This window comes from Vigna unguiculata, chromosome 1 (genome assembly GCF_004118075.2).
Source record: "Vigna unguiculata cultivar IT97K-499-35 chromosome 1, ASM411807v1, whole genome shotgun sequence".
Lineage (NCBI taxonomy): Eukaryota > Viridiplantae > Streptophyta > Magnoliopsida > Fabales > Fabaceae > Vigna > Vigna unguiculata.
In genome coordinates, this window is record NC_040279.1 from 36380876 (window position 1) to 36488001 (window position 107126).

At 32.2% G+C, this 107126-nt stretch overlaps 13 protein-coding genes and 1 non-coding gene across 25 annotated transcripts; 7 read left to right on the top strand and 7 right to left on the bottom strand.

Moving 5' to 3' along the window:
* Positions 1 to 1534: 1534 nt before the first annotated feature.
* On the bottom strand, positions 1535 to 11662 carry LOC114185869 (D-lactate dehydrogenase [cytochrome], mitochondrial). 4 transcript variants are annotated; one of them, XM_028073813.1, is made up of 18 exons: positions 11346 to 11659; positions 10892 to 10994; positions 10440 to 10540; positions 9414 to 9462; positions 8471 to 8563; positions 6895 to 7009; positions 6745 to 6805; positions 6434 to 6470; positions 6299 to 6360; positions 5425 to 5521; positions 4468 to 4542; positions 4290 to 4398; positions 3680 to 3789; positions 3394 to 3456; positions 2820 to 2899; positions 2549 to 2679; positions 2359 to 2402; positions 1535 to 1971 (listed from the first exon to the last, which is right to left on the bottom strand). In XM_028073813.1, exons 1-18 carry the CDS (start codon positions 11564 to 11566, stop codon positions 1852 to 1854), a joined length of 1671 nt encoding a protein of 556 aa, XP_027929614.1. In that variant the 5' UTR covers positions 11567 to 11659; the 3' UTR covers positions 1535 to 1851. The 4 variants fall into 4 exon arrangements, 1 of the variants encoding a protein (XP_027929614.1); XR_003604912.1 differs by having other exon boundaries at positions 1923 to 1971; positions 2820 to 2855; positions 11346 to 11661; XR_003604911.1 differs by lacking the exon at positions 1535 to 1971 and having other exon boundaries at positions 2369 to 2402; positions 2549 to 2674; positions 11346 to 11662.
* Positions 11663 to 14934: 3272 nt separating this feature from the next.
* Positions 14935 to 18224, bottom strand: LOC114176874 (probable E3 ubiquitin-protein ligase BAH1-like). Of its 4 annotated transcripts, none has more exons than XM_028062095.1 (7): positions 18061 to 18224; positions 17619 to 17812; positions 16565 to 16809; positions 16215 to 16463; positions 15953 to 16090; positions 15429 to 15487; positions 14935 to 15353 (listed from the first exon to the last, which is right to left on the bottom strand). In XM_028062095.1, the coding sequence occupies exons 1-7, from the start codon at positions 18117 to 18119 to the stop codon at positions 15245 to 15247; spliced, it is 1053 nt and encodes a 350-aa protein (XP_027917896.1). In that variant the 5' UTR covers positions 18120 to 18224; the 3' UTR covers positions 14935 to 15244. The 4 variants fall into 4 exon arrangements, with proteins under 4 accessions (XP_027917896.1, XP_027918048.1, XP_027917968.1 ...); XM_028062247.1 differs by having other exon boundaries at positions 17908 to 18221; XM_028062167.1 differs by having other exon boundaries at positions 17619 to 17829; positions 17908 to 18221.
* Positions 18225 to 22708: 4484 nt separating this feature from the next.
* On the top strand, positions 22709 to 24975 carry LOC114164283. 2 transcript variants are annotated; one of them, XM_028048927.1, is made up of 2 exons: positions 22709 to 23045; positions 24000 to 24975. In XM_028048927.1, the coding sequence occupies exon 2, from the start codon at positions 24011 to 24013 to the stop codon at positions 24797 to 24799; it is 789 nt and encodes a 262-aa protein (XP_027904728.1). In that variant the 5' UTR covers positions 22709 to 23045; positions 24000 to 24010; the 3' UTR covers positions 24800 to 24975. The 2 variants fall into 2 exon arrangements, with proteins under 2 accessions (XP_027904728.1, XP_027904807.1); XM_028049006.1 differs by having other exon boundaries at positions 24011 to 24975.
* Positions 24976 to 34056: 9081 nt separating this feature from the next.
* Positions 34057 to 36526, top strand: LOC114195093 (amino acid transporter ANT1). Its single transcript, XM_028085491.1, has 3 exons — positions 34057 to 34611; positions 35031 to 35678; positions 36038 to 36526. The coding sequence occupies exons 1-3, from the start codon at positions 34396 to 34398 to the stop codon at positions 36419 to 36421; spliced, it is 1248 nt and encodes a 415-aa protein (XP_027941292.1). The 5' UTR covers positions 34057 to 34395; the 3' UTR covers positions 36422 to 36526.
* A 1818-nt stretch (positions 36527 to 38344) lies between these two features.
* Positions 38345 to 39666, bottom strand: LOC114176455 (40S ribosomal protein S28-like). The gene is made up of 2 exons (XM_028061504.1): positions 39604 to 39666; positions 38345 to 38766 (listed from the first exon to the last, which is right to left on the bottom strand). Exon 2 carries the CDS (start codon positions 38763 to 38765, stop codon positions 38568 to 38570), a length of 198 nt encoding a protein of 65 aa, XP_027917305.1. The 5' UTR covers position 38766; positions 39604 to 39666; the 3' UTR covers positions 38345 to 38567.
* A 570-nt stretch (positions 39667 to 40236) lies between these two features.
* Positions 40237 to 44323, top strand: LOC114185149 (calcium homeostasis endoplasmic reticulum protein). 2 transcript variants are annotated; one of them, XM_028072704.1, is made up of 4 exons: positions 40237 to 40416; positions 40809 to 41896; positions 42544 to 42821; positions 43258 to 44323. In XM_028072704.1, the coding sequence occupies exons 2-4, from the start codon at positions 40851 to 40853 to the stop codon at positions 44043 to 44045; spliced, it is 2112 nt and encodes a 703-aa protein (XP_027928505.1). In that variant the 5' UTR covers positions 40237 to 40416; positions 40809 to 40850; the 3' UTR covers positions 44046 to 44323. The 2 variants fall into 2 exon arrangements, with proteins under 2 accessions (XP_027928505.1, XP_027928513.1); XM_028072712.1 differs by having other exon boundaries at positions 40241 to 40416; positions 40843 to 41896.
* A 3436-nt stretch (positions 44324 to 47759) lies between these two features.
* Positions 47760 to 51893, top strand: LOC114194501 (probable glutamate carboxypeptidase AMP1). Its single transcript, XM_028084771.1, has 10 exons — positions 47760 to 48902; positions 49327 to 49569; positions 49773 to 49925; positions 50063 to 50134; positions 50362 to 50449; positions 50612 to 50695; positions 50809 to 50897; positions 50993 to 51106; positions 51224 to 51358; positions 51443 to 51893. Exons 1-10 carry the CDS (start codon positions 47961 to 47963, stop codon positions 51620 to 51622), a joined length of 2100 nt encoding a protein of 699 aa, XP_027940572.1. The 5' UTR covers positions 47760 to 47960; the 3' UTR covers positions 51623 to 51893.
* Positions 51894 to 52056: 163 nt separating this feature from the next.
* Positions 52057 to 52129, bottom strand: TRNAR-CCU. Its single transcript has one exon. It is a non-coding gene; the product is annotated as a tRNA-Arg (tRNA).
* A 49-nt stretch (positions 52130 to 52178) lies between these two features.
* On the top strand, positions 52179 to 55421 carry LOC114194509. The gene is made up of 9 exons (XM_028084784.1): positions 52179 to 52386; positions 52465 to 52665; positions 52768 to 52909; positions 53245 to 53315; positions 53510 to 53540; positions 53643 to 53710; positions 53809 to 53915; positions 54850 to 54949; positions 55047 to 55421. The coding sequence occupies exons 1-9, from the start codon at positions 52239 to 52241 to the stop codon at positions 55139 to 55141; spliced, it is 963 nt and encodes a 320-aa protein (XP_027940585.1). The 5' UTR covers positions 52179 to 52238; the 3' UTR covers positions 55142 to 55421.
* A 1656-nt stretch (positions 55422 to 57077) lies between these two features.
* Positions 57078 to 58903, bottom strand: LOC114179263 (MATH domain and coiled-coil domain-containing protein At3g58270-like). The gene is made up of 3 exons (XM_028065532.1): positions 58535 to 58903; positions 58243 to 58397; positions 57078 to 58051 (listed from the first exon to the last, which is right to left on the bottom strand). The coding sequence occupies exons 1-3, from the start codon at positions 58654 to 58656 to the stop codon at positions 57201 to 57203; spliced, it is 1128 nt and encodes a 375-aa protein (XP_027921333.1). The 5' UTR covers positions 58657 to 58903; the 3' UTR covers positions 57078 to 57200.
* Positions 58904 to 61259: 2356 nt separating this feature from the next.
* Positions 61260 to 70420, bottom strand: LOC114186410 (rhomboid-like protein 15). 4 transcript variants are annotated; one of them, XR_003605083.1, is made up of 14 exons: positions 70103 to 70420; positions 69571 to 69736; positions 67488 to 67791; positions 67068 to 67100; positions 66890 to 66981; positions 66717 to 66790; positions 65238 to 65329; positions 65064 to 65133; positions 63407 to 63585; positions 62568 to 62616; positions 62415 to 62471; positions 61900 to 61974; positions 61751 to 61809; positions 61260 to 61529 (listed from the first exon to the last, which is right to left on the bottom strand). XR_003605083.1 is itself a non-coding variant. In XM_028074440.1 (14 exons), exons 4-14 carry the CDS (start codon positions 67730 to 67732, stop codon positions 61804 to 61806), a joined length of 972 nt encoding a protein of 323 aa, XP_027930241.1. In that variant the 5' UTR covers positions 67733 to 67791; positions 67926 to 68021; positions 69571 to 69736; positions 70103 to 70420; the 3' UTR covers positions 61562 to 61803. The 4 variants fall into 4 exon arrangements, 3 of the variants coding, with proteins under 3 accessions (XP_027930241.1, XP_027930240.1, XP_027930239.1); XM_028074440.1 differs by lacking the exon at positions 61260 to 61529 and adding an exon at positions 67926 to 68021 and having other exon boundaries at positions 61562 to 61809; XM_028074439.1 differs by lacking the exon at positions 61260 to 61529 and adding an exon at positions 67926 to 68033 and having other exon boundaries at positions 61562 to 61809.
* Positions 70421 to 73035: 2615 nt separating this feature from the next.
* Positions 73036 to 77106, top strand: LOC114165079 (eukaryotic translation initiation factor 3 subunit C-like). Its single transcript, XM_028049767.1, is given in 12 exon segments — positions 73036 to 73148; positions 73275 to 73326; positions 73442 to 73574; positions 73577 to 74065; positions 74068 to 74115; positions 74118 to 74609; positions 74612 to 74659; positions 74662 to 74737; positions 74739 to 74854; positions 74857 to 75186; positions 75189 to 75235; positions 75890 to 77106. Coding segments are annotated over 11 exon segments (2799 nt in total). The 5' UTR covers positions 73036 to 73148; positions 73275 to 73302; the 3' UTR covers positions 76886 to 77106.
* Positions 77107 to 79306: 2200 nt separating this feature from the next.
* LOC114191006 lies at positions 79307 to 82132 on the bottom strand. Its single transcript, XM_028080128.1, has 2 exons — positions 81209 to 82132; positions 79307 to 80349 (listed from the first exon to the last, which is right to left on the bottom strand). Exons 1-2 carry the CDS (start codon positions 82130 to 82132, stop codon positions 79444 to 79446), a joined length of 1830 nt encoding a protein of 609 aa, XP_027935929.1. The 3' UTR covers positions 79307 to 79443.
* Positions 82133 to 86101: 3969 nt separating this feature from the next.
* LOC114163540 (splicing factor 3B subunit 3) lies at positions 86102 to 102435 on the top strand. Its single transcript, XM_028047846.1, is given in 16 exon segments — positions 86102 to 86524; positions 86763 to 86897; positions 87035 to 87114; positions 87609 to 87692; positions 91757 to 91841; positions 92195 to 92355; positions 92484 to 94428; positions 95488 to 95798; positions 96805 to 97120; positions 97458 to 97613; positions 98057 to 98195; positions 98775 to 98851; positions 99722 to 99861; positions 101386 to 101494; positions 101782 to 101878; positions 101881 to 102435. Coding segments are annotated over 16 exon segments (4098 nt in total). The 5' UTR covers positions 86102 to 86356; the 3' UTR covers positions 101976 to 102435.
* Positions 102436 to 107126: the final 4691 nt, after the last annotated feature.

Consider the following 107126-nt stretch of genomic DNA (forward strand, 5'->3'; position numbering starts at 1 on the left):
ACATAGTGATAGAATCATTTCTTCAAACACCTTATCCTCATCTTATTATATACAAGATAAACTTACCCAAATAGATTAGTCTGAACCATTTTGCGGTTCTAGTTGTTAACCTTAAAATTGCTCATCATTTATGCATAGTGATACAAATCCAAAATTTTCAACTTGTGTAAACCAGAATAATGCAACTCTAAACAAGGTATAACTATCGTATGTCATGATACTGCTAATATTATCTCTTACGTTATCTTGATTCTTGGACATGATTTTGAAGAATTAATTTGTGTCACATACATCATTCTAAATCTACATTAAGTAGAAAATACGTTCATGTAAATCTTGTTAAGAATAATACATCACAACTTAATGAAGTTCTACATAAATTTTCCACAATAGTTAAAAATATATTGCTAACAACTTTTTAAGTTTTTACAATTTGAAAACATCACTTGTGAACAACTATTATTAGTATAATCGGGGACCCTGTGTTGAAACATGTAAAATGTAATATTAGATATACAATTTTTTTCCACTAACACTTCTAGGAAAAAAGTTTTTTTTTTCACGAGCTAAAATAGCTTTATTATAATAAAACAAATGGATAAATATACTTAAAAACTTTTTAATTACGGGGTGCTAATTGTAATTCATAGAGCCTAATGTCCCCCCTCAACTCACCTTTACCCCCAAATATCATTAAATTTACAGTTTAAAATATGTTCAATTGTTAAATGGTACGAGACATTGTTTAAATTAGAAGAGATTTTATACGATTTTCCCCTTCCCTTTTAATCGCAATACAAAAAAAGTATTTTTAAAATTATTTTTATCTATAAAACGAGTCAGTGAATTATGTACAATGGGAAGTTCTTTCTTTTGGCATTTTCTTTTTCTTTTTGCGTGGCCGTAAAGATGAGATTTGAAGTAAAAAATAAGCTTAGATAGTGAATTACATATATTTCATTCTAATTTTGTATGATGATATTCCTCGGATAATAGAAACGAAAATCCGTTTGAGTTCTTTACCCTGATTAAAACTTTAGACTTTTTATATAAATGTAAAATAGTTTTGTTTCTTGCATGTAAATCATTCACAATAGCTTTGCCAAATTGAATGTCAGAGCATATCACAATATTCTTTAAAAGTGTAATATATAACACGTGCGTATTGTGGTAATTATATAACTATCTACCACCAACTCATTTTTATTTATCCAAATCATTTACCTAAACTGAGAAACTTTTCACTCATTTTAAGCTATTTCAACTCTTTTTCATCAAATTCAAACAATCTCGTTTCCCCCTTTATTTCTCTTTCTTTCATTTTCCACTCCCTCATTTTTCATCCTCTCATTCAAACAAATGCTCTTTAAACATCACTGTGCAAAGGAGAGAAAAAAACTATACGAATTAAAGTTAAATTTCACTTCATTTCATTTGTGAAAAAATGAAGTTGTGTCAATGGAAAGGGGAGAATGACTATGTACCATATATATCATATGGTCTGAAATGAGGGGAGGGAGTATTATCAAGCATATTAAAGTTAAATTTCACTTCATTTCATTTGTGAAAAAATGAAGTTGTGTCAATGGAAAGGGGAGAATGACTGTGTACCATATATATCATATGGTCTGAAATGAGGGGAGGGAGTATTATTAAGCATCTTACATAGAAATATTGACATACGAGAGGACATAAACTCCAAAAATGGCCAGAAAATAACGGGGAGCAGCATGGCCTTATATAGTAAAAAATAAATTCTACGGATATGGCTTGATGCTTAGAAGCAGTGATTTTGATAAATTTATCCATGATTGTTGTACCACGAACTTACTTCTTGGAGGAACGGTACTACTAGAAACAAACATGGGGAGGAATGAGCTTTCCTGGATTCATGATATTGTTGGGATCCAGGACTGATTTTATTTTTTTCATTGTCCTCAATGCTTCCACTCCGAGTTCTTCTTCAAGATACTGCATAAAGTACACTTTCAGAGCGAAATTATAATTATAAAATATATGGAATACTACATTTGAAAATAAAATACGCTCTTACAGAACCATAAACCATCAAAACAAGATTGTCTCTCGACAATCTTTCTGGGTAAATTATGATTCATAATAACAACCACTGCGGAAAACATGATCGGCTTATTTCTTGTTTATCTTAATATAAAACAAGGCATTCATTCTGCGGCCGCCGAGCAGTCAGATTACTGTCAAAGATTGTTTTCTAAAGCTAATAGCCTAAAGACACCATATAGTTTTTAAGATTTATTAGATTAAGCAACATTCGGAAATTTCATAAGTAACGGAAACCACGCGTAGATCTTTAAAGAATCACAGATATTAGTGCAGTACCTTCATTTTTCCAGTGCCAACACCGTGTTCACCAGTACAAGTTCCTGTTTGGAAGAACCATAAGCGAATTTCAAAATTACAACGGCTTTACTGACATTATGACTTTTAGAAGAAAAACACAGAATATTAAAAGGCACCTGAAATACAGACTAACAGGCAACAGCTAGAGTCAACAAGTTAATGATAATACCTTCCAATGACAAGGCCGCATGAACCATAAATTGGTTGAGTCTCTCTGCCTCCCGCCGCTGTTCTTCTTGGCTAGGATCAAATAGAATAACAGTGTGGAAATTACCATCACCAGCATGAGCAATTACTGTGCTGGCAGGGGACACAATACATACACGCATTGATCATTAGTGTGTTTGATCATCCACCATCATCAGGTAACATGAATTATGACCAATAGAATTTAAGTCCAGTATCCAGAATCAAATAACTCTGATCATGATCAGACTTACCAAACTAGTGGTGATGCATCCAGCTCCTTTTTAGACCTTGAAATTAAATCACCAAGGTGAGATAAAGGAACACATACATCCTGCGGGTGTTAAATTACCACCCCACAAAAAAGAAAAGAAAAAGGTCCTCAGAAAAACATAAATGCAATGGGAAGTCTAGAACAGGTGGAACTCTTCTCATTCAAAAAACTTGGAAAATCCAAACATATTCAAATGCAAGTTTAAAAACGCTTCATTTCCCATGCTTTCTCTTTCAGGTCTTCACACAAGCATTCTATTCATTTGACCTTGGGACTAACATGAAGATTACAGAGAGGCCAGGCAGCTCAGCTAAATCTTATAAAAAATTATTGTGTGAAAGAAAAAAATTGCTGTCATTCTATTTCCCCATCAACAAGTACGTGCACTGATATCCACATTGACTTGGTTTGATATGTATATCTTCACTTGAAATCAGATCAATGTATATATATTTTTATAATATGAAATTCTTTAGTTGTTTCCTATCAACTAGCATATAATTAAACACTGTAAAAAATAAATTAAGATGTATAATATTTCATTACTAACTCACTGAAATCATTGCCTCCAGATCAGGTTCCATTGCAAAGCAAGCCCAGAGTGCCTCTTTCCTTACCTGTACGAGAACAGAGCATATTGACCTAAATGTACAAGTGAATAGTAATACAGACTAATTGATAATGAGGTCAGCCTCAGTGAATAAGACAGAATAAATAGAGTAACATTGAAAGATGCTATAAAAAAACTAAGTTTACTAGCTGTGGATGGATTTGAACAAACATTGGGTTCAGGGGATGGCAGTGGAGGAAGCTAAGCATAATAAAGGAATAAACTACTACCTTCCAAAGTTCTTTTTTTGCTTCAGGCTCTTCTGCAAATACAAAATCTGAGCCATTGTGCTCAGAAACAATTTTCCGAACAATTTGTGTTTGCTCACGTGCATATGCCTCTGAAAAAAAAAATATATATATATATATACACACACACACACGCCAAGTTAGGTATTACATTTATGAAAGTATAGAGCATCCAATTTAAAGGGCAGTACATTATTGTTGACGTGAATACTGTAATTAGCTTATTCCATAGACAACATTCGACTTTTTCTCTTTCATACTAAGCCATAACTATTACATTTATCATGCTACAAGATTTGTTTTGCCCTTGATATTTTACAGTAAGCCACATATGGTGGAAGAACACAAGGCCATAAGAACCTCATATTGGAATCCCATATTTCATATGTGGGAGTAAAATCTCATACCTTGCAATTGGATCCTAACATTACCAAATCTTCCAAGAAAAATCTGAATTTTCTCATACATTTGAAGAATGTGATTTGAAATGCTATGAGTTTTGATCTATGATATTTAATATATTCAAAAAATATATTCTATGCCAAGCAACAATTTGAAATTACACCAATAAGAAGAATATGAAAGGACTAACCTGTTCCTATAAATTCAAACATTAAGGTTGGACATTCAGGCAAATTTTTCCCATTAGCAATATTGATAGCTTTCACTTGAACTTCATCCAGTAGCTCTACCCTTGACACCTAACCCCCATAAACAGCAACTCGTAATTGGATAGAGAGAAATATTGATATTCCAATCCAGAATCCTACCTGTACACCAGACCTCATTGTGGCAATAGCAACATCTGCTGCATCCTTCACAGAAGGAAAATTGCACATTGCAACCTGTGCATTTTGATTAGTCAAATAACCCATATGATTCTGATCAGATACACATAGCAACAAATACAAATGTACTCTTGCAGAATAAAACATATATGAGTTATCTGAATAAATATCCCCTCATGCACCATCTAAATAAAAAGTCACCGCCAGTGAAAATAAAGAACCATGGCTCAAAAGCATTTTTCACCCTATGGTCATATGACAATATTGTTCAAATAAACTGACTTCTTGTTTTATATCTCTAATCGCCAATTCCAAAATTTTATGAAATACAACAGGCAAGTACCAACAGACAATAAGTGAGAAAATGGAAATTCAACTCATAATACAAGTGGATCAGCTGCTAAGATTTCCTAAAAGTTGAGATTGATATGGAAAATGAACCCACAGAAACTTAATTTAACAGAACAACAACGTGAATAATTAAACTAAATCAATAGTTTTATTACTTTTATATAACTTTAGGTAATTGAAAGAGTGAACGTGTACTCTTCCAAGACCTTGGACTGGCCCAAGAGCTTGAAGTGGCCATGTACGAAAGTTGCAGGAGGAAGAAACACAAGGCAGTGGAAAAGGTATAAAGCAATTTTCAGAGGAACCTTTAGTGGGGGTAAGGGGGAGAGACGTCTAAATATTGGATGCTGCACTATTTAATCATGAACTGCTGTTTGTAAATTAAAAACATCCCAGGATAGAAACTAGAAACACAACATTACTATCCAAATTTAAAATTTAGAAGAACACAGCTTGCATTGATACATATCAAGGATCAAAACCAACATTAAAAAGAGAATGTAATATACAATTTAGTATGTTCATCACAATAACAAAGTTCAATGGACCATATCAAATTTGAGAAAAGGATCAAGTTAATCAATGTACCACTGAATGCTGAGGAATTTTCTGAAGCCGCAGGGTTACTTCTGTTATAAGACCAAGTGTTCCTTCACTTCCAATCATCAAGCGGGTCAAGTCATACCTAAAATATATAGTTTGAAGGAAAAATTCAGTAGCTTAGCTTGCAATTACACAGTCCCAAGAGGGATTCTTTGAAGAATTTTGCAATGTATTGCATGGGAGTTGTGTTTCTTGCTCCATGAGAAAAAGGATATGTTTACAGATGTTAGGATTTCACAATGCCTGATGGTATGATCAATGTAATCATTATTAGGCTTGGATATTCTTCATATTACAAGCTATTTCTAAGATTTTGTTAAACCTTAAACCCAAATTATAAAAGTTGAAGCAGTAATAAATGTTTGGACATATGATGGCATAAGTGAAAATTTTTCAATGCAGTTTATATCCAGGTTTGACATTTAACTCTGCAGATTTTCTGATTCCTAGTGAACAAATTGACCAAGCATATTCAAGATGAAGTGTCTTGGTGAATTGTTTTGCTAATGACATTGTTTTGAGGATGGGTGCTAGAGTTGGAGTTGCAGGGAAATGCTTTGGAGACCGAGAATTTCAATTGAGAACATCAGACAAAATTTATTGATTTTATGTCATCAAATACTAGAAAAGTCATCATAATCGACGGAGGGACTGTTAAGGATGTCAAATATCGTATCCAAGAAGGATAAATGATGTAGAGAAGTGTCTTGGTCAATTTATTGTTTTGTTGATAGAATTTGCCAAATATTTTTCTCTTTCTAGTTCAATCATACTAACCCAACCTCTTGGAAAGCACACCAAAGAGTAAAAATTATAAGTGAAATGAATTAATAGCTAAAGGGAACAAAATGAAACAGACCCTGCAGCACTCTTCCTGGCACGTGATGCAGTCTTCACAATGTCTCCATTGGCAAGAACCACCTGGAATACACATTGCACAATAAATAGAGCATCACATCAATACATTAGAAACCAAAAATTGGGATTAACAAACCTTTAGACTGATGACATTATCGCGCATAGTTCCATACCTACAAAATTTTAAGGGGAACCATTATGCTCAGTAAGATGGAACATTTTTATAGTTTTTTTTAACAGTTTTCATAAGATCAGGAAATGTTGAATTAGGGAATTGCATCAACATTAAGCTTAGTTATTTTAAGCAATAAGCCTCAAGTAAAAGACCTTCAAACCAAATATTTGACCTTATAAGGAGACGAGTGGCAACAACCAAGATGAAACATTTAAACCAGCATGTACCAGTGTGTTCCAATGACAAATGATAATATGCATCAGGGTGACTACCTCACAGCTAATGAACCAGAGCAACGTGTAGCACACATGCCTCCAATGCTAGCACCAGGACCTGCTTGTAACAAATAAAAATTTAACTTAAAATATTAAGCCTCTTTGACCTTCAACTATCAGAGATATCCTGAGTCATAACCAACTAACCTGGATCAAGTGGAAAAAATAGTCCATAAGGTTCCAAATACTCATTAAGCTCCATCCATCCAATGCCAGGCTCAACAACAACATCCATGTCATCAACATGTAATGCTTTCACAGTCTAGATTATACCACTACACAGTGTAAGTATGACAGATAAAGTGAAATTCACTTATTTGCATCCCACTTAGTACCTATATGCACACATGATTATATTCTGTATTCTGCATGTGTAAATACAGGATTAAGTGTACTTACACAACACAGTGTAAGTATAACAGCTAAAGTGAAATTCACTTATTTGCATCCCACTCAGTACCTATATGCACACATGATTATATTCTGTATTCTGCATGTGCAAATACATGATTAAGTGTACTGTCTACATAACGGTGCAAGCCAATAAACAATATTACTCTAATGATACTACAATAATCATCAAAAAAATATACAGTTGCTGAATCTAACAAGAACTTCTGTACTCCAAATTCAATTAATTAGCAAGAAATAGATGCAACAGAATGGCTTTAGAGTTTTGTGATGATGATGCAAAAATTATTTCCATAATTTCTAATAACATATAAAACAATAATGCATTGATTAATGTGTTCGTAGAAAAACCTCTAGCATTCTACAATGGTGATGGTCAATGCATATTACAGTTCAGCACAACATTAAAACTATGTATTCCATGGGTTGACAAATATAATTCTTAAATTTTACAGAAAAGGAAGCATAAAAAAATAATATTTGAAAATATATAACAATTTGGATTGTCTTGAACCCAAAATACCAAAAGTTTTAAGCTATTAGGTGAGTGCACATAAATGGTTTTACATGGCATCTCTGACAAATATTATGATAAGGCAAGAAGATATTTAGGCCACAAAGAAAAAGCATATAACCTCTATGAGCTCTCAACTCTACCCTAAAGGCAACAAAATTAAGAATACATCTGAGATCAATTCAATACAAGCCTTAACTTTTATTTCAGAGGGGAAAAATACTCCTTAGAACTAAATACAAGTGTGTAAAATTGCTTCCTGTTTTGCAGACTGAAGACAACTCCACAGGCAGGTACAATAATGCACTTTCCATAAAAAAAAAAAGTCAATTCTCTTTGTATTTAACCTTATGGAGAATGGTCGGGTGAGTGCTTATAGTCTTGCATCAAAAAGAACATGCTCAATTCCAACAAAGGACGTCTTATTTGTTCACAGGAGGAGTAGAATTTTTCATGAAGGATGAGAATGAAATGGAAAAGGAAGAGTAAGATTTCTTCCAGAAAAAATGAGAACCAAAAGGGCAACGTAAAAATTGAAATCTATGGATTTAATACCCATTCCAAGCCAATAAAGGTGTCTTCAACTTTCTACAAGTCTATTGTGCCTGATTTAATCTCAAACATATCAAAGACAAGTTGTCTTCAGCAACTCTAAAGCAGACATGGGGCCAAATTGGCCTTACAAGAGTTTTGCCATAGTCCATTAGAATCAAATATATACTTCATAATTCATAATTATCGCATACCACTAATAATTATATGCAGATATTATACTATCATAATTGAACATGCACATACTTTCATTAATGACATGTCAATGCAAACCCCTCCATGAGGGGATAAGGTGTGACCCTCGATTGATGTAGCTCCACCATATGGTACAATAGGAACCTGTTCACCAAAAGTTATTTTAAATGAAACAGAGAAAAAATAAAAAACTAAATTACAGATATTAGTTTCTCAACATCACAATCATTATTTATTATTAACTTCATTGATCAAAAGGCACTCTACTAGCCTGCCATATAACTGCGTGATTTAAAATTTAAATTGTTAGGTAGTGGTCATGGCATGTCTTTTTTGTCTTTATAATGTAAGTTCAAATAATATGTCTAACTTAGCAATAAAAGAACTCAATACTACTAGAAGAAGCAGATGACATGGTTTAAACCATTTGCAGATGCTTTAATACAAGTAAACCAAAAGAAATGATAAATGTAGTACAAAAACATTGTGCAATCAGATGAACCATCTTGATGAATTAGTTGGGTGGCTAAAAAAAAAGAATTATACTTTGGATTGTGACCATTGGATGAAGCAGTCCAATGAGACCCATTATGCCTTCGAAAAACTGCTGGGGTATCACAATAGACATATATGGTTGCAACAAAGATAGAGAAGATAAATTCATAATTGAATATAAGGTGAAAGAAACATATATGTATTTGATGAAAGGATTATAGTCTTGTTTGAGAACTAGACAAAAAAAAAAGACTGGACCAATTTCGTTATGATGAAAACAAAAATAAATTCCAAACACAACAATTCAAGTATGAAGGGGCAGGAGAAATAAAGGTTTCTTTTTAAGGGAGAAAAATAAACACAGAAGTTGTGATGAAAAAGCAGGGTCAAGAGATATATAGATTTGGTTTGATCCAAATGCCTTTATTATGAAATGTTAAGGCAAAGCAATAACCTAGAACATGCTAAACAACGTTTGTTGAGTTAGAACAACTTGAACCTTATGAATGTTACATAAGTTGACGACTTTAGATACCTCCTCTTCAGATCTGCAAATAAGAGTACAGTGCAAGAAAATAAATACATGCGGATGCTTTAACTTCTACCACAAGAATGTATCCACAATATTTTAAAAACCTCTCCTACTCTCCCTTGTTCAAGTATTAACTATTTAGAAATATGAGAAGTCTTTTTGATATATTGTAATTGTATGTAAAAAATGATAGACAGGTTAGACAAAAATTTTGAAATCAACAATATGACACATCAGAAAGTCATTACATCTCACATAAGCATTTGCACGTAACAAATGTCCTGAAATATCTTAATGAAATGGGATATTAGACATAAAAGCCCTAAATTCATGTAAATAAAAATATATAGCTCTGCAAGGGTTCAGAGGCCTGATGGAAATGAACCAATTTACCAATCTGCAAATATCCAGATTGACCAATGTTGTGCAGAAAATTATTTTAATAAAGAAATTAACCTCGTTATACCAGAACTGTCTGTTTTCAAACAGCATTCAGCATTCAGGTCAAACGTAGAAAAAATAAATACTTGTTTTAAGGTAGAAAAACACCACAAGCAAAAAGTTATAGCATCATGGCTGCATCAGCATATGATATATCAAAGTGATATTCAGGATACAGGCATCTAACATCACTGGGTCCAATTGCTCTGATGATCACCTACTATATTATAACTGTCACAATGTTACAACTCCACTTGAGAAATACAACACACTATCAGCATAGCTTAGCAGCAAGTATTTTCAATAGTTTTATTTTGATAATCGTAATGGAAAGAAAGAACAACATAATTTAAGTCTCTTCAAAACAATAATATTTGGAAGAACACTGCAACAGAAACTTCCAAGGTCTTTCTCAATGCAAGTAACAAATTGTGATATAGTTAAAATTTAATAGGGCAATGCAATCACTGCAACATTGCAAAAACAATGATCAGATGAACGACGAAGCAAACAGAAATTTCACCCAAAGCTTCAATTTCGTGTATGTCTCACCTTGGATAAACGATCACATCTGGGATATTAACAGCCTTGTGAAAGCTGTTTTGTGGTTTTCCATGGATATATCTTTCGTCATAATCAACTGATATGTTATCCTGTAGGAATGAAACATTATAACAATGCAGGTTGACAATCACAAGGTAGAAGTTCCAAAACAATTGCTCATTTAGTTTGACTTCATTCAGAACACACTAAAAGTATTCGTGAGCGCTAACTAACAACCAACCAATGAAAAAGTAAAACTAGCCTGCCTTCCAAAACACATACCAAGTTTCACAAATTAGAATGTAAGTTGTAACTAAACCACCAGACAAGAAATAGCAAGAACTACGAGAAATTTTCAAATATAATTGATCATCAAATTATAACCGACCGAATGATTTCAAAGCCTGTCTTTCCTATGAGCACATTTACAGAATATTAAGAGAAGCCAACATATGCTGTACCTGACAGATGATTTTCAACTCCTCAAGAAGCTCCCTCGGAAATTCCTTCTGCGATCCCTTAACAACGTATTGCGTGCTACCTTTGCCCCCAACATTCACACCTCTAACATCCGTGATCAAACAATTACTTGATTAATCGAGACTATTCACAACTAACTAGTAACTACTCTTTAAACCATTACAAAAACATAACAGTTCTCGTATCCACACGGAAGTATCAGAATCAGTTCATGCATGCTTAGAAGTTCCTAGTAGCATATCCTTCAAAATAAAAAACAACTACGGCCGTAACTCTATAATCTCTAAAAAAAAGACGAGAGAGTAAGCACATATAATATCATATCACTAAATCATGTTAGGTTTTCACAGCACACGTGTCGTCTGAATTCATAAGCGACGAACGAGTAATAATCGATGAATTCAAATTGAGGCATTAAATTTGGGAGAAGAGAACCTGTCGGAGTCGCAGAAGGAGGGACTGAAGTGTGGATGAAGAGCAAGTGATCCAGCGGAAAGAGCGAGAGCGAAAGGAAGCAGAGAGGTTGAGCGTGCATTCCTGGTAGAGTCGTTGTTGAAGACGGTGGGTGCGTATTTATTGTGGAGAGTGCGGTAGCGATGGAAGAACTTGGAGGAAGAAGAACGTAAGCGAAAGAACCATGACGAGAAATTTGACATGATAAGGGTAGTTCTATCTTTTCTCCCCAATTCTATTTCTAATTTTTAGCTACACTTTGTTTTTTTGTCTATTGCCTTCATCGGATCTATGTCTGTGCTGCTTCTTACTAATGATGAAGTTAATTTAAGAAAATCAATCGTTAAAACCAATCTACATTTTCACTTATTGAATTTATTTTACTTCTTATAAGAAATAAAAATTCATAATATTCTGGACAAACAATGTCTAAGCAACAAAGAATATAATTGTTTACATTCTGTCATCTTCATCCAGAAAACAAACTGGTGACATTTTCGTATTAAACAATTAGATTCTATAAGAATTTATAAAAAATAACTATCATGTTCAATATTAATGTTATTTTAGAATGAGTTAATTAATAGGATGTGATAATTGGTGGCGTGTTTTTTATTTATCTCATAAACAACAATATTTGGACAAAAGTAACGATACAAAAGTAACCGAACATCGTTTTCCTTAAAACTAACTTTTGTAAATTACAAAAGATAACTAAGTTATTTGGAAGATTAGTCTTTGCAAATATTTTGTAATAACTGTACTGAATGACCTATCGGTACATCGGTCTAATGGGCCAAACCCAAGAGGTCACAGGCTGCTAGTTACGGATAGACCTTGTAGCAGAGTTTGAGGCGACCGACCCATCGATCAGACGAGTTAAACACCTTTGATCGTTTGAAACTACTCACCCATAAAAGATAATCCGTCAGGTCGTGTGACCATCGGTCGGTCGGTCAAGTGGAAAACTTGGATCAATCAGCCAGATTAATTCAAAAAAACAAGTCAGTAATCATGATTAGAGCTGTCAAACCGGGTTCGGATTAGGTTGAAATTTTTTTACAAATTTTAATACGGGTTGATTTTTTACCCGGCTCATTTAGAACCCGACTCATCCGGGTTGAACCCGTGGTGAGCGTGGTGAGCCGGGTTGGCTCACCAACCCATAGATAAAAGGATTACACAAGTGTTTTTTATTAAGTTGAGTTTTACATTTAGGACATGTTAGGTTTTTTTTTTCCAACACATAAATAATTTGTATTTTTTTTATTTTGGTTTGTATTTAGATTGTATTAAAGTTTATTTAGATTTTAATTAGAATTATAATTTAGTTTTGACTTAAAATAAAATAAAAAAAATTGTATTTTTTTTAATTAAGTGAACCCGTGAGCCAACCCGTTTAACCTGCCAACTCGTGGTGGATCGGGCAGGGTTCAAATTTTTTTGGCTTGCTAAAAAGTGAGTCGGGTTGGGTTGGCTCACTAAATCATAACCTGTGGTGGGTCGAGTCAGATCGGGTCGAGTTACCCGTTTTGACAGCTCTAATCATGATTAAGAGACCATTGAGCCGTGATTAAGGAGCCCTAATTACAGGTCCACACCGAAAACTATAAATAGGGACCAAAGTAGGTTTGTGAGGATTTTTAATTCGCATTTATTGCAACAGTTATAATTATCAACCGATTGAGGAAGAAGGAAAATTGCGTGGAGTGGAAGACATAGCAGGTTACTTGGGAAGAAAGCATACAGAAGAAAGAGGGATAATTTGAGTATTAATAGTAGGTGCTTGATCCCTACACCCGAAACAATAACTAAAAACCGAAACAATAACTAAAAAGACAATTACATGAAATTGAGAGATTAAAATTTGAGATAATGAATCATGAATCACGATTTAAATAATTTTCTTAATGGAACAATTTATATGTAAATTTTCTTAGTTCAAGATTCCAAGTATTAGATACAAAACTTACGCTATATATTTTATAAGAAAAAAGAATGATATATATAATTTTAGAGAAACACAACTCTCTCCATTATAATTAGAAATATATACATATATATATATATATATATATATATATTACCAATTATATATATATATATATTACCAATTATAGGATTTGACTTTGATCAAGATGAGTCAAAATAAAAAAGTCACACGATAAAGAAAAACTTGTAAAAAAAAAATCATAAAGTCAAAATTTCTATTAAAGTATTATAGATTAAAGTTAACTTGAACTTAAGTCAAGTCAATCTCAAAATGATAAACATAGATCCAAGTAGTAGTTCTTCGTACCCTACCCGTTAGATAAATATTATCCATATTACCCAGACACTCATGGATATTTACAAAATTATTTAAAAAATATTTAATCATAAATTTAAATAAAATACATCATTGTCATAAATTTTAAATAAAGTTCAAATAAACTCAAGTTCATTCAAGTCCAAATAATTATAAAAGTAAATATAAAATAACATCAACACAATAAAAAAAATTAATTAGTGTTTAGATCAACAAACTCACTTTTTCCGATTGATTCTTGAAACAAAACCAGGTAACTTTTAATGTTTCTACTATAAAAAGAAATTATTAAAGAGGTTATAAAAACAATTTATGGAGTGAGTATACATAAATTATACATGTAATTAATCTTAACAAACCAAAATTGTGTTCCATACTATTAAAATAATAAAACTCATACATTAGTAGTTTTCGATGCATACGAAACTCATGAAATAGTAAAATAATAAATAAAAATGCTATTAAAATGATAGAAGTCATATGATAGTAATTTTCAATTCATACAAAACTCATTAAACATTAAAATAATAAATCAGAAAATCAGTTAAATAAGAAAATCACATGAAACCATATTTTTCAATCCGTAGGAGTTAATAAAATTCAATTCTTAAGAGTTAATAAACCTCAATTGTCACATACTATTGTCACATACTAAGTATTTTTATTTGGTTAACTTTATCATTTAACAACAAGCATCCCATAAACGTTTATATAGGGTTTGATGTATATGCCTAATTTCAAAGAGAAGAGAGAGAAGAATGTCAAGGGTGTTTATGCGGGAAGAAAACAATGTACCAATACCTGAAACTAGAAGAATGAAGATAGAAGACAAAATGTATAGCTTAAAAAAAATTAGATCAGAATGTTTAACAGATACAAATTTAGATTGAATTCATGTCAAATTGATCAAGTTATGGTGTGGTGTACTGTTACTCTACTTATTTATTTTTTATTTCTATTCTTCCGCTAGAAAATGCGTCTCCTTTCTTATTCTTTAAGAGAGATTTTTCTTTTCAGAGATAATATTTCTTACCGTACAAGTTAGGCAAGAAAGAGATTAGAAACCGAGTGACTAATTTTATTGGTATTATAGTTACCTAAAATTTGGTCTTTGAATCCTAAATTCAATTATAAAGGAATTTTAAATGCTATAATTAAAGTTCTAAGATTCAATTTTAACCCTAAACAAACTAATAATCAAAACGCTGATAACCTCTCTTCATTACTCTAAGAAATGTTTATATCAAATTTCAAGTTTAAATATAATCAGAATAACATGTACTTGATAACTTCCTTTGATATGAAAACAAAAAATTGACTGTCAATTAGACTGTTACAGGCTTTGCCTTAAATTTTTGAAAAGTGACAGCTGAGGATGCCACTTTGTCTTTATTTACTATTTCCCTCTTCATTCTAATGGCTAAGGTATTAGGAATTAACTATATAAATCCTACCTCACCTAACAGTTCAGTCAAGGCCAAACGCAAACTCAAAGTCTTGTAATTCTTCCAGGGATTTCTGTATCTGTTAACAGTATTCTACTCAGATGTTTCCATTGCTCAAGTATAAAAGCCTAGCGCAATCCAATTGCATATGTGGACTGTAAATTCCAGTATTCCTTGGATTGCTTCAATGTCTCAACTCGTTCACTAGCTAGCCTCTCTCTCCAGTAATCTCTGCACCTGCAAAAAAAATCTTGAATATGAATGCGATGCCTCTATGCACATAAGAAGAAAGATAATGTTACCATGTAATACCTTCTTTTCACAAGTAGATCAAGTTCTACCATACGCACAGCCTTAGAATAACCGCCAACCTGTATTAAGAAGAGCATTTGTCCTTTACAAAAGTATGTTTTCATAATTCAAAATTTTAAAATATAAAGCAAATCAGAATATGCTTTAGAGCCCCAAGGAATAGGATAAATGACATAATCACTACACTTTTGTCATAAGGAAGCCATAGGGAAAAGTGAAAATATTCTATGTTTTGAGAAGACAAAGAATAGAATCTGCTGATCAATGTTATCCAAGATAGGCTACTGCGCATCTACTTATCTTATAGTTACGTACTCTTAAAATGAAGATATTTATGAGTTTGAAAAACCTATTTATACAGTTATTTGGAAAAGGAAAGCAAGGTCCATAAAGAACCTTCACCAAACTGACACCTATGGAGTTGCATAATTGCATCATTGACTTCTATGCTGGCTTTAATTGTTTACCAACATGAGTTTTATTTTTTTAATCCGATATATCAATGCCGAGTAAAAAATACACACCTCTCTGCATATAGGACACTTCGACTCTGGACTGGCAGCTTTAAGGCCTTGAAAAATCATCACAGAGGCAGCTGAGCAAGCACATGACTTACAGAAGATATGACCACAACTCAAAGCATAAGGGTTGAAAACAAGATCCTATCATATCACAATCCAAACATTTATAAGAAATAATGATGTGTGTGTGTGTGTGTGAGAGAGAGAGAGAGAGAGAGAGATCTTTTCCCTTATTTTCTAGTGTAGCATACAATTAGGAACTTACCAGACAAATTGCACAAGTTAGAGTATACTCGAGCTTAATAGAATCAGGAAGAACCAATGTCATTACATCTCTATTTAAGTTTAGATCACAAGAAAAGTGACCATAGACTCCATCAAGCTCACAACTATCAAGTCCAGTAGAATTCAGATAAAAAGCACCCAATTCAATTATCCAAGGAGAGTGCAAAAGTTCAATGTGTTCAGCATGCATCCTAGATTTGAAGTTCTCCCCATTAACAGAGCAGTGTACCTGACGCCAAATAGAAAAGGATAGAGTGAACCCAAAAACTAAAACAGAGAAGTATAAATGAAAAGAGTTAACATTAGGCAATCATCTCAGATGTTGCATACTTTATCATATTTCTTAAGTATTTTCCTCATTGCAATAGCATTCATGGCAATGTACTCAATTAGAATCCTCCCTTCTTGAGTAAGGGTTTGCCTATCACTTCTAAAGCACTGCCGCAAACGCAATACATATCTGTGTAGTCCTGAAGAAATGTGAAGATGAAGGAGATGCTGAACTCTTGAACTAAAGTACCCCACCACATCAGATGCTTCCTTCATCAACTCAGAGAAGAACTGTTGGTCACATACTACAAGTGGAAAACAAAAATGTTCATAATTAGACTACAGAAAGTAATACACTTCAGTTAAATTGAAAGAGACATCAACATATTCAATGAGTACTTTGACTATATCAAGTTATAAATCTAGTTGAAAAATATATAAGTAAACAATTTCACTCAAAAAATTAGAAGAACACAATAAACATTAGAGGAGGGTCAACAACAATTCTCTAACATACTCTTCAAGCACATTTTCTCCTATTATATAATGCCCTTACTAAAAACTACAAAATGAAAAATGGGGTTTATTAATTAGGGATTTCAAATCCATACAAATTGGTGATTTCCAACTAATTTTAGCCAATGGTAAATAGTGTACTAGAAAAAACAGAGAGTGTTGCTAACATTTCTTCGACCATCTTAATGAAAGTAACTTTCAACCTTATAAACAACCATGGACAGCATTAACATCCTCCCACAGGCCATCCCTATTTTTTAGAAGCTATTCTCATTATAAAAAGTTAAAGCCAGTAATATCTATCACTTGTTCTTGGATCTTGAGAAAACAGGAAAAACATGAAATACAATCACTCTCATTTTTTATTCCTTAACCTAAAGATCTATTGTATTAAATATTCCACAGTCTCAACAGGACATCAACCCTCGATTTGGTCCCTGCTAACGACATGAGCATGTGCCCTACCTCGTAACCTAGCATGACGCCAGACAAGTGTGTTTCACATGACCATATATACAACACACACAAAAACGAGAACTTGCAACTCGGGGTGGCCCCAAACACGAAGTAAAAACTCAAAACCAAAAGAAACACTTACATGGGCAAGACTGACACTGACACAGCAGGTCCTTATCTGAAGAGGTGTCTTTCTTGCAAGTCTTCAACACTTTTTTCAACCTGCTGTATTCAACGTGAGCACATTTCTCGCCCAAGAACCACTCCCGCTCTTCCTGCAGGTACTCTCTGAATGCACACCCGAATTTCATCTCCCCCTTTTTCCACTTCCAGATCCTAATCGAATAAAGAAACTTCACATAACAATTAATCAATTAATTAATCAAGAACAGTGATTCTGGAAAATACGTCTGGTTAATTCTACAACGTACCAGAGCGAGCTGATTCGACTATGTGTGAGGAAATTGAGAGATAAAAGATAAAAGATAAAAAATAGAATTATGATATATAGCTATCGGTGGTGGGTGAGTAACCGGGGAAGAATGTAACTGGTGGCGAGATAAGCGGTGGTGGATTTTGGTTACCAGGAGTTTCTCCGGAGCAAGACGAAAAAATTTATGCTGTGAGTACGAGAATCAAACATCGGAGGGATCTTGTGCCGTCTCAGGCTTCATCCAGAACAAAGCAACGTGAGTTTGAAGCCACCGAGACCCGCGCATATTTCGGAATTTTTGTTTTTTATTTCTTTTCCTGGACCACCGAAACAACCATCAAATATCTCTTACGTGGTCTCCAAGTGTTTTTTTTAATATTCACCAATAAATATTTTCCTTTAGATATTTTACGGTAATTTTCGATCATTTATTAGTCATAAACACCGGTTGTAACTTATAACATCTCAATTAGGCTGGTCAAAAGAAAACAATAAATTTGAGATATGAAACTTATCAAAAAATATTAATATTAAATCATTTTTAAAATATTAAATTATATAAATATTATATTAAATTTATTTTTTCTGTCAAAGATTCAATAAAATACTAATTACCTCTTTTATTGAAAAAGATCTTCAAAGTTATGGCAGCACAACAAAACTGAAAAAGTTAAAATTAGATTTCTAAAATAACCTCTTTAATTTTTTAATTAAATTGCTAATAAATTTATACTTTATTTAAAAAAAAATATATTACTGTAAAATCTCAATAATTTAAGTGTTAACCCGTGTCTTGAAGTATTGGTTATAAATAATTAATATACTTCAAATTCTATAAAAGTATACAGATAATTATAATATTAAATAAATTTCCATCTAACTATCATAAATTTATTTTATTTAAAGAATAAAATTGTCCATAAATAAATAAAACTCAAATTAATAATTTATTTAATGTCTATCTATAAAAGGTTAAAAAATAATTAAATAATAAAATAATTATATTTTAATGTTGCTAAAATTAAAATATAATCAAGTGTAAGAAAATAAAATTAACTTAAAGGAATAACAAAGTTTAGTTTATAACAAAAAAAAAAGATAAAAATCTCTTTGAAATTTATAATTTTTTTAAAAATTTATGTGATTAAAATATTGCATTTTTATGTGAATTGTTTTTATTTTTTTCATAATATTTTTTGTTATTTTTTCAAATTATTTTTCTTTTTTATGTTTTAATTTTATTTTAATTTTTAATAATATAAAAATATAATTATTTTATTATTTAATTATGTTTCAAATAAATTATTAATTACAAATGTATTTATTTATAAAAATATTTATCTTTTAAATAAAATAAAATAATATTTACGATGATTAGCTCAATATTTATTCAATATTAAATTTAATTATATATTTTAATAAAATTTAAAGCACATTAATTATTATTAATAAATACTTTAAAACAAATATTTAAGAAAATTTAATATGCATTAAAGTCTATAACAATTCATAATTAATTGTAATATTAAATAAAATATAACCATTTTATTTTATTTAAAAGATAAAAATATTTATAAATATTCTACAATTATTATAATATTTTAATTTAATATTTACCGATAAAAGTTAAAAAATAATTATATTTTAATATTATTAAAAATTAAAATATAATTAAATATAAAAAAGTTTAAATTATCATAAAATTAACAAAAAATAGTATTCAACATTTAAAAAATTTACAGAAATAATAATTGAATTTTCAAAATTCTTATTTTTATTATTTAAAAATTTTAAAAAATACATTTATCTTTATAATCAATTATATATATTTATACTATTTTAATTAATAAAATTAATTATTTCAATTTTTAAAATAAAAATAATAAAATCAATACATATTTATTACTCTTTAACCGTGCCTTTGAACCAATTAACCCTCGCCTTAAAATAATAATTAATGTTCTCATTATTAAAAGGAAGTAGACTACTAGCAGCATCATTAAACGAAGTATAGTGGTTGGGATTATATAATAATAACTTCTCTTTTCAACGTGTGTATTGAATGCTTTTAATGATGCTTATTGAATGCACTAATTCCGTGTTAGTTTTTTATTCTGGGGAGTAAGATGTATTTAATGTTATTAAATTCATATGTATGAAAACTAAGACTTAAAGTATGTATATTTTAGTAGAATATATTAATATATTAATATTGTAATCATTTTAATTATAAATTTTGTACTAGTTTAATTTCTTTTTTAAATATCAAATTGATTTTATTTATTTATTTATTTTTAATTTGTCTAATTTTTTAAAAGTTGATGTAATTAATATAATTTTAATATAAATTTTAATGAAATTTTTTATTCATTTTAATAAATTTAACAAAAATAATCGAATTCTATAATTTTTACAAAATAAGATCAAATTAATACTAAAATAAAGTTGAATAATTAACTTAATACTTTTAAACGAAAGGTTTAAATACTTTTTTGGTTCTCATTTTTGTACTATTTGTTGTAGATGGTCCTCATTTTGACATAATGTTTAAAATGGTCATCATTTTGACCCAATGTTTAAAATGATCATCATTTTCGCAATTCGTGTTTTATTTGGTCCTTTTTCTGTAACGATGTTTAAATCATTAACGGAGCATTGTACAAGTGACACGGTTTGCATTAGGGTGTGTTACGCATACTGTACATATGACTAATTAACGTTCATTTTTCTTTCTCATAAGACTTCACCATTAACTGGAAAGATGATGGATTGATATATTTCTTCGTAGGTAAATCTCCTAAAGCAGGTTGATATGAAGTCCTCAACATTGACATTGATGAAAATATAAGTACACAATGAATCTGAATGCTCAACATTGCAGCTGTAGGAAATGGCTTCTGACTGTTATCCATTGCTGCCAGCCATATGTACAGTACACGTAACACACCCTAATACAAACCGTGCCACATATACAATACTCTGTTAATGATTTAAATGGCGTTACAATACTCTCTCAATGATTTAAACGACATTACAGAGAAGGACAAAATAAAACACGAATTGCGAAAATGAAAATCATTTTAAACATTCGGTAAAAATGATGACCATTTTAAACATTCTTTCAATATATACAATATTATTTTATTTTCATTTTCCCAACACGCCTATAAGATATATAATCTCATATTTTTATTGTCAATTAAACAATTTAACAAATTATGATAAATAATAGAAATCAAATTCCACATATATATATACTTTAATATGAATTGAGCGATTTAATTTAATTTTTTATATAGAAAATGATTTTTTGACAAATATTTTGGTGATAAAGTTGATAAAGTTATAAATAGAGTAATTTTTTTTTGTGAAAGTTAAAAAATTAAAATAATAAATTTTAAGATTATTTTATCAAAAATGATTTTTTTATCAAAATTTCTCAAATAAAACTTTATCAAAGTATTATTTTCATTTTTATATTTTTTATCTATTACTTTTAATCTATGTAACGGTAACTTGAATTCAATATTATTAATTGTTAAAATAAAAGCACTTCACTGTATAAATTATTTACAAAAATCTAAAATATAATTTGCTTACTTTTTATATGTATATTTTTTTTATTTATTATAAATTTTAATCAGCTTAAATAAATATATTTTATGAAATCACTAAAGATTTAGTGTTTAAGATGATGGATGAAGATGAATGAAATTTATTTTCTTCAGGAAATTAGAACTCATTGATACATATGGATTTGAGAGCAAATAAAATATTATCATTGGATAAAAATGGATAAAAATAAAAAGATGAGAGGAAAATACACCTCAACAATATATATTTAATTAAATACCTTTTAGATTTTCTAAATTCCAAATATGTTTTTATTTTTTAATAATAATAACTAATAATAATAAATTAATATTAACTATAATAATAATAATAATAATAACAAAATAATAATATAATATTAAAACTAATAATAAAAAATAATAATAATAATAATAATAATAATAACTAGGATACACATTGTATATGCATTTTTTAAATATATGTGATATTATATTAGTAGATGATGATAATGTAATGTTATTAAGTTATTTATAACAATATATAAAGAAGATTCCCTCTTTTATATCAAAACACAAATTTTATCCTTTAAAATATAATTATTTATAAAATTTTTAAAAATTAACTGTTACTTTTACAATTTTTTTATAAAATTGTCTGTCTCTATTATTATATTTTTCTCTATTTATCAACAGTTATTCTCTCATCCTGATATATTTTACTTTATTTTTAATAAATATAATTTTTATTAAAAATGAGATAATAACTGTTGATAAATAGATAAAAAGAGGAGACCAGAGATAGACAATTTTATAAAAAAGTTTGTAAAAGTAACTGTCAATTTTCGATCAATTTTCAAACATTTTATAAATAATTATTTTTTAAATAATAAAATTGGTATTTTAAAATATGAACACAAAAAAATAATCTCTTTATATATCATTATAGATAAAAATAATTTATTTTATATTAATTTTAAAATTTAATTAATCGATATTCCTAATAAAATTTGTTAATTTGATCTCAACTTTTAACAAAATTATAATTTTAAAAAAATTAAAATATTTAAAAAAGTAACTATCCAAATAATTAAATATAATTTTAACTATAAAATAATTTATAATCTAACTATTTTTATACTAAAATATTATTTTATATCTATCATATCTATTAAATTATTCAAAAAATTTATCTTTAAATCTTTTTACTTACACCTCTTCGTCCATCAAACAGTCGACCTCACTTTCTCAACTACATCTCCCAGATCCATATATTGGGTCTACCACAAATCAAACACACCCTGAGAGTTTTTCTTTATCTTCATATTTTTTCGTTGACAACTTTATATACTACAATGACAAAATTAATCTCTCCTCACGTCATCGGCCAAAAGATATGTTGAGGCAAAGCTAATTCGATCATAAACCCTAATTTCCTTCTCCACAGGTGCGATTCCCAAATTGCTGAGTTCTAAAGCGAATATTAGGGCACGAAAGTTTTGAAGCCGAGGAGGAAAGAGAAGAAGGAAGAGCTTAGTTCTGTTTTCGTTCAAAGACTTTGTTCCAGGTCTTTACCCTTTCTTCTTTTCGTCTATCTAAATTTCACCCAATGTTTGAATGTTTATGTGCAATTTTTCATTCTTTTCTATCCATGGATTTCCAAGTCGCGGGTTTATGTATTTCACTGGAATAGAATGTGGCTTTGCAAGTCGTGTGATACATACTTCGTGATCCTGACGTGTCGTGCATTGTAACAGACAACAAATGAACCAACTGAAGTTTCAGTAATTCATGCATATTACGAGACAATACACACCAACTATCATGATTGCGTGCAAGAAAATCAAGCATCCCTTGTTGTTAATTAGTTGATAATAAATATGATTTAGCTTGTGCTACAGGTTTTTGAGGACAAAGGTATCATAAATTTTGTTTCTAGGTTGATAGAAAGACTCAACCAATCTGTAACTTATTGCTGAGAGAATTTTTCTGATATTTCTCTGAAAAATATTGCTGCATTTCATTTGCATCTGCACCTTATGGACTTGATTGTTATTCTCCGGCTGAATTTGAATTTCAAAGAGGATACAGTTAACTTTGCAATTTCATCTGTGTGCTCATTTGAATCCGGATCAGGTTTCTTACACGCATAATTGAATACCAAAGTAGGTACTATTAGAGTATCTATTATGTACGGAGTTATTTGTATTATGTACTGGAGATTACTACCTGAGTTTAATTTGTGTTTGGCATTACCGGTGTTAAAAAAGCCTAGCATTGTCACTTAATCTGAAGTGATAGTTGATATGACAATATGATTTTTAAGGTACATTTTAGAAGTTAACAAATTTTATGCACATGACAGTTCACATTGAATATCATTATAAACATCATTTACATGTATACACTAATTGTTCTTATTCTTTAAGTATTTATTTTCATTTATATGATGACTTCTGACCAAATGAACCTAGAGTTTTGTTAGTGGTTTAATGCTATACAACCTACTAATGGTGTGCAGGTTCTTGGCAGATGATGAAAACAAAGCAGAAGCGCACAGGAAAAGTCCCAAGTAAAAAAAGTGGTACTTCTTCGCATGACCCTGTTGATTCTCGAGATCGTGACAAAGAGCATGAGGATAGTGATTGGGTTATAGTGAAAAAGCAGAGAGTAACCATTCTGGTGCCTGCTGTGCCTCTCAGTGAGAGATCGTTAATAGCAAACCAAGGACCAAATCATACGCAACTTATGCCTCCTGAATTGGCAAGTAACCATGTGCAGCTTCCCATGGAGACATCTACTCTACATCCTTCAGATAATGAACATGAAAAAACCTTTTTATTGGCTGCTCAAAAAGAGACTCGTACCGAGAATAGAGCACCTCCTATCTTACCTAGACCAACTGTGGTCAATCCATCATCTTCAGATCAGAGAACAGAATCAGAAAATCCACGTCAAATGAGTGGTTTGAAGTCACATAAAGTACTTGGAATTTCTAATACGTCAAAAGTTATTAAGCAGCCCAGAACACTACTTGCACCAAGAAGGCCCTCCAACCTGGAAACTTTGAATAAAAACTTGAGAGCATCAAATTTGGTGAGGAAGCTTGAAAGAGCTGGTGGACTGAGCAAGTGGTTGATATCACTTGGACTGGGGCAGTTTGTGAGAATTTTTCAGGGTAAAGGTCTCAGTAAGTATCAGCTGGTAAATCTAACTATGAAAAAACTCAAGGATATGGGTGCCAATGCAGTGGGACCTCGCAGGAAACTGATCCATGCCATGGACTGTGTTTGTCAGCCATATTGCTTTGAGGCATTGTAAAAGGTTTTAGAATTTTGAAACTATATACAAAAATGTTCCAAGACACGGTACAAATGCAAAACTTTTGTTTCTAGATGTTGTTATAGCTTACAGTACTCGATTCTCAGCGCTTGTTGAGATCTATGCATATATTATATTAGCTTTTAGACGCATTCTAAACAATGCTTCCTTTTAGATTGGTGCGTCCATTCACTTCAATCTGTCATTGCTTGTTGTAAGTAGTTTTACTTCTGGAAGAACACCAGAAATGAGTAAATAGATTAATTCTTTATATATTTTTTCCAAAGCTTCTAAAACAAGATTTTAAGACTTAACTAAGTTAGAAAAACCATATCTTGCACTCAAGGGACCTAATTCACAAACAAAACACATCATTGTTAATTTATTGTAGCAACTAGGGGTGATCATGATCCAATCTACATTCATTTTGGATTCAAATAATTGGATTAGATTTTCGATCTAAATCTATTTTTTCAAAAAAAGTTGATTGAATTTTTTAAAAATCTAGATCCAAATATTTAGATCAAGTTTAAATCCAGATCTAAATATTTGGATCAAGTTCAAAATCCAAAATCCATTTTTCATAAAATAAATTCAAATTAAATTTTTTAAAACGGCTAAATTTTGGCGAGTGCTGACTCGACCAAATTTTGGTCATGACCAACTCGACTGAATTTGGCCAAATTTAGGTCAGGACCGACTCGCCTAAATATGACCAAATTTCGGTCGCGATCGACTCTGCCAAATACGACCAAATTCAAGTTAGGACCAACTCAGTCAAATTTTAGTTGAGCCAAACGCAACCGAATTTTGACCGGAGCCGACTCGACTGAATTCAGCCGAATTTTGGTTGTGGCCGACTCAATTGAATACGACCAAATTTCGATCGTGACCGACTCATTTGAATACAACCAAATTTCATCCTAGGTCGTCTCAGCCGAATACGACCAAATTTGGGTCAGGGCTACTCGGTCAAATCTCAATCGGGGCCAACTCGATTGAATTCAACTGAATTTTAACTGGAGCCAACTAGGCTAAATACAGCCAAATTTTGGTCGCGGTTGTCTTGGTCGAATACAGTCAAATTTTGTCTAGGTCAACTCAGCCTAATGTAGTCAAATTTGGTTCAGGGAGAATCAACCGAATACTTCCAAATTTTGTCCAGAACTAGCTGAGCCAAATTTCGATTGGGACCGACTTGACAAAATTTGGCCTAATTCAGCCAAATTTTGTATAGGATCACGTCAACTCAATCAAATACGACTAAATTTGGACTAGTCCGTCTCAACCTTTAGCCTAACTTAACCAAAAATATAAACTGAAAATTTGGATTGGATATTTTGGATTATCCATTTTGAAAATTCTAGATTTAGAGTATGAATATACAATCCATAAAATATATAAAATATAGATTAGATTGATATCCAGATCCAATAAAATGGATTGGATTATTGCAAAAATGGATTGATCATGAAAATTAGATATTTTGCCCATCCTTAGTTTAACTTTTCAGATCCTCCTCTGCTTCCTTCCGCTCATTTAAGAGTTCAATAATTATAAATTATTGTTGTTATCTTCATAATGTTTATAATTTTTATTTTTAGGTGTTAAATAAACATTAATTATTACTTTTACCCTCATATTTTATATGTATTTAATCTCTTTTTATTAATACATTTTTTTACAATAGTATAATTTAAATTTGTTAGTACAAATTTATGGATACATTAACAATTCTTTTATTATACTTCTAAAATTTTTAATTAAATTGTAAGGTTTAAAGTTTATGAATATAAATTTTAAGGTTTAGTGTTTACGGACGTCTCACGTCTCTCACGTCGCCATCTCACGTCGACATCCCATGTTTCACGTCCCACGTCCCACGTCTCACGTTTCACGTCTCACATCCCACGTCCCACGTCTCACGTCCATGTCCCACGTCCCATGTTCCATGTTCCACGTCTCACGTCGCACGTCTCACGTCCCACATCCCATGTCTCATGTCCCACGTCTCACGTCTCATGTCTCACGTCCCATGTCTCACGTCTCATGTCTCATGTCCCACGTCCTACATCTCACGTCTCACGTTTTACATCCCACGTCCCACGTCCTATGTTTCACGTCTCACGCCTCACGTCTCACGTATCACGTCCACGTCCCACGTCTCACGTCCCACGTCCCATGTTTCATGTTTCACGTCTCACATCGCACGTCTCATGTCCCACATCCCATGTCCCATGTCCCACGTCCACGTCTCACGTCTCATGTCTCACGTCTCATGTCTCATGTCTCACGTCTCATGTCTCATGTCTCACGTCTCACGTTTTACGTCCCACGTCCCACGTCTCAGGTCCCACATCCTATGTCTCACGTCTTACGCCCCACGTTTCACGTCTCACGTATCACGTCCACGTCCCACGTCTCACGTAGCACGTCTCACGTCCCACGTCGCACGTCTCACATTATTGCACTGAAATACTTGATTCTTTCATAAAATAATGGTGCTTTGGTTTACTGGTTGCAATATAACTAAGGTTCTTCTTTGCTGTTTATTCTTCTTTAGATAATAGTTTCTTATTGATCGAAAAAGAAGAGAAAAGACATTATTTTATCGAAAATAGAAAGCTAACCTGATGCAACAAATAATTTGAAGCTTTTGCAGATGTCTGCTATCATTACATAGATGATTTTAGAAAAGTGTTTAGATGTTGGCAGACAATATTTTTTTATTGGTTTTATGTTCTGACATTCAATATGCGAAGAGATGTGTCACAAAATTCTAATCAAGGATGAGCAAAAAATCATTTTTTATAATCCAATCTATTTTTTCTATGATCTAATCCATTTAATATCTATTTTATTAAAAATTCAATCCATTTAAAATCCATTTTATTGGATATGGATATCAATCTGATATATATTTTATATATTTTATGAATTGGATATCCATTCTCTAAATCTAGATTTTCAAAATGGATAATCCAAAATATCCAATCCAAATTTTCAGTTTATATTTTTGGTTAGGTTAGGCTAAAAGTTGAGACCGACTAGTCCAAATTTAGTCGTATTTGATTGAGTTGGCGTGACCCTATACAAAATTTGGCCGAATTCTGTCAAGTCGGTCTCGATCAAAATTTGGCCCAGCTGGTCCTGGACAAATTTTGAAGTATTCGGTTGAGTTCACCCCGACCCAAATTTGACTGCATTGGGCTGAGTCGACCTAGACATAATTTGACCGTATTCGACCGAGACAACTGCGACCAAAATTTGGCTGTATTCAGCCTAGTTGGCCCAGTCAAAATTTGGTCGAATTCAATCGAGTTGGCCCCGATTGAGATTTGGCCGAGTCGGCCCTGACCCAAATTTGGTCGTATTTGGCTGAGACGACCTAGGGTGAAATTTGGCCGTATTCAAATGAGTCGGTCACGATCAAAATTTGGCCGTATTCAACTGAATCGGCCACGACCGAAATTTGGCCGAATTCAGTCAAGTCGGCTCCAGTCAAAATTCGGTCGTGTTGGCCTCGACCCAAATTTGACCGAGTTGGTCCTGGCCTGAATTTGGTCATATTTGGTAGAGTCGATCGCGACCAAAATTTGGTCATATTTAGGTGAGTCGGTCCTAACCTAAATTTAGCCAAATTCAGTCAAGTTGGTCATGACCAAAATTTGGTCAAGTCGGCACTTGCCCAAATTTAACCGTATTCGATCGACTAAGTCCCAAACGAAATTTGACTATATTCAACTTAGTTGGTCGTGATCGAAAATTGGCCATATTCAGTCGAGTCGATCCCGACCGACGAATTTAGTGGAGTCAACCCTGATGGAAATTTGACTGATCAGGCCCTAACCCAAATGTGGTCATAATTGGCCAAGTCGGCTCTGGCCAAAATTTGGTCGTATTAGGCAAAATTGACCCTGGCCAAAATTCAGTCGAATCCAGTTAAGTCAATCTCGCCTGAAATTTTGTCAAGTCGACCTTAGCCCAAATTTGGTCACGTCATCCCCGACTGAAATTTGTTTGAAAGTCATACAAGTTTATCCCATGTTGAAATTTGGCCTTGTTAGCCTCGACAAAAAATCTGTCAAATTCTATGATGTAAGCCCTATCGAAAATTTAATCCACATCCATTTTGGATTCAAATAATGGATGTGGATCCAAATTTGTGTCCATAGGGCTGACACCAAAGAATTTGACAGATTTAGCTGAATACTTCCAAATTTTGTCCAGGACCAATTGAGTCAAATCTCGATCAGGACCGACTTGACAGAATTTGGCCTAATTCGGCCAAATTTTGTACAGGGTCACGCCAACTCAATCAAATACAATTAAATTTGGGCTAGTCCATCTCAACTCAACCTTTAGCCTAATCTAACAAAAAATATAAAGTGAAATTTTGGATTGGATATTTTGAATTATCCATTTTGAAAATCTAGATTTCGAGAATAGATATCTAATCCATAAAATATATAAAATGTAGATTAGATTGATATCCATATCCAATAAAATGAATTTTAAATGGATTGAATTTTTAATAGAATAAATATTAAATAAATTGTATCATATAAAAAATGGATTAGATCATAAAAATTGAATTTTTGTCCATCCTTATTAGCAACATTTAATATAGTTTATTCATATCTCACATGTATAGTTTATACATTGATATGATCTTCAGGGATCATTACGATTTTGAGTTTTTTTTTTTTGTATTTTTTATCATTTTAATTAATTATGAGAGTTAATGATTCATGTCATGGAAATTAAACAGGACATTAGCATATATTAAAGATTGTTTATTGATAATTGATGCAAAATATATATTAAAATTCTTAAAATATAGAAAATTAATTTGATTTTTTTTTTGTATAAATTGATGGTACTGAGAAACACAAATAACATAAATTAGAGCTTTATTAAAAGTATTAAACTGTATTTACTTTTTTATATACAAAATGTAATTTTATAAGATACTGTTCGTAATATTTACAATTTAAAACTATTGTCATTTTTAAAGTAATGTTTTCATAATTAAAAAACAAAAAGAACTAAAGGCCACTTGAGATTAGTTATGTTGTCAATTGGTGATTGAATGAATCACCATTGCTTAAAATGTTGAAATTGTTTGATTGAATGAATATTGTAATATTATTTGCTCAATTGGTTTTTATATATGATGGAACTCATTGTGAACTCAGAATTAACCATTACCTCGATCGATTAGGTTTTGTTCTTAGTAATATTAAGTACAATTTTTATAATTAATTTTATTGATTTTCATACTACATGGAGATAATTAGATGAAGCTATTTAATAGTGCCTTATGCAATTATTATTTCATTTACGTGACACAATTTGGTTTTTGGCAATGATGGGGCATATGTCCCATTCATTTATGGTGTTGAATGAGACAAATTCAACTCTAACCTACTTCTTGCATTCTTCTTAACACATTATTTGGTTAAAGTCTACAAACACTTATTTTCTTCCTAAGTATTTTTGCATAAATGATTTCTAAAACAAACTACTGTAAGTCATAAAAAAAATATAATAATAGTTTTTAAGTATTGAAAAATCTATGAAATTGGTCTTAGTAATATATATAACAACTTTAAGACTAAATTTATATTTAAAAATGACTGTATAATTTTTTTATTACTTCATAAACTAAAAAAAAAGATAAAATAATATTCGAGAGGCTAAATGGATGATTTTGAAATGACAAGAAGAATAAAATAGAAGTACCAATCGCTTTAGTATTATTAATAATGATGATATTATCTTATCGTTTGAAAAGAAATGAAAGAAAATTATTTATTTTGTCATTTTATCTTTATTTTTTGTAGTTTATTTATTCCATTTGTTATTATTGTTTTTTTTAAATAATTTCAAGAAAATGCTTCTTTCATATTCATACTTTAAAATCAATTTCTTTGAGTGTGGGATTCCTTTCTTGTCGACCACGTGTTACGTGTGAAATTAAAATACTTTATAATTAGTTAACAAAATATTACGGGCATTACAAGTATATGATTGTTATCTTGATGAAGTAATTAGATAATAGAAACCTTCAAATAACTAACTACGAAGTGTGTAAGTTGAATTAGTTATTGTGCTGATTAAAATATTGGATTTAATTTGGTTTCTCCATATATAAGTATATCAAATAAATGGTATTGATTTCTCCAAACACATCTTCTATTGAAAAATAAATTGAGTAATAAATTTTTAGAAGTTAATGCTTGAGGAAAAGAAAAATGGTTGTTGCCATGATGCATGCATCGAATTTTCAAGTGCATTAATAGTAATAATTTAACACATTCTACTATTTGTTGTTTTTCTTTATTTGAAGCTTGATTAAGTTACTACCAATTTTGTTTTATGAGAATCAAATTGAAAAACTATGTCAAAGAAAAAACAATGTAAGTTTTTGCATGTATGATACTTATAATATATATTTATATTGAATATTGCATCTTTTTAAAATCAATTATTATTAAAATATTACATATTAAATAAAATAATGTATCGTGTTGCGTTTTATACATAGTACAAAAATATAGACTGACATACCAAGTGTATTATATATATATATATATATATATATATATATATATATATATATATAATTGTCCAAGCTAGCTGTAAGATGCCACTCAATAAAAAAACACCTTAACACGTGAAAGTCATTTGTCTAAATAACCTTCGCAAAACAAAGAAAGAATTGTCCAAGTGATGTCTTATAAAGGTATTTAAAAATTAAATTAAATAGTATTTTTTATTGGCAAATTAAACACCATGCTAATCAAATTTATGAATAACATATTAAATAAAATAAATATGTAACCTTTTATATCACAATACATTAATTTATTATTAATTATATAAAATATAATAATTAATTAAAGAGACACATTTAAATAAACAAAAATTAAGTAGAATTTCAAACATACACCAGACTAAATAACATTACATGGTACTCATTACAAAAAATATACATCAGATGAGAAATTCTTCAATATGTTCTTATGGCGCATTAAGTCGCCACCATGTATCATATCATTCATTAGCTGCAGGAATTATCATAATCTGTTTGTAAATTAAATTAAATTACAACTCTTTAGGTTTTCGTTGGTGACATTAGTTACATTAAACTTATATGTAGAGTATTAAAACTTATCTTTTATATCTTTTTATTAACTTTTATATGTTTTTTATTATAATTACTTATCATTTTTAATTAGGTTGGTGACAACTTCATTTTTTACATTATTAATTTTTTTAATGATATTTAAATAATTTAAACGTTTAATTTATTCATTTACGGGTAAATATTATATTTTTTAACTATTATATTTATAATAATATTCGATGAGATAAGTAGACGCTTTAATTACACTATCTTATTAATTACATTATCTTGTGAAAAATAAATTGATTCAACCCACTAAATAAACATATAAAATAAATTAGAAAAATAAAATAATTTTAAATAAATAAAACCTTAACCTATCATATCCGTGGTGAGTTAAACTAAATTATAAAGTATTTATCTCATCACTCATTTTTAATTCAATCTATAGTTAATTAACCACATTAACATACTTTGACACTGTTACTATCCTTTTAAAATATTTTAATAATATTTGTCAATAATGTTTACTTAATATTTTTTATTTAATTTTTTTTTAAATCTTTGAATTTTATAAATATTTGTTATAGAAAGATAAAACATATTTAGTTATTATTTAGATTTAAGATGGAAATCTTATAAATATTTAACATTTTATCACATTCTTTAATATACTGTAGATAAATAAAATAAAACATAAATAAAATAAAACAGCAAATTCCTTCCACATATCTCTTATATTTTAAAAAATTCTAAAAATATCAACAATATTAAATACTATACTAAATTTTTTCGACAAATTAACAGCATGAGCAATTATACTAATAGCATTTTCAACGGTTAATTTGCTTATAATTATAACGACTCATATTTAGTAAATTGGATATGGCTTTAATTCAAAAGGACATGTCATTCAAATAGATGATAAGATAATAGAAAAAAAAATAAAATTTTCTAATATGTGTCTGTATTACCTAAATACTTTGATTACATAGTTAATGCTTGCATATTTAGAATGTGTTATACAATTAATATTTTAATAAATAGTTTACAGGCTGAACTAATTCTTATATTTTATCAATTAAGTAGTTTTAGCTTTTATAATTTCGATTGCTTAAAGCCAGTTTGCATACTTTTAAAAGCAATAAAATTCAATGCAAGTGTTTACCCTTTTTACCCTTCTAACACAAATTTTATTCAATGACATAAATGGGGTGACAGTGTTCACAATAAGATTCGACATGATTTTAAAATTTAACTATTTATTTTATTTATTGATATGTTTTCTCAGAATATTCTGACTTTAATTGATACTTAATATTTAATCGTATTATTTGTATTTTACAAATAAAAATATTTTAGAGAAAATATTAGAAAATTTGTAGATCTTGTTATAGTTAACTAATTCACTTAACATGTGTGAATTCATACACACTAGTAAACAAATAATATTTCTTTCATTAAAAAGTAATATAAATAGAGTTGGTGTTCGTAACAGTGACTATTAATCATTGACATATATGGTGGGTTCCCACGATGATAATGGTACTTGTTCATAAAGTTTATATATAATTTTTAATGAGAGTTTTTTTATTTAATTAAATTCAACATAAATGTATTCGGTGAGTTTGGATTTTTTATTAATATTTCTTTCATGTTTTTTTATTATGTCTTCGATAATTATTAATTTTAAAATTTTAAATATATTAAAATTATCTTTAAGATATTAAAACAGTATAATATTTTTAATGTTTAACAAACAACAATATGAAAAAAGAAAACTCAGAAAAAAAAATGGAATTTGTATTTGGTTCAACAATCCATGTGGATCCCTTAAACAAATCTCATTAGGTCATCTAAAGTTCAACCCGACAAAAAAATCACTATCATCTGATCTCTACTCCCATTTTTCTAAATAATATTAGTTTATTCATAAACATATTATTTGATTTTATTTGTGAATATAACAAATTTAACTGAATTGTTTTAACATAGGCTTTTCTTCAATTACTTTAAATATTTATCTACGCCAATTATAATAGATAATCCATGTTTTTGGTTTCTATATTATTATCCTTAACAACATGATAACGCAAGAGCTAATAATAAACTTGGATTGAGCCGAAAAATTTAAACTTAGATACTCGTTTCATGCTCTAGCAAACAGCAAGGTTTCGTAAGAACAGAACTCATTACCACTGCTTAACGATGAATTGGGTGTTTTCTGTGTTGTCGACCCATTAAATTGAAAGTGACAACGTAGGGTAACACTGTCAATAGTCAAATATTCATTATTTATAGATCCACACCCGTCATCACCAACAACATCGATTCCTAATAGTCCTTTTGGATTTTCCGTTCTCCTGTCATATTGTCTCTGACAGGAGCGACACGTGTCCTGCATGGTGGACTCGTTTTCAGTCACTCGTTAAGACTCGGGGTAGATCGCGTGCGGAGAAGAAACATGGAGGGGGACAAAAAAAACATGGCTTCTCCTCTGCTGGAGCCTGTGCCTTCAAAGAGGGCTTCCAAGCTTCAAACTTTGGGAAACATCATAGTCACCGTTGTCGGAACTGGAGTTCTTGGATTGCCCTTTGCCTTTCGGATCGCTGGGTGGGTCGCTGGATCGCTTGGGGTTGCTGTCGTCGGCTTATCCACTTACTATTGCATGCTCCTTCTTGTGGGTGATTCAATCGTTGCACAAAAATCTTTCTTTTTCCTTTACTTTAATATGTTAGAGCACAGTACTTTATCCTCATCTAACAGTTACGTATGTTTCACCTTTTGAATCATTTCTGCTGATAAGACGAGTTAAATGGCAGTGTAAAATCTAAATTTTCGATTTTTTCTTTCTTCTTGGTTTTGGGTATGAATAATTGCAATTTGGCATTGACTATTGCTGTTTTTGCCGTACATAAATGGGATACCTTTAATTATCCCTTTTATACTTTTTTTTGTTTAGTGTGGGATGCACTGTGCCATTGACTTCCCCACTGGAAAAGGAAAAAATGGGCGTGAACTAAAGTTACTTGGTACATGTTTTATTTTATGATTGTTGTTCCTGTCTTTTTAAGGTTTTGTTTTTATTCTTGGGCACAGGTTAATTGCAGAGACAAATTGGCGTCCGAAGAGCCACTAGGAGAATCAAACACATATGGAGACTTGGGTTATAGGTCTTTTGGAACCCTAGGTCGGTTTGTGACAGAAGTTATAATTGTGGTAGCACAATGTGCTGGATCTATTGCTTATTTTGTGTTTATTGGACAAAACCTTCATTCTGTATTTGAAAGCCAAAACCTATCAATGGCCTCCTACATATTTATGCTGGTACCTGTTGAGATTGGATTGTCTTGGATAGGGAGCTTATCTGCTTTGGCTCCTTTCAGCATTTTTGCTGACGTGTGCAATGTCTTGGCTATGGGAATTGTGGTGAAGGAGGATGTGCAAAGGACCTTTGGGGAGGGGTTTTCATTTGGAGAAAGGACAGCAATCACATCCAACATTGGGGGATTGCCCTTTGCAGCAGGCATGGCAGTGTTTTGTTTTGAGGGGTTTGGAATGACACTGGCCCTAGAGAATTCTATGCAGGATAGACGTAAGTTCCCAATTTTGCTTGCTCAGACATTTGGTGGGATAACTCTTGTGTACATTCTTTTTGGGTTTTGTGGTTACATGGCTTTTGGTGAAGAAACCAGAGACATTGTGACCCTCAATCTCCCAAGGAATTGGTCATCTCTTTCAGTGCAGGTAGTAAAAAGATCTAAACTTCAAGCTCTTCAGTTACTCTTAAATTGTTTTCTTGCTGTTAGCTAATCAATATTGTTCCTGTTTCCTGTTTGAAACCCTGTTGCTGGAAGGTGTTTGATATCATCTGATGATGATGTAATATAAATATCACTTTTAATTTGTGTCAGTTAATCTATTTTACATGAAATCATCATTCCTTAATCACATACACATCCCATATTGTAATTTGTCCTTAGACATGTCTACTACCATAGTACAGTTTGCAGAATACCATTTCATATTGCATGAAAAGCCAAGCCATGGCTCTATTATCTTCAAATCTTGTGTTGTATTTTATATAACATTTTGTATGATGCCAGGTAGGATTGTGTGTTGGGCTTGCATTCACACTTCCAATCATGTTACACCCAATTAATGAGATTGTGGAAGGGAAACTCAAAATCATTCTCAGAAACAACAATGATTCAACAGGACCAGGAAAAATTTGCATATGCATCAGCCGAGCGATTGTGGTGGTTGGACTGGCAGTGATAGCTTCATTCGTGCCAGAATTTGGTGTATTTGCCTCATTTGTGGGGAGTACCTTATGTGCAATGCTCTCATTTGTTTTACCAGCCACATTTCACCTAAAGCTACTTGGTTCTTCTCTACCCTTCTGGCGTAAAGCCTTAGATTTCATTGTATTATTTTCTGGATTATTTTTTGCTATTTATGGGACTTACAACACAATAGTTGGAGTTTGATGTATAACATGTATTTTAGTTAGTAGAACCTTTTGTACAACTCAATTCATTGTTTTTAAGCGTTAGAACTTACAGTAAAGCAAGCGTGCACAATCGTCTGATTCAGAGTTCTTGCGTGAGTTGTCCTCCTCTTTGCTCTTTTCAGTCCCACAGAACCCTAATTGTCCTTCACCTAATTGTAAAATTCATTATTCTTTTAATCTATAAAGAGGAAAAGGGAGAGGGAGGTTCAAAGCATCACTTTCTTGATTCATGGATAACATTTTTTCTGAACTCAACTAGTTTATTATTTGAAATGACTGATTACATAGATTGTTTATAATGGATGTGAAGAGGTAAACAATAATGGACTTAAGTGTTTTTTCTTTATTTAGTCATGTTGATTGCTGCCATTACCTAGATTTAAGAGAAAATAAAATGAAGTGGTATATCTGAAAAGCTTTTATCATAATCAAATGTAAAAGTAATATTATTTGAATAGTGTAAAGAAGCTGGAATTATATGAACTGGTTTGCTGTGAACGGGGAAAGTTTATATCGACCAGTTTTACGTTGATTACAAGTAAATTATTAGACCACAAGACCATAGGCAGAGTTATAATTAAATGTGGTTGAGAAAAATGATACATTCAGATGTGAGGGAAGAAGAAAGAAAAAACGTATTAACTTTTGTAGGTGAAGTTTTTAACTAAGGTAAACTGCCCCGCATCATAAATAAATAAATCTGAAGCAAAATTAATCTACAATTTGGCTTATGTAGTCATAAAATTACAGCAGCCACTTGCAGCTAGAATTGCAATAATAATCTGAAATGTTTATTATAGTTATTCGAGACAAAAAGCTCATATTTGGTTCGTATCCCAAAAAGTAATACCTTTGTATATCAGTTGTTTGGCATAAACTTCCAAAGTAAATGTTACAGTAAGCAACCTCCTATAATAAAAGACCAACTTCTAACATATGATCAGTTGTTGGTGAAGGGAATCAATCAACAAGAGTGAAAAGATATTGATTTCGACTTTAAATTTTTGTTGTCGAAGGGAAGGAGAATTGTTTTTCCTTAGTCTGGTACATTCTTGTGACATCCATAATTGAGAAATAGAATACAATATTTTTCTTATGCTACTTTGTATATTAAACTTTCTAGAAATCTTTAATGAATCTTTTACACTATATAATCTAAAAAAGAAATTTTAAACAAATCTTCTAAATTATAGTCTGAAAAAATAAAATTGTGTTTAGATAGCATAATTTATAATTATAAAACTGAAACTCCGGATTGAACTTTCAAGAAAAATCACACCTCATTAATTCCGAAAGAGTTAATTCAATTTTTTTGATCATGGAAGAGTCGATTTGAATTTTTTGTTCATTCCCGTAGAGTTGCTTCGGAAATAATTTTCTTTTTATTTCAGAGTAGTTGATCCGGAAAATTCATCTGCAGAAATATTTGTTGCTAGCCAAAGAATATTTTAAAAAGTTCAATCTACACGTATTAAGAACGGAAAACTAAATAAAGACCATTGTCCAGAACGTCCAAGATCAACTGCATCTTCAGAAACCAGAAGAATGGTCAATTAATCAATTTTCAAATGATTTCAATAAATGCAGGTAAAAGGGCAACGAGTTTCAGAACAATACCACATTCTTCTTTAAAAGTTGACCATACAGTGATCTCTACATTCTGGCAAGTATGAACCTTTTTTCAGATAGTTAAAATCCAAAATCATTGTTCTCAGAACAAAGCTTACTCTATCAAGTCACAATGTTCGGACTACGTTTTATTAAGAATTTCTATCGAAAGTGCTCATAAGACACAAATCAAAATAACAGTCACAAGTTCACAACAATACCACCACCATTTTCCAGATTGTAATGATAAGCAGTTAAGAGATTCTAAACTTTTGAACAGAACAGAAAATGATGCAGTAGGAATAGCTAACTATTAATGGAAGCCAAATCATATAAGAATCCATAATTCATATATTAAGACAACCATACTTCAATCTTGAAACTTAGATTTAAAACAACAAAATTCAGACCATAATTTGAATGGAAACAGATCCAAAACAAAAAGATAGGCTGACATAACCTTTGACGTCCGCTAACTACCACAAAAATAAAATCACTGTTTTGATGTAAAACATCTAGCGCAATCTTCTTGCTTCCCTCTCAGATTCGAGTAGGGTGAGAATGTCTCCTTCTCTCACAGGTCCTTTCACATTCCTCATGATGTGACGATTCTGATCATCCAAAAACTTCACTCTAACCTGAGTCACCTGCCCTCTGGATCCAGTACGACCCATAACTTTAACAACAAGAGCATGCTTCACCTGAGACTCCATCCTGCTCATACAAAAACAACGCTTTTGAGATGAAACTGGACACAATTGGGTTTATTGTATCACATGTATCAATGCGCGTATGACAGATAAACCATAACAATCCTAAATGAAAATAAAAATTGAATTCACCCAAACTAACATGAAATGTCAAAAGTATATTCACACAACAACACACAACTCCCCCTGGGTTTAGGTAAAGAATAAATTTTAACATCACGCATATAGAGGGAAAAAAAAAGCAAACCTGGTCCAGACCTAATATAAATAATAATTTTTCACCAAATATATGTAGGCTTTGTTCCACAAATTCTAACCTACACCAGATTCTTTCGTTGGAGGAGGGCTTAATGAATGTTAAATTCAACATAAGATCCACCAAACCAAACAGTTGACGATTTTAAACAGTAAATGATTTCCGAATGTCAAACTTCCCCAAATGGAGAAGATTAAGGAATATAACAAATGACAAAAAGTATATAAATAAATCCAACTTAACATTGGTTAAATCACTCGGTTATACTCTAATTTACCAAACGAGCCCCAAACTTGCCTAAAAAAAGTATAAAATCAGTCAAAACTATACGATCCAACGGAAATCAAGAACAAGAAATGCACCACAAATTCCATCTCTCGTAGAAGGGAATAATTCCGGAACAAGGTCGCAGACGCAGTAACAGATAACAATACACTTCACCGTATTTCGAAATTCAAATTAAAGAAAAGCAATTCATAAAGAAATTTCAAATCACGCAAACAGGAAGCTATCGAAGCGAGATAAATACGTAAAAGAAATAACTAATTAGAGAAAAGGGATGAGTTGTAGACGATGAGTTCTCACCTGAAATAGAAGACGAGTGAAGAAAGTGGCTAGGGTTTTGGAATGCTTGCTAACACTTTCACGAGACCAGAGGAAGGGTTCTGTACCTCACCAACACATATATGACCCAGTTAATCGCACAATGACATTTCTACCCATCATGTGTTTTTGTGGTGAGTAATATAAAATAATGCTATATTTTTTAATATTTTGTATATAATAATATAACTAATGTTTAGTTTTTAATATATTTTGAAATTTGGTAATTTTTATTTTGAGTTAACATCAAAGCAAAAATATATTAAACGATATAAACAATTTAAATACTATCATAAAATATGTTAAAACATAAAATAAATAATAAATTTTAGTTAAAATTTTTAAAAATAGATTAATTTTAAATTTTACTGAAAGAAAAATATATTTAACCCTAAAAATTAGTCGAGAGAAATAATTTCTTAAAATTATAGATACACGGAGATTTTACCTATTTTCAGACTTTAATAAATTAATTTTGCTCAAAATTAATTTGAGGAAGGATGTATTTAATATTTCAGTAAAAAATTGAAACAAAAATGCGTATAGAATGTAGGAAGAAAAAAAAAATGGTGCAAATAAAACCCACTTTTAACAATCATCGGTTCTATTTACCCACACTTTGTAATGGGCTTTGATTGGCTACAAGAAAAAACGAAACGGGCTTCTTGTTTAGTGTCTTCAACATCGGCGAGCCCCAGAGTATAATCCAGCTTGGCTTTGTCGACGGTGCGGGTTCACCCTTGGGGATCCCCTTTGCCAAACTCTGCAGCGCCATTTTCAGCATCTTACTTGCAGGTACATATTCTGTGTTTGCTTATTAGCGTTCTTAATTTGAACCTGGAATTTGAAATCCCTTGATTTGGCTTTAAGCTTTAGGCTAGGTTTTACAATTGACAGCGTTTATACTTCGAGTTTCGACTATCTTTTATTTTTTTATGTTCGTTGGTTTGGCTCAATTCAAGGAATAAACTTCAGCTGAACTTGTTAATCACTAGAATATAAGCAAAGGAACCCTATCGAGCCAATTATGTTTTTCAGAAATGATTATTTAATTTCATGTCCAGTGTTGCAGTTCTTTTAAGTTCGGTAATGCATATGTCAGGTTTAGAGTATATAATAGGATCAATGGTAACCACCTGTATATGATAACGAAGGTGAAGGAGTTTTAAAGTTTTCTCTGGTTGTAGGTACATTAATTAAGATAATACTTCTGAAGTGCAGTTGAGGTTATGGAACGTCAGGGTCATGATTATACAGCTGCATCTGCTATGGCATATGCTCAGCAACAGAGGCAAGCTGCTAATATGCAGCAGCAACAACAACAACAACAGTTTGGATTTCATCCTCAGCATCAGCAGTTTCCTTCATCAATGCACGGTCCTCCTTTTATACCCCCAGGTCCAGGTCCTGCACACCCTCCTATGCAACAATTCCCGTATCATCATGCCTTGCAGCAGCAGCAGCAACCACTTCCACAATTACACCCTCATGCCCCTCCCCCGCCCCATCTCCTTCTTCAGCAGCAGCACCAAGGACCGCCTGCATTCCCTTCACATTATCCTCCTTCTCTTGTTCCATCTCCTTTTTATGATTCTGCCCCACCCCCAGTCGCCCCCCCTTCTGATCCGGATCTCCACAAGCGAATAGACAAGCTTGTTGAGTATGCAGTGAAAAACGGCCCCGATTTTGAAGCTATGATATGTGAAAAGCAGCGTGATAATCCTTCATATAGTTTCCTCTTTGGTGGGGAAGGCCACGGTTACTACCGTTATAAGCTCTGGTTATCAACTCGTCCACCGGGTGGTCCATTCAACCCACCTTTCCCATCATCTTCCATGCCCATGATCCACCCCCCTCCAAATCCAATGATGAATCCGTCTCCTCTAAATGCCTCTCCAATGAATCCTGCAGGAATAGGGTCTTCACCTTCAATGCTAGGCCCACCTCCTTTCCAACAGTTCTATGATCAACAACACCACCATCAGCATTCTCAATCTTTTGGTCTCCCTGGGCGGCCTGAGTATGATCAGTCATCCAAGTCTTTCAAAGGACCCTCTGGGCCACTTCCACCTGATGTCGCAATGGAGCTCAATAACGTTCTTAACAATTTAAATGGTACAAAAGAATCCATCAAAGGTGCGAAACTTTGGTTCATGCAGAGATCTCCATTTGCACCATCCCTAGCAGAGGCTCTTAGAGACAGGGTCTTTGCATTGGATGATGTCGAGAGACAGTTACACATAATTTACCTTGCCAATGACATCCTTTTTGACAGGTAGCATAACTTATTATTTCAACATTGAGCTTACTTATTCTTTTTTCTCCTTCCCATTCAGAAACATAATTTGGTTGACTATCATCTGATAAACTCTTACTAATGTGCTTCTAATAATCAGAAAGAATGGATTGTGCGTACATGGTATTTTCCCTCTCTGTTATGTCAAAATAAGCTTGGTTATTAGTATAGATTTTTCACCACCATCAGTTTTTGTCTGATTGGTGTATTAATTTCCTGATAATGCAATAAAAATCATGTTTAATAGGACTTACAACTGTTGCCTAACAATATCCGTACTCACATTTTCATTTTCTCCAAATTTGTTATTTTCCTCCAACTCTCTTGGAAAATATCTGAAATCTCATGAAAATAGGCAAAAGAATATGCAGTCATTCTATGAATGCACTTTTCAAGACAACATGTGAGTGTATTCTTATCTCGGGGTTTTGTTAACCGTTTCTATACTTTTCTATTGATTAATTATATAAAAATAGAGCATTTTTTGCCGTCAAATTGTACTTTTTTGCATGTTTTTGGCTCGCCTAGATGTTTGCCCTCTTGCTTAGATAATCCTCTTGGCATTGATGTTAGAGTTTATGATTCTACTTTTCATCATCATTGACTTTTGTATCACGACTTCACAGCTTAAATCGGAGAACAAATGGCAATGACCTTGACAGTGAAGCTCTTGCCTTTAAACCTGTTTTAGGCTCCATGCTTGCAAGAATTTATCATAACCCGCAGAGCAATGAGGAATACAGGAAAAGATTGCAGCAAATGGTGGAGTTCTGGGCCTCTAAAACGGTATACGATCAGGATACTATATCTTTACTTAAGGGTGAGATGATTGGTGGGCTTCAAACAAGTCCTTTTCCTGGGGCTTCAAAGGATTTATCTTCTGCTTCAGCAGAATCAGTTGCAGGTTAGCTTCTCTTTTTTAATCAGAATGTTTCATGGCTTGCAGAATTCAGTGAAATCCTCTCTCGTGAGGTAGACCATTTCCTAGAGGTGTGGGGAATAAAAACAACAACAATGCCCCTCTTGTTTTAAGGAATTTCACTCAAATGACTTGTAGGAGCGGGAAGGGGTTGATTTCAGTAACTTCTGTTGTCCCAAGTGTTGTAAATTTATATATACATTGCAAGCTATTTTTTTTTTCTTGCATGTTTTCATTTAGTTTTTAATAAATGACTTAGCAGGATGTTGTGATTAATGCTCACTCACACGGGCCATCAATGAACTTGAGACAACTTAGTTCTCTTAACATTTTGTTGACGCTAACAAGAAATTTATTACTAGTATATTTATCATTTGATTTAGGGAAGTATTTATAGTTTCTTCTCCTCTCCCTGTTGCAGGAGTTTTGCAGACACCTAACCATGCTGCTCAGCAATGGCAAGGTGATAGGTTAGGCTCTGGTTCAAATGTCTTAGATCAAGATCGTACTGATAAGCATGCAGCTCCAGCACAGTCACTATCTGTACCCCTAGCAGCTCAGCAGTTTCTTCCAAATGCTGCTCCTCCTAGTGCCTTTCCTGGGTCCATGGCTATTCCATCTTCTGTTCAACCTGCTAACCAAGCACCTGGTGGTGTTCATTTATTGCCCCCTCAATCATCCAGCACCGGTGAACAATTGCCACCATATCCATTATTCCCACCTGGTCTCATTCCTGGAATGGTTAGAAAGATGCAGATCGGTAGTGGGGTTCCATATTCTCCATTGAGCCCTTTGGATATCCCAACCATCATACCGCCATCAACTGTGCCACCATCAGAAATTCTTCAAAGAGTGTCAAAATTCTTTAAGGAAATTGGAGAGGTAAATCCTTCTGAGGGTCCTATGAATTCTGATTCAAGAGATGAAGATGATGAATATGATAGAGAATTTGAGAGGGAGCCAGCAGTACGAAAGGGAGGTGCTTGTATACCTCCACCTCCAAACTTGCAGGTTGATCCAGAGACAGGGACCTATGTTGATGGGACAGTAGAACGGAAACCTGGATCCAGTGGCTCGGGCAGGTTAGGGCTGGGGGCCACAGCTAATCCCAACGAGGTGAGTCAGTATGATGATGTATATACATCTTACAGGAAGCAGAGAAGCACCAATTACCATTCATCAATGAGTGCTAGAGCCGCAGCAAGATGAAAGCTTCAGTTACCTTTTCATCCGAAGTTTTGGATTGCTGTATGTTAGAGTGGGTCTGTCAGCTTTGTGTTTATTAACATTTCCTTTGAAGTCTGTAGTTAAAGCTGAGGCTTTTGTTTGTTATGTTGTGCCAATGGTCCAATGTATTTTGTCTACTGGATTCATGGACGTTTGGATCCATCATTCATTGAACAAAACTGAATATCCTAAAAACTTTAAAGGCACTCATGATAAATTGGTTAAAAATGAAATGTAATCCCATTCTCTTCTTTGCTAAAGTTTGATTTTGCTATACGGTTTAATGGAGTTTCTGTCTTCAATCTCTATACCATTTATTCATCCTAGTCTCCTTTTCATATTTAACGGATTCTGTTTAATTGTTTGATTCAACATGTTTGAGTGAGTTGTGCTTTTATTGCTTTTTCCAGTTCCAGAGAACCTTAATTATCCTTATAGCTTATATACAGAAACAAATTAAAAAGGGGTTGTCATAGCATCACTTTCTTCAGTTGTGCAGTGAATTTTGCATCCCAATGTTGACTATGGCTTCCTTCACGATCGTGATCAAGCAGGATAACTAATGAATTGGCTCAACTTGGGCATAAAAATCACTGAGACTTGACCTGAAACTGACTTGTTAACAGCAACAGCTAATTCCTTAACGTTAATGGGAGCCACGTGGTTTATGTTTTGTCATGTCTGCGTTTGGCTATGGAGTTCAGCCACTGGGCTGGGTGGGACACAAAAGGCTGTCACTCGCAATGATCTTAACTCAATCTTATCTACCTAGGCTGCCCTCGCGTAACGCCATGCAGTCCTTTTCTTTAACTGTTCGAGTCATGCACTAACGGCGAAGGCTTACCAGATCGCACCAAAAAATGCCATAATTCTGCCACCCACTTGACCTTAAACCCCATTCGGTTAGCGAATAAGATAACTCCAGTAAGCTTGTGGCACCTAGCAAATCAGAATTCCGTTAAATAGCTTCAAATCTTAAAAGGCCCCACGTGGAGAGTTGTGTTTCGGCTCTGGGGAATCTTAGGGAACATCCTGGGTCTCCCCTAGGTTCCTCTGCCCTAAGAAAACCCCATTTTATAATCATCGCTTCTTCGTCTCTCTTCCCTCCTTTTCCCCCAATAGACATAATGGATGCTCCCAACACCTAATGCTCTCCCCACTCACACAGGCGTGGACATCCACTCTCCCTTTCCTATATGGATCTCATCTCCTAGTGGAACACAAACAAGACATTGATTCTCATTCTTTTTTCGCACCAACCAGACACACATCAGTTTTCAAAAACTTATATCAAAAAGAAAAAGGCAAAGCTTTCATGTCTATGTCTGCTTCTGCATCACCTTTTTTTGATTATTTATAGCCACATCTTCAGGTTTTATTCTTAGGATCTATATATATAAAGTAGAGTATCGTTGAGTTGAAAATAAATTTTACTTGTACAAGTAGTTGATTATAACTTTATTACTCGTCAAAAAATATTCTTATAAAAAAGTGCTTAATTGATTCTGTATACAAAAAATTGTCAAAATACTAATTTTTATTTAAAATAACTGTCGTCTGTCAAAAAGAATTGATAAAATATCTCAAAATTTTTTCCTGCGTCATTTTGTAAATAGTTTTTGACCTTTAAAACTTGTCTGAACCTTAATAATTCTTTAGAATAAGATGTATTGAAAGTAAATATTATTAGTCAGAATATAATTCTGTAATTCATATATTACTATTATTATATATTTTTATAAATTAGTCATAAATTGACTGCATTAAAAAATTTATAAAGTACTTTTCTATTTTTTAGATGCATCTCACTCGAAAATCTAATGGAAAAGTATATATATTATTTGAAAAAGATGTTATAGATACCCAATATTTTGATGTGAGTAGTGACAAAAAGCTTGATGGTTAGACCAGCTTGGATTGTTCTGGGGACAAATTGACATTGTGACTCAAACCTCCACCGTGCATGGATCCACACACAGTACACCCTCCCTCACTGTCATCCACCTCTTCACAACCCTTATAATAATCACAAAACGCATCATTTTTCCCTGCTAGAAAGACCACCATCCTATATAAAAAGTCATTCCAAATAGTGCTAATTGTTAGAACTATGATGCTTGATTTAGTCTCACATCGCTTAGAATAGTGAGATGTGGTTCTCTATTTTACTATATAAGAAACTCTATGTAAAACTTTAAGATACACCAGAAATACAAATACTTTCTAGTGCAGTCGTGGACGTAGGCATACACATTGTATGCCGAACCACGTTAAATTCTCTGTGTCTATTTTTCTCTCCTTTATTCTTTCTTTTATTGTCTTGTTCCTAACAATTGGTATCAGAGCCGTGGTTGGGCAGCTTCTGTTGGAGGGTTAAGCTCAGATCTCATTGGTGTTGTTCTCCCTAGTGAAACTCCCTCTGAAAACCTGACAAGTGGTATCAGAGCAGAGTCAAGCCCGAGTCAGAGTTTGGGTCAGAACCTGAACAGATAGTAGAGTCAGTAACTCCTGAATTACCGACTAGAAGGTCTAGCAGAACAATTGATGCTGGTGAGCCAGAGCATTTTGCTGAGGCTATGCAGGGAGGTGAATCTATTAAGTGGGAGATAGCAATGGAAGATGAGATAAAGTCTCTTCAGAAGAATAAGAAGGTTTTGAAGTACAAGGCAAAGAGAATCTTGTATGCAAGCTTCATAAAAGTTTGTATGGGTTGAACTAAGCACCGCGACAATGGTATAAGAAGTTTAATGAGTTTATGAGAAACTCAGGATTTCACACATGTGAAGAAGATCATTGTTGTTATGTGAAGAAACAATTGTCAGAAAATTTTGAAATGAAGGATCTTGGTCCAGCCAAGCAAATTCTTGGTATGAGAATTTCCAGGGATAGATCTAAAGGTATTCTAAATTTATCTCAGGAAAAATATATTAAAAAATTGCTTAGTAAGTTCAATGTTGGAAATGCTAAAACCAGGAATACACATTTGGGAACTCACTTAAAGTTCTCAAAAAGGCAATCTTCTCATACAGAGGAAGAAGAACATCACATGTCTAAAGTGCCATATGCATCTGCAGTAGGGAGCTTGATGTATGCTATGGTTTGCACCAGACCTATCTCACTTTACAGGGGTTTTCTTATGCAGATTTGGAAGGTGATTTGGATGGTAGAAAGAGCACAACAGATTATATTTTTACGTTGGGTGTCAAACAGTAAAAGAGATAGATGATATGGTTGAAGAATCTTCTAAAAGAATTAGGAAAAGGGCAAGATGAACCTTCATCAGTGACAGTCAAAATGCCATTTGTCTTGCTAAAAATCCAATTCTTCACCCCAGATGCAACACATTGAATTGAAGTATCATTTTATCATAAACTTGATAAATGATGGAAATTTGATTTTGTTGAGATTCCAGGTGCAGAGAATGCATCTGATATGTTGCCAAAGACTGTCACAACAACTAAGTTGAGGCTTTGCATTGCCTCAACTGATCTTCGAGAAAATTGATGATGAAGGCACTACACTAGGTGGTAATGTAAATCAAACCCCAAGTGGGAGAATGGTTAGAATTATGGTGCTTGATTTAGTCCCACATCGCTTAGAATAGTGAGATGTAGTTTTCTATTTTACTATATAAGAGACTCTATGTAAAGCTTTAAGATATACCAGAAATACAAAAAATACTTCCTAGTTTAGTCCTGGACGTAACCATATACATTATACACCGAACCACATTAAATTCTCTATGTCTATTTTTCTGTCTTTTATTTTTTCCTTTATTGTCTTGTTACTAAGAGTGATCACAAGAGCAACAACGATATAATGATAATCAAGAGTGAAGAACTCAACTCATTCTTTCTTCCTTGAACAGAGTCTACTCTCTTTCTTCTTCTTCCCAAAATGATGCCTAAACCCGTGAACGTTTTGGCAACAAAGCCCTCACCTTTGAGTACCATGGTGGTGGTGCTGATACTCTGCATTCTGGGTTTCTACGCTCTGCATTTCCCTCACTCTTCTACACCTTCCTCCTCCTCCTCCTCTCAAAACCTCTCTCAGGTGGAAAAACTTTTTCTCTCCGCTTCCTCAAACTCCACCATTTCTTCCTACCTCCGCGCTCTCACCCTGCACCCTCACCTCGCCGGAACAAAACCCGGCTCCGACGTCGCCAGCTATGTCCTCAACCACTTCACTTCATTGGGACTCAAGACCCACACGGCGACCTACACCACGCTTCTCTCTTTCCCGGTTCACTCCTCCCTCTCAGCGCATTTTAGCGAAGGCGGCCCCTCGGTGAGCCTCCGCCTCACGGAGCCGGCAGCCGCGGGCGTGGTTCAGGCCTACCACGCGTACTCGCCGTCGGGTGCGGTGCAGGCGCGTGCGGTGTTCGCGAACTACGGGAGGGAGAGGGACTACCGCGCGCTGGGCGCTATGGGAGTGAACGTGAGCGGGTGCGTGGTGGTTGTGCGGAAGGGCGGGGAGATGGGGCGCGGCACAGTAGTGGAGAGAGCGGAGGCGCACGGGGCGGCGGCGGTGTTGGTTTACGGCGAGGGTGACACGTGGCGGAAGGGGTTTGAGAGGGGGCACGTGATGAGGGGAGGAATAGGGGACCCACTCACTCCTGGTTGGGCTGGGGTTGAGGGTGGCGAGACACTGGGATTGGAAGATAGGGAAGTCTTGAAAAGGTTCCCCAAAATTCCATCTATGCCTTTATCAGCTGAGGTGGCAGACTCTATTTTGTCCTCTCTTGGGGGTGCTCCTGTGCCTCTTCAATGGAGGGGCACCCTAAGGTCTAAGGTCAGACATGTTGGTCCTGGCCCCACCATCCTCAATTTCACTTACCAGGTGAGTTGAATGCAGTGTAGTAGAGTCTCTCTCAACCCAAAAGCCTCGTTAAACTTTTTAGTGTTTTTGGCTTTGAAAAGTAGTTTTCTTTTGCTTCTTTACATTCTATTTTTTTGTCAGTAAAAGTTATTGGCCCTACCTGTGAAACAAACCAAACAGTTCTTCAAACATTTTTTTTGGTTTAGCCAATACTTTTCAAATGCGAAAAATATGGTAGACAAGACAATCTTGAAGCGAAGCATGCTATGCTTGTTGATCGGCTATCCTTCTATTTTGTGGGGAACCTTAAAATTTTCTGATACTTTATCATCAGTTGAAATATACTTGAAAGATAATAAACACGAGTGAGTGTGACTTTTTGTTTAATGATTTCCATTTATGTAGTGTTTGGGGTGTATGTTTTTATCCATTTTCATTTTTTCAGGGTGAAAAGAAGGTGGCCAACATTGAAAATGTTTTTGCTGTCATAAAGGGGTCAGAAGAACCTGATCGATATGTTCTGCTGGGGAACCACAGAGATGCATGGACGTATGGTGCTGTTGATCCCAGCAGTGGGACAGCTGCACTACTTGACATTGCTCGTCGGTTTTCTGTTCTATTGGGTTTGGGGTGGAAGCCAAGGAGGACAATAATTCTCTGCAGTTGGGATGCTGAGGAATTTGGGATGGTAAGTAATTTTCCTTCTTCACAACTAATTTTCCTTCATAGTAACGTGGTGTCAGTGGTTGTTGATAAGCTAGTAACATGTAATTTTACTTCAATGTGTTATCAGTTGCCTTCTTCAGCATTCAGATATACTCACTATTAATTTCAATGATGCTGTCCTTTCCTTTAACATTCTCTCTAAATCAAGTTTATCTGTTTGTGTAGATAGGATCAACTGAATGGGTTGAACAAAACCTTCTTAATCTGGCTTCCAAAGCTGTAGCATACCTTAATGTGGACTGTGCTGTTCAGGGCCCTGGTTTCTTTGTTGGCTCAACTCCTCAGCTAGACAGTCTTATTCTTGAGGTCACAAAAAAGGTATTCATTTGAAGTTTTATTATCATTTTTAAATGCATGTGTAAACATACATATAGTTAAATCTTAACGCATGTATCATGTTAGCTCCTTGTAGTTCAGTAATTCTGATCTTTAATCAGCTTTTGCTTTAATTTCAGGTCAAGGATCCTGATTCTGAGGGTGTATCACTATATGAGAATTGGGTTGCTGCTTCTGCTGGAAGCAATAACGTAATGCTTTTTGTCACTGCTGGCCAAGTATTTGTTTGCACTTGCCTAACATATGTTTTTGAGACTGTGATCTCTTGATTATCTCTATTTCTTTTTAATTCTACATGACAGATTTGTTTTAGTAGTAGGACATGATATCTGAGGTTTTAGTAATGAAAACACTTAAATTTGTAGTTGTATTAGGACTATCCTCATTGCTTAACACCTTTTGTTTTCTTGAATTACAGATTCAGAGGCTCAGTGGAGTTGATTCTGATTTTGCTCCATTTGTGCAACATGCGGGGGTTCCATCCATTGATATGTATTATGGAAGAGGTACGTACCTCATCTCTAGAAGATTCTGTCTGATTTATGTGAAGTCTTGTAATACAAAATTAAATGATTTGTAACCCAATATGCTTCTAATAAATATGCTATATATCCATAGACTTTGATATCTTATAATCTGTGATGCAATAATCTCTATCCGATTTCCAGATTTCCCTGTCTATCACACTGCATTCGACTCCTATAACTGGATGGCAGAGTATGCAGATCCATTCTTCCACCGCCATGTTGCTGGTTAGATTTTTCTTTTAACTGCATAATATGGTGTGCACATTTCTATTTTTTAGTTAACTGTTAATCCATGTGGCAGCCATAAGATGTAACTCTTTTGTTCTTTGTTGCACTAGTTACGGGAGTTTGGGGGCTTCTAGCACTTCACTTAGCTGGCGATCCCATTCTTCCTTTCAATTACGTTTCATATGCAAATGAGTTACAGGTGCTCCTTTATGTTCATCTCTTTGTAACATTAATGTTCTCTTAGTTGCAAATCATTCATATATTGATTATATAATCTTTCCCTGCTTTGGTTAGCTATACAAAAACATGTTGAGCAACTTGGTAGATCAGAAAATTTCCTTACATCCATTAACTCTTTCAATTGAAGAATTTGCTTCTGCTGCCAAAGAAGCTGATGATGAATCAAAGGTAAACCAAAGTAGCTGCTACAGGTTTTATTTAATGATACATCTTATGCAGCAAACACTCCAAATTGTTTCTTATTGCCTTGTATTTATGCTTGTCTTTCTTTGTTTTGACCTGCAGAAACTGAGATTGCAGGAAACAGAAGGTTGTGTTTTGGATATCAAAAAACGAGCTTTGAATGATAGACTAATGCTTGCTGAAAAAGGGTTCTTGGATGCAGATGGACTTCAAGGAAAGCAGTGGTTCAAGCATCTCGTGAGTGTGTCTGTTAATTACGAATATAATATGCCATCATCGTTGTATTTTGTGAATGAAAACCCGACATTTTGTTATATACAGGTGTATGGGCCTTCAAGCAACAATGAAAGGCTCAATTTCTTCCCTGGGATTTCTGATTCTATTACTGGTTCTACGGGTGTTACTGAAACAGAAAGGCTAGCATCAATTCAACATGAGATCTGGAGGGTTGCCAGAGCCATTCGTCGAGCTGCTTCTGCACTCACAGGAGAATTCACTTGAAAGCACACGCACAAAATAAAAAAAAAACTAATCAAGTTAGAGAAGATGGATGAAACCATATACGTTTTGAGTGTAAATATTACTAGTGTTTCTTTCAGCTGTTACAGGAGCAGGGTTGCTAGTCACATTTTGAGGTATATAACTGTATATTAAGGTTTCAGATAGGATATATATATGTATGCCTCTGCCAGCAGTTTGAAGACATGTATGTACACACAGTGATAGCAGAATGTGTTTGTAATGAATAATCTACACAAAATTTTCTACGTTCTGTTTAAAACCAAGGAATTTAGCTATGAATTGAAACGAAAAAGCGTCAAATAAATCAAATGTTGCTATCTGTCAATAAAATACCACTAATTGTAGTTTGAGCGAGTCTTTGTTTTCAAGTTCCAAAACCCCATCTTTTTTCAAGAAACTAAAAGCACAAAATACGCGCCAGGTAGGGGTCGAACCTACGACCTTCTGCTTAGGAAACAGACGCTCTATCCACTGAGCTACAAGCGCTTGATGAAATGTTAACGTATAATAAATTATATAAATATAATCTAATAATAAGATATCCCGCCACATTCTTTTTGACTGAGAAATTCAAAATGACGGGTATAAATTAGAAATGGAAATGCAATTGGGAGAGAGGAAGAAGACGATGGCAGAGGATCCGATTTCCAGCTTCTGCAACGCATTGGCTGCTTTCTGCAACCACCTCCACTCCTCTTCCGATGCTCTCAAGCAATCCATCGATCGCCGACCTATTCCTCTCGGTACTCTTCTCTCTTTTTCTAATTCCTGTGTTTGCGTGCTAAGCAAATTCAATTCAAATTCTTCCATTATCGTAACAGATTCCGCGTCGTCTATCTTCACGCAATGCCTGAATCGCCGCGTATCCGCCGCCACCGCCGACCTCGATATACTCGACTCCATGTCCTTCGGCACTGTCTCTTTCGAAGAGCTCCTAGGTCACTGCAACGAACTTTACAAGAAGAACCGCTCCGATCTGCTTCAACTCCAAGAGCGTCTCCAGAGCCGCGGTTACACTCCTGGTACTTCCATACCACAAAAAAAAAAAAACACACCTAATATAACCTAACCTCTTTCTGCTTCGTGATTCTCCGTTCTTGTTGAATTTTATTTTCTTGATTCAGTTCCGGATATTGAGGAGGAAGAGGATGAAGTCGAGGACATACAACATCAGGATCCGGAAGACAAATTGGATAGTCCGTCTTCTTTCTATGGACCACTCTCCGCTGCCGATCCTAGCTTCAAAAGTTTCGAAGAAGATGCTTTGTATCCTTATCTTATCCTTCATTTACTTTCTTTCGCTAAATCTCAATTTAATACGATTTCCAGCTTCTAAATAGATTTAACATGGAATGAAAATACATAGGAAAAGGATTTTATCAGAATCAGATGAAGTACGGTAATTAGATTGATTTTAGGCTCGGAATCACATGCGATTGTCTTTTCAATTTTTTATTCATTTTATTTAATTTGGTACTTTTATTTCCCTAAATTTTTGTGTAAGGCCCTGAAAATTGGTTAACTATTAATATGATAATAGTTCAGTTGAGTCATTGCTCAGTTTATGATAATAGCTATTTGCTTCCCTTAATTCTCTTCAGACTTGATGAATCTTTGAGTTTGAAAAAGTTTGGGCTGTCAGATGCATATCTAGCCACCTTAGCATCTGAAGGTAGTGAATGTCACTTGCTCCATAAACATGCTTGTTAAGTTGCAAGTTTTTTTATTTTAAGGTTTATCCATTTTTCCCAGTAATAGTACTGGTAATATTGTTGATTACATGAAAACTAACCTTAGCTTCTCAAACTAATTAATTGTGCGTGGCTAATTCCGTTTTTTCCACTATTTTTTCATCTACGCATTCAGGTGATTTGTCATCACACGAACCTGACAATAAGTAAGTTCAAAATTATGGATAGCATTTAACTGTTGCCGGATTTTCTGCATTTCTATTGATAATTCCTACACGATTCTCATTCCCAAAGCTATGGGTGAACAGATTACAAGAATTTAGGCAGCAAGATCAACCCGTTGTGTCATCTGAAGGAAGCAAGTTCTTACCTATTGGTAATTGAATAATTTCCTGTTTCAAGTGTTTTAACCTTCAGCATATGGAGTTCTTTTATCAGTTTTTTTTTTTCCTACCCCAATTAAAATTGTGTCAGAGAATGAGAATTTAAAGACAGCCGAAGTTCCGAGTCCCAGGTTACAGATATTGAAGAGCGAATTTGAATGTCTTCCTGCTTACATGAAGGGTCTAGCGTCATGGGAGGTGAGGCATTTTATGCGGTGATTTTGAGATAACTAAAAAATTATTGTAGTAATGGATTATCATTAGAATACTTTTTTTTAAAATAAATTTGTTAAAAAAGTGATTTTGAAATAATTAGTTTTATTTGGATAAAAAATATTGTTTACATAACAAAAAAGTATGTGTAAAACATGGAAAAAAGTTGTTGGAAAATAATCATGAGATACAACTTTTCATATTCATAAAATTAACTTTTTTTTTCAAGGAATATATAACTTACTTACAGATGTTAGTTATTGTTTTAAACATATACCTGAAATTAGAAAGTTTTTATAGCAAAGCCAGCTGAAATCTCTAAAATTTTCCATTTTCTAAACATGCTTTCTCGATTGATTATACACTAAGGTTGTTGATTCTTCCTCTTGGATGCCCATTTTTTGCATGTAATCTTGACATTTGTATCGTTTTCACCATTATTATCTACACATTTAAAATAAAAAATAATGTGGCAATTTTATTGTTGTTAGGGAAATGAATAAAGGAAATATTTTCCTTAAAGAAATATTGTCTATCACTTACCTACCACAAATGCACAGTACTTAAAAGGTCTAAACTTACACCAGTCATGTAGAAGTTCCAGGAGATCTATTATCTTGGCATATTTTTTGGTGCTTTTCTGAGAAGGACAAAATGCTACTATAATTTACTGTATTATACAAGTCTTCATTTCTTTAAGCATATACGGCTTTTAGATTCTAGATACTGTGACAAAATACTAAGGTCTAAGGGCGGAAGTTCAGTAATGTACCTAACTTATGCCATTATTTACCTTGGTTTTGGTTAAGCCCCAAAATATAAAATCAACGATAATTTGACTTGGCAATCACGTGTTCATAAGAATTTTCTTATTAACCTTGAGATTTTTTATGTGTTCTTGTGCAACTTGATCTACTAGGATCTACTTGGAGCTGTTGACAAGATTAATTCCAGCCTAAGCAAGAAGACCAATGGATGCAGCTACTTCCACCAAGATGAAATCCCCTCATTTGAATTAGGTAGTATTGTGATTTATTCTCACTCATGACGAAATCTTTCAGTGTCATCCTTTAGTCACACGTATAACCTCAAATATGCTGCTGTCTGTGTATTCAGGGCCTAAAACAAGATCATACTTGCTACTTCTGGTGCGCATGAACCGATTGGTTGTTGAGACTATTGATGGTATACTATCGTACAGAGTATTGTAGATACGAGATCCAACGGAGAACCGTTTTTCATCTCCTAATTCACTTTTTCGTTGACATTCATATTCCAAGAAGCACGAAGCCTGAAAACGAACTCAGCAAATAGTGAGCACTCGTTTTAAGTGTTAGGGTATTCTGTACTTTCATAATTCTTTCTACTTTCCGTCTTCTTGTATTTGATGTGAGGCTATGATACAAGCCACATGCTTGGAAAAAGTATAAAATTACATTTGTAATTTATAATATATTTCAAGGGAGAACACCCTCTGAGGAATTTTTTTAATAATTTTCATCTTATTTTAATCCGCGATTTTATTTCTTCCACTTTAAAATAACATAAATTTGATCTAATTATCATTTTACATATATGTTTTGTTTCTTTTACTTTAATTGAATTAAAGTTTAGATCTAACATATTCATTCAAGCTATAAAAAATAATTTGAATGAATAAAATATTTAAGAAAACTGTAGATAAAACTGAGAATTGAATCATATTTTTGAAAACGTTTATATTACACGTCCAAATTAATAATTTATAAAAAATAATTAATAATACTGGCATGATTTGAGCGAACTATGATGTCATGGATCCGAATGACTATTTGATGAAGAGATTGTATTTAAGCTTCATTTGTCCGTCAACCAATTTTATTACTGGACTTTTACTTGTGCTGGTTGACTATAGACTGATAAAATATTGTATAAAAATAGAATAACGATGTCAAAAAATTATTAAAAAGAATCTAGTACAAGAGTGGAATAATGAAAATATTGAAAAAAGAAATTACTGTTTTAAACAAAAAATTCATGAATTAAATGAATATTTCAGTGCTTTCCATCTTAACCGATTTAAATATTTGATCCGCAACAAAATTTTACTATAGATGAAAAGAATAATTCAAACTCATACACACACACTGACTCAATTTTCAAAATCACCCTAATTTTAAATCAAGATACTACTATAGTCATGCAAATAAGATATTTCAAAATTACCTGGCAATTTCTTTCTACAGCAGTGTAACCTATTTCTTCACCTACCCATCACAAAAATATCATAAAACGTAAATGTGAAAAAAAAAAAATCTTAGGAACTGGCACCAAAAGCATTTACCCCACAATTTGCAAGAAACTGAAACTGAAACTGAAAGAACCTTCAGAAGAAAAACAAAAAAAGTTAGGTAATCACTAATTGGCATAACCAAATTCAGCATTCAAGTCCATCTGTCTGAAATATTTTTCTTGACTTTGTGAAAGTTCTCCCTACTACCTTAAATTTTCTACATCTTTGAACCAATCCTCAATGCATACCCAAAGATGTAAATGTCCATTGTATAAATTTCAATAATCTAACAAATAAATGAGCTATCAATTATTAAGAATAAGTCTAAGAATATATTTCATTAAAAAAATAACAAAAATTATGCGTAAACTTTTTTCTGTCAATAATAACTCATATTTACCATTTTAGGTCCAAGTTAGCTTAATCTAAAAATTATATCAGATTAAGAAACATCTATATCTATAGTAATTCGTGAGTCACTTTTATATCCAACCACCCACATCTAATATTCTCACAAATGTAAACCTAAATAACTTCAACTTAACTATCACATTTTCCCTCACCAAAAAGCTTCTCTCCAATAAGCTAAATATTATACTATAAGTCTTACAGAAAAAAGCTAATGGACAAACATGGTTAAGTAAAAATATTAAAGAATACAATGACTATAACAATATCAATCGAAAATTTTAAGTTGATATACTCTAATATTAATTATTTATACATTTTTTTTGACTATTTTCATTACGAATAATGATACTATAATTTTTATTTTTGACTTGCATACTTTATTTATTTATTGACATGGCTTAGCGTGGATCATTAATTAATATATCACTATTTTTTATTTTACAGAATCAATAACTCACATTATCTCAAGTAAAAGATAATTGTCAAAAATTAGAAATTATAGTATAACTTTCCTTCTATAGTATTTTCGAAACTTTTCATTAATTTAAAAAAAAAATGTCCTATTTTAGTGCTTTTGCCATATGCGTCTAAAACATAGCATAACCTAAATCAGCATTAAAATCCAACTCTACGAAACCTTTTTTGGCCTCAACCAGTGCCCTCCTTGTTACCTCAAACTCAGCTTCTGCAGCCGCCAATTCTCCCCTCAGCTTCTTCATTTTGATCTCCAAAGCAACAACACTGTCTTTCAGTTTGTTCACAACTTCTGTCTTTTCCAAATGAGCTTTCATACCCAATGCAGATTCAACATAAGGCTCCAACCAAGACAACTGAAATCCAGAATGTTTTACAAGTTCCTCCCACAAACCATGAAGACGATTGCATGCATCTTCATTCATGTCCTTCACCTTACTTGTCTTCAGCAAGTATAGAACTTGACCTAAGGATGTGAATGCCCATAGTCTGAACCATCTTGAACTTTTCCTCTGGCTTCTTATCAGAGAAGGATGCCATATGCATGCCTCTTCCAACAGAGGAACAAAAGCTGCTTCTTCTTTCCCTAAACTCCCCAAATCTAGAAGATCTTTTAGTGTCAAATCTGAACTTTGAACTTCCCCTTCTGTTTGACTAGACCCACAACTGGTTGAACTATGTGTCTCACTCTCATCTGATGTTTCTGTTTCTGTTTCTTTATCATCTTCCTGCTCTATGGATTCTGAATTTCTTCTTGCTTCATCACCTAACTTGGATTTGGAAGTTGGAGAGTTTGTGTTCAAGGTGTTAACTTCAAGAGAACTAAGATCAGAGACACAAACATGAGCTTCAATGATGCATGTGTCGTTCACAAGATACCCTTGCTTTGAGTCGAAGAATACACTTCGGTTCACAAAAAATGAGCCCCAGCTACGATATCCGCCATTGAACTTCTGCTGAGTTTCTGAAAAGATTTCAGGTTAAGGACAAAGAGAATGATTCTATAACGAATGAAACAAATCCAACAAATAACAATTCAGATATCACTGACGTGATTTTAGAAAAGGGTTTACTACAAAGACAAACAACAACGAAACCATCGATGCAAATTTATACACAAAACCATTGATGCAAGATAAATCAATTAAGAATTACCCTTTACAACTGACTTATTCCCATCCAGTTGATTAATCAGAGATAACTTGAAATATGTGTTTCTGTCCCATCCGTAGGGTGGTAAAGAATCTGCAACCATCAGATATAACGAAAAATGGTCGACATTTTTCATTAATGGATACAAACGAATACGCCTGAAAGGTGATTAAGACGAATAACATAGTTAATAATAAAAACTAAAACCTAAAATTAAGTTCAAAACAAGAAAGAACATAGAAGCTAAAAGCAAATAGCACAAGACTTTATCATCTTGAAATCCATTTGACAGTACCATTTATAACCTCGGATTCGGAAGGCCTTGGATTGTAGTTTCTTGGTGTTTTGTTTTGAGAAATTTTGAATCTTCCACGTGAATGTCTCAAAACGAATACTTGTTTCCCTCTGGGTGTCCATTCTAGTGAAGATGGAAAACAATAAAAGGGGTTGACTTGAGAAGCACCAAAAGCACAGAGAGAAAAGAAGTGTGCCCAGAAGTGAAAGTTTTAAGCCATTGAAATTTGAAGTGTGCAGAAAAATATTTTACCACCAAAATTCGTTACCATGGGATGAGGTATAATTAAGCAGTTCATAGATGTCAGAATTTAAGAAATAAGAGCGGAATCATGTAAGTGAAGTCAAGTCAACCCTTTTGTCTTGAGAGGAAGAAGATGGATTTTTACTTTGAAATTTCAGAGACATATAATTAATAGCGGGAAAAGGACCGTTTTACCAATAATGTACACAGATGGGTACCAAATGAAATTTCTGACCATAACAAAGAAAATAACACAAATAAATGAATAAATATATCTATAATAATAATATAGATATTCTCTTTACGTATATATTTTATTTTTATTTTTATTATTTTTATTTTTAATTATTATTTTAAAAATTTTAATTATTTTATAAATAATTTAATTTTAAATGTTATTTTAAAAATTTCTTTCTAATTATTATTTTTAAAAAAATTTCTATTTTTAACCGTTATTTTAAAATTTTTTATCGTATACATATTTTATTTTTTTAATTTTATATTTAACAACTATTTTAAAAATTAATTTATTTGTTATTAATTTTAACTTCATTTTTTATAAAAATTAAAAAATACAAAGACATAATAGCTGTATGTGTATTCACAAGTATCAAATAACAAATAGTATATAAACTCATTTAAACATTTAACTTATCCATTATTCATTCGTATTATCATAATATAATTGTTAAGTTACTATTTTAGTTGAAGTATTATTTTTCATTTTGCTACTTGTTAGAAATGGAAAATGTACGGTCTCAAAACAAGAAAACTCACAAATTTAAACATATTGTCTAAGCTTTTTTTTATAGATATATAAATATGAAAGAGATTTAGTTTTTTTTTTATCCATTTGAAAGAAAAATAAAAGAATAATCTTAAATTTAAACAAATACTTATTTTATAAAATTTAGGTGATATAAATCAAATCCATTTCAATTTTTACATATACTAATTTAACACATAAATTCTAGTATATATATATATATATATATATATATATATATATATATATATATATATATATATATATATATATATATATATTATATAAACGGTATACATTTTTTAAATACTTAGGTGTCTTTTTAATTAGATAATGATATCTTTTAACAAATAAAAATAATATATTTATTTAATAAAATGCTTAATTGTATACCTGTACTCAAAACTAAATAAAGAATTTCTTCAGTTAAAAATAATCACTACATAAATTTTTTAAATAATTCTAACAAAAAAAATATATTTTCATAGAACTGTATATTAATGTGATAAAAATATCGATATACAATAAACGCATGTATTTCTGCTATAACATATTCTAAAGTAATATTATTTTTAACTTTTTAAATTATAATTATTATTTTTAGAAATAAATTGATCTGGTTTAAAACTATTATTTGGTTCACAAAAGGATATTTATACAATCAAAGAGTATAGCACGAAAAAATTTAAAAATACGATTCTATAATATTTTTTTTTTCTCGAAGTCGTATCTTTATCAAAGAAAACTATCTGTATTATATTCTTATTAGGAGAAAACAGATCAAATACAAAAAATAATTAAATAATAATGTTCACAATACAATTAACTTGCCTTTAGAAGTAGACGGCAACATGCTATTTTCTTATTTGATTTCATCATGCTTTGTCATTTCTTTTAATATCACTTAATTTAAAAATTTTGAGTTCTAGTCTCTTGTCATAATTGTGTTAAATTTAAGTTGGAGAAAACTTTTTACTTTTTTTTTTCTTTTTTCTCCTTTCCAGAACTAAAGTAGGTTAATTCGATGAGTAGAAAAAATAAGCTGTCTATATGATAATTTATTTCGTGAACTTTTAATTTCACCCATGTATGTATATCTGTCAATTTATATTTCCTGTACTTATTTGCAAAATTATATTGTGTATTTTAAGTTAAATTTCCAATATTTTTTTTAAATAGTGCATCGATTCAATACTCAAAATATTTTCTGAAATTGAGATTCTCCTTTTATTAAAATATCTCATTAATCTTTTACGGATGAAATTGATGCTTCACCTAAAATTCGTTTTTATTGAGTCACCGCGAAATATAGAATTTTCTTTAAGAGTCTACATCTCTACTAATTTGTCCACTATAGTCCATTATAGAATATTGAGTGCAAAATTTATTGAGTTGATAGTACTGTTCATTTTATAAATATCCTGAAATTGCAATCTAGAATAAAACTCAAGTCAATGGTTCGAGATGCACAATGTAGTCAACCAAATTGACGAAATGACAGATATATCCTTAGTTCACAATTTGCCAATAGTTTTTAAAATATTATAAAATAAAGAAATGTTATTTTACCAAGTTAAAGCTAATTTATATAGTTAATTTTGTTCTCAAAAAGTTAAACTACTCGAGATATTCATTATTAAAAAACATTATTGACACATTCCATCGTAATTTTCAATATATCTTACAACATTATCGATAAAAGTCATTTATGTCAACCATGACTAACAAGAGCAAAAAGAATTATTGAAACTGAGTTCTTGGGTACCACAACACTACAAACAATTTTTTTCTTCCCATAAATTAAACCATTATCGTCGTAGGTATCATCTAATTTTTTTAGTCCATGGCCAAATTAATTATGCTGAAACACTAGATTTGTGTTTTTCTGCGAGCCAGCAACAATAATTTAGTGATTTAGAAATGGATACAAGTTTTACTGCTCCCTCACTGGCATTAGAAGCATTATCAATGCATGTGTGTATAAACCTGTTAAAGAGGAAAATAAAAAGAGGGGAAAATCAAAGCACAACCAAATGTTTAAATTTTTCAATTAAACATCATATTCCTTGATATTGCTTGTGTAATTTACATATGTTCAATTCTGCTTAATTGGAGTTAGCATGGTTATGTGGTGTGAACGAACTGTTAGTGGTAGGTAGGTTCCAAAGATTAAACAGACAGTAATTGAACAAAGTGCAGCGACATACTCAACTAACAGTGTCAGGGAAGTCTCTACGAGAATCCAACAGAAGTTTTCTTTTCAACTCTGCAAACAAGCCCAAGAATTTTTAAGAGAGAATAAATAAACACGTAAACGTGAAGAATTATAGATAAAAAAAGAATGATGAACTAGGACCTGCTGGCTCATGAGTATTTCCACTGCAACATTGAGATTACCATCAGCAGCTGCAAGCGCCACTTCCACTTGCGTCTGAAACAGCCAAGACAAAATTGCATTAAAAATATAGAGCTAAGCCTTAGGCTTTAATCTACATTTGATGCACAAGCATCGGAAAGATATCTCACTACATCTGAAAAAACAATTTGAGGTGTAGATGTTTTATTTCAGATATCACTTATCAAACAAACTTTGACCTATTCAGCCAAATTCAATACACATACATACACATCACTCCTGCTACAGTAATTATAATTATATCGATCATCATAACGAGACCAGTAAGAGACAGGAGAGAAGGATTCACAAGGCGACCAAACAAAAATAAATTTAAACACGTGATCTCTTTGAATGAGAAAAACGTTCTCAGAGGAGCAAGCATAATATGCAAGGAGCCAATCACAAACTGGGAAGTTTTAAAAAGTTTCAAGCCATTTTCTAACCATAGAAAAGATAAGGAAACTGATTTTTACCCTATCAAAGCCCATTGATACAAGTTTTTTAATCCCTTCTTCCGAAACGACTGCACCCTGCATTTATCGGGGGGGAAAATATCAAACGTTAACCATGCAAATTAACTAAACGAAAACAGGAGAGTTTAAATCATGGTATGTATGTAGAGGAACCTGGTGCTGTGGAACAGCAGTCGTTGGAGCTACATTCACAGCTGAATGCCTAAATTGAATTAGAAAATAAAGTATGATCATTAATACAGAAACACAAACTTCTGAACAATATAATTTATTAATCCTACTGAAATATAGCAGTTTAACTTGAATAGTCAATGCATGACATCTACTGAACTTTGGTATTAATGATTATACATTTGTGTAACTCCCATTTCTGGTTATACTAACTATAAGACCTTGTCCATGTCTATATATCCTACCCTAAACATCACATGTTTATGGACATGTTATTGTCATGTCCAATAATTTTGGAAATATAAGTTGAATAGTTTATGGAGCCTTTTCTTTGCAATTCATCTAATGTTAAACATATTTATGCTAGAAAATTATTTAAAATTGCTTACAGTTAAAATTGTGCTTAAGTATGTGTTATATTTATAGAGCATTTGAATACATATTTATAACCTACTAGATAAGTCTACTCTCATTCTTCTGCTTTTTGAATATTACTTTCAAAGTTATACATAACTTCACCAATATGTATTACGTAGATTAATTTAGGCTAGAGAACATGACAACCTAAACTTACTGTTACATGTCAAACAGGGAACCCATTTACAAGCATGTAACTTATATTGGGTTCATTCAAGTTGAATATTGTCATTCCTCGTAAGAGGAAAAAAAAAATTATCAGTCTATGCCTAATACTGTAGGTATTATTCTAGGTTCAAACTTCATAAGAAATGATGATTCAAGTCAGCCAGCATACTAAAATTTTACTTTAAATAAGCAACCACCATATAAGCTATCAATTATGCTCAAACCATCTACCGTACCTTCCTTCTGATAACTGATGAGTGTTACTAGGAGTGGATGAAACTAAAGGACTATTGGGACTACTATCATCCAAAAGTCTTTCTTGAAGATTTGAATCTGAATGAAGATGAGAAGGAGCTTGACCTTGACCAGAACCAAGGGTCCTTCCCCTCCCAGGGAACCTACTGTCCTCAGTTGACTGTAAGATATCACATAATACAATCAAATGTTTATAAGTCGAAGATTACAAATCACCAGAATATAGGCATGAATACATAAAAGAAACTAATAGACAATGACTTGCATTAAGGTAGGGATATTATTCTAACTTCAAATTTCTTGGTCCAATTTGACATAACTGCAATTTAGTGACTACTGGACCAAAACCGCTGTTGTTAATCATCAGGGAATCAATAGATTCAAAGGCAGTTGATAAACACGGCTTGGAATGAGAAAGCTAATGAGCTCATATGTTACAACTTCTCTTGTTAAAATAACTTTTTTTTCAGAAAGTAACCACTTCTTTTCGTATTTCATCTATTTGCTCTAGCTTTTCAATAGAATAAGAATTATGAAGCTAAAAAAACCTAAAATGGTATTAAAACAAAAAAAGATTTTGAATAGTCTACCCACAAAATCAGCTGCTTCCTATAAATATCAATATTGTGATTGTAAAAAATAGTTTCTTAAAAAATCTTTCAAAAACAATTTTACAACATAATCACATCTTTTTAATTTGTAACGAACTGACCTAATTTATCATTCAAGTAAAAAGGGAAAACCATGTTATGTACCGTGTCATATTCCCGATAATGAGTGAACTTTAAAAAAAAAGGCACATAATTTTTTTTCTGATACCAATTGCTGATGCCACAGCCCCATGGATTATGGGTTTTTCTAAGAAAAATTAGCTATTGAAGATAAAAGATTAATCCATACTTATATATAAGGAAGATGCCCTCTTTTGTATACACATTTCATAATTTCAATTTCACCCTTTTATAATATTGTTAACTAACTATTAAATAGTAACCGCTATATTGATTTTTTTTAAACTACCATGGGTTTAATTTTCTTTTCTTTTTTTTTCTTCATCATATTTTAGTTTCTACGCTAATATTCATGTACTTCCATAAATAATGTTTTTCCCTTTCTTTAATATTGGAGTCATCGAGAAATAACACACAAATAAAGTCATTAATAAATGACAGAGTGACTATTAGTAAAATTAGAATGAAATATTAAAAAAAAACTACTAACATCATCATCAATTATCTCCTTTAGTATTGTATTAAGCTTCATCATATAAAAGGAATCATCTCAACTCAGACCTTGACACTTGCCAGCTGCTTAAATAACTAGAAAAATCTACTTCCAAAGAACTAGTAGTACACATTAAAAAGAGGGAAAAAACAATTTGCCAAATTAATAGCAGGGGATAAATATCAGTCCAGACAATTTTAAAAATTAACCTATCATACATTGATCAGATTCAATGATCAGTAGATCACATATACAAGGTCCACATACACTTGTCATGAATGAGTACTGCAAAACAATGCAGTTGCATTTGTTCACATAATGAGCAAAGAAAAAATGACAATCACGCCAGCAAATGTCTACATGATTTTTTGAGAGCCCACCCAAAGTACTAAAAAGACAAGATCACATAGATACCTGAGTAGACACTTCCCTTTGAGGCATCAATGAAGACAGGTTCCTCCAAATATTTCCAGAAAGCAATCCACTACCCCAAGAAAGTATAGATTTTAAAATGTAGATTAGTATATATATATATATCTGTAGACATCGGTGTGATTTAGGGTGAAACCCATAGTACTTAGTATTTACCTTGTTGAATTTTGGCTTGTATGTGTAGGAATATAACCTGAAGGATTTCCACCCGTGCAAACGATAAATTTTGGACGTCTCACACATGAAGACTGAAAGTCCAAAGAACCAACATACACATTAGTAAAGGTCCACATGTTGAGTGAGTGCATGTATTTTTCATAGTATTTAAAAAGTGAAATTTAAACCTAACTCAATCTCACAAAACTAACTTCAAATATGAGCTTTGCTTCCATTTATACATTGTAATTTAGTCATATCTTTAGTCAATGTGAGGTTTCGAGCACACCTCCCACACCGAGGGCTGGACATTTCAAAACTTGGGGAGAACCTGATGGTGGGTGACTTGATAGCCCTAACAAACTTGACTAGAATAAATTTTGTATGACTTTGATACCATTTTAAGAAAGTGTAATTTAAACTTAATTCAATCTCACAAAATCGACTTAAAATGTAAGATTTGTATCCACTTATATATTATAATTTGACCATATCTCTAGTCGATGCAAGATCTCCAACACATAAAATGAGTATCTAGAGGATGCCTTTTTCCATTTTCATTTTTTAATTTTAAAATAAAATAAGTTACCAAGATATAATAAAAATATACTAATTCACACTCCAGCCAATCATATGACATGTTCAGCACATCAGTCTATTTTGTGAATTCATTTAGCCCCCCAATAGGGGAGAATTATCGAAATCAAATGTGTTAACCACTTCAGAGCTAACTGCATCAATATACAGTTAAAATTTTAACCATTCCTTAAACATTATTGATGTGCTTGATTAGCTTATGTTGCTAAAACATTTAGAGTACATTGATACTTTTTGACACTTGAAAGATTGAGTTTACATTAATTTGGTAGACCAAATACTTTTCACATTTGTGCACTACTCAAGTAAAGTACTATAACACAAACTCAAAACATCAAAGGATTACTTTTGTAAAAGGCAGAGTCATCAGAGAAGAGAATGAAGTTGGTTTGTGTTGAGAACCCACAAAAGAAATATTTGAAGAATGATATGCAAGATAGAAAGAAAACTAATGAACTTATAATTGGTGAATGGGATTTCTCAATCAACAGACGGAAGGCCCTTTCTATAATTGAGCTACAGCATTTCCTAAAGGTAACAAGAGATATTAATAACAACTCAAGAATGAATCTCCCTTCTAACCACCTCCCTGCTTCTGAAGTTAACCCTATGCCATTACTACTACAACCACCTGAAATAAATTCCTGTTCCAGGGTTCTATCAGTTTATCTCAGTTCAGTAACTTATTTCAAAATAGTATACACAAAAACTAAAACTATCTATAGTTTGCACAAAAGGGGGTGTTAATAGACAGCATTTGACAATAGATATTTCATTTGCATTTAGCAGTCCCTAAGGCATTCATCTAATATCATGTAACTAACAATTGAAATGTTTGCCGGCCTGGTGCACTACCAAATCCTATTATAAAGAGATACTTACAAACCAGGAGGAGGATTCAATAGACGAATAAAAGGTGGTTCCAGGTATGAGGAAATTAAACAATCCATATGTATCTGAAACGTCAAGCATAACATCATAAAATTAGAGATAATTGCTTAATTTTTTTGCAAAAATAAAAAATTAAAACAGAAGGAAAAAGATTGAAGTCTGACATGCAAACCCAGATAAAATGCCACAAAGGTGCCCAAGTAGTGAAACATTTTGCATGAGAAGCTGGAATACTACCAGCAAAAAGAATGCATACCTAAACACAGTATGTTAAATTATCACAAAAAAGGAAATTATCAAGATAAAAATCAAGAAATAAGTTCAATAACAAATTATACTCACCACTTGGCAGGCACATTAAACAATCCAAAAACACTGCACAACGAACACAAAAAGTTACCAAATTAGTGAAGCCTTACCGATTGATGAAAATTAAATGCAGCATAGCACGTGTATAGAATTATAGTGTCTTATTAGTAAAACTTGTGAAGTAATTCATTTCACAGTGAATTGGTTGGAAAAAGAAGACTAATAAAACAGAATAAAGTTCTGAAGTAAATCAATGCACAATGATTAAACAAAACAATCATTAGCATCATTCTGAAAACTCAATTAAACAATAGTATATTTCAGTATCTTGAATAGCTTCCAAAACATGGTTTCTGCAAAACTATCTTCAGGAAAAAGGTGATTAACATATTAAATTGAATTTTCCCAACAGTGGTGAATTTCTTGCACAACAGTAATATTTATACAGCCAACCTCCTGGATTGAACTCCACTCAAGCTTGTCTCTATAACAATCATTGAAAATAGAACTCCTGAGAAGCCTATTGCACACTCATTCATGAGGTAATCATATGTAAGAACAGGATTGTGCGCCACCAGCAGTGCTATGAGCACGTGAAATATGGCATTGCTTGTAGCCAACAAAATAGTGACATATAGCAAGCGAACTGAGCCCATGATCCTCTCCAGCTCAGACCCCAAGGGAACTAAAGCCATCATGTTGAAGAGAACATGAAGCAGTGAACCATGGAAGATAATGGAAGTATAAATCCTGTAAACTGCATGGAAAAAAATAATGCTGAGCAGAGAAACCAGTCACATGAATGGATTGAGTTTTCAGCACCATAATGTTTGTACAAGCTTGTCTAGAGTCCATAATATTAACTACATTGATTGAAAAATATAATTTTACCTGAAAAAAAAAAAGCAAGGTTGTTAAAGTCAAGTTTTCACTCGGGATCAGGAAGGGGTTTGGAACCTCATAACTCGTGACCGGGACAGCATGATCCTACATTCCAACCTAAAATGCCAATACCAATATATACTACATACACATAAAAAAGCTAAAACGATCTACAATGTTTTATTGATTTGATCAGAGATAATGGACAACACCCTCTAACAAATTTTAGTTGTTATTTTTTTAAAAATTCAAGTCATGAGATGTTTTTATTTCTCTGATATGCCATATAATCATATAAGATCAATTTCATATAAACATGTAACACTGCTTTTCACACCCAAGAAGACAAAAAAAAATATGAAAAGAAAAGGGTGTCACAGTGACACATGTGCACAACCCCGTCAAGAAGATAAATTGCAGTGGTCCATCAACATAAGTACATAAAAGAACGAAGAATAAATAAACTTAAATTCTTGGATCAGGAAAGAAGAAACAAAAACAAGGTTAGAATGAGGGAGATATTAAGAATATATGATTGAACATTGAAAAGGAGTAAAGGAAGAAGCTGAAGCTGGATGACTTTTCTTCTTCACAAAACAGACCCACAACGATCGCATTTGGCAGTTGTAGAGCATTGATGACAGTGTCGGCAAGTGCATAGGATATGTCAAATTTGATTAGAGATTTGGGAGTTGCAAGCCTTTGGGGAAGAGTGTACATTCACTACAGTGTGAATCGGAGGGGAAAGGAAATAATTAGGGATTTCAAAATCCAGGTCAATGTTTTTGTCTTGCCCAAAGATTAAACAGGATCAGAGATCCCACAGTTCCACAGGTATGATTGTGTTGGGTCTAAAGCACAAATAAAGAGTCAAACACAGAAGAATAGTTTATTAAATGGAAGAGTCTCGAGACTTAAGTGCCACGTCATGTAGTTCATCCTACTCAATGTAGGACTCCTAACATTGACAGCCTTTTTAAGGTCCGATATCCACAGCCACAGTGGTTATCACTCTATCAACATGGTACTACCAATTGTAGTCCAGCTCAACGAAAACATCAAATGTTAGGATTTACGTACATGAGGAGAGTCAAATTCAAAAACCCGATCATTAGATGAGAGTCCTAAGGCTTAAGTATCACAACATCAAGTAGTTCATCATACTGGATATGGAACTCCTAACAAATCGTCATCTTACAACAATCCTACACCCCAACAATCATGCTCATAATCCAGAGCGGATAGGCCACCACAGAGTGTACAGTCACACGATCCTATGAGTATGATCACAATTCTAATGATGGTGAAAAGAATAGGAAAAATCATAGATATAGATCCTTAGGTGATACAACTATTTTCTAATTTGGAGATTCTCTTTTGAATAATCAGCGTAACAAATGTTTGCACCAAAGGATTTTGAAAAATATTTAATAAACTCAAAGTGCATGTTTGATCCAATTTGGCAATGTGGGGGTAGCCATGTCAAATTGGAATCAACTAGTAATAGCTTATCCGTCTTCTGTGAAATTGACACAGAAAGTAACAGAAAGTAAAGGTTGCCCACGTCTTAAACGCGAATCCAAACATATTGTAATTCTAATTAAAGAGTAACACCAAAAGAACTGTGTGTAAGTTTGGTTAAAAAAAAATATACCTTGAAACCGTGACACAACAGCAGATGGCAAGAAGCAAACCTCAGCAAAGGAATCGTATCCAACCAAAAGACAAACCAAGTAAATGACTCCACAGACAACCACCACTGCAGAAGTGAGAAATGGAATGCTTTCCCACCATTGATTCATCCTAGTAGGCAACCCTGCCTGTGTCAATTAAGCCATCAGGGACAATTAATCAGAATAACATCAATGAAGGAAAATATCTAGCTACCCATTCTACAACAACACTTAATATAATCAGCAAATCCCCAATAGAAACGCAGCGAACTTTAAATTGCGCAGTAAGGAGCTTTGTCATTTTATTTGCAGACAAAAATCATACAAAACGGAAACTATAGCGAAACAATGTCCGAAATTAACAAAGTCATTTCGAGATCTCGGTCCAGAAACGAGGATTTTCAGTTCAGCTACTAGGATGAGTGTTGAGTGAAGTGTGTTGACACTGGTCCCTCAAAATTGCCGCAGAAACGAAGCGAGGATCGAAGAAAACAGGGAAATGGATTATATTACCTGGGAAACGATGTTTGGTCTCATATTTCGGGGTCTTCGCATGCAACCAAGTTTAAATTCGCAGCTTTGGCTCACTGCTCTGATTAGCAGTCACGGATTTGGTAATCTTTGAACTTCGATTCCGATAACCGGTTTTGGATTGGATTTGCTGATTCAGGTTTTTTCTCTTCTGAATTCTGACCCCACACTTGACTCGCGAAAGCTGTAGAAACAACTTCTCTTTTCTTCACTTTGTGGGGATGCTCGTTCCGATTTTGCAGTCTCACCAACCTCCAAACAAAAGGCCAAGGTTTACAATGCGTTTCATCATCGTTATTTTTGTTAGTTTGTAAAAAACTATCAATTTTTTTATTTATTATTTGACTATAGGACCGCGAATAAAGTATATTTATAATTGTATAGTTAATTACATATTAAAAGTATCGTAAGTGTGTATATATACATATTATTGATTATAACGTCAATTACTACTCATTTTTAACTAGTTATTATTATCAAACTAAAAAAAATGAATATTTTATGGCATCTATAAAATGAAGACCTTTTCTATTAAGATTTTTTAATATGCTACAAAAAATATATATATTGTCTATGTCAATAAATAAACATTGTATATTCTATATGTAAAATAAACTATCCTTGTTTATAAATTCTAAACGGATATTTTCATCCTAAAAAAATAAATATTTATTATTTTATGCATACAATACAATTAAATAATTTATTATGATAAAAATTATAAGTATTGAATATTTAACTATAAAAAATAAATAAATAAATAATTTCAAAAACGATATCAAACTAACTTGTAACTTTATGTCTTGTTCCATCAAACCAACTTAATACTTTATGGAAAAAAATTTAGATTTAATAATAATGATAATTCACTCCTAATAAGTGGTGACAATTTTTGCTTAATTAAGCAATTCGTGTGATTAAGCGGCTCCTCTTTGGAGTGATTAGTTGGATTCTGTCGAAGGATGAAAGTAGGAGTATTTAAACTTCATCGATTCTAATCCAAGTTCATTTAGTAGCTATCGTTAGAAATAATCACTGTCGCGTTTTTAAAATATTAGCGTTTGAACTCTATCAAGGTTTTGTCACTAAAAAACATCTCGGAGGATCGAGAAAGGTAGGAGTATTTAAACTCCGATTGATCTCGACTCCTAAACTATGTGAAACTTATGGTCTACTTGATGAATATCTTATCTGGTTGCACTTTGACAAAAAAAAACTATCTCAAACTCCAAAAATTAATCCTTACATAAAAATTTTTTGTCTTACAAAAATGTTATTTCAATAAATATTCGCGACTTTCTGATTATTATTCTCCATGTTTGTTTGATGGAAGTTCTAATTTAGAATATGTTTTAAAATCTCATATGAATCACAATGATTGATATATCTTGAAGTTAACTTATCTATGTTTCCAACTTATTACATAAAAATCTATTTTAAAGAAAAACGAGGAACATATAAACAATCCATATTTGAGACTAAAATTTAAATAACATTTTTATTTGCATCTATATTATATACACAAATTCAGCAGAACTGACTATAATTTTTATAAAATTAAAAACTAGATTACATTTCATGATAAGTGAAAATCATAGGAATTTAACCATTATTGGCTTCGGAGAAAATACAACTATAAAACATATAAAAACAAATTATGATATAAAAAATAATTGTATGATATAAAACAATATACAATTTTGTATGTATGAAATAATAACTCTTTCATCAATTAATAACAATGAATGAGTATATATAATTTTACTCTCATTTAGCATACAATTGATTTATTTTCACCTGAAAATCTTTCTGGTGGTGTATGTCGGTAAAGACGCACACAGAAAAAGTTTAATATTATAAGATTTTGCCTGGAGAAAAGGTAATCCCTTAGATTTTTGAAAAACCTTCTCAAATTGTTTTAACAACTTCCCCTTACTACTTTTGTTTCGAAATTATATCTTCTCTAATTGATAAAATATTAATCTATTAATAAAATATTTTTCAAACTCGCGGGAAATATTAGCATCTTCATAAATAATAACTATGTTACTTATTTATTTACGTCAAATATTAATTATTAGTTTTAATATTATTATCGCATAAAATATTTTCGACATTTTATGTTAATATTGAAATAATAACTTATGTAAATTGTTTCATTTTGAAAACGAACTCTTTTATTAAAATTTTATAACATTCAAAACATAAAATTTAATCATCAATTTAAATAATAGATTAATGAAAAAAATTAACGCGACTCCTCATTTAAAAAATAATACAATTTGATATATATATATATACATGTGTGTGTGTATTTGTATATAATATTATTGAAAAATTATTTTACTAAATAAATAATTATAATATTTATTATTTATTCTACTTATAACACTGACAGATTAGAAAGTGTTATATACTCTTTATAAATTTTGATAAAAATGTGAATCTTATAAAACATCAAATTCAAAAGAAAAATTAAAAAATTGTGTAAAATGATAAAACTGTTTAAAATTAAATAGAATAAGATAGCATTTAAAAAATCTTTAAAAAAAGTACTTAAATTAAAAGTATTATAAATTTTTGGTATTATAACATTCTTTGTTAACACATATCCAAAAATATAAATTAAAATACTGTTAATTTTTAAAAAATTAATAAATAAATATATTATATATCATAAAGAATAAAATATGAATAATAATTGCCAACATAAAAAATGATATCCTATACAGTTTTATATAGCATATAAATATAGATTAATAATGTGTATTTATTTATTTTATCCTCTTTCCATTTTTATTTATTTTATTTTTATTCATTTAATATATTTTATAGTAGAAAGTAACAGTAAATTACATCATAATTATATTATATGATATGCTTCTGTTTTTATTCGTGTCACAATTGGGTTCGGCCCAACGGCCCAAATATTACAAAGCAAACCCTAGGCTCCTGTGTTCGCGTTCGATTTCAATCCACAGCCGCTTTTGTCTCTCGTCTTCCGGAGCACACGCCAGTTTCTGAAGTGGTAAGCGCAAATTCAACGCTGCTGTTTTAGTTTTTCTTCTACGATTGTTGGAACTCAATAGTTACAATTTTATCTGAATTGATGCTTCTTGTCAATTCATCGTGATACAGTTAAGTTCATTTGCAGATTCCCTACTCAACTTTTTGACTAAAAGATGGCTTCAAGATTCTGGACTCAGGTATTTAGAAAATTCTCAATCAATGTTTTAATTGTTTGCTCCTTTAGGTTAAGGAAATTATCATGTGTGGAAGTTTTATTTTTTTATTTTTGCATTGTTATTTACTTAATTGTAGGGTGGAAGTGATTCCGAGGAGGAGGAGAGTGATTATGATGAGGAGGTTGAACCCACGGCAGGTGAATCTGCTAGCCAAGCAGTGACAAGCAGGTACCTGCAGGAAAATGCTAGTGACAGTGATGATTCCGACGGCAGAAGCGTGTTGTGCGGTCGGCAAAAGATAAGCGTTTCGAGGAGATGGCGTCCACTGTTGATCAGATGAAGAATGCTATGAAGATTAATGATTGGGTGAGCCTGCAAGAGAGTTTTGACAAGATTAACAAACAGCTTGAGAAGGTTATGCGTGTCACTGAGTCTGTGAAGGTTCCGAATCTCTACATCAAGACGCTTGTGATGTTGGAAGATTTCTTGGCTCAGGCTTTGGCTAATAAGGATGCCAAGAAGAAGATGAGTAGTAGCAATGCTAAGGCTTTGAACACCATGAAGCAGAAGCTGAAGAAAAATAATAAGCAGTACGAGGATTTGATTAATAAGTGTAGGGAGAATCCTGAGAGCGACGAGGAGAAGGAAGAAGAGGAGAGCGAGGAAGAGTATGAGAGTGATGATGAGATTATTGAGCCAGAGCAGCTTCGGAAACCAGAAGCCAAATCTGATTCTGAAGCTTCTCAGTATGATGATGAAAGCATGATGCTGGTGATGGTCCTTGGGACCAAAAGCTTAGCAAGAAGGATCGGCTTTGGATAGACAATTTATGAAAGACCCCAGTGAGATCACATGGGACACTGTTAACAAGAAGTTCAAAGAGGTTGTGGCTGCTAGGGGCAGAAAGGGGACTGGGAGATTCGAACAGGTTGAGCAGCTTACTTTCTTAACGAAAGTTGCTAAGACACCTGCACAGAAGTTGGAAATTCTGTTCAGTGTGGTTTCTGCTCAATTTGATGTTAATCCTGGTCTGAATGGATACATGCCAATAAATGTATGGAAAAAATGTGTGCAGAACATGCTGATCATTCTTGATATTTTAGTCCAGCATCCAAACATAGTGGTCGATGATTCTGTGGAACCAGATGAGAATGAAACTCAGAAAGGTACTGACTATAATGGACCAATTCGGGTTTGGGGTAACTTAGTTGCTTTCTTAGAAAGGATTGATGTTGAGTTTTTCAAGAGCTTGCAATGCATAGATCCTCATACACGTGACTATGTGGAGAGACTTAGGGATGAACCCTGTTTCTGGTTCTTGCTCAGAATGTCCAGGAATATCTTGAAAGAGTTGGAATTTCAAAGCTGCTTCTAAGGTGGCCTTGAGGAGAGTTGAGCTCATTTACTACAAACCGCAAGAAGTTTATGATGCATGAAAAATTGACTGAGCTGACAGAGAATGGAGATGATGGAGGGGAGGCAAGTGAGGAGTCAAAAGGATTTGAGGAATCAAGAATTCCTTCTGCATTTATTGTTACCCCAGAGATTGTGGCCGGAAGCCCACATTCCCTGATAATAGCAGGACCATAATGGATGTATTGGTATCATTGATTTACAAATACGGAGACGAGCGAACTAAAGCACGTGCAATGCTCTGTGATATATACCACCATGCTCTCCTTGATGAGTTCTCAATTGCCCGTGATCTGCTTCTTATGAGTCATTTGCAAGATAGTATTCAACACATGGACATTTCAACTCAGATACTTTTTAACAGGGCTATGTCACAGTTAGGTTTATGTGCTTTTCGGATTGGACTGATTTCTGAAGCACATGGTTGTCTCTCTGAACTGTACTCTGGTGGAAGGGTAAAAGAGTTACTTGCCAAGGTGTGTCACAAAGTCGCTATCATGAGAAGACTCCGGAACAGGTAGTTTCCCCCTCCATTTTTACTAATGTTTATGATATTGTGGATATTTTTTGGGTTCTGATCTTAAGATTCAATGCATTCATTGTGAGGTGACTAAGAGAGTGATGAAAGATGTATAAATGGATTTATATTTGTGCTATACCATATATATTTCCAAATTTGAAAATCATTTTAAAATACCAAGACCCCCCACTCCTAGTCATCAATTAGGCTTTTCAGTGTTACATTTTATAAATTTGTTTAATTGATCTGGTTCACAAATTACAACAATAAAAACTCAATAGTATCTATTTTCATGAGAAACTGTCATCATGTCAATAATGTGTTGCAAAAGAACTCAGAAGTGAAGGAATGTGAAGTTTTGATAATAATTTGTTCAGCGTGATGTTATTCAGCTGCTGGTAGAAACTGATCTGTGTTTATTAGTTCTGCAATAGTCTAGTCCCTGTCAATAGACTATTAGGTTTCATATTGTGCCTTTTAACAGTCCAAAGTTCTTAGTTATTTCAGTTTTATATTACTGATCAATGTAGCTGATAAATTCTGTTTTGGGACGTAGTAAGTTCCCATGTATTTTTTAGATGTTGTATTTATTTTGCAATTGTAAGAATTAAATTTTGATATTGATGTTAACTATTTTCGACCCTCTTTCAGGAAAGGTTGGAAAGAAGGAGGCAAATGCCATATCATATGCACATCAATCTTGAACTCCTGGAGTCAGTACATCTGGTATCTGCCATGCTGCTGGAAGTTCCTAATATGGCTGCCAATGTTCATGATGCTAAACGCAAGGTAATTTCTAAGACTTTCCGTCGCTTGCATGAGGCCAGCGAGAAGCAAACGTTCACTGGTCCACCGGAAAATGTGAGGGACCATGTTATGGCTGCCACAAGGTTTCTCATAAAGGGAGACTTCCAGAAGGCTTTTGACATTATTGTGTCTCTCGATGTATGGAAATTTGTGAGAAATCGAGACACTGTGCTTGAAATGCTGAAAGACAAAATCAAGGAGGAGGCATTGAGGACATACCTCTTTACCTTCGCTTCTTCTTATGAATCCCTGAGCCTGGATCAACTTTCAAAAATTTTTGATCTCTCTGTTTCTTGCACTCATAGTATTGTCAGTAGGATGATGATCAATGAGGAGCTCCATGCAAGCTGGGACCAGCCAACTGGGTGTGTTGTTTTCCAGGATGTTGAATACTCTAGGCTGCAGGCATTGGCATTCCAGTTGACAGAGAAGTTATCTATCCTTGCAGAGAGCAATGAAAGAGCAACGGAAGCAAGGATAGGTGGTGGTGGATTGGATCTGCCTCTAAGGCGGAGAGATGGCCAGGACTATGCTGCTGCTGCCGCCGGTGGTAGTGGAACAGCCTCTTCAGGTGGTAGATGGCAAGACCTGGGCCTTTCTCAGCCAAGGCAAGGCAGTGGGCGTGCTGGAGGATATGGTGGTGGTGGAAGGTCAATAGGTCAAGTAGCCGCAGGTGGCTATTCCAGGGATCGAATGGGACGGGGAACAGGTGGTGGCTACCAGAGTGGACGGTATCAAGATGGAGGTTATGGGAGGAGTGCTCAAGGGGGTTCTGCATTGAGGGGACCTCAGGGCGATACATCTTCACGCATGGTTAGCCTTAAAGGTGTTCGAGCTTAAAGAAATTAAAATTATCATCCGTTCATCAGTTTTGAGGATTTGACTAGTGCACTTTCTGTATTCTTGTATTGTAGACTTTATCTAAATTTGCATGGAAATGTTTATGGATTTGTTATAATGTTACACATAAGCTTGTTTTCGCCAGGGTTTATTCTGTTCGAATTTGATTAACCATTACTACAAGAGAGCCATTATGTCAATTAATCTATTTTACAGCAAAATTGTTTATTCTAGTCTGTTTAATTGTATGATGGAAAGTGCTTGAATGAGTTGTGCTCCTCCGTTTATTTTTCACATTTATAAATATTAACCAACATTATCAGTTTGTAATGATTTGCATTTGCCACCCATTTATTTATACTCATTAAAATTACTCGGACTACCACTCAACTAGGGACGATGTAGCAAAAAAGGAATAGCGTTGATAGAAGCCTAATTCCATATTAACGTAAACAGAGTCCAATCTCGAAGCTTTAAACTAATGGCACCAAAATGAAGCCATGATACGATTGAAAATAAATTCAGAGCAAAAATAAAACATAAAATGTTAGTGAAGAACCTCGTATTGCCTCCTTTATCATACCCCAATATGATAGGAATGTCTCCTCTCACCAGTCCTTTTACATTCTTCATATTGCTAAGACTTCAGATCATTCAAAAACTCTAAATCTATCATCTAAAACCTGTATGATCCATTACTTTGACAACAATAACATGTTTCACTTAAGATAAACACAACCAACAACAAAAAAAATGTATTTGAGTGGAACAGAAATAACATTGGGGAAAAGGTATCATTAAAATTTATTATTATTTATTTATTGTGTTTTGTTTTAGTTAATGTGCTTTTGTTAATAGTTGTGAAGAAGTTAATCCTCGTCCCCCATTAATATCTGCAAACGTGAAGTGAAGGATAAAGTCTACATTTTTTCTACTTCCTTTTCAACTCATGAAAAAAATGCAGTGGACATAATGTATAATTTTGCATTTTTTAATATAAAAGCTACAACTAAAGAAAGAAAAACACTTTACCTTACCCTTGTTAAATGTATAAGGATAGAAATTATATTAGTAAAATCTCATATTTACCGGGTTAATTAAAAGTGTCCATTTTCTTTATAATAATTTTCGACTGAAAATATGGTTATTAAAACCTGCTTGAAACTTTCATTTGCTTCTATTTTCTGAATATTTTGTTTATGTTGAGTATAACAAATGACTACAAGGACACGATGATATCGTTACCATGTTAGTTATTTTTTGTAAAGTAAATATTATATACATTTACACATAAATTGACTTCTAAAAGCTCGAGTGCTCCACCTCAATTATTTGCCCACACAAAAATAAAATAGTTATTTTGAAAATGACATAAAAGTGAACAAATTATAATTTTACTTTAAAATAAAAAAAAAAGTTATAATCAGAATTAAACTCTAGTATCTTAGAAGAATTTGACTAGCAAGAAATTTGGAAGTTTTTATAATATGGTAAAGTTAACACCTTATTAACACTATGGCATTTACCGGACTTTAGTGGAGTTGTAATGATAAGTCTAAACATATAGTAAATTTTAAAAATCTTAGATAAACCAATTTAGAATATATAAGTTGACTCGTAAATATCAATTTATAAGTTAGTTTTGTATGATTAAGTTATGTTTAAAAATAACTTCTTAAGATGATATTAGAGTTATCTAAAAATTTAATGAGATTTATTGTTTGTTAGGCTTATCATGTCATTCATTGTTATCTGACCATTTTTAAGTATTTATTTCACACTTGAAAAGTATATGTCACGTAAGGAAGTGTGTTGAAAATTTTACGTCGAATAGAAATAAAATCAATTTATAGTATAAAAGTGGATACAAAATTGTGTGTAAGAGAAGGTTTGTAATTTTATCCATAAAATTTGCATGAATGCTTGTAGTTTTGCCAACAAAATTGTATATTGAGTATTTGTGAATGTAAATTTTGAGGTGTCGAAATATATTAAATTTATTGTTCACTTTTATTTAAATGATACCCTCTTACTTGTAGGTGTTCCCCGTGAAGATATGTAATTATTTTTGTGTTGTGTGAATTTACAATAATAAAAATTATTTAAATTGTAAATTTGTTAACAAAGAGATGTGATATTGGATTAATAGATGTTTATTTTTGGGTGGAAGTTACTATACATTAGTTAATGAAAAATAATAATGATGCTAGCAAAAATAACATAAATATAAATAAATTTAGTTACATAAAGTGTATAGCTAAAAGTGAAAAATTATATAATGAAGTGTGAATAATCATAAAAAAGAAAAGGACGGGAATAATCAATAATGATATCAGAGTTTTGACAAAAAAGAAAAATAAACATGTTGTCATTTATTACAAAAGTTGAAATCATTTTCCTACATGTAAAGATATATTTAGTAAAAGTACATTATTGAAAATTTGAATAAAGGTTCTCTTTCTATTGCTCCTTTACATATATTACCATTAATGATATATCTTATACCATTGCAATTATATCTCATAAGCTTTGCACATTTGAAGTTTTTGTGTATTGCTTTAGTTGTCATCTTCAGTATCTTTGTTCTTGATATTATTCTCTGCACCACCCTTGATCTCTATTTTTGAATTATGTATATTTTGATCATCGTCCTTATCTTCGAATTTACTATCTTCGTTTAATATTTGCTCATTGTCTTCAATGGATTTGCTTATAGTGTTATTCTCTGCACCGTCCTCATTTTTTACACCAACTTCCTCATTGGATATATTTGTGTTGAGTGTTTGAGAGCTCTCTTCATCATCTGCCTTAGTTGTTAATTTGGTAGTTGCAACATCTTTATTATTGTCATCCAAGAGGTCAGTTTTAGTAGTATCAGATACATTAATCATATTTGAAGTTTGTGTCCTTTCTTCGTGATCTTCATTTTCAACATAACTAGGCTTATTATCTTCATTTTGTGTTGTATTTTGTGTATCACTCACTTCAACTTTATCTGATGCATTCTTTGTATCACTCACTTCAACTTTATCTGGTGCATTCTGTGTATCAGTCACCTCAACTTTATCTGATGCATTATTTGTATCACTCACTTCAACTTTATCTGATGCATTATTTGTATCACTCACTTCAACTTTATCTGATGCATTTTGTGTATCACTCACTTCAATTTTATTTGATGCATTTTGTGTATTACTCACTTCAACTTTATCTGATGCATTTTGTGTATCACTCACTTCAACTTTATCTGATGAATTGGACATATCTGAAGTATCTATGCTTCTTTCACTATTGTTCGTATTATTTTCCCCGCCTTCTTCTTCACCATTCTTGTCTTCGGTCTTTTCATTACTTTTATCCACAACAGTTACTTTGAAAGGTTCTAGCTTAGCTTCAATATCCTTGACAACAAAGCTCAAAGATCTTGCATCTCGAGCCTCTGTTAAACGATTGTTTGGCGATGCCTATCATACAAAACTAAAAATCTAAGTACTCACTGTAATAAAATAAAAAATATGACATCATTTGACAAATAGATAATGGACAACATAAATTATTACTAATGATGAAAGTTATCAATTTTATTATAAGTAAGTTTTTAAGGTCAAATTGAGATAATTCCTCTTTTATGTTAGTCTTTGCTCATTCTTGATGTTGATAAATACTCACAATAAATACATGTAATATATGAGACAAAATGTAAAATATTGTCAAATTCCACCTTGATAGATAAGTTATTTTAAATAATAACATTATGACAATAATATTACAAATCATAATACAATTTTTAGAATTATACTTAAACATGACTAAGTCAAAACTTTAAAGTGGATGCAATTATGTTACATCCAATATTATTCAATGGGATACTTTATAAATAATGTAAAAACTTATTATTTAATTTAAAATTGTATGTTAGTCTAAAACTATTTTAGATACCAATAATTTTTAATTTATAAAATAATGTATAAGTAAGTCAATATAATAACTAATTATTTTTTGTCTTTTACTATTTAAATATTTTTCTACAATGTAAAGACAATGATTTTCTTCCATTATACTCTTAATCATAAATTACATTATTTATTTATAACATATCTTTTTGTACAAATAATTTCAAAAAAATGTTTCATTGTAAACTATATTGATGGATAAACACATAGTTTATAATATAAATATTTTTTATGGATCTTAATAATCATAGTAAAAACATAGATTTAGGCTTAAAAATTTTACAACTAAAATTTTTAGTTAAGAACAAATAATACTGAATTTTTAGTGAAATAAAGCTTTAGGCTAATTATATTACTTATACATACTAACCTGTATAATTTCTTCCACTCGTCGAGTGAGATCATCTCCAGATGCTTCTTTGTAAATCCCTTTAAGGAAGTGCCACAAGTGAGAATTAATATCATCCGAACGATGTTTTTCAATCATACATTGTGCAACGGCTGATCGACAACCGATAGCATAAAAAGGACAATTTACAAGCTTCATCGGACAAACAGTTATACAATGTCGGTCCATCTCACGTCTCATGATGTTTGCAGGACACTTCTGTTCGCATGGAATTATCTTGAAAGGACAAGTCGAATCATGATCCTTCAAATGAGATGCACAAAACCTAGAATTACACCCCTCATTTTCACATATTATAGATCTAAAGTTGCAATCATCTAGGTGATTGGCAAGATCTTCTGCAGAATTAAAACTCATGCTGCAATGATATGAGTTTTCAAAGTCAACATTTTTTAACAAAGTTTCTGCAATTTTTTCCCTCCGCTCGAGTGTCCAAAACCCATTCACTTCCATCTCTTGAACAAAATCTTCTATATTATCTTCCCTCTTTTCACTCAGTAGCCATCCAGAAACCCTACTAAACAAATTCCTCTTTGAACTTGCAAAGTCATCAACTAGGTTAGAAATTATATCATAAGGATGGTCTGAAACTTCACCGTCTGGACCACCTTCTAATATAACAGACTCTGCAACAAACGATTCACTTCTTTGGGTAAGATACTCTATCATCTCCTTCCTTATATCAACAGCTATCGAACCTGCTGTCTTAAAAAGATCTCCTGATGTGTTATCAACACAAGCACTAGCTAGACCTGGAAGGAACATTTGTGCCAACTTATGAATCACTTCTGTATCACAAAGATCACAATGCAACAATGGACCTGCTTGCTTTTCATCTTCTAACTTCTCTGGCCCAAGGTCCACATCAATGGTAGGCATGTCCATAGTTGGTAATATCTACACACAATAATTTTAAGGATAAATCGTTACCATGTATTGTTTACGAAATGACCAACTATTAATTGATTAAAAGATCGTAAGATCTAATCCACATTACTAAATACATAGTAAATAATGTTATTTTGACCCATTTCAAATAAAGTGAATCAAAATATCATTATTCATACATATTTCATAATTTGAAATTCTGGATATCATCATGCATCATCGTTAATTAGAATCCCAAATATGAAAGATGAACTTACATTGTTAGGAGATGGTAATCACAAAAGTTAATTTCTAAAAGTATGATACACTTGAAATATGTTTATGATTGCACGAAACATGCAATTTCTACATACAAAATTTTGAATGTTCAAAGGATATTACGATAGGAACAAAACATACCGACATACAATGTTCCGATCTAAAATGTTGGGTTTCTGGTTTTGGTTTTTATTGTAGAAATTCAATGTTGAAAGAACATTCAATATTTTAGATGATGAAACGCCACAACCTCCTTCCCTTCCCTTTATTATCAATTCTTTATCTTAGCCATACAATTTTTCTTTTACTATTTTTATTTTATAAAATTAGAAATTTAGTAGCTCTTGCAAACCTTTAAAAAATTGATAAATTTAGACATATATAATTTTATTAGTTTTTATTAATCAAAGTTATTTTGAATAAATGTTATTTGAAAATGTAGTATTTTAAATAAATATTATTTTATTAATTAATTTTCCGATTTTCTCTCTCAAAGTTTCTACTGTTTATTAATTAATTATGTTAATTGATGGTTAACATGTCAATGTTAACAAAACAGCACTCAATCTAATATTATACTAATAGTATACATTAATTAATCAGTGATGGGAATGATATAATATTGTGATACAAAATGTATAATATTATACATATAAAAATATAGAGACAAAATGTTTACTTTGTTTAAATTTTTAAACACAAATTCTCATTGATGACATTTATTCTTTATATTAATCTGCAATAAAATATTGGCAGAACAACTGTTAAACTTTACTTTTAATTTTAAAGTTGAAATTGATATATAAATATTTTTCTTATATTATCAAATGGTAATATATAACTAGGAGATTAGGAGATTATTTTTAAACTGTCTGTCTTTTTCAATAAACTTTTGAAATTATAAATAATTAAAATTATGTTATCTTATAATTTTCTATCCTTTTATAAATTTGAAATATATTATATAAAAACATACAAACTAACAATTAAATATTATATTACGCACAATATACATGATGCTATTATTGATTTTTATAATAAATAATTTCATGCAAGATCCATTCTCTAACAAATAATTTCTCAAGAATAATATTAATGTTCATTACTGTAAATATAGATGCTATTTCGTCTCTATGTATTTTTCAAATATATATATATATATATATATTATATTATATTAGTATGTATTAATATATATTAATTTATATAAAATAAATTTATATTTATTAAAAATAAAATAAAATAAATAGAGAAAGAGAAAACTGTTAGTGAATAAAAAGAATAATGATTAGAATAACTAGTTATAGATAAATAAGACTATTATAATAAAAGAGTACATAATACATACCATTAAATAACGCAAGAAAGTAAATACTTGTTTGATTATTTTTACAGTAGTTACTTTACTGTGACAGAATAAATACGAAAAAGTTATTGATTTAAACACGCTTCATCTTCTTTTAACATATTGTGTATTTTTATTTAAGTTGGTGAAAAAATGTTTATTTATATTTTACTTTTGTTACTATATGTTAGGTCGTTTAATAAAATTTTAAACTATTTTTAGATTTTCTATCTTGTCATTCAATTTATTTCATATTTATGAAAATTTTTAAATTTTTTTGTCTATTATATAGTTAATATCACTTATTTCTAAATGATTAGTAATACGTATTATTTTGATCGGTAAAAATAAAAGACGTAAACATTTAACTTATTTAAAATAATGTGAGACCGTTGGAGACATATTATTTTGACCGATTCAAGCAAAACAGAAATAAAGACAACTTTCTATTGATTAGCGTTGAAACTGCAAAGTAACCTCTATTAAATGTGAGACAGTTTATGTTTGTGTGACTTTTTAAAAAACTCTTAGATCATGTGCTTACTTCTGTATATATTTATATTCTTATTGTTATTGTTTAGATAATTATATTAATACTCTATTCTCGAAGCTATCCATTTTATTTTATCAATATTTAAAATTTTGTTTAATAATATTAAATTATTAGATGAAATGTTATAATGAGACTTTATCTTTTGTTGAAGTCACTTTTAAACATCTAAAAAACTAAATAAAATTTAATGTATGTGAATCATATATAAAATACTGTAAATGGGATTTTCGGCTCGTAATTAAATGTGTATGAAAAATTTAATAGTGATAGTATTATTCACAAAATTTATGAAAATTATATGAGCGAACTCAACCATGTACCACCCAACAACACTCTCACATCAATAGATTCAGGTGAGAATAATTTCATAACCTTTATAATACAAATACCGTTTTTAATCAACAAATTAATATTATATTGTTATCTTCATTGTTATTATTACTCCAGTATATTATTTAATGATATTTTTATACTATAACGTAACTTGTGCCCATATTCGGATTTGAACTATGTTCTAAATGTTACGAAATTATGAAATTGAATCAGTATGAAATGACATAGTCGATTTATTTCTTTCCGCAATTCTAAATAACATAAGTAACTAATATTAATTCTGACAGTAGCATTCATATTTCAACCAAATTTGAAAAAATATATCAAAATCAAATATTAACTATTTGCATATGTATAAATAAGTTTAAATTTTTTAATATGCGATACATTTTTATTTCGAGTATTTAGTTTTTCTTTTGAATTTAAATGACAATAACATAACTATTTTTGTTTAAATCTAATTTATTATTTACGACAAATCTATTTTCCGTGTGCATCAAAACACCCGTATAAACATAATTTGTTATAAAAAATAAAGGAAGCAATAAAAATTATTTTAAGAATAAAATTCAAAATAAAAAAACCAGAATATAAAAAATATTTGTTATGAGCTAAACTAAAATGGCATAATTCATTAGATATTTAATTTAAAAAAAAAACTGAAAACTAAAACTAGAAATAATTAAAACTTGAAATTTATTTGAGCTTTTAATATAAAATATATATGTGGGAAAAGTATTAATAATAATTGCAGCATTTTATACTAAATTTTATTTTAATATATTTTTAAACAATTTTCAGATTTCACTTTATTTTACATTTATTCTTATTGTAAGATTTTTAAAAATTATTTTGTGACATTTTCTTATTGTACTACAGCGTATAAAACAATTAAAAATCAAATATTAACCATTTGCACATTAAAAAGTTTTTGTATATTTTCAATAAAATTGAATAAAATTAGCAAAACCATGATAAACGAAAATATATACAATATATACAATTAAATTAAAAGAGATATGTATATATAAATCGTATAAATAAATAAATAAATAAGGGTTAAATATGTTTTTGTCCCTCGAGTTTAGTGAAATTTGTAATTAGTCCCTCTTTAAAACTTTCGACCAATATAGTCTTTCATTTTAAAAAATACATGAATTTAGTCCTTTTAACTAAATTTTGTTTAGTTTATTTGATGTTTCAAACGCATTTCATAATAGTATTTGAATTGTTTACACCATTTGACACATTTTCGCTTTAATGTTAACTAAAATATTATCATAAAATGCGTTTAAAATATTAAATAAACTTAACAAAAATTGGTAAGAAGGACTAAATCCACATATTTCCAAACATAAATGACTAAATTGATATAAAATTTAAAAAAAGACTAATTTCAAAATTTAGTGAAATTTTTGAGAAAAAATTTATATTTAACCCGATAAATAAAAAAAAGAAAAAGTGTGTGTCTCGATTTTGTTTGTTGCTGAGACATGAATGAAGGAAAAATACGAAAACGAAAGTAAAGGAGCCCTCTTCTCCTCCTCCTTCATCTTCATCTACTGAACTTGGAACTGTGTGTGTGTGTTTTTTTTTTTTGCGTGCGTGCATCATCCTCACCGTCGTCACCATGTTATCCAACTCTCGATGAACGCTATTCCGACTCTTCAATTTCTCAGCTACCAAATTCAATCAATCGCTCAACTCAAACCTAAGGGGCAACTATTCGGAAATGGCGGTTTCCGAAGAGGAATGCTCTTCGGCAAAGTCTGGTCCCTCTTCTTCTTCCTCCGCCTCGCGCTACTACCTCTCCAAATGCGTCCTCAGAGGAAGCGTCGTTCTTCAGGTTCTCTACGCTCACATTCGTTCTCCCTCCTCAAATGATATCGTTTTCGGCAAGGTGAGCTTCTTCTCTTTCTATTTTCCCTTTTTGTCTCTTTGTTTCGCACATTACGGAAAACCTAGCTTATGATGTGTTGCCACTAAACGCTGCAGTGTAGAGTAGGTCTTGTATTTGGTGTAATTGACTGAACTGAGCCGAGCCGAGCCAAGCCGTGTGTGTTCTCTTGTTATATTATTTTGATTTGATTGAGATTGGGATGACATGTTGTGTTGCTCCTGTTTATTTGTTATTTCAGGAGACGTCTATTGAATTGGTGGTTATTGAGGATGATGGGAATGTGCAATCTGTGTGTGATCAGCCCGTCTTTGGCACCATCAAAGATCTTGCCATATTGCCTTGGAACGAGAAGTTTCGTGCACGTGATCCTCAGGTGTGTTGCTCGGTTTGCTACTAAGGAAACCATTGTATCTGACTGTTTTGAACCGATGAAGTTATTTGTTGTTGTGAGTGGATTACTTTTATATGCCGAGGTTGGTTTTATTTAGTCCTTTTTGTTTGGTTCTGTAGCTGTGGGGTAAAGACCTTTTGGTTGCTACATCCGATTCTGGGAAGCTGTCGTTGCTCACGTTTTGCAATGAAATGCACAGGTTTGCTTGCCCTGTCTTCGTCTCTTCTCTTTTTCACTGGATTGGTACAAGACATTATGGTCGAGTGTTTCCAGTTTTGGTTCATTAGTGCATGTTTAGAACATCAGAACTGTTCATTACAAGACAGAAACTTTATTTAGTGGAAAAAAAGATATTAAATAAGATTTTGGCACCTACGAAATTGATCCATATTGAAATTGGTCTTGAGAGTAACTTTATTAATGTTGGCTTGCAAGCATTCTATTAAGTTATTTTCAAGTATGTGGCGTATGACACTATCAAATCAGTATGTCTATTCCATTAATTCCAAAGTAACAGAATAATTGTAGGGATCAAATTCACATATTTATTAATTGTTGAGCATAAAAAAAAGGAATTTTTTTTGGAGGTACCAATTTTATTATGATGGATCAATTTTGGCAGTACTGAAAGTTTATTTAACCCAACAATAATTAATTTGTATGATTTTTTAATTTAGTTATGCATCTTTGTAGGTTTGTTTCTGTAACACATATACAGATGTCTATTCCTGGAAACCCAATGGATCTTCCTGGAAGAAGGTTAGCCGTTGATTCCAGGTGATGTATTTTCTGGTCACAGAAATTTTTGGAAAGCATTTACTTTGTCTTTTTTAACATCTCTCAGTTATGTGTTCTAGTTCCATTCTGTAGGCATATATTACTCGTTTTGCATATTGCAAAACAATAAGGAAGTCCTCATCATAATTGGTCTACTTGAGCTTCTAGGTCAACCACATAAATTACTTTGGTTAATGATAAACAGGTAACATGGCTGATAGGATCTCCAGATCTTAAATCTACTTTTGTAATCATATTTAAATACTTATAAAATACGTGTGCCACCTGAGTTAAATGGCCCATTTTGTGTAGCAGAACCCAACCCGAAATTTCCCTTATTCCTGGAAGTCTCATCCCTTATTTAAATGGAGTCTGATCCTATGATTCACTCTTGATTGCCCTTGCTAGATTCATTATTATTTCAATCCATGAATGAAATACCAAAAGTATTGGTTGTTGGGCAGTAATTTTACCCGGACTGTTAACTGTTCAAACTCCTGTATGCACTCATCTCAGCTAGACTCCATACTTGCTGAAGAACACTAAGCTGTGGCATTGCTCATCTATCTATGTTTCAAGAAATTCATATTTGAGTTGTTTCCAAGTCATATTAGGATTCTTTGCGACTGTGGATCCTTCCATACACAACCATGCGAGGTTCACTTGAACATTTGGACTTGTCTCCATCACTAGGAAGTACTAAATTCTGCTTGAGCTATCCAAACAGTTGAATCTTCTCTGTTGAACATCAGTAGTTCCACCTTTTTCACCTATTGTAAGAGGTCATCCATAAAATTCCCTTGAAGCTTCTTCCATCCTGATGAAGAAGGTAATTTCTCCATGACCTTTGTCAACTTCTCCATTAACTTCTCCTGGTGCTCATGCCTTATACCATTTCTCCCAGAGTAGATCTGAGACTGGCTACTTAATTTTCTTGAGCTGCTACTTTTGCCTCCATCTTCTTCCCTTGGGTTTATTTGTATTGATCTCCTTAGTTTGTTGCTCTCTGTTCTTTGAATCTGGCAGATTGGACCAGTTTAATAACTATTCAATAAAACACATTCAACTATTCAATAACTAACAGCCTTCCTCCCTTTCGCTCTTACTTCCAATTCATCATTCTTCTATGTTCCCTCTATCCCCCTTAGTGTAAACCTTCTAAATTCTGGGCTCACGAGACAATTGTAGAAACCATATTCCCTTCTGACCCCGTATAGCCCATTTGAGGCTTTAACGTTTTGTAAATATCTTTGTATGGAAACGAGGATCATGGATAAGTTTTGAGCATGAACATCTTTGAAGGTTGTATATTTTAACATTTCCTATGGCAACTACTGATACAAGCATGCCGCACCTATTTTTTGTTATTGCTGGGACAAGCTGAATATGTGGAGAAATTATTACATGAGGGAATTATATGGTTTGCAACTATGGAATAAAAAAGTGCAAATCAATGAGAAAGATGGTTGAGACATTAAATCCAAATGATAGTGAAAACATATTTAGACATGCCATAGTACAAGTACATGATGTTTTTCAAGCTTATGAGAAAAGTTCTTACCCTTTCCACCTCCTCCTGCTGAAAAATAGTCACTAGTTTTACCAGACTAACTCTTTGTAATAATTAACTGAGTTTGCAATCTCACCTTCGCAGAGTCTAGAGATCAAATTGTCCAAGAAAACCCTATGGTCAGATGCAAGCTTAGTTGAGTTCAGTTATGATAAGTAATTGCATATAGATGTGTGAAGTATTTGTTGAAGCAATTAAAATTTCATAAGGGTTAAATATGTTTTTGATCCCTCAAGTATCAGTGAATTTTGGAATTAATCCCTCTTCGAAACTTTATACCAATTTAGTCTTTTATCTTTATAAATGCATGAATTTAGTCCTTCTTACCAAATTTTGTTAAGTTTATTTGACATTTTAAACGCATTTTATGATAAAATTTGAGTTAACATTGAAGCAAAAATGTGTCAAACGGTATAAATAATTCAAATACTATGATGAAATGCGCTTGAAACATCAGATAAACTTAACAAAATTTGGTTAAAAGGACTAAATTCATGCATTTTTAAAGATGAATGACTAAATTAGTTGAAAGTTTTGAAGAGGGACTAATTCCAAATTTCACTGAAACTTGAGGGACCAAAATCATATTTAACCCATTTCATAAAGAAGAAAACTAGCAGCTTAGGTTGAAATCCTAGCGCAGGTTCCTATTGTCCTTGTTGATGATTGAGTAGCTTCAACCAGAAAGAAACAAAAATGAAAAAAAAAAGCTCAGTACTTGTTCATATTGAACAGGTAATGATATTAGTTGGACTTGCACCAGCCATAAATCATAGAGACATTGGAGCAAAACTTACCTGTAAAACATGCCAAGCAGCTGCCAGAAAATTTTGGTGGTGACCGGAAGTTACTGGAATTCTAGTTGAATTTTTTAATGTCTGGCAGTTTCAAGAGCATGGTCAGACCTTCTATGGATTTTTATTTTGAAGCAGAGTCCGTCCCCCTTGGATTGGGAGCTCTAATACAATGTGAGTAATGAGAAGGGAAAATTTTCTGCCTGTGCTGAAGTGTTTTTTCCACCCAGTAAATTGGACTTATTTATATAAAAGGGACAAAGATAACTAAAGCCAAAACAATTTACAAGAGAAGAATTTAAATACCCCTAGTTCTTAAGATGTATTGAACCTAACTATACCAAGTGAGTGTTTATGGTACTTGGAAAAAGAACATTGAAGAAGCTCTTGTCTGCTAAAAAATCTTTTTTCCAACTGTATGCTCCCAAGAGAATTTTCATGGTATACAGTGGTATTGAGGGAAGGCATGGTCAGTTTGCTATATAGGATTGAGATGTGCTTAGTAGTGGATTGTCATACCTAAATGGTAGAAGTTTAAGGGGAAGAAAAATAAGGGAACTTTTATTGAAAGAAAAAGAAGGAAAATAAAAGAAAGAATCCTCCATGTAATTCAAGAAACATGGTCCCTCCCTGTTGTACCCCACTTCCTTCTATCATAAACCTTCTCAATATGAGGTTTTTTAGTAATACACTTATCACTTAGCTTCCAGTAAATTCTTTTAACCATCTGTAAACATGTGTCTTCATATGTTTTGTTCATAGTGTTGGTGATTCTCCTTTATTGATATGGTTAAATAGAGTATATATTTTGAGTGCAAATTTAACTTTTCTAGTTGACTTTGTAGGATTTTGTAGAGTTGGGTTAAGCTCAATCCTAAATTTTCACATAGTATAGTATCAAAATTTACCAATACCAGGTTTGTTGGGCTTATTAGCTAGTCACTATTAGACAACTTACAAACATCCAGTCCCTTGAGATATCTAGTCATTGGTGTGAGAAGGATGTGTTGGAGATTCCTTATCTTTTAGAAATATAGCAAAAGTATATGTGAGGTACAAATATCATCTTACAAATTTGTTTTTATAGGGTTTAATTAGACTCCATCCTAAATTCTAATACATAGTATTAAGCTTTATCACTGCACCCGTAGATTAAATTTAAATCCTTCCAGTACACCAGTCACTAATGCTAGTGAATTATTTCACCGTTGGTTAGGTGACTCGTATCGTAACTGGTTAGGTGACTCGTATTGTTAACACACTAGAGATCTATTTTCATAATTTTTTTGCTATGATATGTTCTTGTGTAAGCAATAGAGTAATTTCAGGATTACATTTGTTCTTGGCGAACTCTCTAAAAAACTGAACCCATTAGGTGAAGGGTCATGAATTATTTTATGTCTAGCATGGCCTTTGATACAAGAGTCCCTTGCGCTTGAAAGCATGTACATTCCTTGGTCCCACCTTGTGTGGGTAATCAACTTTAATTTATAAGTTTCGAAGCATCAATGATTGAACTTTTAACCTCATGGTTAAATAGGTTTGGTATCCTGTCAAGGTCTTACTCATCTAAAAGCTTAAGATGTTGGATGAAGGCTCATGAATAGTTTTATATTTAACAATGTTCAATGACAAACGAAAAAAAGCATGGTAAACCTTTTTGGTGAATATTACTAATTCCTATATTTCTCTTTCTGCAGTGGTTGTTTTGTTGCTTCTAGTGCATATGAAGATCGGCTGGCTTTGTTTTCTATGTCAATGTCCAGTGGTGATATCATTGATGAGGTCTAAAGTTACTATACCATCCTTCATTTTAGAAAAGCTGCATGTCAGTGTGCTTTATGTGTGTTAGCAAAATCTGTATATGAATATGGGAGATGACTGTTTTATTTTAAAGGTGGTATTGGCTATAAACTAGAGACACATATAGGGCATGATTTTTGGTGGATCTTTGAAGAGATTGAATTTTGAAGGTTCTAATGTATTGGTTTCCTTTACTAACCTTTCATTTCTTTTTCTTTCATGCTGTAACAGTATATATTGTTATCTTATTTGTATTTTTTTAAATTTTGTCTAATTTTGATAATTTGATTGATGCCTGAAGAAATATACTTGTGACCTTTTTTGCTTAATTCTAGAGAATTGTATATCCTTCGGAAAGTGAAGGAACTGCAAGTTCTTCCAGAAGCATCCAAAGAACCAGTATCTGTGGTACCATTTGGAGCATCTGCTTCATTTCACAAGATTCCAGACAACCAAGCAAGGAGCAGAATCCTGTACTTGCTGTTATTATAAATAGGTATGGTGAGGTGATACAATGTTGGCCACTCTCACTAGTTTATTCTGTCTTGAATACACCTCCGTGATGGAAGTTATCTTCTGTTTCTGCTGTGTACTCACTGAAACATGCATTTTTTTGCACTACAGGAGGGGAGCCCTTCAAAATGAATTGCTATTATTGGAATGGAATGTTAAAGCACACAAAGTACTTTGTATTTCTCAGTATGCTGAAGCTGGTCCTCTGGCATATGACATTGCTGAAGTTCCTAACTCCGGGGGACTTGCATTCCTGTTCAGGACTGGTGATGTTCTCTTGATGGATCTTAGAGATCCCCGCAACCCATCCTGTATTTATAAGACTAACTTGAACATTTTGCCTAATGCCATGGAAGAGCAGACTTATGTGGATGACTCTTGTAAATTACATGATGTTGACGATGAACGCTTTAATGTTGCTGCCTGTGCTTTGTTGGAACTGAGCGATTATGATCCTATGTGCATAGACAGTGACAATGGTGGTGCTAATTCAAGCTACAAGTACATATGCTCATGGAGTTGGGGACCTGAAAATAATAGAGATCCTAGGATGATCTTCTGTGTAGATACTGGGGAGTTTTTTATGATGGAAGTTCTTTTTGATTCTGAAGGCCCTAAAGTTAATCTGTCTGAGTGTCTCTATAAAGGTTTGCCGTGTAAAGCACTTTTGTGGGTTGAAGGTGGATATGTAGCTGCCCTTGTGGAAATGGGGGATGGTGTGGTCCTTAAATTGGAAGATGGAAGGCTATGCTATACAAACCCTATTCAAAACATTGCACCAATCTTGGATATGGCAGTTGTAGATTATCGTGATGAGAAGCATGATCAAATGTTTGCTTGCTGTGGTGTGGCTCCAGAGGGGTCATTACGGATAATTCGAAATGGTATTAATGTGGAAAATCTACACAGGACTGCTTCTATATACCAAGGGGTAACTGGTACTTGGACTGTCAGAATGAAAATTACTGATTCACATCATTCTTTTCTAGTTCTATCTTTTGTTGAGGAAACCAGAATATTGTCAGTTGGCTTAAGTTTTACTGATGTGACTGATTCAGTTGGTTTCGAACCTAATGTCTGTACTCTGGCATGTGGCCTTGTGACTGATGGTGTACTTGTTCAGATCCACCGATATACTGTTAAGCTTTGTTTGCCCACTAAAGCTGCTCATTCTGAAGGTATCCCTTTGCCCTCTCCTATTTCCACATCTTGGTCTCCAGACAATGTGAGTATCAGTCTGGGGGCAGTTGGGCATAATTTCATAGTTGTGTCAACCTCTAACCCATGCTTTTTGTTTATCCTTGGGGTTAGATTGCTATCAGCTTATCAATATGAAATTTATGAAATGCAACATTTGGTACTGCAGAATGAATTATCATGCATTTCCATCCCTGGACAAGAAATTGAGCAAAAACCATCAAATTCATCCATTTCAGCAAATAATAGTACCATCTCTTCTTTCCAAAGTGGAGTGGACATCAGTAAAACCTTTGTTATCGGTACACACAGGCCCTCTGTGGAAATTTGGTTTTATGCACCAGGTGGAGGAATTACAGTAGTTGCTTGTGGGACAATTTCATTGACAAATACAATAGGGACTGCCATCAGTGGTTGTGTACCTCAAGATGTACGACTTGTATTTGTTGATAAGTATTATGTTCTTGTTGGATTGAGGAATGGAATGCTCCTCCGCTTTGAGTGGCCGGTGGAACCATGTCCATCATCACCAATAAATATGGTGGATACTGCTTTATCTTCTATAAATTTGGTAAATTCTGCAAGTAATGCTTTAGGCAAGAGAAACGACCTTCCTTCAACACTTCAATTGATTGCCATTCGACGCATTGGCATTACTCCAGTTTTCTTGGTGCCACTAGGTGACACACTGGATGCTGATATAATTGCTCTTAGTGATAGGCCTTGGTTATTGCATAGTGCAAGACATAGCCTTTCGTATACTTCTATCTCATTTCAACCTTCCACACATGTGACTCCTGTTTGCTCTGTTGATTGTCCAAAAGGAATATTGTTTGTTGCAGAAAACTGTTTACATCTGGTAAGAAAATCATATGACAGCATTCCTTGCTGCCATATTTTTTTGTTCCTTTATTTCTTTGGTTGCACTTTCTTTTGTAACTTATTGCATTGAAGATACTTGCAGATGGTATATTTAAATGCACTGAGAAATCTTGAGATATATTTGTTGCGATTACTATCAATATTTTAACTTTTGTGGTGGTGAATATACCATAATTTTGTTAGATTGTCTCATTTCATTTCTTAATTTTTGCTGTTCCTGTTTCTTAATGGTGTCTACTAGGTTATTGTTCCTATTTTTTGGGAATAAGAGGATAATATCACACCCTTGGGGCTCACCATCAAAACATGTATACGGGTGGTTTGAGATGGGAAAGGGTGCATATTATAATAATTTTGGTTGGGGAAAGTCAGATGAGAAATTAGTTATGCAAATGGACAGCTGGTAACAAGAGAGTGGATAGCAATAATTGGGGGAGATTTGCAAGTGTGGGAGGGAGGATGAGAAATGAGTGGGGGCCGAGTGAGGGGAGGAAATTGTTAGGTAAAAGTTGTAGTTCATACAGCAGTTTATAAAACATTTTTTCTTTCAATCTCCATCGGATCACCCATTTCATCCCAAATTTCTCTCGTTTTATTCTTTCTCATTGTTGTAAAATTAGATGTACAAACAACATTATTCAATGTAAAATTATGAGAAGTTTTGGGTGGTGGTATTCCCTGGTCTGGAGAAACCATTGTGTTGTGTTAGTTATCTTCTCTACTGTTTTCTGCGTTTGAATTCCCATAAACCAGAGGATGCGGCTTCATTCTAAGATCTTGTCTTCCAAATATTAGTTGATTTTCAGTCTGAAACTGATAAGTTCCGTTAATTAATATGATTTAGGTTTACATTACATACTCAATTCAAAATGAGAAACATATAGCTTTTTGGTCATACAACTGACTTCTCTTCCCTATTTTGCTGACTTTGCTCTCCAAAAAATAACCACTGTTTTCATTTCTAGTTTTATGCTTTATGTGGTTCTTATTGTTTTCCTGTTTTGACTTGTACTGTATTTATGACTTGATACTTTAGGTGGAGATGGTTCACAGCAAGAGACTTAATATGCAGAAGTTTCATTTAGAGGGCACTCCTAGGAAGGTCCTGTATCACGATGAAAGCAAAATGTTGCTAGTGATGAGGACTGAACTGAATTGTGGTACATGTTTGTCTGACATATGTTGTGTGGATCCCCTAAGTGGATCAGTAGTGTCGTCTTTTAGACTTGAACTTGGAGAAACAGGAAAATCCATGGAATTAATAAGAGTTGGAAGTGAGCAAGTGCTTGTTGTTGGAACTAGTCTGTCTTCTGGTCCAGCAATAATGCCCAGTGGTGAAGCTGAAAGGTATGACATTTAGGTTTCCTTGTATTTTGAATTTCCTTGTTTGCTTTAAATTCACAAGCTCATTGGTAGGAATTTCTTTCCTTTTTACTATCAAATTGTGAAACTGCTAGCTACCAATTTTCCCTGAACTGCACATGGCTTTTTATGACTTCAAACGAGCTGAGCTGCTGATGAGCTTCTTGAAAGTTCCTTCTCAAGAGTGTACACATCTCGACTCTCGAAAAGAAGAGTTTGATTCATGCTTCAGTGACAACTGAGTCCCACTAGTGTGCAATATTGCAATCAATAAAAGATACGCAGTATAATTGATTAATGAAGCTTCAGGTAATAACCAGTAAACACCAGCTCCATCACATACCTTATCGCCCTTACATCAAGAAGTGTGGGAACTCAGTTGAACTTTTTGTTCATTGAAGTCTCAAATGTAAGTTTGCGTAAGAGTACACTGTAGTCTTTCTGAACGGTTCTCCTCCTTTCCACATAGGTTTGAACAGGTGGTCTCCTGGAATCTTTATGTGGAAGAATGAGATGCAGTTTTCTGATTATGCTTGAATGTATTTTGCACCCAGCAGAATGGTCTACTTATATTCAGGAGTATTACAAAGATAATTAATGCATAAAGAATTTACAAGAGGGAAATAAGATACTAATATTTCGCAAGAAGCATTGAACCTAGTAGCTTTACCAAATATGTAGGCTTAATGTAAAAATCTGACAGGAGGGGTTTGGTCAGAATGTCTGCATTTTTCTGATTAAGAGCTGGCGTATGCTGAACCAATTAACTTTTGTTTAGAGTTTTCTCCATGAGAAAGAAAATATCAGGTTCCATGTCCTGTATAGTTTTGTATGAAGAACATGTGTGTGGGACTGTAAAACAGTGCTTATATTTACTTTGATAACCCTGTATGGCATGTATGGTGGTGAAAGGTTAATATGTGCATACCGTTCTTGAAATTTATGCGCTTCATATTGATTACCATATTCTAATAGGTTGCTTCTTTGGCAGTTGCAAGGGTCGTCTTCTTGTTCTTTGTCTTGTTCATGTGCAAAATTCTGATAGTGGTTCGATGACGTTCTGTTCAAAGGGAGGGTCATCATCTCAAAAAACTTCACCATTCCATGAAATTGTTTCATATGCTCCTGAACAGTTGTCGAGCAGCAGCCTTGGCAGCAGTCCCGATGATAATAGTTCTGATGGCATCAAACTTGATGAAAATGAAGTATGGCAGTTCCGATTGGCTTATGCAACGAAATGGCAGGGGGTGGTTTTTAAAATCTGTCCTTATCTTGATCGTTACTTCTTGGCATCTGCTGGCAATGCTGTAAGTAGCAAATCTCTTGCTTTTTTCTCCATTCATTCTATTGAATATAGTGAAATAGGTTTGAGATTAATCTTCCTCTTGTGTAAAAAATACACACAGGATAATGTATTTATAATAAAGGACATATGGGCTAAGCCTAATATACAAAATAAAGAATAATAACAAAGAAACTGAATATAGAAAATAAAGATAAGATATCTAACAATATATCTAACACGTTCTGTCACTTGTCACTTTCCTAACTTTCCCAAAATGGTCCCAAATCAGAAGGTTTTGTATCTGTTATCTTCATTTGCTTTATAGAGTCTTCTCATCAGGTTACTTTCTTGCTATTCAGTTCTATGTTTGTGGTTTCCCTAATGACAATCCTCAAAGAGTGAGAAGGTATGCTATGGGAAGGACGCACCACATGATAACATCTTTGAGTGCACATTTTACAAGAATTGCAGTTGGTGATTGTCGTGATGGAATCATTTTATTTTCTTATCATGAGGTGAGTGGTGATGGCTGTCTGCAGTGTATTTATTTTTCAAACTAAATTAAAGGACTAAACTAAATATTAGAGTTATCCTTTGTACTCCTTTCCTTCTTAAAGACTCTATATTTTTTGGGCCTCTTATTTCATTTCCATTTGTATTAAAATTGTTGTGTTATGATTGAGGTGCAAAAAGAGAAGCACTCGTCGGTATGCATTGCATGTTTCGTGTTATGAACCACTTTCTTTTTAGTTTTCAGCCTCAATTTCTTCAGTTTTGAGGACCCCTTCTTTCAATTCTTTGTCTTCCATTCCATCTTAATGAAATCTTTGTTTACAAAATAGAAGTTATCTTGTATGTTTATTAGTTTATGATTGATATTGTTATTTTTATAACGTTTCTTCATTTTAGAAAAGTCAGAGTGCTGCTGAACTTGTTTAGTTTGTATCTTCTATGCTAGGAAGCTAGAAAATTGGAGCAACTTTGCTGTGATCCATCACGAAGGTTAGTTGCTGATTGCATTTTGATGGATGCTGATACAGCTGTTGTTTCGGATCGGAAAGGAGGCATTGCTATTTTATGTTCAAATCATTTGGAAGGTATGCTTTTCCTTGTGCAATTCAATTCTAGGGTTTAATATTTAATGTTTTGTTTTCTTTGGTACCTGGGTTTTCAAAATATAAACTATAATGTTTTGCAAGTTGATACTAATCAAAATATCCCATTTCTGTTACTTCTGTTTGTTATGTTTGAATGAAATAGAAGAACGTCATATTAATTTCTGTTAAATATTTTGCCTGCTTATGTAATACACATAGTGGTCTTCCTAATGAATGGTGGAATCAATGCAATTTCATTTTAAAATACGAATAAGAGTGTAAGACCTTGTAGTTTGTGTATGGTAACAAGTTTTTTTCAAAGCTTCAGTACCACCCAGTTTTCATGGTGTGACTGGAATTGTGTTGTTTGTATCATGCTTAATGGTGTAAATGATTTTATCTTTAATAGAATGTGATATGTTAGTATTGCCCGTGTCATATTGCAATGCTGGTTAAGATTTTGAAAAAAAGAGAGGCTATTTTTATGCTTTTAGCAAGCTTAAAGCTATTTGTTCATTTTTTATATTCCACTTGAAAGTAAGATTCTAACCATATTTTATTATTGGTGACCTGCACCAGACAATGCAAGTACTGAATGCAACATGACACTAAGCTGTGCTTATTTCATGGCTGAGATTGCCTTGAGCGTCCAGAAGGTATATCCTTTAAATTTCCTGGAAGAATGGGTATTAATATGCCTTAAATCTCGTAGCTTTTATAGAAAATTTGATTTGTTTGAAGCAAAGGTTGCCCAGTGCTGATGTAATGTGCTATAATCGATCACTGTAATAGTGATGTGAATCACTCTTCTAGAGATAGTTTTGATATTACATGAGACTCTACTCGTTAAGCACTTGTTCAATTATAATTGTCTGCTATCCAATTGTGAACTGTGCTAGAGCATGTCTTCATACGTGACTCAAAATACCAAACAAAAACCTTTTTGTTTTATTCTTTCAACTGTAGTCCTTTCTTCTTTGTATGTTATACGCTCCAAAGGTGTTCTCTGGCATTCTGATTCTATGATAATGGAAATAATGCTATTCACCAATAAAGACAGAGATACATGGACTTGAATCCTAGAATTATTGCTTACAAAGCATTACCTTACACTGTTATTTATAAATATGATATAAAAAAGGTTAATCTCTTTGAGATGTTTTCCAAAAAAATATTTGCAATGACTCATCAAATGTCTTGATGCAGCAGCTCATACTTTATGGTCTATATATGTTTTGTGATTGGTGCAACCAATAGCACTACCTAAACCAGAAGGACTGTGCTATCTTTCACAAGCCCCATTCATTACTATTTCATGTATTTTGGCGTTATATTTTGGGTGATTCTATACTTTGGATTAGCTTCTTTGCTCTTAGAAGAACATTGATGATCTTTCATGTTGAGCATTTTGTTCTTTGATTTAGTGATGACTTGTTCTGTAACTCGTCAATTTACATGTACTCATCCCCTCTCCTTTTAATTTGCTTTTCCGGTAATTTATACATAATTGATGTTTTGTTACTCAGGGCTCATATTCATACAGACTTCCAGCTGATGATGTTTTGCAAGGCGGCAATGGCCCCAAGACAAATGTTGATTCACTACAAAATACTATTATTGCCAGTACCTTGTTAGGAAGCATAATGATCTTCATCCCTTTATCAAGGTACCAATATATGTTGTCAGTAACTCTATAAATATCCAGGTGAACATTAGTTGGGTTCAGTTTGGTCATTCTGAACTTTTTATCTTGCATGATGTTGGTTGAGATAGATTTCTAGCTTTCCAGGGTCTGACCAAATAAGGACTTCAAACATTTTGGGGTCCTTGGTCCATTTTAAAAGCATGGATGAGTTTTATTAAAAAGAAATTCATTTATTACCTTTTTGAGGCAAACCAAGAGATTTTCTCAAAAGTTGTGATGTTAAGATAATCAAGCAAAAATATGGCACCCTTCTATGTTATTTTGCATTTCATGCCCATTTCTAAAGCTGTATTTTTGGTATTGTACCGGAACCTTTTCTTATTTCTTAAAATGAGTTATTCCTCGTTGATGTTATGACAATTAAATTGCCAGTGTAAATCTGCAGACTTTTTTCGCCACCTTCTAAATACTTCGAGCAGGGATTTAGAACCCTGAATGGCACGACTTGCATGTAATGTAGGCATAACTACCTACATATGTACAAGAGCCTCGGGCTGAGTAGTGGGGAATCAATTAGAGGCAGAGAATAATAGAAGGGAAGGGAACCATAGTACCTGGAATGAACAATATTCTGGGTTGGAGCTGATTAAAAAATATATATATACTGAGTTAGAAGATAAAAAATAATAACTTAACTTATGCTTCAGACCTTGAATCTACAATTCTGTTTCAATGCTATTTATGTGTAAATTTTCATCTCATTGACACTGGTATATCATTGATATCATAATAGAGTATATCATTGATATCATAATAGAAAATAATTACGTGCATACAGTTTCACCCTAATTTCTGACGCAATCTTTTGCTACTGCGTTCCAATTTACATGGGGTGGAATGTGGGTGATCCTTGTACTAAGATATTTTATTGTCTTGATGATGATATGGTTGACCATGTGTTCCAATATAGGAGCTTTTTCTTTTTTAACTTTACTGCATTTAGTGTTTTAGCCTTGATAATTTACATGAAACAGTAAGTAGAAACATTGAGTTCCATCTAAATTTTCACATGCGCCAGTTATTTGCTGAGAATAAGATTGCCTTTTGAGGATTCAGTTGAACTGAATGTATGGATAAAAGGATAATACATTAGCTGTTAATATTTATTCCGTCATTGATGAGGGATTGTGGAATGGCAATTTTTGTTGGTAGAGTGTCATTTACGAGCGTGTTGCTTTATTTTGAAGATTTGAATGTTAAAAATGTTATTTCAGCAAACCATACTTGTAATGCTGTTCTGTTTGTTAGAATATATGAACCGTATCTTGGAGTATCCTTTAGGATTATAGAATATACGAAGTCTCTATGCCCAGTACCTAAAACCCATACTTTCAGCACTGTTGAAAATTTTAGATGCTGTTTATTAACATATATAATTAGCAACTTTCAGCGGATTGACGAGTTTTGGGAGGCGAGGATCTTGTGCTTTTTGCTTAGATATTAGTTTTTTATATGTATGAGAAACGTCATTTATCCTGTGTACAGGGAAGAATATGAGTTATTAGAAGCTGTCCAAGAAAGACTTGTTGTCCATCAGTTGACCGCACCTGTTCTAGGAAATGATCATAATGAGTTTCGCAGTCGCGAAATTCGGGTAAGTACTTCACTTAAGTTTATTATCATGTGATGATTCATTTTCGTTTCAATTTTCCTCTTAGAATAAATAATTTCCCACTGATTGAATATGGTTGACTCTATCATTACATGGAATAGATTTTTGCCGTTCATATCTTTGATTCGTTCTCTTTTCCCTTCGATTCTTGATTTAGCATATTTGAAGGAAATTCCTTTTATAGCTTCCTGATAAAGCATTTTTAAAAGAAACAACTATTGAAAAGAATATGTTGCGAAGCATGTTTTCTTACATTTAATTTATATTAGGGTGGAGTGCCCAAGATACTTGATGGTGACGTGTTAACCCAGTTTCTGGAGCTGACAAGTATGCAGCAAAAGATGATTTTGTCTTCCGAGCCACCTGATATAGCAAAACCAAGTTTGAAGCCACTCCTACCCCCCATGTTTCTGTAAATCAGGTGGTTCAACTTCTTGAACGAGTCCATTATGCTCTGAACTAATTCACCTTTCTTCCACTTTCCAACTGTTTTTTCACAACGGCAGCAGAAACCGGAACATGCATATGCAGTTCTAAACAATACTTTTCGTCAACAGTTACTTGCCTGCCTCAAAGTGTTGTCTGATATAGAGCACGTTATCCCCCTCAAGTCTGAAACCAAAAATCAGGTGGTAACATTCCTTGTCCTCAACCACAGGTGCACACTCAGCATCTGCATCAGCATCACTTAGTCTCTGTATCTGTATCTGTTGTACTTTTCGTAAACTATACTGTAGGAAAATATCTTTGGCACGGTAAATTGTATATTAGTTAGTGAGGGGAGCTTTTTTTTTTTTTTTCTTAGTTCTTATGTTCAAATTTTAGAATGATTGTATATTAAATAAAATCATTTTTGTGTGAGCTTTTTCTTAGACCTTGTTCTTGTGTAGTTATTCATTATTCCCACTTGAGATTTCTCTTTAGAGTACTGGTGCTTGAAATAAGGTTTTATTTTATCTGTAGTTGGATCTGCAATTGGTCGTAGATAAGAAAGTGATAGACAAAAGAGAATATGAAAACTCAATCTCTACGCAAATATGAAATCCTAAATCCCTCTAAAAGAATTCTCTCACTAAAGAAAGTGTTTATGCAAACCAAAAAGGTTTAATTAATTCTCACATATTTTCTATATGTATTGTAACATAGCTAGTGTTTCCACCCTGCTATGAATGGGTTGATGTTTTATTCTTCAGTAGTTTACATAGAGTGTATTGTTCATACGGATTTAATTATAAAACTACTTACACGTTTGTCACAATTGATATATTTTTGTTAATTTTTAAAGGTTATTGTGGAAAAGATGAAGTTAAATTTAATTACTAGGGAAAGATGCGAGACTTACAAAGGTGAAGTTTATTATGAAATATTAACACTCGGTAAGATGAAGCTAATATAATTTTTTTATATTTATTTAAAAGTATTAAATGAAAATTACTTGCACCCATATTTTGAAATTGAACATCAAAAAAATCAGTTCTAAACAATTATTAAAATTCAGGTACAAATATTTTCATTAAAAGCATATAAAATTTGTTGATATATAATTAGAACTATAAGTTTAGTGTGTGTGATATTTTTCATATAATATCAATTATAATTTACAAAAAATAAACAAAACACCTGGAATCATTTGTACAAATAAGATAAATAAATAAACTTAATTACATCACTACAGAGTTTATATATATATATATATATATATATATATATATATATATATATATATATATATATATATTTTAAAAAATGATAATATGTAAATAAATAACAATTTTAAACTTTTAAAACAAAAATAATTGTAGCCACTGTAAAAATTAACTCGAAACAAAGTCACTTGAATTTTGATTACTATTTAGGATATGATTGCGATATATTAATTAATTACAAATGAAATATACACTGTTGTCAATGAAAATAAATGAAAAAAACATTAAAATTTGGCTTGAAATGGACACTTAAGAAAAGGACTATCACAAATGGTGTCTGGTTTTATATTTATAATAATATTTTAATTTATTTTTTTTATTCACTTTTAATTTATCATTCAATCACTTTTAAATCATCATATTACATTATTAAAATAATAAAAAATTAAAATTAAAAAATAATTAAAATAATAAATTTAAAATAAATAAAAAAGTAGGTCAAAATATTATTATTATTTTATATATTAAAAATTGAATAAATTTGAAAAGATAACAACAAATCAAAAGTTGCGAATACACTCCGTGTAACCTACTGAAGAATAAAAGATAGTTACAACATAATATAACTGCAGATGATAGAATAACACTTGTGTCAAAATTTTAATTTGAAGTCAGTAAAAGTGAAAATTGATTAAAATTCTAAATTAATGTCCGAGACAAATAAAAAAAATTGAGATTATAATTCTGTATTCTAATTGTAAAGCATGTAAGCTGCGAAAATAATCGATATTGATAAAAAAAATATAAAATACTAATTTTAACATATATTGTAGTACGTAGACTATTTTTTTTTTTTTGAATCTGTTCCCATTAAAATTTCAGGTCTAGTTCATTCTAAACAACTCGATGCAACTGTGACAAGGAACACAAAATTTCCTGAGCTAACTGACAAATATTTTTCCCTTTTTTTTTTCAAAAAAAAAAACAATGGTCAAAAACCATTTGAGAGGTTTGGATAGTGTACACATTTGAGTGTGGTATTATGTTTGACTTGAAAAGGCTTATGGTTGTGTTTTACATTCACAATCAAAGTGCATTAAAATATATTGAAAATGTTTGGCATAACAAAATGTCAAACTTCACAATAAGGAAGTTGAGTCTGACGAATCTATAGCATCCTTACCTTAGAAATCCCACAAATCATTAAAACATTCTTTCTTTCATAAAGAAAAAACCTTTTCTTAGTACAAAGATCTTAGTTGGTTTAAACTATACAGAATACAAAGTAGAAAAGTCAATTCTAAAAACCCAATTATTCTATTTCACTTTTTTTTCATTCATCTTATCTTTAATAGTTAGAGAATCTTCAGAGCTACCTTTTCACACTTTTCACACTTGCATGCTTTTTTTGGTAACACCGAAATGGCCTTTTTTTTACATAAATGACTTCTTCGCAAATAAATGATTATCGGTTGTACAAACAGTCTTCAATAAAAATATAATAATTTTATTATTTAATGTTTGAAAAAGAAGATAAAAAACAAATCATATATATATATATATATATAAATATTTCTTTTTTATTAAAAATGACAAAAATATCAGTCAGATCAATTCTGGCTTGTTAAGCCAAAGGAGACTATGTTGAACTAATCCATCAAAGGAAAATGAACTAAACATTTTAATCTGTCTTGTCAAAGATGAATTTGGCTCATTGGTTTTTTCTTTTCAAATTTTAATTGATTAATTAATATATCTAATAAAATAAATTAAAGTAATTATTATTTTTACATATTAACTTATTACATTATAATTAACAATTATAATTTAATTTGTAAGTATTAATAATTTAAATTATAATATTATTATATATTTATATTTTCTAAATAATACATTATATAAAAATTATTATTTTTGTTTAAAATTATTTTATATTTTAATTTTTATATAAAAAGATCTGACAAGAAATAACATACTGATAATTAAAATTTTAACTCGACGTGTCAAAATTATAGTGAATTTACAAATTAATTCATTAAATCATGTTTGTTATTCTTGCTATACACATAACATATAATATAATATAATATAATATAATATAATATAATATTATCGATGAAATCAGTAACTAAATGATTAAAATTGGTGGTTAACATCTTTAATTATCAAATTATTCACAAAAAATAAATAGTAAAAAATATCTTAATCGTAAAATTATTAGTTATTGATTTCAAAATCAGTGACTAAACTGTCACCATAATTACGATCACTAATTTGTTATTATAAATTTAATCACTTTAAAGTATCGGTAATCAAACTTACAGTTGCTGATTTGGTGACTAAGACATATATTAATTTAATAAAATAATTTTAAGTAATTAATTTAATTATAAATAAATATGTTTTTAATTTAATTAAAATAATATTGATGATGACTAAATAATGATTAAATTGATAATTAAATCGGTGGCGAAACCAAATCTAGCATGGACATAATCTATTTTAAAAAGTAGTTAATAGAATTTATAAAATAATTATAAGATAATTATGAATGTGGTGTAATAAATTGGGTAGCAAATATGGTGGCTTGCATTGATGCTGCTTTTATTGGGTCTGCAAGTCAACTGTTCAGTTTATGCTTACCGTGATGTACGGGGAAATACAATATCTTGTGTTTTTCATTTTGAAATTCACTTTTTTTTATATATATTTTTTAAGTGATTTATATGATGTTTTGTGAAAAAAAAATCAAATCACACATTTCAAATTAAAAAAAAATATAGAGTAAACAGAAATAAAAAAATAGAATGTTAAACTAAACTTTGAATATTTTAAGGAAATTTAAATATATTTTATCATAAAAAATAATAACCAATAATGGCTGCACATTGAAGAATAAAAACTCAAACCATTATGATTATTGCTTCTACAATCACTACAAAAAAACCTTAACCATAAAAAGTTAGTCATTGAATATTAAAAAAGAATATTTAATGCATGCTTATAACATAAAAGTATAATTAATGTGAGTTAATCGAGTTTAATTAAATACTCTTTGTGAGTTGAATTTTGTTTAACAAAGCAATGTAATTGTAATTAGGATTAGTTATTAAGAAATTGAAAAACTATAATTTCATAAAATCAGTAATCAATACACTCATTGTGAAATTTGAAGGAGATATAATACATATTAAAGAGTTTGAATAGTTAAATATAACATAATTAGTTGAAATTAAGTCAATTTTACTAAAGGTACGATACTAACAATATATGAATATACATTCTGAAATATTAATTGCATTTAGTTTTATCATAGCTTGTTAAGTGTAAATACGAAGTATTCGATGGAATTTTAAAAATATTAAGAAAAATAACAAAAAAATAGCGATACTTTTTCTTTTAGCTATATCCAGTTGTATGACAGATAGATTGTTCGTAATTAATATGAAAATCTGCAAATTTTGTGAAGTAGTTGCGATGGCTGAGCAGCCTTTTCCTTTTGTGCCAATATCTTGGACTTTGAATTTGAAGGGATTCATTCATGCTGCGCTTAAAATTATTCATTCACATGGATTAGTAGGGTTGGACAAAATATACTAAACTGTATTGCACTATCAATAGTTATATCGATCTAAACTGAAAAATAGTCCAGATTAATTGAAGTGCATTGTTTTTATTTCTAATAAATTAAATTGAATTGAACTGCATTATATTTGAACTGAATTGTACTATTTTTAAACTGAATTGCATTATTTTTTTAATTGAATTGCACTATTTTTGAACTTAACTATATTGTTTTTGAATTAAATTACACTGATTTTGAACCGAATTGTACTAATTTTGTCAACAGTTATCCATCGTGGGTAAGTTAGTGTGCATAATTCTCATCCTTCCAAACACAACTCTAACCTTACATATGAATTCTTAAACACCAACAATATTGATCATTTCTTCGAGAAAGAAATGTT

Bases quoted from the DNA above. Each gene is read 5' to 3' on its own strand.
- LOC114179263 (XM_028065532.1), bottom strand. From the start codon at position 58,656: ATGGACACCCAGAGGGAAACAAGTATTCGTTTTGAGACATTCACGTGG. The intron at 58,398-58,534 runs GTACTGTCAAAT...ATCACCTTTCAG, and splicing joins CGAATCCGAGGTTATAAATG to GCGTATTCGTTTGTATCCAT. The intron at 58,052-58,242 runs GTAATTCTTAAT...AAATCTTTTCAG, and splicing joins GAATAAGTCAGTTGTAAAGG to AAACTCAGCAGAAGTTCAAT.
- LOC114194501 (XM_028084771.1), top strand. From the start codon at position 47,961: ATGATGCCTAAACCCGTGAACGTTTTGGCAACAAAGCCCTCACCTTTG. The intron at 48,903-49,326 runs GTGAGTTGAATG...TCATTTTTTCAG, and splicing joins TCCTCAATTTCACTTACCAG to GGTGAAAAGAAGGTGGCCAA. The intron at 50,135-50,361 runs GTAATGCTTTTT...CTTGAATTACAG, and splicing joins CTTCTGCTGGAAGCAATAAC to ATTCAGAGGCTCAGTGGAGT.
- LOC114164283 (XM_028048927.1), top strand. From the start codon at position 24,011: ATGATGAAAACAAAGCAGAAGCGCACAGGAAAAGTCCCAAGTAAAAAA.
- LOC114191006 (XM_028080128.1), bottom strand. From the start codon at position 82,132: ATGGACATGCCTACCATTGATGTGGACCTTGGGCCAGAGAAGTTAGAA. The intron at 80,350-81,208 runs GTTAGTATGTAT...TTTGTATGATAG, and splicing joins GAGTGGAAGAAATTATACAG to GCATCGCCAAACAATCGTTT.
- LOC114195093 (XM_028085491.1), top strand. From the start codon at position 34,396: ATGGAGGGGGACAAAAAAAACATGGCTTCTCCTCTGCTGGAGCCTGTG. The intron at 34,612-35,030 runs GTGGGTGATTCA...TCTTGGGCACAG, and splicing joins ACTATTGCATGCTCCTTCTT to GTTAATTGCAGAGACAAATT. The intron at 35,679-36,037 runs GTAGTAAAAAGA...GTATGATGCCAG, and splicing joins GGTCATCTCTTTCAGTGCAG to GTAGGATTGTGTGTTGGGCT.
- LOC114194509 (XM_028084784.1), top strand. From the start codon at position 52,239: ATGGAAATGCAATTGGGAGAGAGGAAGAAGACGATGGCAGAGGATCCG. The intron at 53,541-53,642 runs GTAAGTTCAAAA...ATGGGTGAACAG, and splicing joins TCACACGAACCTGACAATAA to ATTACAAGAATTTAGGCAGC. The intron at 53,916-54,849 runs GTGAGGCATTTT...TTGATCTACTAG, and splicing joins AGGGTCTAGCGTCATGGGAG to GATCTACTTGGAGCTGTTGA.
- LOC114186410 (XM_028074438.1), bottom strand. From the start codon at position 70,144: ATGCGAAGACCCCGAAATATGAGACCAAACATCGTTTCCCAG. The intron at 67,101-67,487 runs GTTGGCTGTATA...TTCGTTGTGCAG, and splicing joins AGTGGAGTTCAATCCAGGAG to TGTTTTTGGATTGTTTAATG. The intron at 61,975-62,414 runs GTAAAAATCAGT...TGGCTGTTTCAG, and splicing joins TATCAATGGGCTTTGATAGG to ACGCAAGTGGAAGTGGCGCT.
- LOC114176874 (XM_028062095.1), bottom strand. From the start codon at position 18,119: ATGTTTGATTCTCGTACTCACAGCATAAATTTTTTCGTCTTGCTCCGG. The intron at 16,810-17,618 runs GTAAGTGTTTCT...TTCCACTTGTAG, and splicing joins TCAGTGTCAGTCTTGCCCAT to TATGTGACCAACAGTTCTTC. The intron at 15,488-15,952 runs GTGTGTATTTTT...TTCTTAATACAG, and splicing joins AGTGTCCTATATGCAGAGAG to GTTGGCGGTTATTCTAAGGC.
- LOC114185149 (XM_028072704.1), top strand. From the start codon at position 40,851: ATGGAACGTCAGGGTCATGATTATACAGCTGCATCTGCTATGGCATAT. The intron at 41,897-42,543 runs GTAGCATAACTT...ACGACTTCACAG, and splicing joins AATGACATCCTTTTTGACAG to CTTAAATCGGAGAACAAATG. The intron at 42,822-43,257 runs GTTAGCTTCTCT...TCCCTGTTGCAG, and splicing joins TTCAGCAGAATCAGTTGCAG to GAGTTTTGCAGACACCTAAC.
- LOC114185869 (XM_028073813.1), bottom strand. From the start codon at position 11,566: ATGTCAAATTTCTCGTCATGGTTCTTTCGCTTACGTTCTTCTTCCTCC. The intron at 3,457-3,679 runs GTAGTAGTTTAT...GTTCTCGTACAG, and splicing joins CAAAAAAAGAACTTTGGAAG to GTAAGGAAAGAGGCACTCTG. The intron at 2,680-2,819 runs GTAAGTCTGATC...GTCCCCTGCCAG, and splicing joins GATGCATCACCACTAGTTTG to CACAGTAATTGCTCATGCTG.
- LOC114176455 (XM_028061504.1), bottom strand. From the start codon at position 38,765: ATGGAGTCTCAGGTGAAGCATGCTCTTGTTGTTAAAGTTATGGGTCGT.